The sequence below is a fragment of the Hippocampus guttulatus genome, chromosome 12 (genome assembly GCF_054856545.1).
Source record: "Hippocampus guttulatus isolate MCC_2025c chromosome 12, RoL_Hgut_1.0, whole genome shotgun sequence".
Lineage (NCBI taxonomy): Eukaryota > Metazoa > Chordata > Actinopteri > Syngnathiformes > Syngnathidae > Hippocampus > Hippocampus guttulatus.
Genome location: NC_141272.1, coordinates 16802914 through 16947092, shown reverse-complemented (window position 1 = coordinate 16947092; position 144179 = coordinate 16802914). Strand labels below are relative to the sequence as shown.

General features: G+C 41.7%; 7 protein-coding genes across 9 annotated transcripts in view; 3 read left to right on the top strand and 4 right to left on the bottom strand.

Moving 5' to 3' along the window:
- scg2a (secretogranin II a) overlaps positions 1–1721 on the bottom strand; it is a 4670-nt gene extending 2949 nt beyond the window's left edge. Inside the window, exons 1-2 of the mRNA XM_086125809.1 lie at positions 1630–1721; positions 1–3 (exon numbers count right to left, since the gene is read on the bottom strand). The exon at positions 1–3 is cut by the window's left edge and continues 2949 nt beyond it. The gene's annotated coding sequence lies outside the window, so the exon portion shown is untranslated. The remainder of the gene's footprint in view (positions 4–1629) is intronic.
- A 24233-nt stretch (positions 1722–25954) lies between these two features.
- Positions 25955–30138, bottom strand: kcne4 (potassium voltage-gated channel, Isk-related family, member 4). Its single transcript, XM_086124971.1, has 2 exons — positions 29016–30138; positions 25955–28357 (listed from the first exon to the last, which is right to left on the bottom strand). Exon 2 carries the CDS (start codon positions 28328–28330, stop codon positions 27809–27811), a length of 522 nt encoding a protein of 173 aa, XP_085981097.1. The 5' UTR covers positions 28331–28357; positions 29016–30138; the 3' UTR covers positions 25955–27808.
- Positions 30139–30288: 150 nt separating this feature from the next.
- Positions 30289–54275, bottom strand: acsl3a (acyl-CoA synthetase long chain family member 3a). The gene is made up of 15 exons (XM_086124970.1): positions 54109–54275; positions 47931–48290; positions 46222–46399; positions 43448–43557; positions 43043–43181; positions 41015–41165; positions 40631–40754; positions 39116–39187; positions 36268–36407; positions 35476–35648; positions 34955–35029; positions 33956–34144; positions 33372–33486; positions 31729–31886; positions 30289–31649 (listed from the first exon to the last, which is right to left on the bottom strand). Exons 2-15 carry the CDS (start codon positions 48243–48245, stop codon positions 31492–31494), a joined length of 2097 nt encoding a protein of 698 aa, XP_085981096.1. The 5' UTR covers positions 48246–48290; positions 54109–54275; the 3' UTR covers positions 30289–31491.
- Positions 54276–54733: 458 nt separating this feature from the next.
- On the top strand, positions 54734–75867 carry farsb (phenylalanyl-tRNA synthetase subunit beta). 2 transcript variants are annotated; one of them, XM_086124941.1, is made up of 18 exons: positions 54734–54853; positions 55390–55445; positions 55863–56017; positions 56134–56206; positions 56278–56393; positions 57047–57197; positions 57281–57389; positions 58210–58280; positions 58357–58418; positions 63290–63341; positions 63433–63494; positions 63669–63876; positions 66419–66499; positions 66584–66676; positions 66862–66979; positions 67790–67942; positions 73852–73999; positions 74655–75867. In XM_086124941.1, exons 1-18 carry the CDS (start codon positions 54796–54798, stop codon positions 75409–75411), a joined length of 2523 nt encoding a protein of 840 aa, XP_085981067.1. In that variant the 5' UTR covers positions 54734–54795; the 3' UTR covers positions 75412–75867. The 2 variants fall into 2 exon arrangements, with proteins under 2 accessions (XP_085981067.1, XP_085981068.1); XM_086124942.1 differs by having other exon boundaries at positions 73852–74043; positions 74655–74802.
- Positions 75868–76668: 801 nt separating this feature from the next.
- Positions 76669–92197, bottom strand: sgpp2 (sphingosine-1-phosphate phosphatase 2). 2 transcript variants are annotated; one of them, XM_086124943.1, is made up of 5 exons: positions 91858–92197; positions 90195–90356; positions 80281–80460; positions 78564–78653; positions 76669–77320 (listed from the first exon to the last, which is right to left on the bottom strand). In XM_086124943.1, exons 1-5 carry the CDS (start codon positions 91960–91962, stop codon positions 76778–76780), a joined length of 1080 nt encoding a protein of 359 aa, XP_085981069.1. In that variant the 5' UTR covers positions 91963–92197; the 3' UTR covers positions 76669–76777. The 2 variants fall into 2 exon arrangements, with proteins under 2 accessions (XP_085981069.1, XP_085981070.1); XM_086124944.1 differs by lacking the exon at positions 90195–90356.
- A 4721-nt stretch (positions 92198–96918) lies between these two features.
- On the top strand, positions 96919–99512 carry rnf228 (ring finger protein 228). The gene has a single exon (XM_086125359.1). The coding sequence runs from the start codon at positions 97209–97211 to the stop codon at positions 97983–97985; it is 777 nt and encodes a 258-aa protein (XP_085981485.1). The 5' UTR covers positions 96919–97208; the 3' UTR covers positions 97986–99512.
- Positions 99513–102978: 3466 nt separating this feature from the next.
- Positions 102979–129699, top strand: pax3b (paired box 3b). The gene is made up of 9 exons (XM_086125358.1): positions 102979–103092; positions 103373–103608; positions 103712–103841; positions 103971–104114; positions 118443–118642; positions 119745–119910; positions 120003–120211; positions 123121–123400; positions 127967–129699. Exons 1-9 carry the CDS (start codon positions 103008–103010, stop codon positions 127999–128001), a joined length of 1485 nt encoding a protein of 494 aa, XP_085981484.1. The 5' UTR covers positions 102979–103007; the 3' UTR covers positions 128002–129699.
- Positions 129700–144179: the final 14480 nt, after the last annotated feature.

Genomic DNA, 144179 nt, shown 5'->3' with positions numbered 1-144179 from the left:
AACCTACAGAAGAGAGTTCAAGATGCACAAATCAGTACTGAGCTTTAAGAGAACACGATCAGGTGGTTTGGTCGTGTATGGCCCCAAAATTGCTTTTAGAGCTAAAATTTTGCGATTTTTGGCCAAAATCTGCGTGTTGACGGCATAGGCTGGTGAATCTGAGTGGGAGGTCTGCACCGCTGTGGGAGTGGTCACAGCCTATTTCAACCATGACCAATTAAAGTGGCTCCTTTCCTTCCCTTTAAATGCAGCGTGCTAGTCGTGCACTAGAGTCTTGAAATGGAGGAAGCACATTTGTGCCGTGAGCTTGGAGACTGCCCCCTCGCCACAGAGGATGCGCTGATTTTCGCGCCATGGCACAGATGTGCTGTCCAAAAAAATCGAGCCCTTAATGTTTGTCAAAACGTGGTTGGCTAACTTGTGTAGAAATAAAACAGCCTTCACACGATGACAGATGGATGGGTGGAAAATGTATCTTGTCCCTGTGCTGATCCTCTCTTGTAGCTAAATAAGTTAACCAAAATATTGAACTCCCTCAGTAAATATCTCAGCATGATGCAGTGTAATTTACCAATACTAAACTACAAGCACAGGAAGCTATTCATAATGATTCATTCATGCTGTTCATTAAAATGAATAACTATCTTATTAATAAGTGCAGTAGCATTAATCAGACCCGAAAATGGTTCTATTGACTATGAATGTATTTGGAAAATGAATACATTTCATGCAGCTTTTGTCCAAGTAAGAGAATATGCAGATGTTATACTGATATGACAAGTGATGCAATGTACAAACAACCTCTTCATTATGTTAGGCAGTCAATGTTCGTCACGAAAATATGAGCAGAAAAATTGCTGTTGAAAATCTAAGAATATTTGTTGTATGTATTCATCTTTTTTCCGTGTGCTGCTTGAGAATAATGATATATAAGTATGATTAAGATTGGTTAGCGCCGCTGTGATGCTATCACTGCCGCCTGTTGCTTCTTATCTGAGGATCACATCCTGCAGCAGCATAGCAGCATTCAGCTCCCTCTACAAATCTCATTAGTCGGTAAATTGATGCTCACCGTGAGTCACGGCCCCGTTGTCAAGGCAATCCAGTAAGAGTAATGTTCCCGCAAAAGCCACATTTATGCGCAAACCCTTTTAAACGGAAATCATCACTCACTATTACCAGCACACAGCAATTTGAATAAGTAATGCTGGGTCTGTAGGAAATGTCCCTCTTTGAGAAGTGTCAGCTTCAGAAAGACCTTAAATGGTGCTATTCATAACAACCTGTTTCGAACCGGCAACCGGTCATGGCATTTTATGTTAAAATCTTTACCGGTTCCTAAATCTGATGAAGTCTTGAATAGCTCTTCTGGTGTAAATTGCGAACTCGCAAGCACAGAAAAGCAGTGAACAACGACCAAAAGGAGCGATGATAAAAAGGAAATAATTGAACGAGACATGCTCGCGTGCCAACAAAGACAACAACATCAGAGCATCAGGTTGGCGAACAGCTGCCCAAGAAAAAATGCTGAAAATAGAAAATAATTAAAAACACACAAATTCTCACATTCTTCGTGAGATGGGGAATATGTGGGCTCAGCGGTGTCACGACTGAAGAAGAAATTCTTACCTTTTTGGACTTAGTTTGCGTGGACTGTGTTGTTGAGCGGTGTGAGCATCTCTGTCCTCAGCGTGAGTGTGCGCTCAGCACCGCGGACAGCTCCACATACAATGAGACACACGGAGCACGTGACTCGTACGTCAGAGAGCGCTGGAGGCACAGGCGCATAGTCACACACGCAGGGTTTTTTTTCCAAGTCTGCAAAATCAAGTTGCTTCTAATTTTGAATTTAGGGCCACGACTAAAAACATTTATATTGTGTTAACCTACCGTGGGAGAAATATTATCCAACAAGATTTGTGTACCATGTCAGAAGCTATCATGTCGGGTCAAATTTGTCATTCTGACACATTTTGAAGCATGTGGAAAAAGATAGACGCCTCAAAAGAAATCCCTCATTGGATTACAGAACCAAGATTACTTTGTAGTTTGTGGCTTTTTAAAATGTTGCACTGTAGTCATCTAATGCTACATCCATTTTGAACACTCACTTATGTTAAAAATGGTTCCTTGCTTTTATAAATAGTGAACATGATCGGACGCCTTACATCCTTGTCAAGTTTATCAGATAAGACTAGAAGTCATTGGCTTTATGTTGGATGTTATAATATTTTCATACCCCTAGAATGCAACTGGGATTTTGGATGAAACTTGACTGTTTTACGCCTTGGCAGAGATTGGTGACCTCTCAGTGCTTCTCTTCATGTTTATTTTTTTATACTAATTGCTGTTGCCATTGACATACGCTGAAGCAATGCTGCAACAGTGTGGGACAGACACAGTTAAAAGTCCAGCGATGACTCATGTCCCGACTCCACCAAAGAACCAGATGGGTTGGGGGAAATGATGGAGCGCTGCAGACTGCAGTCTGTGTGTGCATGTGTGTGTGTGTGTGTGTGTGTGTGTGTGTGTGTGTGTGTGTGTGTGTGTGTGTCCGTGCGTGCGTGCGTGTTTGTGTGTGAGCGTGAAAGAAGAAAGAGAGAGAGACCTTAACTTGTAAGCACTCACACACCGTGGCCTCTATTTCTGGCATCTTGTCAAGTCTTTTCTGTTACGGATCACTGTGAGTCGCTTCCACTTTCATTCATAAATTCGCCTCCTCGCTGCTTTTGATGTGAGCGTCGGCTATCCCCCAATGACCTGCTTGTCTCATTTTTTAAGCAAGCTTATTCTATCTTAAGACTGTTCACAGCTGGATTGCAAAAATAGATGAAATATGCCCTTTTAGTTTTTCCGTTTATATTTCTCCTTGCAAGTGCTCACAAACAGCAACCACAAGCAAGCTTATAGAATCAATGTGTCCTTATGAAGTTAGCTGATGACTGCCATCATATGTTGGATATAATTGTAAACTATGCGGGTTCTAAAAAAAAAAACCCATTAAAATTGAGTAGCGTTGTACTAGAACATATCCATTTGGAATCACATACAGTGGTCAAAAACAAAATGTCAGACCCACGTACCCTGTATATGCAAAATACAGGACTGTACATGCAAATGCCTTCTTTTTAATTTGCTACTTTTCGATTCATATATCCATCCATTGATCCATTTCGGTACCCCTCACTAGGATTGAAGGTGTTCTGAAGCCTGTCTCAGCTTACTTTGGGTAACAAGCGGTGTACACCCCAGACCGGTCACCAGGCAATTGTAGGTCACATAAAGACTAACAACCATTCACACTCACAATCGGGACAATTTAGAGTGTTCAGTACCTGGAGAAAACCCACATTGACACGGGGAGAACATGCAATCTCCACACAGGAACGTCGGAGCTGGAATCAAACCCTGTGAGGCCGATGTGTTGATGTGCTAGCCAGTCGACCACCATGCCATCTTTACCAGTTATGTCAGGTAATATTATTACAGGATATACTGTACTGCAAGCTGCGGCCCGGTGGTCCAGTGCTTAGTGCGTCGACCATTAGTGCAGAGGTACCGGGTTCAATTCCAGCTCCGGCCTTCCTGTGTGGAGTTTGCATGTTCTCCCCGGGCCTGCGTGGGTTTTCTCCGGGTACTCCGGTTTCCTCCCACATTCCAAAAACATGCATGGCAGGCTGATTGAACACTCTACATTGTCCCTAGAGTGTGAGCCCGGATGGTTGTTCGTCTCTGTGTGCCCTGGGATTCGCTGGCAACCGGTTCAGGGTGTCCCATGCCTACTGCCCGAAGACAGCTGGGATGGGCCCCAGCACCCCCCGCCACCTTGTGAGGATAAGCGGATTGGAAAATGGATGGATGGATACTGCAAGGTAACTACTGGTACTTGCAGCGTGTATACTGTATATGTGTCAGTTAGTGTACCAGTAAGTATAATAACTTCACTGTGTAACTTTTACATGTATATGAACTAATGGCCATCGCATACATACTTGTTACTACATCGTCAACATTCACTCGCACTGCCTCTTTGCTCTGCTGTCGGCGAATTTGTTAATTTGTGTTTATATTAGCGAAGATTTTAGGTTAAAATGAATTTGAATTCCAGAAAACACCTCAATCACAACCAGACCGTCTTTTGAACAACAGCTCACAAAGATGGTTTGAGGAAAAAAACAGAAAGACTGATGACAGTTCAGGGGGAATTTGTCCAGTCACCATCTGTACACTGCTCTAATGGATTACTAGTAGTCTTGTATAAAGTATGTGAAAAAATTACTTAAGGAAAAATATCTTCACTGAAAAGCATCAAGTCATTTTTTGGCATTAAACATACTTGAGTGATAGAAAACATGATCAGTTAGAATTTCACTTATGTTTGCATTTATTTCAATTAAATGTTTATCTATTGAATGTATTTCAGTGGTGTTGTCGTTAAAGTTCTTCATGTTGGCTAATGAGCAAAGTTAGCCCGTCTATCACGCTACGTGGGCGTCCGGCAGCCTCAAGCAGCAAGATGCGACAGAGAGATACAGACTCAGACAACCCGTGCGCACACATGAAAACTTCCTGATTATCTGTGTCTCATTTTCATGACCTCTCCTTTTGCTGGCATCCTATCACTTCAGTAGAGGTGGGACTATTCTTCTGTTTTGTGCTCCGCGGTTCAGGCATTATATCATTGAATCAATCAATAAGTCGCAGTGAGTCACCATCAACAACTTGACTGAGCATGCGTTGAACAACTGAGTATCGGGATGCTAATTATGTAAATCTGCCACATAGTGACATCACAAATTGGAACAGCTCGCTCACAAACAGATTTTCAATAACAGACGACAACAAAACATTTACCTACGTTGCTTAATTTCACACTTAATGGTTGGGCAGGGGGCCCAGAGCCCCAACTACGTGTGTACAAGCAATTAAAAAGTCAAATTTCCACAGAATATCCACTTTAAAATGTACGACCCAGGCAGCCTCATTCCACTCCCCACATGACTAACACATCCTCCTCCACCCACTCAATATTATTTTGCGCATGTCAAGGTGGAGCTGTCTGGCTAATTGCTTGTGGGTTGTGCCTGTGGCAGGATTACTGGTTGAAAAAAAAAATCTATTAACAACTCACTTCCACTCCTACTGCCTGCGCAATAAAAGTCATTGACCTCTTCTGTGCTCGTGGAATAAGTTTCTTAAAGCACAACAGAGTTTCTTTCCCACATTGACGAGTGTGGTGCGACAGTTTGAAGGGTCACGGCTCCCATAGGATGCTTTATTTGAGAGTCCAATTCAGTACCGGAAGTGGTGCATTCACTGCTACTTTATTTCTCGTTTTCATGACAATGCACTTGTGTGACGGTCTGTTGGACTTGCACTCTCTTCTGTCAATACTAACTTGGTCTTCCTTCATAAAAATATAATATAAACAAGAACAGTGATGCAAAAGAAGAGGATATAAACCACACTGATTGCTGAGTCACTGTGAGATCAATCACTGGGTGAAAATGCTGACACACAAATTAAAGATGGAACCCTCACTCCTATTGTATCCCATTTATATTTACTACAGACAACTTGGCACACTCACGGATAATCAACATTTTTCAAAAAGTTGGTCCCGACTGGACAATTTGCACTGTGGATTTTACGATGCCTGAGGTTAACTAAGCAGTTTTTCACATCAGTACAATGAAACTCCTCTACACATGTTGTTTACACATGCGCTGTAGTCCAGGAAGTATTTGTTCTTGTTAGTCTCAGACGCAGCAAGAACGTTGCATTGCTAGAATGGCTAAGAAGACTCTGAGACAAGAACTAAGACAAGAAGAGCTCTGATGCTGGAAGAGAGGATAGGTGAGTACAGCGTGAATATTGAAGTCCATTTTGCATGTTCTGGATTATAATTTAGGCTTCACTTTCTGCCAGATGACCCTAATCAAAAAGCCCAATTAAAAAAAAAATCATAATGTTGATTTTTTTTCAATAGGAAAATAGCAGGCTATTTGTTGTGTTTCATAAAAACAAGTACAATTGTTAGCACAATTAGATACAGTGTAAAGAAATAAAATTGTTTGTGCACAATGATAAATTAATTGCTGCTACCTCAGCTGTGAGCAACTTGGCCACTGAGGGGCAATAAAATGAAGACCGAAAGACAGTTTCACAACTCCACTAAGTAAGCCCGTAAGTAGCAGTAATGATGATCGTTTTTCACCGAGTATAAAAAATATGTTCCCATGACTGTGAGTGTTACTATAATGTCTGTCTATGCGTGTCGCTGCAGCGTTTGCGTTCAAATATACATTGCTTAAAGCATAGGTGTCAAAGTCAAGGCCCAGGGGCCAGATCTGGCCGGCCACATCATTTTATGAGGCCCGCGAAAGCAAATCAAGCGTGTCAAGTTCCATGATGCTTGCTAAAGTCTGAACCAAAATTTCAAATTGTCATATGTAATCCACAATAACAGTCATTATTCTTTACTTCTGATTTTAAAACTAGTCATCCATCAATTTGTTGTGCGCTGTGTATGTAATATGTGGAGGTGATGAAACATTTTGATGGTTTCCCAAAATTCATAATGGCCCTCCAAGGGAAACCGGAACAACAATGTGGCCCGTGACAAAAATTAGTTTGACACCCCTGGCTTAAAGCAATACAACACCACCACAAGGATGCTACATGTTAACCCATCTATAGAAATTCCCATTTTGTGTTTGCATTAGTGTGGCTTGCACAGGAGTGGCATAAAACAGCTTGGAGTTCACGGCCCAAAGAAATACTAGTCTAAAGTCTTGCCTACTTTTTGTCACCAAATTTTAAGGTGCTCCAGGGGCAGAAAATGCCCTCGGGCTGGTGGGATATTTAGCAAGGCGAAACTAGACTTGTGCCCGCATGAACATCAAGATGCACCAGTTTTAAAACAGAGAACATGTGTGCCCCTCTATGAAAATAGACTCTCTGGTTTTGTCTTTCTCCCTGTGAGTTTTGGTCTTGAGCAATTGTTGGAGTCGTATAGTGTGGTCTTAGGTAGCTCTGGCTGTCACTCTACGTTGCTGGCATAGAACACAGATACATTATTTGCAGTAAATAATTTCTGGATTTATTCAGTAAAACAGCATTTCTTGCTGCACATGATGATCTCTCACCACACACTAATGCGGCACTGTTTGGAAATCACTGGGGTACTTAGTTTGGTTGCAATGGATTGTCCTTCAAGTGTGGAGCCTGACACTGCAGTCCGAAAAATGGTTTCTTCTGTGCAGGAATGGGGATGTAGTGGGAAGAAAAAAATAATCCATACCTATTTCCAACCACTTGTCATCATTAGGATGACTGAAGTATATATATATATATAAATTTCCTCGTCTCACCCCTCCTCGGGTGGTGTCCGTCCCTCATTCAGCTCGGGTCCTCTACCAGAGGTCAGGAAGCTTGAGGGTTCTGCGCAGTAGCCTTGCTGTTCCCAGCACTGCACATTTCTGGACTGAGATGTCCGATGTTGTTCCCGGGATCTGTTGCAACCACTCATCTAGTTTGGGGGTCACCGCCCCGAGTGCTCCGACCACCACAGGCACGACTGTCACCTTTACCTTCCAGGCTCTCTCCAGCTCCTCTCTGAGCCCTTGGTATTTCTCGAGTTTCTCGTGTTCCTTCTTTCTGATGTTTCCATCACTTGGGACCGCTACATCCACTACAACGGCTTTCCTCTGCCCTTTATCTATGATCACGTATATATATATATATATATATATATATATACTGTATATAGTATATATGTGTATATATATATATATATATATATATATATATATATATATATATATATATTTTTTTTTTTACAGGTAGTAGAAACATTGCCCTCTGTTGCAAGGTAGCTAAATCATCTGTTACAGTTTGTTTTTGTGAGGGCAGAAATTTGGATACAGATTTTGAAGTGGATCGAATAACATTTTGGTGGAGTACCAATTGTGGCGGGGGTTATGTTGGAGCACTATCTACATAGAATTTTGTCATCTCTGCTGCTGGAGGGTACTGGGCTCTCCTATCCCTGCTGCTCCATGATGTGCGTTTGTCCCCTGGCAACTGGCCAGCTGCTCCCCATTCATTACCACCAGGCTTGACAGCCAATAATTCTGTTCCTTAATGCAGGTTTTCAGAGACCTGGCAACCATAACGATCAAGGAGGGGACGGAGGGGGGGATAGAGGCTGTGAATGGGTCTGAAGCAGTTGACGTCACACTCTTTTCTTTTGTGTGTGTGTGTGTGTGTGTGTGTGTGTGTGTGTGTGTGTGTGTGTGTGTGTGTGTGTGCGCGCGCACGTGCGTGTGCGTGTGTGTACGTGTTAAAAGGTGCGCACATCCATTTTTGGTCTTCTGTGAGATGTGAAAAAAGATTCGGTAAGAGTCAGATCATTTATCATCCGTCGAGGAGGACAAACATAGGGTAGCAACATCATGTGTCACTCTTGCATAAAACTAAAAAATATTAAGTTATGCCGTTTCCTGCCAATATCCTCCTGACTACCAGTAGTTCAAATTTGTCCTCTGTAGAGGACATTTGTGAACCTAAATATCTCCCACCCAGTGCATCCAATCGCATTAACTCCTTTTGTTACTCTAAAGAGGACATTTAGTGCTTTCCAATGATACCAAATCTGTAGGGGTTAGAACAAGTAAGAAAATGCAAGCACTTTTTATGGGAAGAGGAAAAGTAATACTTTTTATCAAACACATTTTGTCTTGAAATGCTGTTGGCATTTTATTTATAAGACTCTTATGAACACGTTGAGTTGTTTTAAGTGTATTTGGGCCTAGTATTCAAGTGTTTAAAAAATGTAGTGGAATTTCAAAGGTTTCTTTTGTAGTAGTCCAATTACTTCACATAGATTGGGGAATTTCAAAATAAATGTGATTGGACAACATTTTTTTTTCTTGGTAGTCAGGAGGATATGTCTTAAAAGGATGAATGATTTCAAAATGGGCTAGAATGTGGAACCCAACCATTTCTTCTCTTTCTTCTCAACGCGTTGCTATTTTGAAATGAACATTTCAAGAAGTTTGGCTTGTGTAACTGCACTCTCGACATTCATTTACATGTTGTTTTGTTGTTCTAATGAAAAGACATCCTGCCTGCAGGAATAACTGATTTGTGAGTGTGACTCATTTGGTGAGACTGTGAGGAGAATACAGCACCCACAATCAGAGCACTTTGGTTGTTTTGGAAAATGAACTTGGCAAGGCCACTCATCCTCTCATATATGACGAAGACCGAGTGCTGACATGACCTCGGTGAATGGAGTGACCATTCAAATGTTGCTTGACTACGGTAATGTTCGGAACCAACGACGAAAACAACATACTCGCCACATGCTGCCTGGTTATAACAGACGACAAATTTTAGTTTTGCGTGATCAAGTCCAAGATACTGCCACTCATTAATTGGATATTCTCTTATTTTGATTGGGGTTTTTTTCTCCCAAAAGGAGCAATAGTGGAGTCAGCACGTCTTGGGTTTTGATCATTGTTCACACAATTACTTTGATTTGGAAAATGGTTGGAGGGCGAAAATAGGTTTCAATAATGCAAATGTCAACACAAAGTTTGTAGACCAGTAGCAATATTTGTAGGGCAAGAAGTGTGCAATTGTGCAGATTTCCTTGAGCGCTTTGAAGTGTCTGGTGCAGTGGAGTATACGTCAGTGACTGTTTCGGGAGTTAATAGCTAGAGGGAAGAAGCTGTTCAAGTGTCTGCTGGATTTGGTGCGCATGGATCCGTAGGGCCTGCCTGAGGGGAGTAGCTGGAAAAGGTGGTGGGCAGGGTGCGGGGGATCCAGTAGGATTTTCCGTGCCCTTGTTTTGATTCTTGCAGTGCGCAAGTCCTCAAGAGTGGGGAGGGCGGTGCCAATTATTTTTTTCGCCATGCTAACTGTCCGTTGAAGTCGGATTTTGTCCTTTTTTTGTGGCGGCCCCAAACCAAACCGGGATGGAAGAACACAGGATTGATTCGATGACTGCCTGTAGAACTGTCGTAGCACCTCCTGTGGCAGGCCATGCTTCCTCAGCAGCCTCAGGAAGTATATCCTCTGCTGGGCCTTTATCAGGATGGAGTCGGTGTTGACCTCCCACTTCATGGCCTGGGAGACTGTGATTCCCAGGAACTTTAAAGTCTTGACGGTTGACACAGGGCAGTTGGATAGTGTGAGGGGCAGCTGTGGTGAAGGATGTTTCCTGAAGTCCATGATCATCTCTACAGTCTTGAGTGTGTTCAGCCCTAGGTCGTGTCGGCTGCACCAAAGAATTTGAACGCAGAGCTGAAATCCACAAACAGGATCTTTGCATTTTAGTGCTCACAATCATATCTCGAGACAATTTAGAGTGCTCTGTTAACCTGCCATGCATGTTTTTGGAATGTCGGAGGAAACCGGAGTATCGAAATCGACGTCAAATATTCGGTTCAACACCATACAGATAGTCAGTCATTTCAGTTCTATGTGAAATATGTGCCAAGATAAATTTTTAAAATTGTGTTTAAAAAAAAACACTTTTGGACATTGTTTTAATCTAAAATTGTTTTTTGTTCCCAAAAAGATGTCAATATTTTTGTGACTTTCCTGAACAGTTCATTTGGCTCTCCAGTGTAGAATTTAAGATAAAGATGAAGCAGATATTGGTTATTGACACTGATAAAATGTTTAAAAAAATCAAACAAACATTAAAATATCTTTCACACAGTGAAAAATAAATGAGTCCCAATTAGTACCTCCAAAGCAGCTGCCATTTTCTCATGAATTGGAATCTAGAATATTACTTACTATGAGGAAATGAGCAAGGCAGGATTGAATTGATCAATTTGCTAATATTGTAATAACTGCAGATGATCACATCAGCAAAGAAACTAATCCAAAACCCACAAGTCAGACTTATTTTGTTCAGAGAAGTGGTGTTAACCCTTGTAAACATGCAATGAGTACTGGTCGTTGATATGATCAGTTGTTTATTAACTATTGTCTTATTTGCTTTTTCTGTTTCCGTTTTAATTTATCCAGCGACCTGCATTTACGGTGGGTGATTACAAATGGTTTCTTTAATTGTCCCTTAACTCCTGAGCCTGAGCCCAGTGGTTGCTAAGTGCCCGGAGAGAGACAGGAAACAGCACCGAGACTGCGGCTGTCTGCTGCATCCATCCTGTCATCCAGTGGCCAGCCAGCATCAGGAAGCACAGCCAGCATGACTCATAGGTCATATTGCTGCTCGCTGTATACGAACAATAAAGTTCAGGGCATTGCAGAGGCAGTGGCACTCTGTCAAATATGTACCTGCATGTAGAAACAGAGGTCATTGACATGTGTGCCATAAAAAAAAAAAAAATAATAAATATATATATATATATATATATATATATATATACTGTATATATACTGTATATATACACACACACTCACACACACACACACACACTCACACACACACACACACACACACACACACACACACACACACACACACACACACACACACAAAACCCTTCCCTCTGGATTTGTTCTTCACCTGGTAAAAGGCTGTTTTGCTGATTGATTTGATACAACTGCTGGGCGACAGATCAGCTCCAGTGACGCTGACATTCACCCATAAGGACTATTTGGAGTCTTCAAATTACCTACCAAGAATGTTTTTGGAATGTGGGAGGAAACTGTCGTACCCGGAGAAATTGCAAATAGGCATGGGGAGTGCACACAAATGCCAACACAGGAGGCCCAAGCCTGCTGCCCATGTTCATATGTGATGCTGCAAATTAAATTTAAGGCAATACTGTAGCTTTAACATTTTTCGTTGTAATTTAACCCTTTCAGGGACAACTGTTAGTACAGTGGGCAGCTTATCATGTTATCACGTTACAGTGTGCATGGAAGGGTTAAAATGGAACCCAAAAACTGTGCAGAATGAAATGCTGCCCTCTGCACTACTAATTACTACTGTCTGTAAATGCCAAAAGAAACCCTTGTAAAGTTATTTCACTCTTTTGTGGCATCAACATTTCTTTTAAATGTGAAAAATTGTGAAAACAGCTGAATAAAATAAGGAATGGAAGGCGCTGTGCTAGAGAGAACTTAAAATAAACATTTCCGTTTTTATTTTGTTTTTTTAATTTAACCTTTTAAAGGTAAGGGTATTGAGAATAGATTTTCAATTCAATAAAGGATGAAGTCGATTATAAAATACTTTTTCAGCGATTTTGCCAATGGACTAATCTTGGCAGCCTTAAATAGAGAAAGGCAACCTTTCACGCTCACTTTCACATTGTCACTGAGTGACAGCCGGATCCACTTTGCCGGCACTGAACACAGGTGAGTGACCCACGACACCAGTAGCGCTGCAGTATATCGTCACCTGATTATCTTCATTACATCTCAGGGTTTCGGATTTTTACTGGCAAATAGTTTGGTGGAGCATTCAAATTGGCTCAGGCTCTCTGTGTTCGGAACTCTTTGCTATAACGCACACTTTGTTCTCAGTACTAATCAGTATCCGTCTGGCACGGGAATGTTTCAAACCTGGCTCCTCTGACTTTGAAGCTGAATTTTTAATCTTCCTAACACTGGTGAATGTATAAATTAGACCAAATCACTCATATCATTTATAAATCTAAGGGATATCCACTTTCTTTTTTCAGACAATTGTTCAGTCTATCAATCTGACATATGCCGTTACAGCCTGTGCCCCACTTGCTCCTTAGTCGATGACAGTGGTTCTTAACCTGGGTTCGATCAAACCCCAGGGGTTCGGTGAAACGGTCTCAGGGGTTCGACGGAGCCTCTGTCATGGAGGTTAAGGCTAACCCGACTCAACATGTCAATTAGTTTTGACACGCCCGCTTGGCCATCACTGGCCCGTTTAAAGCTGCATTTCAGATATTCAGTTTTACGCTCCATCTTGGCTCACATTCTTATACCAATAACGCTGACGGTTGTGGTAGAGCACATTCATTGGGGAAAAGTGTTTTATTAGCACTGTCGGCACCAGAATGAGACCCTTTTTGTTTTTGTGAAGTCATATTGATTGGCCAAAAAAAAAAAAAAAAAAACCCCCAGCTCCGACAACTCAAGAGAAAAATGACTGCAATTATAGTGAGTCACTGAAGGGACCGAGAAGAGCAAGGAGGGGTGGGTCTATGTTGATGGTGAGGTGTGAGTGCAGTAGAGGCGAAACGTGTGCATGCTAAAGCAGCGTCTGATTCCGTTACTACAATACTGCTCATTTGACTTGCATTCAGTAAAGCTTTTATTGACATTGCTTTACTGTATTTTGATTGCATTTTCTTCAGTTGTAAATATGGAATGCAACACTTTTTAAATCATGGCCATTTAGAGTGTCTGATTTGGCCAGTAATCACTTCTAACAATCAGGCTTCGTTGGGCGATGAAATGACTCAACTGTTTTGTTTTGTTTTTTGTGCCTGAAATTCTTGGTGGCTCCTCAGTGTTTCCCTTTGTGTGACGGTGCTGATGTGAGCGCCTTGCCAGCTGTCCACGCTGGATTGACTGTACCACCCAATGTCGCCACGACAACGGTGGTTCCTACCTTAAGAATGTGTCCAAGCGACATATAAATGGGAAAAACTGAAATGAAATGGCCAACCATGTGGATGTACTTCACTTTGAAACATGTTCTGACCTTGAAACTTGGCTAACTGTCCATGTTTGAGTGTCCTCAAAAACTAGCATCTGCAAAAACGGTTCAGACCAGTCAATCAAACACATGTGGAATGACCTGGTGTGTGTGGCGATTCACTGCAGGCGGGTGGAACTCTCACTGCACAGGCATGTCCAGAGGAATTGCAAGATTAATTTAAAGTCATTTCCCTCATGGGGGCCTGATTTTGAGTTATTACGGAAACCGATCTGCGGACTTTGTATCGGTCTGTTGTGGTAAAGAAGGAGCTGAGCCAAAGGGCAAAGCTCTCAATTTACCGGTTGATCTAAATTCCAACCCTCGTCTATGGTCACGAGCTATGGGTCGTGACCAAAAGAACGAGATCCCGAATACAAGCGGCTGAAATGAGTTTTCTCCGCAGGGTGTCCGGGCTCTCCCTTAGAGATAAGGTGAGAAGCTCGGTCATCTGGGAGGGGCTCAGAGTCGAGCCGCTTTTCCTCCACATCGAGAGGAGCCAGATAAGGCGGCTCAGGCATCTGATTAGGATGCCTCCTGAACACCTGCCTGGTGAGGTGTTCCGGACATGTCCCAACGGCAGGAGACCCTGGGGATGATCCAGGACATGCTGGAGAGACTATGTCGCTCAGCTGGCCTGGGAATGCTTCGGGATCCCCCGGGAAGAGCTGGAAGAAATGGCTGGGGAAAAGGAAGTCTGGGCTTCCCTGCTAAAGCTGCTGCCCCCGCAACCCGACCCCGGATAAGCGGTAGAAGATGGATGGATGGATGGATGGATGGATGGAGGGATGGATGGATGGATGGATGGAAACGGATCTATGTCCCAAAGGTGTGGAGAATGCAACCACTCACTCATACATACCCACACCCACGCAGGCATACCTGCTGAGCTTGAGTTTGCATATCACCAGGTTCCACTTGGAAAGGACTTCACCCTGGTGCACAGTTGGTATCCATGGAGATCAGAGGCAGTTGTCAAGATGGATCCGTCCTTGTGGCGCAGTTTGCTTGTCTTGTGTGATTGGCTGTGAGACACACGGGATGCGTGAGGTGCCACACATACTCACACAATTAAGGCCATCAAAGATGGAATGAGTCATTTGCTGTTTGCTATGATTGATGATGATGCACAGATGATTGACAGATGAGGTCAAACACGGGTCACGGTGTACTATGACGTTTGTCGATAATGATGTGAGTAGGGAACTGGTGGGTGAGAACTTAGTGATGCGAAGGCATGCATTGGCGAGCCGAGGAATAAAGGTCAGATGCAGCTGAACAGAATTTGTGTGGGAATGAGAGAGAGGACAGGGGAATGCGAAGGATACAAGGAGTGGGGGGTGGGGGGCGTACATGAGAACATGGGATCATTCAGTCATACCAAAAGGGGGAGTGGAAGTCGCCATGTTGCTTACTTTGGGGATGTCGGACTGACCAGAAGACAGGAGATGGAGCTGAAGGTGACCGAGTTAAATATCCTAATATGCTCTTGGAGGTGGACAATGATGGATGATTTTCAGGAGTGATCTTCAGAAGCGACAGCACAGACTGCTAGGTTTGGACAGAAAATGAGATGACAGGCAGCAAGTGGCCGAGTTAATGCGTCGCATGACGCGTGCTTGCGATGTTACTTGTTGGGAACTGAGGGCAGTTGCCATTTACAGCAGATATAGTGCAGACAGAGCAGCAGGAAAAGGAAGTCATATAAATACAATCCAGACGATGAGGAACTCTTTCTCAGAAAATATGAGTGACGCTGAGAACGAGTAGCTATTTTATAAACAAGGGCAATTGGAAAAGGGCAAAGTTTTTCTTTCTGCAAAAAGTTCAGTGCCTCACTTGCAATCATGGAAAATGTCACGGTCAACTTGTCTTAGCGCCTGTCTGCCTTCACTAATATCAAGCTCGTACGTCAATGTGTTTTGATTTGCAGATATTTCTGCAGGATGAGCAAAACTTCATCAAATCACATACAATAAAAGTGTGTTTCGAGCCTGAATACAATGGTGCGTAATCAGTTGTCATTTGCAGCGTTGAGCAGAGAAGATGACGTAGAGTGCAACACGGTAAGGGCAATCTAGACGATTCTCAAATCAAACTTGATGGTGGCTGCGGCAGGTAAGAGGCATACACTTCAGTTTTGAAGGTGAAAATGTCTGGTTGTGCCTGTTTATTTAGCTTTTCATTTTTCTTTTTTTCATGTTGGCTTGAAATGCTGTACTGTAAATCCTGAATATACCTTTCCATTGTGTACACAACTGTAATTTGCATCCGTTCCCCAATTTCTTAACATATCCAACACGTTTATTCCTCAGGTTTTAGCATATACCCAAATTAAACAAAAGACAGTTCTTGTACAAATAGCATAATGAAGAATTTACTGATGGCACCATTGCCTCCAAGGAGAACGCATGGTATTATGATATGGACTATATGTATAATATGCTTTCACTCTCCATTCAGCATTGCATATGCGCGAGTGCATACAGTTGCAATTACAATTTTTTGTGTTTGAGTGGACAAAATTATTGTTAAAAAAAAAAAAAAGGTATGTAATTGCAAGCATGCCATCTTTCTTTATTTTCTATTTAAACTCACCTCTGGCAAGTAACCGGTGCTGAGTATTTAGAAATATCACTTAAATGCTATTATTTACTGCATCCCATATTTGGCTTTTTACCCTGTGCTTCTTTGTTTATTTATGGTGCATTTTCAATGCAAACAAAAGAAATATACATGTGAATACCAAAGAATATTTAACTGCTACAATTTTTTGAGAAAAGTGGTGCATGATCTGACAGATGTCAGGTTTCCGCAAGAGTTTTGGACAGAATTGGGATTCCACAAGCGTAGACAGAGATAAGAGTTTTGACAAAAAAGATGTTCATTTATAAAAACAAAAACAAACAAACAAAAAAAGAAAGCAAGGCTGACAAAATGTTCGCAAAAGGCAAGGACCAAGAAAAACGTAAATTACTTGTCAACTCAAAGGACAAGGGAATCCAATACGCAAAAAGTACAAACCGAGATATAACAACTAGAACTACTTACCGTATTGGCCCGAATATAAGACGGCCCTGATTATAAGACGACCCCCTCTTCTTCAAGACTCAACTTTGAAAAAAGACTTTTTGAACACCACATTAATTTTTATACAGAAAATAATTACAGTACATCTGAAACAAATGATTAGAACAATATATTTGAGAGAAAAAGCATGTTATTTTGCGTCATTCAAATCTTAATATCTGAGCATTTAAATATGTAAACTAAAGTGCAATCACATTCGTAAATGAATGGCTTCTGTTTTTTGTAAAATGTAAATTATATCATATTTTCTCCTCAGCTGCCGGTTAACCTGGCCGATCTTTGACCCGCTTTTCTCCAGATTGTCGCTACGTTTCTCCATTTTCTGTTATCTCTTCTCTTTTCTTTCTTACCGCTATTTTTTATATTTCTTCTTCATGCTACCGCTATTTTTATTTTATTCTTCGTGACAGGGGTTCACTTTGGCCTGGGGAGTCAAGTTCAGCATTCGCTTCATTGATATCTGGGGCCATCTAGCGTCGGGAATGGGTATAATGTCTAGACCCCGAATATACGACGACCCCCACTTTTTCAGTCTTATTTCAATGCAAAAAAACCACCGTCTTATATTCGGGCCAATACGGTACTTGAAAAATAATTGAAGAAACAAATGTGGCGAGGATCTTTGAGGCAAAAAGTCAAGGACGGATAGAAAAAAAAAACACTTGAAAACAGAGTTGTGAGCAAGACTGAATAATCCGACAGCCAGTTGCCAGTGTGGCAGAGTATATACAGTATTGGCATGATGAGTGTCAGGTGAGGCTCATGAGGGAATGCCTACCACTCCCGCCGGAGACTAAATAAAACAAAACAAACAGGACAGGATCAGATCAGGGATGGCAATGTTTTTGGCCATTACTGGATGATGCGCTGAGCTTGCACAAATATATAAACTTGTCTATCAGCTTTCAATGATATATTGAAAAAATGCTATCATTGCTACCCACAACAGTCTGGACCGACCACTTTGAAACGATGCTTTAAAATTTCAGCTGATTTACTGTACCCTTTTAAGAATGTGGAAACAGAGACAGTAGGCAAAGATGCATCTACTCTGTGGAGCCGTTGCTCATGGGTATAAATAACATGGACACTCACTCCCTAGTGAGTTAAACTTTGATAGTCTACATCCTGCTTGGCGCTAATGAGCCGGATGATGATCAGCAATAGTTGGAAGGGAAGTGGCTAATATTTATGAAAAACAATGTGCATTTCTAAACTCAATAAAAGAGAGTATTTCAGAGAATTTAGCGTGTAAGTCAGTTTTAGAGCAAGGTCTGTGATCAGGTAGCACAGCAAGGTCATGAGAATAAGGGCCCTATTTTTGTGCAAGTCGACTGTCGCAGAAAGTGTAGTCTAACTGTGTGAATGGGTGGAGTTTTCACTCTTTTGGTAATTTCGGAGAGGGGCACGGTTAGAAATGGCGTTTGTGCCGTTGTGGTACTGAACACAGAGTACCTCACTCAAATCCACCATTATCGTGTTACATCACCTGGTCTAAAGTGTACTATTTTCTGTCACCAAATAGTAGTGGTGGTGCATCAAAACTAAAATGCCCTCGGTTCAGTGGAATGCCGAGCAAGGCTTAGCATCCATCCATCTATCCATCCATTTTCTGATCCGCACAAGGGTTGTGGGCGTGCTGGAGCCTATCCCAGCTGTCTCCGGGCAGTAGGCGGGGGACACCCTGGACCGGCTGCCAGCCAATCACAGGGCACACAGAGATGAACAACCATCCGCTCTCACACTCACACCTCGGGACAATTTAGAGTGTTCAATCAGCCTGCCAGGCATGTTTTTGGAATGTGGGAAGAAACCGGAGTACCCGGAGAAAACCTACGCAGGTTCGGGGAGAACATGCAAACTCCACACAGGAAGGCCGGCCTCTGCACTGTGAGGTCGACGCGGCAAGGCTTAGCATGGTCTTCAAAGTTCCCAAATCTGCTAAACTGGACTTGCCCTGGTATGAAAATGACGATGCACCAGTTTTTATGCCAAGCCAAATGCCACCTGTCTACGGAAATTGCCCCCTAAAAGCATAAAAGTAATTATATGCACAAGGTCCTTTTTGTTTTTTAGTATTTAGTGCATTTTGCAATGAGAAAGTAATCATTTGAACAATTTCTCCAGAACAGTTGGAGACATGAATAGGGTGGGAATTCAAATTTCAAACGTCCTCAAGGTCATGCAACTTGGAAAAAAAAAGTTTTAAAAAGGGAAATGGGTCAAATTATTACTGTGTGTGACTTTAAAGATGGCATTTGATTGAAAATATACCTTTAAAATATCTGAATATAAATAGTTGAGTTTCTGGAGCACTTGCCCGTCCAGAAAATATGATATTTATAAACCAGGTAAATTGTAGGTTATTTCATGAGCAAGAAAATTTAAAATTGTCAGGAAGGAGTAACACCTCCCACAGACCTAATTAAACTCTGGCCAAACACATCTACACTCAAGTAGTTTCAGGCCTGGATCTATGACGACTAGTCCCTCAGTCACACCTTTGGACTTTTGTCAAATTCCGTTATAAAATGGCCAGATCATGAAGTGGGTGGCTTTTCAAAAAAGGACTTTATTCCATATGGACAAATCGCAGCTGGCAATTCATCCGAAATACACAATTTACGATTGTTTTGATGCATTACTATTCATGGTCATTCAATCAAAGTCTTGAGATTCTTTTTTTAATCCATGTAGAACTGCTTTGAGTGGGCCAGTACGCATCAGCACAGAGTACCAGCACCTAACAATTTTAGCCTCTAGCACAAAAGGACTTTTCACGGCTTACTGAGTTTACATGAGCCCACAGTACATTCTCTTGATCTTTTCTGTCTTGCGCTTTGTGATAATCATACTCATATAGCTGTACAGTAATCCCTCGCTATTTCGCGGTTCATTTATCGCGGCTTCAGTGCATCGCGGATTTTTTCTAACATATTCATAAAAAATATATATACAGTATCTATATTATATATAGATATATATTTTTTCATATACATGGAGTACAGTACTGTATATGTTGCTCTATGTGACTCGCTGTTCTTTTGCTGACTTTCTCAGCTTCTCACGGACCGTTTGCGGATTTTTTGCAGACTTAAAAAAAATTAATATTTTTACTGTTAGTATACAGCATTAAGTCATGTTAATTACTTCAAAATTTACTTCTACAGGCATGTATACCATTAAATTTGTCCTTATAAATATTATGTACATTTACCTATATGGAGGGGGGGGGTCGCTACTTCACTGATTTTCGTTTATCGCGGGTGGTTTTGGTTCCCATTAACCGCGATAAACGAGGGATTACTGTACTACATTACCCAGTGTAATCTGCTATACATGTTTTTGGAATGTGGGAGGAAAAAAAACTGAGAAAACCCACACAGGCATGGGGTGAACATGCAAACTCCACAAAGGCAGGTTGGAGACAAACCCATGACCTCTGCATTGTGAGGCGGATGTGCTAACCGGTCGACTACCATGCAGCCCGACATGATTCTTTATTCTTTAAATTCTTTGGAAATGTAGACTTCAACCACTTATATTAAAAAATATATGTATTATTATATAGATGTAAGATCCACATCACCCCCAAGGGACAAAAGAATCAAATTCTTATGAAGTGAAACAGGAACAAATTGTGCTGCGTACATGTGCATGTCTGTGTGTGCATTTGTGCGTGTCTGTGTGTGCATTTGTGTGTGTATGTGTGCGTGCGTGCGTGTGTGTGTGTGTGTGTGTGTGTGTGTGTGTGTGTGATGGCGGGCAGGGGGGCGGGTTCAGTTAGGCGTGTAAGACGCAGATCCACAACGTAGGAGGTGCTCTGCAAGTCCAGTTTGCTTCATTACTCTCAACCTTCTTGCTCTCGGGCACTTTGTCCTGAGAAAAACAATTGTACTCGCACACACACACTCGTAGCTGTTATTGGGCAAAAAGCAGACATGGCCGTGGACATATATTCTTTCTGCTGCATACCCAACAGTGCATCACTCTTAGTTCCTTTGTCAAGAATGATTTAATATACCTGTGTATGCATGTGTGGTGTGTGCGTGTGTGTGTGTGTGTGTGTGTGTGTGAATATGTGACGATGTGGGCATGTGTGTTCTGCATTAATTATTCAGTGGTGTTTATGTTACAGGAAATAAGACTTTTGAATGCTTCAGCAAGTCTAGATCTGCGCCACGCTGCCTGGGTGCCTAAAAGAGGCATAGAAGATGGGATTCTCTTTTCGTTGCTCCTCTTTGTGTGCGCTACAATGGCCTCGTTCATATCATGAGAGAGGACGTGTGAACAGGAAGTTCACAGTATGGCAGCGCTTTGTGTCACGCTTCTGATGTGAGGGATATGTGAAGGATGATAATTAGTCTGGGGGTGTGTTCATCACTGATCAGAGAGAATCACTTTGACAGACTATGTCATCAGCTTGTCAGATTGTAATGACAGAAAATAGGTGACAGGAGGAAGAAATTCATGCAGCTCTCTGGAGAATCAACTGTGATAAAGGCCATGAAATGTTCTTCCTTTCTGAAGGTTCATAGTAGCACACCAAATACACCAAAGTGGCGTGACGTGAGTCAGATGTGAAGGATAAATGTATTTTTACACACATGTAGAATCACTCTTTTTCATTGATTACATCTTCATCAACTAAACTGCAACCAAAATGATAAATATCTACATGTCCCCTACAGCAGTTGTCCTCTTTAGGGTGACAGGTGAACTGGGGTCTATCCCAGCTGACTTTGAGCTAGTGCTGTGGTACACATCAGGAAATTGCACGGGACATAAGAAACAAACAACCATTCACACTCACATTCAAAATAACTTTGCAGTGTTGGGAAAGTCATCTTCTATGCGAACTACATCCTCAATTCCACTGAAGTTGGGATGTTGTGTTAATTGTTAAAAAAATAGAATACCGTATTTTCACGACTATAAGGCGCCATTAAAAGTCTAAAATTTTCTCCAAAATGGACAGGACGCCTTATGATGCGGAGCGTCTTGTCTATGCGCTGAGTTCCAAAACCTGACTGACAGCCGACACGCTGTTTATATAGAGAAAAGGCGGAAGTGACTGTGGACAGGCATGCGGCAAAGAAGTCGGCCAATCAGTGAAGGGTGGGCGTGTATATATACATATATGGAGAGAAAGAGAGAGAAAAGGCAGATGTGAGTGACAGGCATGCGGGGAAGCAGGCCGCCAATGAGTGAAGGGTGGGCGTGTAAGTGGACGCTAAAGGGACGCTACAAGCAGGTACCAACACCTGTATAGAGTGTGGCTATGTGCATTGTTGCAAAACAACTTTGGTTTTGGTTTCTAAGAACCCCCGAAAATAAATTCTACAAAGAGACACGCCTACGAAGCTCAGTTCAAACTTCAAGCCATCGGTTATGCTTTTGGCATGCGTGCCCATCTCACAGCAGCGGTGAAAAACCAAGTCAAGCAAATGAACTCTGAGCTTGCCGTTATTCCCGGAGGCTTGACTAAAGAACTCCAACCGCTGGACATCGGCATCAACCGGGCGTTCAAAGTAAAGTTGCGAACGGCATGGGAACAATGAATGATCGATGGCAAACACAACTTTACAAAGAGTGAGAGGCAGCGCTGGGCGAGTTACGCCACAATTTGCGAATGGATTGTGGCTGCTTGGACGAACGTGTCTGCTTGTTCAAGTTTTTGGCAAAGCCGGCATCATGGCAATGAGAGTGACTGACAACGAGAGGGAACACGGCGTTTTTGATGGATTACCGGTACTTGCACAATTGTTCAATTCTGATACAGAGGATGAGGACTTGGATGGATTTCTGGGTGATGATTGATCGAAAAACGTGAGTACATTGTACGATGGCTAAATAAAATACAACGGAACTCCGTTTTGCTTCGTTGCCTTTTTAAAAACGTGTTTTTAGCTTGTATCTGTATGTCTTGGCATGCTACCGTATGCTACAAGCTAACGTGTTTTTAGCGTGCGTGCAGGCATGCCGTATGTTTAAGCTGGCGTATGTTTTACCACTTTAAAATCGCGCCCAATAATACAGTGCGTTTTATCTATGTGTAAAATACAGAAATAGCACCCATTAATGAGACTGCGCCCAACCATACGGTGCGTCGAATGGTCGTGAAAATACGGTACACTGATTTGCAAATCATATTCAAACTATATTTAATTGAATATACCCTATTTTCTGAACGAAAAGGCGCTTCAGAGTAGAAGGCTCATCTTCAATGAATGGCCAATTTTAAAACTTTTTCATGTATATAGGGCGCACTGCATTATAAGGCGCATAAAATAGAAGCTACAATAGTGGCTGCAGTTGCGCAATACATCCACTAAATGGAGCTACGCTAAAGGTAATTACAATACAATACAATACATGCTGATTTATATAGCGCTTTCACAACAGCGGCAGCTGTAACAAAGCGCTTAACAAAACAGTTAACATAGAGTAAAATAATAAACACAACACATAACATAAAACACGGACAGTCGTGCAGTCCTAACCACTTTTCCGTCACACGCTTTGTTGTTTGAAGCAGTTTGAGATGAAAGAGGAGAGAATCAAAGTGTCCTTTAACCAGTGGATCAGAGACGTCATGCTCAAAATGTGCACACGTCGGCTACAAGCTACAGTAAGTTTCAAAGTCAACAAGAAGCTGTAGTATCCATTGACAAAAAAAGAGATTGGTTCACTTCTCCTGTCCCATGGAAATCCATTTCAATTCCAAGCGGCGACTCTCGGTTCCAAATACGCATCGGCGCTCTGCGCCAACGCTCCTCTCTCCACATCCTCAACTTCAGCAGCCATCCATCCAGCCGCACCAACGCCGACTGTCCAACAGCGCCGACATGGCCACTGAACAAAACGGGGTTGTGAAAAATGCTGCCCATTACAGGCGCAAATAACACAAGCACCCCAGGTCTGCCCAGCACCGACAGTCAATGGCGCCGACATTCCTCCCAATCAAAATCTGTGCTGGTACAGGCGTGCTGCCGAGAAGGCACCAAGCACAGATACTTCTCCTTTGACGAATGTCGTGGCCAAAAAGCGCTGAAAACAGTCCATATCAGGTCCACACGATGAAACAACAAACAACGTGACAAAACAAAAGACATAAACACCAAAAAAGAACAAAAAAGCAAGGCTCTTGAAGACCACTTGCTAAAGTCAAGTCAAGTCAAGTCAACAGTATTTATAGAGCACTTTCAAACAGCCATCGCTGCATACAAAGTGCTGTACATGGAGCAATTTAACATGCACAATAAACAGTAAGACAAATCGGTAATAAAGGCAGTAGAAAGCACCAAACAGTAAAACCAAGAACAAATCTAAGTCATGCTGAGTAAAGGCTGCCTACTCGGGCGCCATCTTGGAAAAAAAAATACAATACAATAAAGCTTTATTTATATAGAGCCTTCACAACTGCTGCAGCTGCAACAAAGCACTTAACATACTACATCATACATTTAACATTATAAAACAGAATATTGATCCATGTGTAGCTCCCTCAGGATGTATCATAAAGCACAACACACAAAAAATACAGCGTTCATTCATTGGCAAGCCGTGAGAATTTGTCACAAACATGGACATGGCATTACAAAACAATAAATGAAAGACAAATGTTTTGAAGACAATTGATTCAACAAAAAAAACATACGCGAAAACCTCGTTGTCATCCACAAGGGGCGAGATATCCTTTGAAGTCTTGTTTGTCTCCTTCTTCCTTCGTTTAGTCAGTAGTTAACTATGCTTTTGGTCTTATCATCATTTTGTAATGGCTGCGCAGAGCTCAGAATCCCAAAAAGCTGGGACACGGTCATGTTTATTACAATGTTACATCATCTTTTCTTTTAAATATGTTCAATAAATGTCTGGGAATCTGAGGACACTAATTGGTGAAGCTTAGAAGCAGGTTCTTTGAAGCAGATTTTCAATGGGAGGCAGACCAGCCTAGTGCCCCGACCCTTTTACTTTGAATCCATCTTGTAGCACGTGCACAATGTGGTTTGGCATTGTCTTGCTGAAATAAGAAGAGGAGTCCATGAAAAAAACGTTGCTTGGATGGCAGCATATGTTTCTCCAAAAACTGTACAGTATGTACCATTCAACATTAATGGTGCCTCCACAAATACACTAACACAGCCCCACACCATCACAGATGCGGGCTTTTGAAATTCGTATCCATAATAGTCTGGACGTTTCTTTTACTCTATGGCCCGGAGGACATGAGGTCCACAATTTCCAAAAGCAATTTGAAATATGGACTCGTCAGACCCCAGAACACCTTTCCACTTTGCATCAGTCCATCTTAGCTCCGCCCAGAGAAGCCTGATGCATTTCTTTGATCATATTATGGACTGCAACGGATGAAATCCCTAAATTCCTTGCATGTGTACATTGAGAAACATTGTCCTTAAAATATTTTCTCATGCAGTTCACGGAGAGATGAATCTTATCCCATCTTTGCTTGTGAATAACTAAGCATTTCAGTGAAGCTCCTTTTATACCCAATCATGGCACCCACATGTTCCCGGTTGGCCTGGTCACCCGTGGCATGTTCCAAAAAGGTGTTTGATGATCATTCCTCAACTTGGTGAGTCTTTTTTGCCGCCTGTGCCAGCTGTTTGAGAACTTGCAAACTCCACACAAGAAGGCCAGAGCCAGAATCGAACCCTGCACCTCGGCACTCTGAGGCCGACGTGCGAACCAGTGGACCACCATGCCGCCGCAAAGCTTTGTATTCTCTTTTTATTTGTCCAACCTAAAGTCCCAACTTCATTGGGATTGTCGTGGTATAGTCCATCTCTACATCACTACAAACTAAAACTAGAATACTGCAAAATAAAACTCAGCCTTTCATAAAATCAATACATCTTTTAAAGTTATTTTAATCTTAGCCTTGTTATCTTTGTTAAGGCGATGTAAACTGTTTATTAGACCAGGCGGTGTTCAGTTGATTTAGCTCTCTCTAACTGCTTTGCAACATGTACTGTGTATTTCCTCTCTGCTTTGCATGTAACAATGACGTGTGGAAGGGTTCCAAAAATAACATGGACGCAATCATCTCTTTTGACCCTCATTCTCGTTCCTCGGATCATTGAATAACAATTACAAGACTGCCCCCAGTTGGTACCAATGCGTATGACCACAAAACGAGAGCACTATAGCGTTTTGTAAGTAGGCTGTACTCTACAATGTAAACCATTTATTTTTCTCCCTACCTCTTAAATTAAACGTTTACATGGTGAGAGTTATGAACATTCACAATGTGCCTTCAAAGTGATCATGCAAATTTACACCACAGATTAACAGAGTGCATATCAGGAAGTGAAAATAGACATTTCCTGACAGAAAGGCAGACAGACAGGTCTTTGAACAATCTTTCAAGTGAGTTCCAGGTGCATTTCATCACTAGAGCATAATAGAGAAAAGGAAGAAAAATCTGTTTGAGTTCAATGAGCCAAAAGAAGATGGCCGGTTCTTTACATATCCTGCAGGATGAGTCATCAACCCAAACTAGAGGGTTTTTCAGAGAGGCAAGGCAGACTTACTTCTGAAAATAATACAAACAGGTGCATCCAGCTAGGGTGTTGTTATTACAAAAATGAGACACAAACTACTTCCAGGGAACTCCCTATTACTGTTTCATTAAACAGTTAAACAGCACAGACAATTAATACAATGTACTGTACTACATATCACAAGTGAAATGGCTTTTCTGCAAGCACAGCAGAATTGCTTGGAGTGTTTTCCCTGTTCATGATCCCACAACAACATTATCAGGCAGGATAATACAAGTCTGTTTTACACATTATTCATACAACTCAATCACAAGTCTGGATTACACAGAACATATGTATTAGAAAAAGAAAATAACCACAGCACAGTCCATCATGCCATTTGCTGATATAGTGAAGCACTGGCCCACTTATACCTGATAATCGTAAACATAAAAATGGCTTCATGTATTTTATTGTCATGATAATACACAAGAATACTTGCTGAGCTGATGAGTGTGTGGATCACGCTAAACAATGAATAGGAATGGACTGTGATGTGTCCCAGAAGGGGGTCATGTCTTTTCCATCCATTCATTTTCTGCGCCGCTTGTCGCATGTGAACTTGAACTTATTCCAGCTATACGTTGGGCAAAACGTGTCCAGCGTAGACTGGTCACTCATCAGTCGCAGGGCATACTACATTCACACTATCACAGAGTGTACCAATTTGTACAATTGGACTATGTGTGTGCGTAGATCTCTCTCTCTCTCTCTTTATATATATATATATATATATATATATATATATATATATACACACACACACACACACAGTATATCCATGCATCCATTTTCCGATCCGCTTTATCCTCACGAGGATGGGAGGGGGGGGGGGGGCGGGGGAGCCTATCCCAGCCACCTTCGGGCAGTAGGTGGGGGAAACCCTGAACCGGTGGCCAGCATATCGCAGGGCATCAGAGACAAACAACCATCCGCACTCACACCTCGGGACAATTTTGAGTGTTCAATCAGCTTGCCAGGCATGTTTATGGAATGAGATCGACGCGCTGACGACCACTGGGCCGCCCTATATATACTGTGTGTGTGTATATATATATATATATATATATATATATTCGCTGGGCTCCGACATCACAATTCAGCCAATTTCATATTTTTTCACAACTCTAATCCAAATATGGTGATGTTATTTGTACAAATTAACCAGTCTAAAGTGTTGAAAATGGCTCGGCACATCATGTTAATGGAAAACTATTTGTGTGCACGATGTGTTGTTGCGCCAAGTCACATTACAGTGGTATTCGTAATGCTTACTCAGAACTGAAGTACATAACAGAGTCGGCACTTTTTTACTCTTACTTGAGTACTTGAATTGAATCAGAAGGCCCACTTTTACCAGAGTTTATCTATGAACAGAGTCATCGGTCCTTCTTAAGTGTGAGTTTTGATCATCATTTGGCTACGGTTCTCATCTTTGCGCCACAGAGTCCTGACGGGGCTTGTGCGACCCTTCTTTTTTCCGTCCCTTTCAGCCGGAGTCCCCCCCACTGTTTTCCACTGCCCCCTTGGGGGTCTCATCCGGACCATCCCCGGTGCCGCTGTCCGACTCCTCCTCCTCGATGGCCAAGCGCGTGTCCGCGGAGGAGCACAGGGAGCTGACGCTGCTTTGCTCCGTGCAGAGCGCGCACGCGAGCGGGGAGGGCAGCGCGCTCTCGTGGCGAAGCTGTCCGAAGGGGTTGCCGTGGTTACCGGAGAACGGTAACGAGCGCGCTCCCGTGGCGGCCTCCCCGGCGAAGGAGAGGCTGTGCTTCTTGGGGAGCGCGCCCCACCCCCGCTTCTCCTCATCGTGCACGAGGCGCGTGAAAATGTTGGTCCTCCTCTTCTCCTTCCTCTTGGAGTGGAAGTAACCCAGCATGATGCCGCAGAGGAAGACTCCGTAGAAAGAGATGACGATTAAAATGTACAAATAGGCGTTCCCGCTTCTTTGCGCCGCCTGCGCGCGAAGAAGAGAGTGTGTGGAAGACTGGGTAGAGTTCTGCAGATCCTCCATCTTTTCACAGAAGCCTCAGTTGGTCAACTAAAGAGAAAAATAAATCCATTTGGATATAGGCATTTTTGTCCCCGAAATATGCACGAGGAAAGAAAAACAAAACAGCACAATAGGCATTCCAGTAAGACCAGCTATGCACGTTATGCTGAATCTCAACGAATCTAATATTGCAGAAAAGTACCAAGAATTAAAAACAGCAGAAAAGTGAAATATATTTTACAGGCTCATTAAAACACACAAATTAGGCTACTTTGGGGAAAGACAATTCCTATTTCTAATTTAATGTTCGCAGATGGTTTCTTGTATGATACATTTTGAGTTTTCGCTTGCCGTTGTGTATACGCACAGCCACGCACACAACCTGTATATTTATATCTGTAGTAAATAGGAAGTACATAAAGCTAAAGAGCACCATCTGCTGGATCACGCGTAGGTCTTAGCCATCTTTTGAGGACATCTCTCTCGCTCCCACGAACGCACGCACGTCATGTGTTATGTTTTATTCTTATTAACACTACCTCATTTATTTTGAACACAGCTTCCAGTTTAATTTGCTCATTAGGAAGACTATTTAGGGGGAGGGAACCCGCCCTGGTCGAGTCAATAACAGATTAAAGATTTGTTTTTCATGTGATCCAATATTATGGATCTTTAAACACATTGAAAAGATGAATTGTTAACTCACCAAAACGTGGGGTCAAATTTCCTGGGCCTCGAACGACCAGCGTGTAACTTCTTGGAGCTCTTCTGGAGTTTGGCAGATGTTCTCCAAGGATTAAATTATTTATACAATCGTCCCCCACCCCCAGCCCCACCACCACTCCGACTGTGAGTCACGTGGAGGGGGCTGACTGTGTGACAAGATTTGTGTGTGTGCCTGTGGAAAGCTTAACAAAACACAGAATGTCGTCTAACTTCGACAGCTGTTGCGATAGAAAACATCCACCATCCACAACTTTCCGAGACAGATATTTTCAGAATTTATATATGATAAGAAAAAAAAAGCTGTGTTTGTACTTTGAAGGCTCTCATGCAGGGATGGGCAACTTAAGAGATGGTAGCGGTCCAGGGCCACAATTTTTCATCAGCGCTACGGTGTTGCCACAAATGGTACAGTGCATGTATAAAAGATTCAGCCTACAACAACAATGGGTTTGAACAATCCAACCCCCCCCCCCCGAAAAAAACCATACTATTTTTTTCCCAGTGGAAAAGTGGCTTTCCTGCATAAAACTTACCATACGCCAACATTAAGTGAAATAACTAATTTTGGGCATTTTTTCGCAAAAATCAACTCCCAATATTTTAATATTACTCAGGCACAAGGTTTGTCCTGGGTGTCATACCAAATTCCCAAATTAGGCCAACTCATTATAGCAGGACAGGACAGCATAAGACCCAGAGCAAGCTCAACCAGGCGATGTCTGCCATCTGGTGGTGAATGGTGATATGACAACTTAAAAACGACAGTGGAACCCAGCTAATCATGGGGGGATAGGGATTAGGGCCGGCCCATAAACAGCCAAAGTCCACATATAAAATTGATGTCTGATGGAATGAATTAAAAAACAAAACAAAAACCATCGACATTCCTTCAGTGTGTGCTTTCCACAAAAAAAACAACAACAAAAAGTGCTGCTCCTCCAAAAGACACACAAGCACACACATAAGACACAAATTAATATATATGAATCCATGGTTGCTGCACCACAGTTGCTGCACCCCCACACCCCCCCACAATTTTGGCAGAAGATTAATGGAGAGGCCACTCGGTGTGGGCACTGGCCACATGCAGTAAGTAGCACTTTCTTGCTTAAGTGGCTCCTGAGTAGAAGTCAGTATTCTGTATACCGTAAATTTAATTTCAATTTGCTCATCTTCCAAATACTTTCCACCAAACTGAAAAAGTCCAGTGACAAAAACAACCACATTCTCATAATCTTATTAGTCTGGAGCACTTTACCGAGAACAGAAATTTATTTCCTTTTGATTTTTACAAAGAAAAAAGGAACTCATAAATTAAATACAAATCATTGTTGCGAGTGACGTCTCCATTTATAATGGCACATCGTGATATTGATTGTAATTTTAACTGACGTTTCATTTCACCCTCAAGCACACCTTCAAAGAAAGAAAACCCCAACCAAAGGTTCTAAAAACGTTATCATGGTCCCTACATGTAGTGATTAAAGCCAAGTCTCAGAATTCTCAGACTGTCTATAGCTTAGATACACTGGAGTCATTTTTGTCTTCAAAAAAAAAGAAAAGGCCATGCCTTGAAAGTCACGTGAGCAAAAGTGTTTCTTCCTTGTGACATTTTCTGTAATCAAATGTCTTTCTTGGCTCGGAATTAGACATTTTCGTGTTAGCACTGTTCATCAAAATGACACTGATTACAGACCACTGGAAGAAACATAAATAAATGACTTTCTGAGTGTGTGATCAGAACACTGAAAAGTACGCTCCGTTTTGGTACAATAGCTGAGCAGACTAAACAGCCCATTCGGTTTCCTACCTTGAAATAATCTCAAAGCAGTGTACTTCATACACAATCCTAACAATGTGCTATGAAAACAGTTTAGGAAATGCTCACAGTTTTAACGTGCAATTATTCAGTACCTTTGGAATCAATGTGCTAAACATGCTCGACGATAACACCGTCATCGAATTTTAACATTTTAGATCAATATTCAGGCCAAAAGACCAAAGCGTCTCCTGACCTGCAGGACAGACAAAATTAAAAATAATGGAGAGATTTCAAAAAGGATGAATCAACAATTCGGTGACAAAAATAAAAGCGTGCAATCAAATGCAATGGAAATCTGCTTGCTGTGGAACTCAAAACGAGTTCACCAGACAGCAACGTTTAAGCACAGCGCAGTCTTGTTTCATAAGTCCCAACTGAAACAATAAAACACTTGACACCAAGGTCGTAAACACGGACAAGAAAGGAAAAGGCAGCAGCAGACAAATCGTTCACACTTTCTGGAAACTTTCACACTTTCTGGAAACTTCATGTCTGCAGGTAATCATTCAGCTTCAAATTCAAGTAGGAGCAACCGAAGTGGGGCCTGGTAAGAGTCCAAAGGTAAAACAAAACCCACGTATTTTGGAACTTTGCATATTTCTGCTTTGCACATGGACTGTCGTGGTCCATGACATCACTCCCCATCGTACATCCTTGCAATCTCATTCTGGTAATGCATTTCCAGCTCCCTTCGCTTGAGCTTGAATGCATCGGTCACAAGTCCCATATCAGAGGTCCACGGGTCTGGACTCAGGTGGATCTTGCGAGGAATCTCAAAGTTCACGAGTTGAGCTGAATGAAGATGTAGACACATATTAGCAGAACACACCTTAGGAGAAAAAGAGCGTTTCTGGTTCATGAGTCTTCCTACCTGCCACAGCAGCCTCTGTGATGACCTTGAGCACCAGTTCCTCCATCACCTGGTCCTTGCAAAGTTCCTCCAGGGTGCCGCTGACGCCATATTGGTCAGCTAGCGCTTGCAGGTGCTTCTGGTTGGGCACCACAAAGGCAATCACGTATGTCTTATCACTGCAGCAGGAGAAGAAGTCAAAGAAAGACAAATAACAGTCCATTTAAATACAATAAAATACATCTTTATTCAATCATACAGTGCTTCCATAACAGTTGCAGCTCTAACAAAGCACTTTCCAAAATATAATAAATTCACACAATGACTTTACAGACACAGAGACATATTTTAACCCTGGAGAACCCACGGGGTCAAATTTGGCCCCAAAAATTCTGCTACTCAAATGCTCCCCTTAAATCCCAAAGGGTCAAATTTGACCCGAATCCTAAATTAGGATTAAAGCATTAAATATTCGAAAAACATATAGCAGTCATTTAATGTAAAATTCATCATTTTCCAAAGAAGAAAAGGGTTCTTGGGTTCTCCAGGGTTAAATGCAAAATGATCCCATAGGGCCCAACCAAGCAAAACTGTCACCAAAAAGTGCTTGTTTTTGAATTACCATCCTGTGAAAAGAGTACTGTATTTGCAATTGCATTTTGCCTGTCACTAGACGTCACTGGCATAGAGAGAAGAAAAAAATATATATTATTGGTAGTTAATAAAATCGTCATAGACCAAATTAGGAGAATTGGAGATAGGTGGCATAGGCGCCGGTATGCGAGGATAAGCAGATCGGATGCTGGATGGATGGAAGACTTCCCACGTCACACTTGATGATCTAGCACGACACACTTGGGACTGTTCGATACTGCTGATAGTCTTTACAACACAGGTATCAAACTCAAGGCCCGGTGGCCAGATCTGGCCCGCCACCTCATTTTATGTGGCCCGCGAAATCATATCAAACATGTCAACTTCTACGATGATTGCTAAAATCTGTACCAAAATGGCAATTTCTCATTTGTAATAAATCAGAGGGATACTGTCGGCATTTTCTTGTCACCAAACCCCTCATTACAGTTACTTAAACAATAATTGAATAAAACGTTATTCTTGACTTCTTTATACAGTTTCGGCCATCGCGGCCCTCCATGGGAAATGTTCATTATAATGTGGCTCGCGACAAAAGTAACTTTGACACCCCTGCTTTACATGGTCGCAGGTAACTGGAGCCTTGCCCAGCTAACTTTGGGAAAGAGGCTAGATACACCCTGGACTGGTCACCAGTCAAGCCTGTGGCACTTACAGTCCACTCCAAAAGTAACAACAAAAACTAGGTCTTTGTTGTTGTTGTTGTATACTAACGACATTTGGGTTTTAGATCAAAAGATGAATATGGGACAAAAGTTCGGAATTCCCACTTTCATTTCATGGCATTCAGATCTAGGTGTGTTTAAACAATTTAAGACAGAGCACTTTTTGGTGGAAGAAACGCCTTTTTCAAGTGAGCAAACTATGTTGTCCCTCATTGTCGAAACCCCGGTGACACATAAACTACTGAATACCAGAAAAGCATGACTCAGTATCTTTGAATGCGTGCTTCTTGCGCAGCAGCCAACATATGTTGTGTGTCTTCGTACAACCGATGCACCACAACTCACCTTTTAGCATAGGCACAGATGTTGTCAACTAGAGGACAATTCTTCAACGTAGCTTCCACTTTTCCTAAAGGGACATACTCCCCTATCTGCAACTTCACGAGGTCTTTCTTACGATCTGGAAGAAAGACATAGTGTCATTCCATGTGCAATGATGCTGGCGTGCATAACTCCACTTTGTGACATGCGGAAAACGCCCATTATTACTCCATTAGTCCTTATCAAATCCTTTTTCGATTTGCGGCCAATTCTGGAACCAACAGACTTTGACAAGTACTGTCCAAAGGGGAGCTTTGAGTCTTCTGTGCACTATTTTGTGTCCAGATCCGTTAAATCAAGCTTCCACTGTACATACAGTAGATGACAAATGAAATCAGTCCCCTCGAGTCTGTTAAAGGTGAGACATATCATGTAAATCTTATTCCAACCAGCAGTTGTATGTACTATTGCATTATTATTACGAGGCACGTTTGTCTGATTTGACACTGTGGTTTTCAATAAAAAATGAAGGAAAATGACTCATTGACCACTGAGGTCAACTTGAAAAAAAAAAAAGTAGTTCGCCTTTTACGTTCAGTTCATCTCACCAATGATCTTGAGGCATCCGTCTTCATGAAACTCTCCAATGTCTCCAGTGCAGAACCATCGCTGGCCGCTCTCATCCACAAAGAAATCACTTTGGTCACCCCTGTTCTTATAATAACCCATCGTTACGTTGGGTCCTCCGATGAGAATCTCTCCTCGTGGGTATGGCTTGTCAATGTTAAGGTAGCCCCCTGAGATCACAATATCGATATTAATAAAAATTGTGAATGAAATAAACAACAACAACATACCGGTATGTAAAATTCTACCCATGAAGCGCGTGAGCCGCAGACTGATCTTTATTTTAATTTCTGGTATCAATACTAAGCAAGACTATTATGATACCTTCCATAAAATGTGTTGCATTTTCCACAGAAATGAGAAGAATAAGGTTCAAGGACTTTCTTACAAGGTATAAATTCCATTTCTCTCAGAGGCCCGCATTTTACGGTCGACTTTTGGAATACGGCGTGGATCGGCAAAGTGAATGCGAGAAAATGTTTTTGTAGCAAACATGCAGGTTATACAGTCATCCTCGAAAGAAACATATGAATAATCAATGATGTCCTAATATTGCCCTTCCTTTTCAAGCGGAACCCCCAAAGTCAAACGCAAGTTGTTCTGTGCCCCTTGGCTATGTCACACTAATTCTTTTTCTGTTGCAAATATAAAACCTTTACCACGGATGGTGTGCAACATTTTATATTTTAACAACTGTCACGCAATGATACATTGAAACTCTGTACAGTTCAATCTGGAACCTTTTGTAGAGACTTTTTTTTTTTTTTAATTGGTCAAATCCAAGTTGTTTGACCCCCACGGCATTTGAGTTTGGGGGATTCCGCTTTATTACCATTTGGAGAGCTTGGTAACTTCTGACCACAATTTTCGTGTATTCCATGTGAGATGGAAGAAAGGACAACGACACTGTGGATGTGCGTGTTGGCTAGTCCTGGGCTGGGGACGATGGGGGATTTTCTGACCCATAGAGTCTCACTCACCCTCCACCCAGTCTTTGAGCTTGATCTCACAGCACACTAGTGGGCTTCCCACTCGCCCAGTGCTGTAATCCCACACTGAAACAGATAAGATACACACACGTAGGCACGATCAGAAAGCGCACTCGCATCACGTTACAAGTTTGAATACCATGGCGACATGACCCGCTGGCCCTTTGGTAGCCCCATCCCAGAGGAATGTCCAAGCCAGTGGCCTGCACGCTGGTTTGTGGTTACTGACTGTCTGGGAAGTTAGTCAGATTTCAAACTGTGATTTCAAAATAAGTTAGTAAGGAAGACATTCGAAAAGATATGAGTCACAACTGTATGACACATTTTTTGGGAATTTGCTTTGTGTCACTGAGCACAATATCAATATTTTGCCGATATGCACAGTGTCAACTGGGGAAAAAGGTCATTTTTTTTCATTAGTCGTGCATTCAAAATATTTATTTTTTTAGCGTGTATGGTTGACCTGTTGTTATATGATCAGCTTCACAGCTTTCAATTTTTATTTTGCTTACCCTGGCTAATGCTTCCAGCTCCGCAGGTTTCTGTCAGGCCGTATCCTTGACCCACAGAGCAGCAGAAACACACATTCATGAAGCGTTGGGTATCGGGGGAGAGTGGGGCTCCACCTGAAAATAACACTCGTACACGACCTCCCAGAAGAGCACGGATTTTGCTGAAGACTAACCTAGATGGTTATATAGAGAACATTTTTTAAACACATACAACACACTAAATGCATATCGTGTGTTGACGATAAATGTACTGTGATGCTTTTTTTATTTGGTAACATCTTAATATGACACAATGCAGTTCTAAAACGTTGCAAACAAGCACGTGTCGGGTACAAGTGAGCATTACTACCCTTGTCGAGGCAGAATTTTCAACATGGCTCTCACAATATTTCATGCTGCGCTTGTATCAAATGCTGTAAAGCAACCAGTGAGAGTATACAGTACATTGGTCAACAATTAAACCGTCATTAGCAAATTTGTGTCCCATAACTTATTTTTGACTTTGATTTAAACAATATTAGGGTTTTTTTCTCTAGCACATCAGGTTTTTGAGGTTTTCAGTTTTTTGTTTTTAAGTTTGACCTAGACTCAAAAAACTTGCGCAAGACGGATTTTACCATTCATTGAAATTCATAGCTATGACGTTTACCAAAAAAAATCCCATCTGTTGCTGAATTTACTGCGCAAAAAAAAAATCTCGAAAAGTTTATTTGCATCTCTGATTCAAAAAATTGAAACATTTGTTGGCCTGTGTGATTAGACCGCTGTGCTTCTCAAGAAACTCATACATACTTGTCACACAGAGGCGTGCTGTAACCTTTGTTGAGCTGATCCAATTTGTATTTGTAGGCAAGAGTGAAGAGCGTTTGCTGGACGCAGTTCATCTCCTCAACCTTGGCCATCACATTCTTGTAAAGGCGATCCATGATCTCCTGTTGTCAAGCAGTGTATGGATGGGGTTGAGAAAGGAAAAACAGAGATGTGATGAGGGCTTATAACCATGAGCTAGTGTGACAATACAGAAAAAGTATACCCTTAGACCACAGGTGTCAAAGTCAAGGCCGGGGGGCCAGATCCGCCCCCCGCCCCCCACGTCATTTTATGTGGCCCGCGGGAGCAATTCCTGCGTGTCTACTATCATGATTCTTGATGAAATCCGTACCTGAATGTCAAATTGTCATGGGTAATAAATAACGTTGAGATTTTGCACCGGCCCTCCGATGGAAGCCGTAACTACGAAATGGCCCGCGACAAAAAATGAGTTTGACACCCCTACATTAGACAAAGCCCAAAACAACTGGTCCTTATGGGTTATTTCATGGACTGGCAATTAGCAGCCAGCGGGTCTAAAGAAACGTGTCAAGCACGTGTCGGGTAAAAGTGAGTACCATTAGAAACCATATACCATAATAACAAACAAAACAAAAAAAAATATTTTGGGTGGAGGCCAGGGGAATTATAACCATGTTTCCTCTAATACAGTGGACCGCTGCATACTCACGATTTGACAGCAGCAAATCTTTTTCTTTTGTTTGTTTTTCATTTTTGAGGGGAGAAAAAATGCCCCTTTTCAAGGTACATGTACAGTATATTGGAGATTTATCAGTGTATTTTGAAGAATTTGGGGGTTTTCAAACAAGTAAAATCAAAATTCCAGTGCATGTCAACGGGTGTCAATAAAACGCGGATTTTCGCTCTTCGCGGGCCGACCTGGTACCCATCCCCAACGACTAGCCGGGGTCCACTGCGTAGTCTTAAATTGTAAAATCATCATCGCCCCCCTAGATGGCAGACATGGCTTAATTGCGCTTGTATTGGATCTTATACTGCCCTATATGACAAACCCAATTCCAAGTTGGGACTTTTGTCCATCTATTTTCGAATCTGCTTATCCTCATGAGGGTCACGACCATGCTAGATCCTATCCCAGCTGTCTTCGGGCAGTAGGCGGGGGACACCCTGAACCGGTTGCCTGCCAATCGCATGGCACACATAGACGAACAACTATCCACACTCACACCGAGGGACAATTTAGAGCAGGGGTGCCCAATACGTCGATCGCGATCAGCCGGTAGCCCGCAGACTGGTCCCAAATCGACTGCACTTTTCCACTTTGCATCAGTTCATCTCAGATGAGCTCAGACCTATAGTCAATGGATTCTGTTTTTATTCATGTTTAACAAAACATCCCAACTACATTGGATTTGGGTTTATACAACGTGAGTAGGGCTGATATATATATACAGTATATACAGTATTTTTTCCAGATTTGGAATGACATGCAGTGCAAACATACGTGGTACCTAAGTAACATGAATATTTTGAGTTGAGTTCATTTTTGTGAAAAAAAACAAAACAAAAAAAAACAATACATGAAATAAGTTCTTGTACTAAATGTAGGTTTGTTGATCAGCAGTTTTGAGACATGCTTGAATTATAACTATTATGCATGGCAGCCCTTTTCAAAAATACATAAATCATGGAATATGGTTATTTTTGAACGTTCAAACACTTGTTGAAGGCTGGATGAAAAATATAATATAAATAACACTGATGAAAAACTATTATAAGCCCCCTCGATTCATTTAAGTTGCCCATCCCTGGGTAGTATGTCTAGCTTGCATGCAAAGTAATGGGAGAGGAAGTGTGTGTAAATTTCCTGCAGCAGCGCGTTGTCATTTCACAGCAAACAAATTTGGATGAGTCTTCGTGAGGACGCGTGTGAGCAAGAGTGCATTTCGTGGGGATGACCACATGGGGCTTTCTCACGTTCTGTTCACAGCTGTGAATGGTTCCAGAGACTGGGGGCCTCTGCCCTTTGCTCTGCGACCACTGGGAGATGGGGGCTGGGAGGGTTTGTTGTATATATGAGTGTGCTGAGGCAGAAAGAATACAGTGGGGAAAATCATGTTGCCTGCAACTTGCCTGTGTGTAGAAATGTTATTGAAATTACCCATCCTTTCTCAAAGACAACTATTTACACTCACATTCATGTGTGGTCACTGATGATAGAACTGATCACATACTGGCTACATAGAATAATTACGGTTGGAATCAGATACTAGGAATATACCATCTGCTTCACGGGCAATTTTAAGTAAGAGTATGTGGAAAACAGAATTACAGGAAGAGTCCTTAACCCCGTCTACCCCTGCCTCCTGCCACAATCAGTGTCCCTCCCCAAGCATCTGACATCCGATTATTGCACTTAAAACAAGTAACTACAAATATACAATAATCACAAGTGCCCTTGGTTGTCTGTTGTTGCTATTTGTTGATTTTTTTTATTGAAAATATTTATGTTTAATGTCTTATGGAATTTTAACGTAAATTTTAGCTGTGTGTGTGTTCAATGCACGGCATGTTTGCACTGTGGTTGAGAGGAAAGCAATTTCATCTGTGCTGTATGTTACACATATATTTGACAATAAAAGCTGACTCGACTTGACTTAATCACTGAGTCCAAATATAACAACTTGCTTAATTGTGCTTGTAAAATCTATCAACAATTTCTGTTCATTCTGCATCTCTAATACACGCGGACGCCCAGACAAACATTGAAGATTGACTGAGTGGTAACATGGCAATATTTCAGGCTTGCCTGTAATACACAGTATAACACAAGGTGTTGTGCACTTACAGGGACAGCTGCCATTAAAGTGGGCTGCAGGATGGTGACGTCTCCCTTGGTGCCTTTCATGATCTTAGCTGACTATGAGTGGAAGATAAAAAATTTTTTAAAAAAGAACATACGTTAAGCATTCCAAACGCACATGAATGAACATGCCAGCATGATGAAGGAGGCTGCCAGGTTTGAGCATGATATTGTTTTCATGCAAATTCCTGCCAAGATCTGTTGTGCTGCTGAACTTGCAGCCAGCTACGGCAGTCCTTTAAACTGTACATATTTTACTATGGACATTATTTTTGAGACACATTTCTTCATAACTACATCTATCCCTCCATCCATTTTCTGATCCGCTTTATCCTCACGAGGGTCGCGGGGGGTGCTGCATTCTATCCCAGCTATGTCCGGGCAATAGGCAGGATACACCCTGAACTGGTTGCTAAACAATCACACATAGACAAACAAACATCCGTGCTCACAATCACACCTAGGGACAATTTAGAGTGTTCAATCAGCCTGCTAAGCATGTTTTTGGAATGTAGGAGGAAACCAGAGTACCCGGAGAAAACCCACACAGGCACGGGAAGGACATGCAAACTCCACACAGGAAGGCCGGAGCCGGAATCGAACCTAGCACCTCTGCACTGTGAGGCCGACACTTTGACCAGTTGATCACCGTGCTGGCCTTCTTCGTACATCTTGTGATTAAATGAAGGGGTTTAGCAACACCCTTGAAGCTCACCCCCAATTTTTTTTCTTTATCTCAGAAAGGCGTTTTATTTGTTACCAAGTTCGTGGGAACACATCAAAGCAACCTCATAGTTGGATGAGGCCACACAGTATGGCACAGGTTTTAAACTCAAGGCCCTGCAGCCAGATCCAGCCCGCTACATCATTTTAGGTGGCCCACTGAAACAAATCATCTGTGTGTGTGCTTTCTGTTTTCTGCTCAAATTTGAACCAAAATGACAAATTGTCTTGACTTTTAATAACGTTGCAATCATTTGTTGTTGTTGTTAGCAAACTCCTTTTCAACATAAGGCAAATAGTTGAACAAACTCTTTTCCGTGACTTTTGATTTCAAAACTAGTTCATGGCCATTTGTTATACTTTGACTGTTCCACAGGTTCCACAGTCATAACGGCCAAGTGAGGGAAACCACAACTACCACGTGGCCTGTGGAAAAAAAAACAAACGATTTTGACACCTCTGACCTATGGGATGGACTAGATCAGCGATGGTGAGCCGGGCCCCTCTCGTACATCACTGACTCTGACCTCACAGCAGTGCAATTTGTTTGTTTTAAAGTGGACACCAGGCCCACTTGCAGTTCCTGAAAGTGAGTGGCCACTTGTCTTCAACCTTCACGTCCATTGATTGTATAGTGAGCATATAAACTAAGCTTATCTTTCATGACACGTTGCAGCAAATAAGCATCAGATATCTTTTATAAATGTTTTTTTTCTCTTTTCTTAACATTCGCACTAAAAAAAATAAAATTACGTGATTTGTGACAAATGAGCATACCTGGTCAGCCAGAGTCAGAGGTGAAGAATAGCCAATCCTACAACCGTGAGCAAGGCACACAAGCTCGGCACTGAGCTCCAGTACATGGGCCAGAGGAAGGTATCCAATGTAAGTGTCTTCCTCACTGTAAACATAGGCCAATTTGGTCAGTTTGTTAAACACACACGCCATAACTTAATGGATCAGTGAGACATTTTCGGAAGACTAAAATAATTTGGGTTTGACACAGGAGATCAAAATTTGATTTCATTTCATTTCCAGGTGCAGTATTTACCAGGGTATGAGAATAATCCACAGTCAAACATTACAAGGTATCAGAATGGGTTATGGGACTAAGACTGTATTGAACCCAAACATGATATAACAGGATATAAAACTGTGCACCTCAAGTTCGGTATCCGTTCAGCCAATCCAATGATGGCAGCAATGATGTTGCTGTGGGAGATCATGGCGCCTTTGGGATGACCTGTGGATCCACTTGTGTACATGATGACCGCGATGTCGGAAGCTATTGGTTGATTTTGCTCACAAATTGCTGAAATAAAAGCAAAATCATGATATTCTAAAGGACTGTTGATAAGCATTTTATGAAAACAATCGATGTTGAAGCCCGTCGTAGGAAGTCGTAAATCCTGATTTTGAGATCTTATTTTAACTAAGGATGCTGAAAACAACAGGCCTTTGTATTTCCTATTTACTTGTCAAATATGCCAGGATGGACGTAATCATCAATAAGAAACATATGATGGAGTACATTTTCCTCAAATGCAAGGATGACAAGTGGTCGAAGCATGTCGATATTCTGGGATGTAGAAAAGCGAATTAATTATTCCTCTGATTCTTGTAGATCGTCTCCACTTAGATTGCAGTTTGATATACAAAGCAAAAGTATACAAAAGCACAGCTGGCCATAAAAAGCCAGATGAAAGACAGTGAGGTCGTCTCCTTTTCCTCAGACTGACATGTAGGCGTTAGTGCTCTAAAATTGATGTCATGTGAAGTTAACAGTCCACAGTGTAAACATAAGTGCACTCCCATCCTGTGTGCTCCATCCACATTTACTGAATCTAACTCCAGCAATCTCTATACAGCTAGATCTAAATGCTCCTATTCTCCATGTTACATAAGCATAAGAGTGCAAAGCCAATGGAATTCCTACCCAAAAAAACAAATAAATAAATAAAGGAAGGCAAGAAGGCGCATGTTTTTCCTTAACCATCCATATAGCTCGTAATCTGACACATATGTGTAGACGCGTCTTAATTCACATGACCAATTGGGACAGATAGCAGTGCACAGCAAACTCATCCCCCATTTTACACACTCCCCAGTGTGGGACAAATAAAGGATATCTTCTTAAAAATACCGCATTGGCCTGAATATAAGACGGCCCTGATTATAAGACGACCCCCTCTTCTTCAAGACTCAAGTTTGAAAAAAATCTTTTTGAACACCACATTAATTTTTATACAGAAAATAATTACAGTACATCTGAAACAAATGATTATAACAATATATTTGAGAGAAAAAGCATGTTATTTTGCCTCATTCAAATCTTAATATCTGAACATTTAAATATGTAAACTAAAGTGCAATCACATTCGTAAATGAATGGCTTCTGGTTTTTGAAATGTAAATTACATCATCACTTCTCCTCAGCTGCCAGTTAACCTGGCCGATCTTCGACCCACTTTTCTCCAGATTGTCGCTACGTTTCTCCATTTTCTGTTATCTCTTCTATTATTTTCTTCTATTTTCTTTCAAACCACTATTTTTTATTTTTCTTCTTCGTGCTACCGCTATTTTTATTTTTATTCTTCGTGACAGTTCAGCATTCGCTTCAATGATTTATGGCGCCATCTAGCGTCGTGAATGGGTATAATGTCTAGACCCCGAACATAAGACGACCCCCACTTTTTCTTATTCTTATTATTTGTCTTATTTCAATGCAAAAAACACTGTATTATATTCGGGCCAATACGGTATACGTACATAAGTAATAAAGAAATACCCAGAAGCTATATGAGCACTTTGAAGGCCCACAATTGAGAAAAATGTACTAAGCAAAGGCAACATAAGTTCCAAAAGTTATACACATGCAAGACTGTAATAGTGTGCGAGGGATATCTGACACTATGATTACATTACTGCTGTAGGGCATGCTTGTGGTATGATTAGGCATTACTCCTAAGCGATGTGTGGATGGGGTTTAATTAAGGCAGTTGTTCCTTGGTGGAATTGCAAAGTGCATCTGTGAAGGGAACTTAGTTCGGATTAGTGTCAACCGTCTAAAAATAAAAGAAAATGGGAGTGCAGGAGAGATGCCGGTGTTGTAACTGGATATATGAATAGGGAATTGACACGACAAATAAATATTGTATCACAAGCAAAGAGTTCAACCTGACTTCTTACCATATTCCGGTCTGGCGCCCAGTCTCTGCACATCGGCCATGTTGTGGATGCTTATGCCACTGGGGTAGTCGGGCCATGAGGTTGGAGTGTTGTCCACTATTATGATGCAGTGCAGCTTTGGAACTTTAACTAGAATAGGCTTTCACAGATGGTTGCGGTTTCACAGATGGTTGCGGTTATATTGTATTCTGAACAGGGTTTCGAGAATAATGCATGAGAAGATGACATCTCCAGATAAATGGGGGAATTCATTTTTGCTGAAAAGGGGCCCGTATACCGTACACAAAAAAGTAAAACTTGCCTAACGATTACATTTCATGGGGGCATTTTGTTTGTGTCCTGCACCAGACTACCAATACGTTGCCTGAATGTGTGGTGATGGTGCTGCTGTTTGCTGTTTCTTACCTTGAGTCTGGTTTCCAGGAGCTTTGTGCTGGTGATGATGTGCGTAACTTCTGTCTCATTCAGTCCCTGAGCGATGGCCGGGCCCCCCAGAGTTGAATAGAAGGTGGCCACTGCCAACAGATTACAACAAAAATAATTCAAGAACAAAACATGTTCAATAGAACATTTGCTATCAACCAACAATCTGCATTCTATTCCATTCCTCCTTTTTTTTTTTGATCTTTCTATATGGAAACAAAGTGAGTGATTTAGAATCAATCAACTAGAGTCGTGTGGAACACCGTAATCGTCTCCATAATGTCCAACTATTGTGCTGCATACACACATCTATCTACACACACACACACATGAAAACAGTCAAATGGCCCAGTTACTTTGATATTGAAAATGATACACAATATTCATAGGGATAGCAACGAGGGAGAGGGAGGGAGAGGGAGAGAGAGAGAGAGAGAGAGAGAGAGAGAGAGAGAGAGAGAGAGAGAGAGAGAGAGAGAGAGAGAGTGCCCTGAGGCTGACACTGAGATTTAAGCGACAGCGCTTGATGACATCGCAGTCTTGCGTCATGGAGCAACAATAACATTTCCTGCTGTGTGACATTGTGTATGAGGCCATGACACCTCCAGCCGTGAGATCTCGACACAAGGCTGGATGTGTGGGACTTTTATTTTTGAAGGCAATGGGAGCTCTTCTCATTGTGAGGTTGTCTTCAAATTCGTGCGACTTCAATGTCGCATTTCATCAACCTAATTAGCCTTGAATGAAAAACAGTGCGCGCTTTTCTGAACGCAGTGAGTAAATAATGACGCTACTTGCGACAATTTGATCACATTTTCATTCATGCAATTCACAAGATAATGCAGTCTAACGACATTTCCATCACTTGGAACAAACATCCACTGTATCGTGACGAGTGCACGCACGCACAGAGAGACAAACTCGCACACTTGAGTTCACTGGGGGCCTTTGGCTGACTCCTTGATGGCTCTGTCAACATCAGATGCTCACGTAGACTCACTCACACTGACTATGACGCCATTAGCCTTCACTTGTTTGCCTCTCTCTTTCCTCTCTGCCGTTTCTTCCTCCCTCGCGCGCTCTCCAACCTTTAACTCCACTCGACATGTTCACTTTCGACTGGCGTAGAAGTGTTTGTGTGTGTAAGTGAGAAAGATGCTCTCTAAAGATGCTTTCTGGCTTGTCCTTGCAGCATATTTTCAGTGTGACAGTTTAATGGAGCATAAACTAAAGAGCGCAGAAGAAAAGAGAATGACAACGAATTAGAGAATCTATTAAAGTGCAGCCGGGAATTCTTAAATAAATAAAAACTATTTTCAACAGCCATTAAAGAGTAAAGATGTGCTGAGTCGTTAAAGTGCAACAAATGTGAACATTTTAAAACTATCTGATGGAGATTAGGTTAAAACCTTCACAAATTCACAAATTTCAGGAACTATTACAGTATTCTGCGTGCCGAATACAGAACAGATGTTATACCGGTAATCACAGAATGGTGTGTTAAATTGTTACCATCGCGTCAGTGCAAGTGACATCCACGTATGTAACAAAAGAGCATGTTTCCATCACAAAATAAACTGGATTTATGGCAGCCAAATGGGGACCACTGCATGGTTAATTATGTAACGTTCCAACAGAAGGGACAAATTGACCTTATTCTGTCTTTGTCATTTGCTCGCACGCATAAAATCACAAGATGAACGCACACGCACGGACGCACGCACGCATGCTAACATAATCTCTTGAGAGTTTGGTAGGAAATAGTTTCAACAACAACAAAAACAACAAAAATTAAATTTGCAAGCGCTACGAAACACATGGGAATTGAAGTTAGGGTGCAAATCATGGAAACATGAAATATGCGGGCAAAAAAACAAACAAAAAAAAAACGGACTCCCTTGACATATGATATTGTTAGATAAAGCAGTCAGTGCATGTTTTCATGAAATGCATTCATAAAACAACAATGAAACACAGCTCATTACTTCCATCCATCATCTAATAATCCGCTTTATCCTCAGGAGGGTCGCGGGCGTATTGGAACCTATCCCAGCTGTTTCCGGGCAGTAGGCGGGGGACACCCAGAACTGGTTGCCAGTGAATCACAAGGCACACATAGACGAACAACCATTTGCGCTCACAATCACACCTAGGGGCAATTTCGAGTGTTCAATCAGCCTGCCATGCATGTTTTTGGAATGTGGGAGGAAAACCGGACTACCCGGAGAAAACCCACGCAGGGCCAGGGAGAACATGCAAAATCCACACAAGAAGGCCGGAGCCAGGATCAAACCCACAACCTCTGCACTGTGAGGTTGACACGCTAACCACTGGACCACCGGGCCACCCTAAATAGATATTAATTTCAGAAATTTGTGGACCATACTAAGTGGGAAAATCCTTCACAAAATACAAGGTGGGATATTACTCTTTCAAGAATCTAATTTGAAAGCATAGAGCGACAGTTTTGTAATGTTATGTCTAACTCATTTACTCATTTTTATTATTAGGGGTGGTATCCAATTCTAAACATTTTGAACATTTTGAGAAAAGACTACAAGTTTGAAAATGTAAGCACCTTTAAATACAGTGCTCTATAAATACTGCCCGATTCCAAACTTAAGGGGCTAAGAGTATTCTGTTCACTTCTGTCCTCGTGTTCACGAAACAATCAGTCACCTTCAAAAGCAGCTCCAGTCATCCAAACACCAAAGCAACTTGTGGCCTTTTGCAAAGTAAAATACACAACAACTTACGTGTGAAATTCTGCATGAAGCATCCCAAGGCAGCTAGCATCCATTCAGCCCGCGTCTCACAGAAGATGGCAATGTTGTGTTTTGGCTTCTGCCCCAGCGCTGCCAGACCATAACCAAACTGGGACGCTGCAGAGAGGGCCTCCTTATAGGAGAGCCAGTGGTACTTGCCAAGAACAACCTGCAGGAGCAAGACAGGTGGTGTGAAAAAAAGAGAAAGATGTACACAACACAATACAATACAATACATGCTGATTTATATAGCGCTTTCACAACAGCGGCAGCTGTAACAAAGCGCTTAACAAAACAGTTAACATAAAGTAAAATAATAAACACAACACATAACATAAAACACGGACAGTCGTGCAGTCCTAACCACTTTTCCACGTTCAATTTTGATGAAGCAAAATGCTTAGAAATACAAAGGAGAGGAGGGGGACGGGTAAAGGTGGAAGGCTTCAATAATTCCACTCAATAATCAAGGGATAGGTAAAGATGGCAGATTGGTTCATTACAAGCGATTCCAAACAAATAGAACATTCTAACACTTTACATGTCACGAGATTTGCAACTCAAGAGACAACATTTAATTTCATCTGTCACGATAACACACCCACAAAGACAACACAGTTTCGTCCCGTAACAACCGAGAGCTGGTCAAATATGAACAAATATTTATCTTGGTTATGCCATCAATTTAATTGAAACAACAGTAAAATAAATTGAAGACTGGCTTTGGAGCCATGAAATAAAACAAAACTGATTGTGAATGTGTTAATACACCGAACAAATAAAAGCACAGTTTCAATACTAGTGCATATTGGCACATTTCTGAATTTTGTTTTGACAGAGCAAGATTCTTTGACCTGATTTATTTTATCCCATAACGAAATGAAATTTTATGGGGACTCGTCTGATTTTTGAGACTTCACGGTTGAGACTCATGACATACGTGACTTAATCACATCTCTGGGATGATATGACGTCCATCCATCCATTTCCTGTACCACGCTTATCCTCGTGAAATCGAAACACGAACCTTCAGCACATGTTTTTGAGTCAACAGCGGCTTCTAACGGTTGATTAGGAGTAGTGCATATTAAGCACACATGACTCCTGCAACGTCTTCCGCGGAGTGTAAACACTAAAATCTGTGAGTGTTGTCTGAACACGGCAACACGTTTTTCAAAGACTCGATCAGATGACAGCAGTCGTGCTCTTTAAGAGTTGAACAGTTTGCTTACTCAGTTGCAATGTCACCTTGCCGAATCTTATGCACTTGCAACAACTTGGGAACTTTTAAAATGACCATAAACGGATGTCTGGACTGCTTTCTTTGCTAAACGGTTGTCTCTTTACTTTAAAAAAAAAACGATTGTTATTGTATATATAAAAAAGTATATATATATACGATTTTTTTGGGGGGGGGGGGGGATTATTGGGTACCATGATCTTTCCACTGTTGAACCATATATCGACCAAGCTTAAAAATGCCCACTAATTCTGTCGAATTGCATTCATAATGCACTTCATTTTTAAGGGAAGTGTGCATTTACAGTATCAAAACTCAAAACAAATATCTATATGTTGTTAAGTAGACATAACAGTATTCCACAATATTTATTCCTATTTTAAAATAAGATACTGTAAGGCTTAGTATCACGCATCGCTTTGAAAGTGTACAACAATTAGATTCATTCCACCAGACTTACCTTACTGAACTTCTTGCCGTTGCTCTGGAGCTCATCTTCCTCACTGATCAATTCTCTTGTGCCGAGGCATTCTCTGTGGGGGAATCTCATAGCTACATATTCAAAGACCTTAGGCAGGGTGTCCAGTCCAGGGTACAGCAATCTCACCAGTTTTCCTGGAACTGGATTATGCTTTTTTCTTACAGCATGGTCCCACTCAGATCCATAAAGCACCCAAGTGAAAATGTAGTAGGGGATGAAGGTGAAGAAGGAGTAAATTGACACCATCAGGTGGAAGGCGAGCAGTAGTACGGGGTTCAGATCTTTTTGTTTCATCTTGGTTTGGATGTATCGCAGCTCAAGAGTCGGTGCAGACCAATCCTAGAAAATATGTGACAATTAATACATACCATATCAACAGCCATTCCTTATATTCTCTAAATAACTCAAAATGTAAAATTATATTTCCTTCCTGTTCATGACCCTGAGCTCATGCTGCTATATATTCTGTGAGGCTGAGCTTATTGCAAAAAGTGAACTTCACAATGACTCGTACCTTTTTTTTGCAGGATTCAGCAAAAACATGAGAAAGGGTCTACTTGGTATTTCCCAGTACTTCCACCTTGCATCCTCATGAGGAATAAAGTGCATTATGACTTCAACTAAAACAATCAATACAGGCTAACAAAGACATGAAAGGAGTGACAAGACAAAGCTCTACAATGACAATAAAAAAAGACTTTAAAGAGCTTTTGAATTGAGCGTTTCGGATACTGTAATAATAATAATAATAATACATTTTATTTGTGGCCGCATTTCTAAGAACTCAAGGACACCTAAATCCAAAGAGGAAAACCTCGGTCAGCAATGTGGACTGCCAGGTCAAGCAAGTGAGCATGTACAGGGTCAGGCAAAATGATCTGACACATTTGTAGGTTAAATAAAAGGCAAATAAAGTAAAGAAACAAAAATGTGTTTTTATTTTCGAAAAGTACATATAATGCCATTTTTTTCATATAATTCCATTTTGCTTTGTTTCTTTATAATGCCGTTGCTTTTCCTTCCTTTTTCAGGAAGAAATGACAGGAATGTGTGTCCTGTCATTTGTTTTCAACAATAACAAACACCCTCACCACAAATACGATGGGTTGGGTCTTTCAGCCGGTGGGAGCTGTCCACTGCTAAGAAAAGAGATATTGTAGCTACAAGTACTGTAATTAACAATAAATGTTATGCTGCGGCTTTCATGCATGTTGCTCAGACAAGTGGTCATAAAAGTGCTGCTATGGTAACATCACCCCCCGCCCTGTCACAAAAGCACTGTATCGCAAAGACATCTGCCGCATGAAAGTGGACCTTCAAAATAAGCCGACTACTTGCAGATTAATCTGATCACTGAGGAATGAAGAAGCACATGTTTTGAGAATGAAACTTACAGCAAGCATTGTCTAAAAAATTAGTGTCCAAACTGCAGCACTGGGGCCATTTGCGGCCCGCCATTCATTTTTCAGTGGCCCACGGCATATACTAAAAATGACATTAAGACATGGCCCACAAGCCTCGTTGAAAAAAATGGTGGAGGTGGGCAGAGTGAGAAGGACGGTATCAAAAAAAAAGTGCTACTCCTAGTAATAAAAATTGGTTCACATACTGTAAATCTAGTCGATAGAAAGCTCTTCTAGGGGGATACAGGGCCGTTGGCCACTCAAAATCTTAAAAACAATCTGAAACAATTTATTACCTTGAACAGAAAGCTGTTATATAATAATTTTCAAAATAACTCGAAAATATAAACAATATATGATTACTTGCTGAACTAATTTTCGCATGTTTAATAAATATAAGTTGAAGAGTTTTTAAGAGGCCCTTCAATGTTTGCATTTTCACGAATGCGTCCCTAAAATGAAAACACGCCTGATCTAACATGTATTTGCATTAATTAGCCGTATTTCTCGATGAGAAAAAAAATGGACAAAATAGTTTTTGGGCACTCGATAAATTGTCTTTACCGTGCGTGTTTTTTAATATCCGTCATCAACATTCACTCACGCTGCTTAAGTGCCTCTTCTGTCAGTCAGTCTGCTCGCCGCGAGTGTTGGCACAAACTCACATGAACACACAAACAAAACAGGGTGGAACGGCTCTTAAAACAGATTTAAACAGTTTGGTTCGCATGTGAGTGTCACCCATGTGCTTTTAAGTACTGTACCTACAAAAAAAAAAGCACAAAACAAAAATAAACAAAGCCAAACAAGTATATTGACTAGCGGGGAATGAGGTGGGCCGTTGAGCCACGTGTCTGAAAAATGGCCAGTGTGGAAGGGTTAAAAACATCACTACAAGGGCTCAACAGATTAATCAGCAGGCCGATTAAATCAGCCTATTATGGCCCTTCAAAAATCGACCAAAATAATTGGCTAAATGGCCGATGTTTGCCGATTGTGTTTACCTTTGAGTGCTCAAGCCATTTACAATAGCTGTAAACAAGTATGACTGGTCTCATTATTTATTACAACCTTGTATCCTTAAATTATTTTATATATATTTGTGTGTATATGTACACAACACACACACATTTACATATAGATATAGATATATACATACATATTTACACATGTTTATATACATATACAACAGGTGCTAAGCATACAGAAGGTCACATTAAGTTCACCTGCAAAGGTTTGAATGCATTTTAGGCTCGTCCTGATTCAATTTCACCCGAAAGCCAAATTTGCTCAATTTTTAGTGAGTAGCACACATATACTGGTATATGATTCCTTTTTATCATACTCAACCAACAGAACAACTGCTGATGCTCAAAAAGGCATCATGTCAGAACAGTTTGCACACGTAATTTTAACTGTCAATTTTAGCTGCAGTTTTCCATTTCTATTTGCAAATGTGCACAGCCTCTCATACATAGAATGAAGCTCTGTTTAGAATTAACCAATTAAATTCACTCGTGTTAAATGGGAGACAGCGCACACTGATTGACCCCAAATAAACCTGGCATGACATGTTTGAAGCATTATGCTGTCCTCACCGTGTGTCATTCTCAAAACAAATGTGGGGAAAATGTGTTATGGTACAATGAAACCAAGGTTGAATCTTTTGGGCCATAATTCCGAAGTTTGGCGCAAACATAACATTGCTCATCACCAAATGAACACCATACCCGCACTTATGCATGGTGGGGGCAGCATCGTGCTTTGGGGCTGTTTTTCATTAGCCGTTCCTGGAAGCCGAGACAAGGTGGAAGAAATTATGGACAATTCAAAAATGGCAGTCACGTTAACACAAAACCTTATGGCTTCATCTATAAACAAAAAAAAAATAAAATAAAAATATCAGGAAAAGCCCATTAGGACATAGATTTATTTGTCGTTTGTGAGAGGCACTTTGAATGGTTAGCATGCGCGCATTGTAGAAAATCGAGGTCACATTAATGGTGGAAACAGTATGAAATGATTTATGCTAATCTTTTTTTTATATCGCAAAAAAACTGCCATTTGAACAGGATAAGTTTAGCCACTTCACCAACCAGAGTAGAAATGCTAAATATGTGGCTGATTTAAGACAAACAAGCTGCTTGACTAAAGGTCAAAACACAAAATTGCACCACAAGATTACAATGAAAGTTTGACCCTAATCTCTTGTCTTTTGTGAAAAACCCTCAGTGTGCAAAATGCGCTCATTCAATGGCTGGCTTTATACACCCTCTTAATGGATTAATGAGAAATATTGTGACATAGTCTCGATAACGTGGTGTGCAAGCAAGTGTGTTTGCGAGTGAGGGAATACTGTTTCCTATTGTGTGACTGTGGTGTTTTTTTGCATCACTGGGCCATTACCCATTCAGCAAGTCTCCAGAAATAAGAAAATGGGGGCTATAGTGGCAAAAGATGACAAATTGCAATTCGTCCCCAGAATCCTAATGGTTGTCAAAATAAAGTGTGCATTAGGGTGAATGAGCGAAATCGAGAGCACTGAATTATCTATAATAATAAATAATGTGTCTCTCTCTCTCTCTCTCTCTCACATTCTCGCTTGCTCTCTCTCTCTCTCTCTCTCTCTCTCTCTCTCTCGTCTCACTCTACCGTATATCACAGCCTTTGGGAAAACAAAATTTTAAAAATGTTTATATGGTCAGGGGTGCCATAAAGATGGGACAAGTGATGATGATTTTAAGGGTCCATGACTGGAGCGGTTGTGGTATTCAAGTGGTGGGGCTCAAGAAATATACAGCGGAAAGGGGATAACAATCTGGTCGCCAAAAAAATAAAAAATTAAATTTAAAAAAAGCGTTGGAAGTTTAAATTTTGATTGACAATGATTGTTGTTATTTTATTGCTGGTAATCACATTGTGATCGGTGACATGTGGAGTACAAAAGGATGTTTCGGTGTGAATTATAGCACAACACAGAGCCATTACAATGGTGTCATTAAATGTTAATGGTATGAACAACCTGGAAAAAAAAGGGGGGGGGGATTGTAGACAAAATTAAGAAAGGAGGAGATTCAAGTCATTTTTCTACAAGAAACTCACCTTAAATCACAAGAACACCAAAAAAATGCAATTCATTCTGTAGCTCATTTCAACTCTGTCACATAAACGATACACAAAGGAGGTATGTTGAAAATGTGACATTAATCAATGCATATGCTCCACCAGACAGTGAAGAGAACGTTTTTTTTTGGGGGGGGGGGGGTATATAGCCGTGGAAATGGATGGGATCCTGAGCTGTGGAGGGGGTAACCATGACTCAGACATGACAGATACAAAGACATCTCTGACCCATATATCCAGGTACATGAACACATAACTAAAGCAATTTGGGATTATAAATGGATGTGGGATAAGCAAATGCTATTGAGACACTACACACACCCACATTCAAATTAGGCTAGAATAGACTATGTTTTTATGGAGATAGTGGATAAACACAGAGTGGAAGAATGTAAGATATGTGTCCTAGACTTGTCAGACTACAGTGCCGTATGACAGTGAAGGTGACCAGTTGAGGAAAAATCACTATTTGGAGGTTGAATGTAAGGTTACTGAATAATAAAGAATGAGTGCAATAAATAGAGGATGTAACCAGATATAGGGAAGAAAATGATAAGGGAGAAGTGAATCCAACTATTTTGTGGGATGTTCTGAAAGCTGTCATAAGAGGGAAATTCAGCGCAAGAACTGCAGGGCTTAAAAGGACCCAACATGAATTGAATCTAAATTTAATAAAGCAACTCAAAGAATTCAAAGATCAGCATAAAAATAAGAATAACGCTGAGGTACCGATGACGGTCACAGTGACTAGAAGTGAGATAGATAACAAATTAACAGAGATGGAGAAGAGAGCATAGTTTGTGAAGCAAACCCCAGATGAGGAGAAGATGGATGGATGGATGGAGAGATGGCTGGAGAGATGGAAACTAGTAAATGGACTTTTTTTTGGGCATTCATTTTAATGAGCAACTGCCTATTTTACTCCAATCTTCATTTGTTTTTTAAGTTGAACCCCATTTTATTACATTCCTTGATGCCCAAAATGTACAATTGAACACCAACGTTGTCATTAAAGATATGGGCCTCTCAGATATGGTCTGTGGTCATTTTCTGTGAACTTACTTGTGTATGTCTTTGGGTACAGTAAATTTATCTCTTTGATCTGTTGGTACTTCAATACCAAAGCGGACCATAGCATCATGATGAAGGCAAAAGTCGCGAAACCTCTCTAATACATTGCACAATTGTAGAAATGTGTCAATTTAGAACTCCAAGGAGTGTGTGTACAGTACTGAAGAAAATACTATAAAACAGGGGTTGTCATCCTGGTGTCCAACCTGATGCCTTTCACATTACTCAGCACCCAGGAAGTAGTACTTCTGAAAAATCAAAACAGTTTATAGCAAGCAAAAGCTTGTCACCGGTTTCTCTTTTTAAGATTAAAACGTCTCAATTTAAGCAATGTTAGATGTGCTTGTGAGAGAGGCTATTTATGAATGTAGACGTATAGTTTTTTTTTTTGTTCTGTCTTAAATTATTTTTACTTTAAATCATAGCCCAAAAACCGAGCCAATAACAAGATACTGGGCAGATAAACGGGAGGCTGCAGGAGAGCATGAACATTTCTCAGCTACTTGATGCACCTGCAGCTGAACGCACATCTGGGGATAAATAAGCAACACAAAACTCACCTTTCACTGTGGCAGTTGATGCGGTCTCTGTTCCTGGCTTTTCCCGTCAAGCAGCAGCACGCATGAAATTATTTCGCGTCGTTGCTGAACGGGTAGGGGCGGGGAACGACTTTCGTCGTGCTATGATTGGACTTGGAGAAGTGGTGCGTTTGACTGAGGGCCGGGCTGGATGAGAGAAAGGAAGACCGGAGAATTGACAGCAAGGAGGACCGGAGGAATGCACGGGTTACCTACGGTCACCCGAGCCAAAAGGCATGATCTGAGCCCGCTTCAATATTAAACAAGTATTTTAATGCACATGTCAACCCAGTTTTGAGTTTTGCAATGAATTGCAATCTTAAATGTACCACATTCGTCTTTACATACCTGTTTTTCATTTACATTTGCCACCCAGTTTTTCCTTTTTGTCCTTTCTACATTCCATCCTTTTCCCGAACCATATTTACTTTATCACATTTATTGATAGAGTTTGTAGAATTTAACTTGATTATAAATGGCTTAACTTGACATGCTTAACAAACATCAAAATTAATAAACGGCTGTTTTGCGTCGTTTGTACGTTTAACTCTTGTCGAACTGGAAATACTGGTTAATTTTTTTTTTGTGTGTGATTATTCAGGCACCACGATAGGCAGCAAAAGCCGTCTGGTGGGGTCCTTTTAGTCGTGGCTAAGCTAACCAGAAAACATGCCGACTGTCGGTGTAAGAAGGGATCTTCTTTTTAAAGCGTTGGGAAGAACCTATAGTAAGTAACACTGATGTGCTAATTTAACGTAAAACAACTATACGTGTTTTACATGTTACCGTTCCCCAAAACATCACCACAAGTATTCTGATTTTGCGCCAGATGGCACCTCGCTAAGGTATAATTAACACATTTACAATCTAAGAACATTTTACATTAAAAACAAAACACCTTCAAAATCAACACTGTATGTCCTCATTTGGGGTGACAGTAAAGTTGTTTGAATACTTAGTTGTCTAGTCTCCGGTGAATGTCAACGTCATTGCGTCATCCTCGGTGCATCATCATAAGGCAAATTTAAGATCAAAGACAAGGTGAAGACGCTGTTATGCATTGATTTCTTTCCTAAATATTTTAAAAATAAAATCCCTAGAAATGTCTTTATTTGTGTTTCACTGAGCATTTCAGCATTGGAATGCGTTACATGTCATACCACGATGAACTTTTTTTCCTCATGTGGACATTCACCCGGAAAATAAAAATAGAGCATGTTACCACTGTCTTAAAATGAATGCCTGATTTTCCCTTTCGTCCAGCTGATGACGAGTTTGACGAACTGTGTTTTGAATTTGGACTGGAGCTGGATGAAATTGTAAGTATACTTTATTTGATTGCACCCACTTAGTTTACTACTGTATTTGGAGTCAGTGAGTTAACTGAATACACCTTTTCGTATAGACATTTTTTTTAGAGCCGGAAAAATTGTAATAATTTTAATGGCTCAGATACCCAAATTAAAGAAGCTGCTTGAATTTTTGCATTAAACCATGATACATTATTTTGATTTTAAAACACTTGTAGGACATCCTTGACAAATGTTGAGATGGAAAGAAATGAATGCATGAGCGTGGAATCATCACAAATTATTTTTTGTAAAAATGTATTTTACAAGTGTAACTTGAACAAGAGCTTATAAATCGTTCACGTTTAATGCAAACAGAGGTTTGTGGAGCTCTTAGAATTGAACTCTGATATTTATCTAAAGTTTGTGCTCCTGATCCTTCTTCAGACCTCAGAAAAGGAGATAATTAGCCGTGAGCAGGGTGATGTCAAGGCAGCCGGAGCATCTGATGTTGTCCTTTACAAGATTGATGTACCAGCAAACCGCTATGACCTTCTGTGTTTGGAAGGTTTGGTCCGTGGGCTGCAGGTCTTCAAGAATAAGTAAGGCTTTGTCGGGCGAAATGATCACATTGGTCAAAATATTGTTGTTTGTTTTCTGATACTCAGTTCAAAGTTACTTTTCAGTGTACACGAACCATAGATTTTTTTTTATCCAGGATGGAGGCACCTCGGTATAGACGTGTTAGCCCGATGAATGGTGAGCCTCAGAAGCTCATTATTACCAAAGAGGTGGGTTTGAAAATTTTATGCAAACAGTGATCCAAAATATGTTTCAAGTTGGATGTTGTTGTCCTGTGCAGACAGCAGCAGTGCGTCCCTATGCTGTGGCAGCAGTTTTAAGGAACATCACATTCACACAGGAGCGCTACGATAGCTTCATTGAGCTGCAGGAAAAACTCCATCAGAACATCTGCAGGTGAGGTCAGCTGTCACAATTCGCTTGTGGAGAAAAAAAAAAGAGGCAACAAGTGATTTACGGGAATATTGGACTTTGAACGGGCACTACTGCATCACTACAGTGAATCAAATTAGATTCAACACAAATAACTCAATACACCTCTGTATGTACATTTTCTTTCCTTTTCAACTTGGGCAATGAACTGTCCAAACCAAAAGTTTGAGGGGAAAAAAAAAGAGAAAAATGTGTGTTGCTTTTCACACATCTATGTTTTGTGACAACAGTCTTGTCTTCTGTCAAGCAATTTTTATATTTTAAACAAAGCTACAAATCTTAGTTGCTGTGAGAGAATATTTTTTTTAATGTTAAATCGCACTGCTGTAGCGTCAAATTGTATAAATGTTTAATCACAAGGGAAAAGGCCTGCCACCATTACATACTATTGTTTTGAATGAATAAAGAATAAAAATTGAGACTTGCCATAGCATCGTTGCCATATCAGTACACAGTAGAATATATTTTCCTGTTGTTTCAAAGTCACAATTTTGATATCATGATAATGCATACCTATTAAAAATGCATTACAAAACTAGCCTGATGCTTTGAATGTCTTCCTGTTATCCTTTAGTATATTATGCCACAATTGAACTTTTATAACAATCCTTATGCAGAAAGAGGAGCCTTGTGGCAATTGGGACTCATGACCTTAACACCATCTCAGGTCCTTTCACGTATACCGCTAAACCACCCGGAGACATCCACTTCAAGCCCCTCAACCAGAGCAAAGAATACACTGCTACCCAACTCATGAGCCTCTACAAGGTTAATTAGCTGCTTATTTAAGATTGTTTTCCTTTGTTTTTTTCCCCTTGCTTTGTTGACCTTTTTGTCCTCTCTTGACTTAGACTGACAGCCACCTGAGACATTACCTTCATATTATTGAAGACAAGCCTGCCTACCCCATCATTTATGACAGCAATGGTATTGTCTTGTCGATGCCTCCCATCATCAACGGTGAGTATTTACCGTATATTGCTACTTAAACTTAGCTAAAATTGCAAGCATGACAAATGTCCGCTTGTAAAGTGTTGTATGAAGTTGTGGTGCTTGATTTAAAAAAAAAAATGCCAATCTCCGATGAAGATTATGCATCTCTGTACGTTGTAGCTATGATTTGAACTTTTTTGCGTAACTCGATTCTCTGGGTTGGCCTGCATGTCCTGTTCAGCATCTACATTATAAGACTTAAGACCACACCTTCCCCAATCACTTTGTATCCGAGATGAACAAAGACACCGTGTGCAAAAAGAGCTCAGTGTATGTTTAAATTTGGTGTTTAACGACGAATCGTGCTGATTTCAAAGTAATTAAATGCATTGTGTTCAAGATCATTGTTAGTAGCGTTGCTGTACTAAAGTCGATGCTTTTTTTTTTTTTTTTTTGGTCCTGATCGATATGGGTCGGTACTACAGAGCACTATTTCGATTCCAAAACATGTCTTTTTGCATTGTGACTGCGAGAGAGTGAAAAACACGCAAAAAATACATTTCTGGTTTGACGTGAGCTAAGACCCGACTGCACAGCCATTCTTCCGCCAACCCACACATACAGTCTTTGTAGTGTACCGTTACTAGGGATATTCGGGACCATGTTTTGTTTTTTTCTTCTGCAGATAGTAGTAGTACCGGTACTCTCATCTTCAATAGTCACAGGTACCAATACCAAGACTGTGTGTGGTGTGGGGGGGGGGGGGCAGACTGTTTTTAATTGGACAACCTTGAAATGCATTTCCAGTATTTGTTCAGTTTTAATGTGTAGCTATTTGTTTTTGCAGGGGATCACTCAAAAATTACACTGAAGACAAATAATGTTTTCGTTGAGTGCACAGCCACAGACCTGACGAAGGTAGAACTGAGTCCACAGGGAAATTTTGTTGACCATGCTGCCTTCTCTCAACCATTAAAATTTGCCCCTTCTCCAGGCGAAGATTGTGTTGGACATGATTGTGACCATGTTCAGCGAGTATTGCTCACAGCCTTTCACGTAAGTTACATCTTCTCACCAAATGAAAAAGTTCTTATCATTGTGTGGTGGAATGTGACAAATGGAATTGAAAAGGCATATTCTTGATGAAGTCATTCGATATCTTCTACCCCATATTCAGCGACATCACAGCTCCCAATCAGCCGTCGGCTGCACCTTATTATAATCAGTCTAACATCTTCCAAGGTCAAACTATCAAGAGTACTTGTAATCTCCCTTTTTGCATTGCTTTCCCGAACCTGACATCACTGCTTTGGTCACTGTCACCTCTCAAAAATGTTTCATATGTCTCCCATACCCTAATAATTGAATGTTTTGGAAAAACTTTTGACTGCTATGAAATGAGAAACGGTATCCAAACTTTTAAATGTTGGTGTACAGCATATCCACTGCACATTTAGTCCTCCAGATCTGCATCTGACAGCTAACTAGTGTCACGGCTTGAAAAAAGTGTTATTTCTTTGAGGAGCAATTTTGCTCAAATATCACTTTATTTAAGGATTAACGTAATCATTTTGAGCAGCATTTTTTGCAGGTTTAACCCGGGAGAAGCGAAGCAAGGATTTTATGAAACTGTAAAAATGTCACAATATAACGGGGAGGTTGAATGTAAGGGCAGCTCGGTTCTCCAGTGGTGAGCGCGTTGACCTCACAGTGCAGAGGTCGTGGGTTCGATCCTGGCTCCGGCCTTCCTGTGTGGAGTTTGCATTCTCTCCGGGCCTGTGTGGGTTTTCTCCGGGTACTGCGGTTTCCTCCCACATTCCAAAAACATGCATGGCAGGCTGATTGAACACTCCAAATTGTCCCTAAATGTGAGTTTGAGCACAAATGGTTGTTCGTCTTTGTGTGCCCTGTGATTGGCTGGCAACCGGTTCAGGGTGTCCCCCGCCTACTGCCCGAAGACAGCTGGGATAGGCTCCAGCACCCCCCGCGACCCTAATGAGGATCAAGCGGTTCGGAAAATGGATGGATGAAGGTTGAATGTAGGGCTGCAGCTATTGAGTAATTCAGTAATAGAGTGTCCTCCTGGAAATTCTTTGGAATAAAAGCGTTTTTGTCTAAGCTGTTTTCACCTGATACGTTTCACTTAAAAACGAACAGATCTGTCTCTCTCTCTCTCTCTCCTATACATATCCATTTTCTGATCCGCCGTCGCGGGGGGTGCTAGAGCCTATCCCAGCTGTCTTCGGAGGGTAGTCACTAAATTCACATTGGGTAGAGCTGCAAACTGTATTTTATTTATTATAAAGTTCTTTATTTGGAGCACAATTCACAAAACAGTAACTTACTCCAAAATATTTGCACTTTGTTCTTGAAATGCTCCCTGTCAGAGTGTTGACTGTGATTTTTGAACATATCAGGGCTGAACATTCAAGAAGTTATCAATCGTTCTTTCAATCTTATCATCCGCAGCTATTTCCACTCTATCTGATGGCCTGAGGTCGCTCACCTCGGCCTGTCACGATTAAAACATTTTTAGAATGACATATTTTCACGGAAACTATCATGATGAATGATGGTATCGGTGCTGTTGTTTTTTGTATGCTGCTGATACTATGATAGAGCACCTTCAATCGAGTATATCAATTTTTCACACAAATAACTTTTTTATTCTCACGAATCTTTATTACGGGCATTGTAATGTAGCACAATGTCAAGTCACATTTATTTAGATAGCCCTGAATCACAAACAGTCTCAAAGATCTTCACATGCCCACAATTGACAAGTATTCACGACACCCCCTGACTCTAACCCCTTGGAGGGCAAGGAAAAACTAAAAAGAAAACCCGTCTGAGGAAAAATGAGAAACCTTGTGAAGGGGACGCAGATGGGAGAAGCCCCTTCCAGGATGACCAGGCTGCAATGTATGCCGAGTGGGCAAACATTTGACACAATGTTGTTGAACTAAACCAGGAAAGAGCTGAGCCTGAAATACCAACATAAGTTCTGAGGCCTTTTAATAGTATGTTGTGATCGACGGTGCCAAAGGCAACGCTAAGATTGAGTAATAATAATATTGATGAGGTGTTCGAGTCCACAGCTAGAAGATCATTGGTCATTTTAGCAAGGGCAGTTTCAATAAAATGGTCCGCCTTAAACCCAATGAGATTTGTATCATATCATTACACTTAAGGTTGAAAGCCCCCGGGTAAGTCCCAAATCTATCGGGTTGCTATTTTTATGGGTCGCTTCGTGATCTACGTAAAACCAAAAGTATCAATTGTCTGAAACTCCGCGGTAAGGGGTTCCGTCGGGAGTATATTAAAGTCACCCATTATTAGTATATTATCTCCGTGAGCACCAAGTCAGCCCCAAATTAAGAAAAATCATCTGGAAAGCCAGTGCAAGGGGCAGAAGGCCGATAAATCACTGAAAGATAAAATGGCCACGAAGCTGTGGATCGCACAACAAGAGCTTCAAAAGTTTTAAAACTGTTGTTTGAGCGAGGACTAAGTTTTATTCGGAAATAATGGCAACACCCCCACCCTTCTTACGAGGGGTGCTACATGTGAACTCACAAAATTTGGAGGTGAAGCCTCATTTAGTGGTTCTCATTGGGTTTTAACCGGGTCACGCAAAGACCGATCATGTTAAGATTATGATCTCTCATGAGGTCATGAACTAACAGGGCTTTCAAAGAGAGTGATCTACGATGCATAAGACTGAGTTCAATAGAGTAAGCTGATTTGAGCTCTTTGATATTACAGGGATCCTAGTCACAATATTAATATTGTGTTGTTGTGGTCTCGTATTGTTCAACTAAAGGCCATACGGGAGGTTACAAACGTAGGAGTCAGATACAGGGAAACTCCTCTACAATGAAACCTACATGGGCGAAAATACCCCCTAGTGTGAAAAATCTTCATGCATTAAAGCCATTCCCACTTTTCCGGTCCCCCTACAACGAAAAACCCCCCCTGTTGCATTATACGAAATGTTTTTCTCTACCCTTGCCTCGCAACGAGATTCACTACAATGAAAACAAGCCTTCTGCAAAAGTCTCATCCAACCTCAGCCTACAGCGACTGCTACTGCTTAGCTCTGAAACAGCAACAGCAAACACCCATGGTTTACACATGCGCAGTAGTACAGAAAGTATTTGTTATTGTTAGTTTCAGACGTAGCATGAATGGCTAAAACGGCTATAAAAACTGACCTTTGCAGACCAAGGAGTGAAGAAAAGAAAAGCTTTAACGCTTGAAGACAGGATAAAAGTAATAAAAATGAAAGATGGAGGAAGCAAAGTAAAAGACATTATGCAAGAAATTGATGTATGTGAAAGTGAATGCTGATCGTAAATTTGGCAATTTCTTTCCCTTTTAGTTTCTTTCTACGCTGGCTATATGAAGTGACAAATAAGTCAATGCTCATATATATGCACTATTGGAGTAAAAGTAGAGTACACATACGTTTGTGTGTGTGTGTGTGTGTGTGTGTGTGTTTACATCTGAGATCAATTTGTTGTAGTGAAAAGTCCCTCGTTGTGAAAAGTTTCTTGCTGCAAATATGATTTCGTTGTAGAGGACTTTCACTGTAGTTAACTTGTCTCGTCGCACCACCACAGTAGAAGACATGCCAGTACATAATGCAGCAATAGGTAGTGTATCAGTATAGGTAAAATAACTTGTATAACTAAAAAAATATAGAAATAAAGCAGACTCAGACTCTCTTCACTAAAATGACACTTACTTCAGCAAATATTGGACATTTAGAGAAATTTCCTTTTTTCATTGGATGTTTGACTTTAATGAACTTTTACAACACTTGTTTTAAGAGTGGACCAGTTTAGTTATTCATGCTTATCTTAAGCTCTGTGCCAAATGTTCAATATTTGCTTAAATAACTGACATCTGTGGTGATTGTAATAAGTTAGCCACACAGACGGTTCATGAGTGACACGTCAGTAACGCCACGTCAGCTTGGTAAGATGTCTGAGAAGCAATCTTTGATGGAAGTTTTGTTCTTAGCGCTATCTGACTGCATTGTACAAAGGGCTTGACAAAATAAAACATTTGAAAAACTATGCCGTACTAAAATAGCATTCGGGAGACATGTACACAAGCTAGCTTCATGAATCAAACAACAGACATGAATATAATTGGTAGATATGTCACGCTTGTGTCTACGGCGATGCTAAGTTAATGTGCATGCTATCCACAATTTTTTACCCCTGCCAAAATGGTCACCACAAAGGTGTATGTCCAATTATTACCTGTTTGTTAGTTTGCTCCAGTCTTCTTATACTGTATATCTGGCAACAGTGGCACAACCCGGAAATAAGTGTACTCTGCTGACTGCAGCACAATGCCAATAATAAAACATCAGCTAATTCTAGACCTGGTTTATACTTTGCCAACTACAAAATGCCGTTTTGAATTGACTGCATACAATTTTCTCTCTACTAAATCCGGTGTCTGTTAAATCAAGATTCTGCTATATTCTGAAGTGATATATCTCGACTGAGAGACGACACTGATATCTTGGTGAGGGGCTAAGTTTAGTCCGGGTTGTTGTGGAGAGTTTTCACATAATATACACATGTACGGACTGGGCATGTATTTTTTATTTATTTATTTTTTGTCTAACTCAAATAATCGATGAATTTGAAATTATTTAACTGTGGCACACAGTGAGTTGTATATTTCTGATTTAATTAAGAGACAATTAACCATTTTTAGTGGGTGGATGGTTGCGTGTATGCCAATTACTCGCAATTGACAGAAGGACCCTTTGTGGGACACCACTCAATACCAATCTGCCCAAACTTTAATTGTTAGTGGAGGTCACATTTAATAGCAGATCTGGTTAGTGTTGTTGTATTAAGATTTAAAAAAATAAAATAAAATATTTCTCCCATTTGCTTTTTCAGTGTCGAAGAGGTTGAAGTGGTGAATGCTGATGGCACAACCTGCAAATATCCAGTACTGTATTCATTGCAGTTATCCTCCAATCACCCATTACACACAAATCACCTCTAAATCCCCTGCTCCCGTTGTCTGCTGTAATTTCTAGGAGCTGGCTTACAGGAAGGAGAAGCTGTCCTGCAAGTTTGTTAATAACAAAGTTGGGATCAAGTAAGATTTTCAAACATACCCACAACAAGCAGTCATCTTTCTTGGGGGGCGGGGGTTTCTTTTTGCAGTCCATTTCCTAAGTCAACATTTCAACATGTTTACTTGGAAAAGCAGAACCTGTTCCTCAGATCCTCTGGGAGTTGACTTGTACACATTTTGTTTTTTTCTTCAAAGTGAGTCAACAGAGAATATCGCCCAGCTCCTAACACGGATGTGCCTGCGTTCTCGGGCTACTGGTGTTGGCGATGAAATAGAGGTTGAAATCCCACCCACCCGCTCAGATGTCATCCATGCCTGTGATATCATGGAGGATGCAGCCATGGCTTTTGGCTTCAACAACATCACCCGCACCACACCACAGACCTACACCATAGCCAACCAGGTACGCAAGTTCAACATACATGTACGACAGGGGTCACCAACATTTTGCCCGCGGGCACCAGGTAAGTACCAACGAAAATCCCTCAGGCCTGTTCCAAATACAGCTCACCAGTGCTGAAGCATTGTGATTTTGGAGGGAAAAAAACATCATTAAAAATGAAATGTCAACAGTGGAAGAGATGTTTAGAAATAAAATGTTGCATACAGTACAGAAGGACTTAAAACCATTCGTAGATACGAACAAACGCTTACTGGATGTCCATAAATGTGTGTAAAATGATGTAGTGCACACCACATGATACTGTACAGCAGCGGTCCCCAAACCCGCGGGTCATTTGGTGCCGGGCCGCACAGAAAGACTAAATAACTTACATTACTTCCGTTTTATTCTTTCATTTCGGAATCTGAAAGATGTTTTATTTTGAAAAATTACAGGATTCTTTGTTATATCCGTCTACAGTATATCACTCTTGACGCAGGTGAAGGCGGCGCTTCTCGGTCACGTGATCGGTTACCGCTAAAATGAAACCCAAGAGATAGCAAAATTAGTAAAAAAACAAACGTCTTTGAAAAGGGGAAGGGGAAAAGGCCCAGCCAGGAGACAGAAGAGGAGCCTATGACTTCCTAGAAAAAGGTTACATTTAATAAGACAGTATCAGGAGTCCTATTTAAGATACGGATTTATCTCAAAGGGAGATTCCCACGCACCAACCTACTCTGCATAATATGCGGCGATTGTGAGTCATATTTTTCATGCACTTATTTGCACTGTATCTTATTTTGAAGGCACGTTTAAACATTACCATAGTGACCAGTGAGTGTTACGGCCAGATACACATTCCTCGTGTCATGATTTGTGTTTATTATTATGTTATGAAAATACCACCGTTTTCATGCAGGTCATATCATATTATTTTGTTGTATTTATCCACCACACCTTAAATATTGTCTGACATTAAACCGGTCATGGGCGGCCCGGTGGTCCAGTGGTTAGCGCGTCGACCTCAGAGTGCGGCGGTCGTGGGTTCGATCCCGGCTCCGGCCTCCCTGTGTGGAGTTTGCATGTTCTCCCCGGGCCTGCATGGGTTTCTCCTCCCACATTCCAAAGACATGCATGGCAGGCTGATTGAACACTCAAAATTGTCCCTAGGTGTGAGTGTGAGCGCGGATGGTTGTTCGTCTCTGTGTGCCCTGCGATTGTCTGGCAACCGATTCAGGGTGTCCCCCGCCGACTGCCAGAAGACAGCTGGGATAGGCTCCAGCACCCCCCGTGACCCGAGTGGGGATAAAAGCGGTTCGGAAAATGAATGAATGAATTAAACCGGTCCGCGGGGCAAAAAAGGTTGGAGACCGCTGCTGTACAGAACTAGTTGCCCTTTCTGCCGCAGTCAGTGCCAAGCAGCACGCACCGCTTCATTGTTGACATGCATTTCCAACACTCATTTACGATGAGAACACGAAGACCAGTTTGCCGTCTGTTGTTAAACACCACAAAGAAGTAGGAAGACCACAAGGCCGTCGATTCCTCTGCAATTCCTTCATCAGCACCTACCCGGTTTCCACCTGAGCAGTCTAACCTGAACTTGCACTCATGGAGGAATCCACCGAACATAAGACATCTCCGGTGACTCTGCCTATCACCAGAAATCACTTCTCATTTCTCCTTGTCCGTCTACATCTGTCTGAACATGGTGAAAAGTGGTCATGTTTTGCGACACCGCTCTTGTCTCTCCTTTGGCACCACACTACATTTTTTTACTTTTTTTTTTTTTTCATCAAACTCAAAATGGCAATTACCGAAATAGATTAAAATTGAATATGTAACGATTTAGGAACAATTTAGCTTGCAAACCTGGGGTCCCATTTTGTTCCGATCTTGGGGACCTCCTGCATTGGTATTTATCTGGTTCCTAATTATTGTGAGAAATCTTCAGTGTTTTCATGCCATTTGCCTTTTGATTATTTTCAACTTATATTATGGCACACTCTAAAAACAACTTTCGCTGCATACGAAGTGCTGTATGTGGAGTTAGAAGACATATTTTTTTTAAAAAAGTTAAAAAATAAAGTCTTTAGGTACATAAAAACAGGAAACACCACAAAATACTAAAATGTTATATCCGAGTCAAAAGCTATAGAATGAAAAGGTGATGAGTTTTAAAAATTGAATTAAAATGTAAAAAGATATTTATATAATGAGACATTGTTTATGTTTGCATTTTTTAATTATTATATGTGTTATATATTAAGATAATTTATCAATTACTTGGTTAATTGCACTGTGCCCCGTTTTAACTCTGGTAAATGTTTTTTTTTTTAATCACTAATCATAAACTTACAACAATGGCTTATAATTCAATGTAATTTGAGCAAATGTGTTATTTCAGAAGTGTATCAAACTTGTGTCCCTTCGCACTAATCAGTAACCAAGAAGTCTCTCTCACTCTCCAACATGTTGGTGACCCTTGGGATATGATATCAAATGTAGACGCCACTGAATGCACTGCCATCAAATATTTGTGTTCTTCTTTCTATGGTAATAGTTTCCGCTGAATAAACTGACAGAGCTGTTAAGACACGACCTCGCAGCTGCGGGTTTCACCGAAGCCCTCAACTTTGCTTTGGTAAAGCGCACGAAACAATTTGCAAACGTGTTTGCCCTCATTGGAAAGACGAGTAACAAGAATTTCCCAACGCCTCTCCTGTAGTGCTCCCAAGAAGATATCGCCGACAAGCTTGGTAAGAAGATCTCAGAGACCAGGGCTATTCACATCTCCAATCCCAAGACTGCAGAGTTCCAGGTGATCAACAGTGAAAGTAACTCTTTTGCCGTTCAGACTGTTTTGCCTGTCCATACCCGGAAATAATGACGCCAACTAGGTGTGTTTTGAAGTTGGGTTGTATTCCCGCCATAAGAGGGGCCTCTCTGACTTGATGAAAATATTCTATCCCTTTTCTTAAAAACACTATTCTTTTGCTCCACCAGGTGGCACGCACCACCCTGCTGCCTGGCCTGTTAAAAACAATTGCAGCCAACAGGAAGATGCCCCTGCCCCTCAAGCTTTTTGAGATATCTGACGTCGTGCTGAAGGATGACACCAAGGGTAGGGTCAGAATGGGTCAAGTCACTAACGTAGCCATGCCGAACAATTGCCCATATTACAGAGAAACAGTTGTATCATTTTGTGACTGAGGCGATGTGAATTTTAATCAAAGCTAAACACTACGGGGAGCAACTTGTCTCAAAATGATTCACACAAGTAGATCAGTGATTTTCACGTGTTTTTTCTTTTTCTTTTAAATACGCTGCGTTTGCATTAATCTTGACTGATCATTTGTAAATATTCAATTCTCCTTGTCAATTGTGTGTTTGTGGATCACGGGGCACGGCATTTATTTTTGACACAAGCATCACGTAGTGTCAAGATACTCACACACACAGATTCGAAACATTCACATGTGGCAAGGCCTCCTCCGTCATTGAACGGGGATTTGCATGGACAGATATCCATGTGGTAAACATAGAAGTGGCCAAACATGACAAATATCATTTTAAAATGAATAATTGCGGTTTTGAGGCATTCATTTTTGTCGACAAATGTTTGATGGCAACTTAGACGAGTTGGCGTCCCCCGCCCCAGCTTTATAGAATCATGCACTAGTTTAAACTTTTTTTTATAAGCTAAAGAGGCATATTGCAATTGAAATTTAAGATTCTAGTTTACTTTGGCATTGTACCGATTTACTGAAATTACAGGTGGCAGTTACATGCATTTTTGACCTCACTATAAAGACTTCTTCCATGAAACCAGCCAAGAAAAATGGTCAATAGAAAATGTACAATTATATCTAAATATATTCATTTATACAACAAAATGTAATTATATCCTGGTGGCTATCCTCCCTCCAACCAGATGTTGGGGCAAGGAACAGTCGACATATTTGTGCCTTGTACTACAACAAGAGTCCAGGCTTCGAAGTGATCCATGGCCTACTGGACCGCACCATGCAGCTGCTGGCGGTGAAACCCACCCGAGGAGAGGGCTACCATATCCAGGCTGCAGACGGTAAGGGGTTCTTGGTCTTCCTCCCACATTTCAAAAACATGCATGCCAGGTTAATGGAATGCTCGAAATTATCTATAGGTGTGAGAGTCTAAATGGTTATTTATGCACTGCTATTGGCTGGCGACCAGCCGAAGGTTTAACCCAAAGTCAGCTGCGATAGGTTCCAGCACACCTGCGACCTGGACAAAGATAATCGGCTTATGAAATGGATGCGTAGCTTGTGTATTGTACACGTTGCACAATGCCGCTGTCTGGCAGAAACCATATATGTTCAAATATGATTTAAAAAAAAAAAAGTGCATCCATACAAATGGTCCATCATCACTTCGGCTCATATTTTTACGCAATATTAACCAATTCAAAGTAGTATCTTGACAACAACTACAATGCCGCTCTTGAACACAACTTATATTTGAGAGGTCTTGCAAAACTACATCTGTGTCCTTGTTCAGCGAAAGCTGTGTGGTGTCGCCTCGAACATCTGTATGGTTTTTAGACAATGAGTGAAAATAGTAATCTTAGCTACTTTTTATTTTGCTGGGGGGGGGGGGTTGTTTCAAATTGATTCCTATGGTAGTTTGTTACAGAAGGTCCCATGTGAATCACGGTGCAAGTCTCAAATCTCATATTCATTTGCGCTTAATAGACAAGGTTAGTCGGCGCATCGTTTTATTGATTGCATCGCTCATGGCTTAAGACTTTTAAGAAGGCACTTGTGAACATGATGGAATACATACGTTTGCTTTTGTGACACACGTTTGGTTTATTCGGCTTCTTCTTGGTGGGGGCTCGGCATGACAGCAGACGTTTGAAGTGCTTGGCTGCCATTGGCTCGGTCTTTGTACTATCAATAATAGGGGCGCAAATTTGCTTTTTTGAAAATGTTATTTTATTTATATATTTATTTTGACCGATTAAGGCTTCGTCTTGACGGTCGTCTGTTTTTGTTATACTTTGGACATATACTGTCGCAGGTTTGAAGCGCATACAGATTCCACCTGAACATATTTAGGTTCTTGTATCCAAATACACATACATTCAGTTTGGGCTTCCCTCTCCCGCTTCTTGTATTCGCCCATGGCCCACCCAGTCATTTATCCCTGCTCCCTTTGACAAGCATGCTCCAAGGGCACACTTTAGGTGATCAAATCAATTGGGGCTCAGGTATCGATGTGAGCAGAGGCAAGATAGATAGAATTCAAGGAAGAGCAGCATGTATGAGAAAAAAAAAAACAGAAGTGGTGCTAACAGCGGAACTGAAGGTGCTGTCAAGAATGGTCATGTAAGCGTGTGCTGTAAACCTTGCAGAGTGGTGAAAATATGGCAGCGAGGGGGGGTGGGGGGGCAGATTATTGTGTCCAATAATACACGGACAACAACTGCTTGATAAACATCAGCCGACTATTATTCATCGTAGATATTTTAAAACTACGCACACTAACATCGATATTTTATGGCACTGTTTCATTACCTTCACAATCAGTTGACTCAGAATACAACATACGACGACACCATGACGTTGTGAGTGATATTTCAAACTGTTCTTACACGGTCAGTGGTACTGTTTGGGGACCACTGCTATTAACTCATTCAGTACCAGCCAATTCTAGACCAAGTCTGAAAAGACATGAAAACGTCTTTGGGACTGAATGAGTGAAGTAAAATAAATAATAACAATAATTCTAAATTGTGCTTGTCCATTGTTGGAATGTCAGTGGAAAGGATATTTCAAATGCGTATGGCATTCGCATAAAAAGTTCATGTTTGTCGATAATGAATTTGAAAACATTATTTTTCAAATACAATTAATAACTTAAAAAAATAAAAACCGACATAATTTAGCTCGTCATCATGTTCTTTGAACGTGTCACTAGATAACCGGAACGTGTGTGTCAATTTGGGGCTAACCTGCACAATGATATACACACAAAGCGACACTGAACGGAATGCATCTCTAGCGTTAATCCTTAAAGAGTGAAGCCATACCGTTTCCAGACAATACTGTGAAATAAGTCTACGTTGGCGAACAAGTGGGATCAGGAAGCGCAGCAGACAACATCATGTCTGCCATGTCACGAGCGAGTTACACACGCATGTACAATGCTGGAATTAAGTCTTCTTACTTTACGCGCATGATGATCAGAGTGCTGCTTTGCGGTTTAATTTACGAGCGCAGACTCGGATTATGGACGTAATGCTGCCGCAACCTCTGGGGATGGCGGAGGTTTGATCGAAAGCAGATCTTCCCTCGGGCAGTTCAATTCATTTCGCACTTCCTGCTCATTAAAAATGCTCAGCACGGCATAGGTTTTTTTAAAATCACCTGTGTGGCATGTCTCATCTCCAACTATAAATCGCTCCTTGTCCCGGAAATGTTCACTGCACACACATTGGTCCTTGTGCACACTGTTGGTCTTTAAATATTAACTTTACATTTGTAGTATTTCAACTGTATAGCTTATACTTGGAATTTATGGTATCCCAGAACGTGCACAATAAAATGCGCATTGAAAATTTTGTAGTTTTTGCAAGTATTTATCAGTAAGACAGTGAAACTGGAGCAAAGGGGCAATATTTACCGTGCCAGTCAAATTGACATGCACCCCTAAATTTTCTTCCAGCACTCCAAAATATTTAAGTGAAGCGCGACTGTGCTCCTGGTAAAATATGTGCATCTGTCCAAACACTTGATGTAACTCTAAACTTACCACGAGAGCACTGACCATTACAGATGGCGTGAATACAGTATGATGCTTTAGAGAGATGTCATTAAATGAGCAAAATAATTCCACATGGCAGCCATTGGGGAGGTTACCGTCAATTAAACCACTGGGGCAACCCTGGCCAAGTAAACTTGTGTAACGTTTAATATTTGTATTGTTTGTGTATTGCTGTTAATGTTTGTGGGGTAACTTGTATGCCGTTTGAGTCTGCGCATCCCGCGGTTGGTCAATGCGGGCCCTAAGTGTGAGCAGTCATATTGGGCATCGCTCATTTTTGCAAAGTTTGGTACGCTGATTAATATTTTTGTCAAGATTTCATTTTCAAGTGATTGTCGAGAGTCTTATTTCAATCTTTCTCAGATGGGTCTTCGAAACCGTAGCCAATGTCCTCTTGTCACTGTGAGCGCAGACCGTTGAAGAAAGGGCGGAAAGTGGTCTGGTTCAATTTTCAATGACTGACTGATCATTGAAGATGCTGCAGATGTATTTCTACCGCTGTCTTTGCTTTCTGTTCAAAGTACGAGTACATGTGAGCTAAGACAAAATGAAACCATTTTGATAAAGGAACAGCTTTTTTTTCTCTCTTCCTACGTATGTACTGTACTGTGAGCCGTGGTGTCTGAAAACCCAGCAGTGGACTTCAGTGGAATGCCATGTCTCTTGTGTGTGGGGGATGTTGTCATAGCAACTCCCATATCCTGTGAATCACAAATCAGTATGATTATCAGTCACTATTTTCAAGCAAGCTGAGCCAATTGTCAGTCTCCCTTTTAACGGCAGATGGCTTTGGATATTGTTTCCTCACATTAGATTCACTAGAAATCTTTTGTGAAATTAATAAGATATGAAGTCCAATTATGGTTCCATGGCCACAGAGGTATTTGTTATGGAGTAATGTCTAACCTTTTTTTTTCCTAATATATACTGTATATATATATCGCTCTCTGCTCACTGATGTTGAATAAAAGACATCAACTGGTACTACCCAGCCCGACAAAACTCTGCCGCTTTAATCACCAAATGTCTGGAAGCGATTCCCCTGCGCTTAGGTCACAAACTTTGGGTTTAAAATAGGTGAGCGGAGAGTTGAGCAGTGAAAGATAATGTGGGAAAATAATTGACTGATGAGGGCAAATAAAGCTCTCATGACAGACACTAGACCACCATTGACGCTGTGACTGACCTCTCTGCTCTCTCTTTCTGTTTCTCCAACAACATGAAATGGGATGGCGAAGTGAGACTTTCCGCAACACGGCTCCCCCCAAAATGTGTTTTTGATTAATAATAATTTTTCATGATTCATGTTGCAGTTCCGAGTAAAATAAGTCATAAACAGGCTGTACTACATATGCAAAAGTACTGGAGCAAAAAAATGATGGTGCCGCAATGTCTGCTGTGAGAATGGCCATTACAATAATAACGCTAGCGTTGGCCTCAGACACTTATGATTTGACAACAGAGTCCACTTCATATGGCGAGGACCTTGCCAGAAGTGGAAGTAAGCCGGAACGTGCCGCAGTCTGTCAGTACAGTACAGTCATGCTATCGTAAAGTCATAGTTACAGTGATTATTTGTATTCTAAACAATAGTAAGTTCAGTGCTGACTGAGCATACAATACAATACAATACATGCTGAGCATGCCTTCTGACATATTCTGACATCAGACACAATTCCTAATCTCGAAATGTCATTTGCCAGGTCCCTCGTAAACTGATAACATCAACATGTATGTGTAAAGAGAGCATTCTTGCTCACTTCCGTTTGGCATTGCAGATACCATTTTTACACCATGTCTTCATGAACATGTCCGGCTTGAATACTTTTACTCGGGAGCAATTAGTACTGTATTTTCCGCACTATAAGGTGTTTCAGAGTATAAGGGGCATCTTCAATGAATGGTTGATGTAAAAACTGCTTTCATATGCAGTCATAGCTTGGTTTTCAACCATAATCCGTTCCAGAAGGCTGTTCGAAAACCGATTTGTTCGAAAACCGAAACCACGATCTTTTTTAAAAAAAAATCTTTATTGAACACGTCTGCTCACAATGGAACGCTACACGAGGAAGCGTCACTTCCTCGTCTACCCGAGGAAGTGTCACTTCCTCGTGTAAGGAAGGGGAGAGGAGTCAAGTGGCGCATTCAAGTGAGTTTAGTCGAGAACCGATTTTCGGTCGTAATCCGAGGCATAAAAAACTCGAAAACCGATTTGGGTGAGAACAGCGACGTTCGAAAACCGAGGTTTGACTGTATAGGGTGCGCCGCATTATAAGGCGCATAGAATAGAAGCTACAGTAGTGGCTACGGTTGCGTTACACATCCATTTGATGGAGCTGTGCTGAAGTGAATACAATACAATGCAGCTTTATTTACATAGCACTTTCACAACCGCTGCAGCTGTAACAATGCGCTTTACAGAGCATTTAAAATACTACGTCCAAGAAATCAGAATATTGATGAATATATAAGGTGCATCGGATTATTAGGCGCGCGGTCAGCTTTTATTAAATTGAATGCTTTTAGATGCACCTCATAGTGTGGAAAATACGGGATGTGTTTCATTTGGCTGATGTCAGTGACGTACTGAGTGGTCCGTCGGTAGTAATAATCGCACCGATGGACAAAGCCCCACTTGTCAGTCTGTTAATCTCGATTTTTAATCATTTTTATATTAAATTTGTCGTCATTTGACAGCAAAACGGGCTTCCGTCAGTAATGACAGAATACCCAACTCCTGATCAGAGAAAAGTCATCCTACCTTAACTGGACAAATAAGTCAAGGTTATTGTTGACAACTATCAACATCAAGTCGTAAAGTGCAACTCCTTGGGGGTTCTCCAATTTAGCATTGAAGTAGCAACAAGAGTGTATCCTGTAACAGCATCACTTGCCTCTTGGAAAGATGACTCGGCAAACATGTACAGACATGGCTCGGGTGACAGAACTTTCTTTTGGGACAATATAGGCCGCCATCATCGTTTGAGTGGGTGAATTAAACAATAGTGTGAGGGAAAAAAGAAAAAAGCTTTGCAAAAGTACATTGTGCCACCACAATGCCCACATCATGGTCTCTATTGCAGAGTTTCATCTATGGTGGTTGGGTGATTCTGGCACGTTCGCTGGAGTCACAACCTCGGAATCGGGGCAAAACTGCATCAGTAGTGATGATTGTTTCTCTTATTCCAGATTCCACTTTTTTCCCCGGGCGCTGTGCGGAGATCTTTGTCCATGGAAAAAGCGTTGGACATCTCGGGGTCCTCCACCCACAAGTCATTAACAACTTTGAGCTGACGATGCCCTGTGCCGCCCTTGAGATGGACCTCGAGCCTTTCCTGTGAATTCCTCTTTTTCTGCGCTCAACTTGCAAACTAGAATAAGGCAATGCCATTCTTAAATTGTAGTAGCGGAAATACATTTGGAAGTATGCCAGTGAATGAGGACAATAAAAGAACCAGCGCCAGAGTGTTGAGCCGCTTCGTTTTGTACGTTAACGTCATTGAGCCCTGTTTACTTCCACTCTGACTCACTCCACGGCACAGGTGTCAAACTCAAGACCAAGGCCAGCCATGTCCCGCCGCATCAGTTAATCTGGCCCACGTTCCCAAGTTTCTTGCGAAAATACCCCAAATTGCAAATTGTCGTCACTTTTAACAATGTGGCGATATTTCAAGCTTTTTTTTGTTCACAATCCCCCTTTTAAAATAAATGTAATATTTGAACAGTTTTTCTGTTGACTCCTGAGTTCAAAACGTTTGTTGTGTGTATTTGTAATATGAGGCGTGCATGAATTTTGTTTGGTTTCACAGTCATAATAGCCCACCGAGGCAAACCATAACTACGATGTGGCCCCCGATAAAAAATGAGTTGGACACCCCTGCTCTCGGGTGTTTGTCAATGACGTCAACTGACCTACATGTGTGCTCTTTTTCACGGCTTGTATGTGCATCTATTCTAAGCTCATCCTGTTTTGTCGCTTGTGGTTTTTCTAGTGGCCACACGGCTGAAACGCACCTCACCCATGAGGTCCCCCTCCAGGAAGTTATCAGACACAAGTTCCCCGCTGAAGTAAAAGCCCCACGAGCTTCCACGTCCTCCAAAAGTGTGTTTGGGGATTTGAGCACACCCAAGGCTCTCAAAGCCCTCAATGATTTCCTTTCAGACAAAAGCTACATCGAAGGCTTTGTAGCATCTCAAGCTGACGTGGCCGTCTTTGAGGCCATCGCCTCTGCTCCCTCACCGACTTTCTGTCATCTCCTGCGCTGGTACAACCACATCAAATCCTTCCACGGGGAAGCTGACCTCCCTGCGGTCAACAAACAGTTTGTGCTGCCAGATACTCCTCCCACATCCACCAACAGCGACGAAGACCTAGACCTCTTTGGCTCCGACGACGAAGGCGACGGCGCAGAAGCAGCGAAAATGAAAGAGCAGAGGCTCGCAGAGTATGCGGCCAGGAAGTCCAACAAACCAGCAGTCATCGCCAAATCCTCCATCCTTCTTGATGTCAAACCCTGGGATGATGAGACGGACATGGGCAAGATGGAGGAGTGTGTCCGCAGTGTCGGCATGGACGGGCTGTTGTGGGGACAGTCCAAGCTGGTCCCGGTGGGTTATGGAATCAAGAAGCTCCAAATAGGATGCGTGGTAGAAGATGATAAAGTGGGCACGGATCAGCTGGAGGAAGCAATCACCGCGTTCGAGGAATATGTTCAGTCTGTGGACGTGGCTGCCTTTAACAAGATCTGAATGAAAGGGGAGCACACGGCCGCTTGGCTACCCTTTGTTTTCACACTGATACAATGAGGATCAACCATGCAGAAGAACCAGCTTCTCAGGGTGTGGTCACACTCCACTGGTTTGTTTCACTTCAAATGGACACTCGCGTGGTTTGTTTTGTCAAGTGCAAACCCTCCTCTTGAGTAATCTCAGTCCGCTGGTGTGGTTCAGGTCTCTTCACCCTATCATGTTTTTCTTTATAGATATTTTTTAAAAAAGGTTTTACCTCATCGGTGACATCTCAGCCGGTAAAAATAATAGCAGCACAAAGTGAACCAGAACCAAATGTGTGATGCAAAATGCATCTGATCATTTTCTGTGTTGTCCAGCACACCCAAATTACAAGTGTCAGCTTATCCTTAGCTATCCTCTCCTGATTGTTGGATTCCCATCTGAAAAGAAGTCAATAAAGCTTTAAACTTTCAATGCTTTTTTTTTTCTTTCAGTTCTTTTTGTGAGCTGAAAATTTTCTCTCCGTAAGTGAAGTTAATAAGGAAAGCATGCTGACAAAGCCATCTTTCAAAGTAAGGCTGACAGGCACGCCATCGTTCCTTCAAACATCACTGTTCGCCCAAAATATTGGCAACAAGGATGATGACTTGTAGAAACTTGCAGGATAATTATGATTAACATCCCTCTCAAACAATTCTGTTCAACCGGTTCTGTTTTATGCAATCTTGGCTCTGGTCCTTTATTGGAGCCACAGCATAAGTGCTTGCTTGCAATGAGAACGTGATCACTCGTGTGTCTTTACAGTAATTATATGAGAAGATGACTGTATATTGCCCAACGCTTTTCTAGTAACACACTTTCACATGCCAACATAGAAACACTGAAGTCATTGTTGATCCCACCCTTATATGTGTTTGGGGGTAGCGACCGGGTCACTGTGCAAATGGCAAAAATCTGTGTGCAATTGATGACCAGTTAAATATAATGGAAATGTGTTTGTTTGCCTTTTCAAACCCAACACATAAAAAACCCAGAAAAAACAGGAAAAAAACCCCCATCTGGAAATACGCAAGTTTGCAGGTGTCAACAGTGAGTATGTGTGCTTCAATTGAATTTCAGAGATGGTACAAATTGTCCTGCTTTAAGAAGAATGCAATTTTTTCAATCGACCAACTTTCAGCGGGCAAAAATTTCGATTCATAGAACACCATCATTTTATTAATAGAATGGTCTAAATTTGCTTTAAAAAAAATAAAGTAAAACAAAACCACCCTCAACAACCCATTAAGTATTTATTAGGATTCAGTATACATAATATTTGTCACTGCAAGTGCAGATTATAAACATTTTTGAGTACTGGTTGTTTTCTTCAATGTTCTATTAATCATAGCCCTAGTAGAAGGAAGACTCTATTGACCATTATAGAATGAACAAGTCCAACAGCTGTGTACGTGGCATACTTGCTTGGTACTTCAATCTCTTTGCGCATCCTGGCACTCCGGTCATATTTTGGTACTTTGTGCCACCAGAACAACAAATGCAGGCTGACCGCTTTTATAATCTGCCGAGTACCCACTAGGGCCCCCACTCCAACGAGGAAGCGGGCGGTGCCAGACGCCAGTGCGGATCTTGTCAGTGTGGGTAAGGGAACAGGCAGAACTCCTTCGGGCTCAAACGTCTCCCCCAACTGTTTGTTCACCCAATATCCCACAGAGCAGCCAGCCCCGACTCCAAGGATGGTGGTGGTGTCCCCCCGGGTGGTGCTGTAATGCTCCAGCTCTGGGTATGTGTAGCTGAGAAAGAGGGGCAGCGTCAACGCCAGGATTGGCGAGACGCGACTGGTGAGCTGGAACCGGTCGAAGGCTTCCCAATAGGGGTGTGTGAGAAACAATAGGAGGGCTGCGAGCAAAACGCCACAGATGACATCCTAAAGGAGAAATAACAATAAATGATCAAGACTTCATAATTTAGCACTTTGCATGAACCATTCCATGCGCCCTGTAACCTGATAACATGATAAGCTGTACACTGCAATCATTGCTGTCCCTGAAAGTGTTAATTACTTGCACTTTGAAACAACTGCAATGTTTTATTTTCTTTGTTTTGATTTCATATGGGTTGATAAAGATAAATATTGACCCGGAGAAAAAAGGCTGAATTCAACTCATTTTTTTTTTAAAATAATACTTAATCTTTAACTCATTCACTCCCAAAGACGTACTTAGATGTCTTTTCAGAAGGGTCTGTTTCAGACCCTTTTCAAGTACAGTCAATATAAAATGAGGAGCTGGGATTAAATGTGTGGAGTGAATGAGTTCATAAGAAGTCAACGCAACTATCAACAAGCCAACTAAACTGGTCAATACAAAGATTACATTAACGCCTATTTCAACATAATGTACTTAGTAGGGCTGAGCGATATGGCTGAAAAAAATGTTTCACAAATATACAGTATGTACTTTACATCTACGGACGCGTGAAACTGCCAGTGTGGAGTAAAAATATTTGGACTGGCAAATATGGAAAAAAAGAGTGCCGGAAGTTCCCGGCATTTTGGCTGTTACGCAACATGAAAATAACCCAGTTTTAAATGGATCCCTTATCGACCGTCAGGAGTTTTAAAAATGCCGATGCCGATATGCTTTAAAATACCAAAGATCAGCCTGACAGACAATCGGTCCATCTCTAGTCTCTACATGTGCTCTTCTACAGACTGAAATGTTTTGGCTCTGATGTGGTGATTTTTCGGTACAAAAATCAAAAGAGGTGACAGGCAATCTGGAGCCTTTCCGAACTGACTAGATGAGAGGCACACAAAATCAACCACAACAATTCACATTGTAGTGTAGATTAGTCGTGGACCAGCTCAAATCATGAGTTTGTGTTTGTTGTAAAATTTTGCCCTTAAACCAAATTTTGCATCAAGATTTTTCAAAATCTGAAAATTTGTCCATTCATCCTTTCGGCAACACACCTCTGACATCGTTGCTGATTGTTGTTTACAGCCAACGTTTTAGGAGGTATTTTGAGAACGGCAGATGATGATGTCTTTAAAACCCTGCCAGAAAGTTTAACTAGATACGAATGAATAATGTATTTTGAATTGAGCTTGAATGTTTAATGCCGCGCCCGTGAGAGTGTTTGAGCGAGTATGAGGCCGACAAGCTCACCAGAACTGAGTGCATGCCGGTGTAGAGACGACTCAAGCACACCATGGTCGACAGTGTCACAGCCATCAGCAGACCCATCTCAAACTGGAACTGGCATGAGGAAAAAAATGCAAAACGCATGAAACGGTGACTAATAAGTGAACATTATGAGATACTGTAAAGAATGTGGTGTCATGTGAAGTCCTGACCACAGCATTTTAAACCTTTTGCCCCACCTGCTCTCTTCATTGTAAATATGTCATCAAATCTCCCATGTGGCCATCCTGTTCAAATGTGACGTGCAAATCCTTTCTGCACGACGCACTGGCCGTCATTAAGTGTGTGTGCTTCACTCCTCCGACTCTCCATTGCCTATCTCTTCCCAGCATCTTTTACCTCCAGCCGCAGGTTTTGTTTCTCCACCATTTCAATAACAGTGACAAGAGAAGCATTCATCTCCCACCCCCTCCACTTCGGTGTCTTTTCATGTCGGCAAGCAGCTGGAAGCCTATTCACTGGTAGTTTATCAAGAGAGAGTTTTTTTTTCTTCTTCTTCAATAGCCACAAAGGATGCCAGGAACAGGAGGGAGGGGGGGGTCAATGTGTGATTGACTGTGATGACCTCTGACCTGCTCCGGGAAGTTGCCCTGAGGCCTTATAGACATGCAGGGCGTTCTACATCAGTCCACAACTCATCTGCAGCGATGGAATCTCTTTGTTTCAGGGGATTTCTGATATTTCAGACCAAATTGAAGCGCCATACTGTACATGAATGTGTTGAGCTTTTGAGAGGATTTCTTTTACCTTGAGAAAAAAAAAACTGTACCAATTTGCTCAAGAGCCCATAAATGATTTAGTCTCCATTTTCATCGAAATAGCTCTTCAATTAAAACACTAACTAATGAAAGAAGCCCATGATTGAGCTATTGAGTGTTTTATTGACACGCTGGTGGACTTAAAGCGATAAAGAGGCGAAGGAGTCATGAAGAGGAGGAGGCGGGAGGTTGCGACGTGGACTGACAGTCATTGACTCCCCCGGAGTCCATCAAGAGACCAAACAGTAGCTTGACAGATGTTAGTTGCTAGAGACTGATGGAAAGTGCAGGCCCCGCCCCTCCCAGCCCTTTGTCCAGCCCCCTCGTTGCGACTGTTTGATCGACAGTGGGGGTCGCTCCCCATCTTCCCACTCGGCTAAAAGTGATAAAGCTTGCACAGACTGGCCTCAATAGTGTCCCTCCGCTACTGCTCAATTCAAGATGGCACACTAAAAATCCACTAAAACTGTTAAAATACCAGCACACCCTCCCCGCCCCCTCCCCTTTTTACAACGAGCCATGCCAATCGGCATTTGTTTGTCACCCTGTTTTGCAGTAGAGATGTGTTTTCCACATTTAACTTTCCATCAGTACATTTTTCAGCAGGTTAGCAAGGGGAGATAATGATCACTTGTTGCTAAGCAACTCGTGCCCACTGATGCAAAAAGAAAAATTCATCTATTTTGATATAATGTGTTCTAAAACTGACAAATGGCTGTTTTTCTGGTCATCTTCAAAGGAAAAGCCTAAACATAGTGATGTTTCATGCATTGTACCCAATGGGGGTTTTTTTCTATTTAACCCTTTCATGCACCCTGTAACCTGATAACATGATACGGTGTCCACTGTAGTAGCCGCTGTTCCTGAGAGGGTGAAGCATGTCTGGCTCACAATTTTCATTCGTGCTATCAAGTGTTTCTCACCTGGATTCTGGAAGGGGCACTCAGTAACAATGTAAAGGAGATTGCTGTGGCGGCCATGGCATGAGTCGAAGGCAGCCCATACTCTGCATCAACACGCGTCTCCAGCTTGACCACGGGAGGGGAGCAAGGACGGGGCAACTTTAGGACATCCTTCATCACCTGGCCGATGTACATCACCAGCTACAAGTGAGGAAATACACAGTTCTTCGTAAAAGTGATGTTAAATGAATGGAGATTTTCTTGTTGTGGATAGCAAGAGCATGGAAAAAGTAAAGATACTATTTTGCACATTGTAGCCTAAGTGGACAATTCATAAGAATGAAAACAAGGGCACGGAAAATCGAACAGGACCCCTCACACCCTGCCCACCACCTTTTCCAGCTACTCCCCTCAGGCAAACGCTACCAATCCATGCGCACCAAATCCAGCAGAAGTTCAATCCCCTTCTTCCTTCTAGCCATTAACTCCCTAAACAGTAACCCAAATCTACCTGTATAGTAGCTCTATGCAATTTTGCACACCCCCTGTGGAACAGCATTACCGCAATAATCATTGTAGCTCCAGCTCTGTACTTACTTGAACCATTGTCACTGATCAATGGTCCACAGCACCAGACACTTCTATACAAAGACCTCTGTAAAATTGCACACTTAAACTTTTTCTTTAAATACTGCTCAAGGTCACTTTAAAATGGTGAAATGATTTTCTCCACCAACTGCACAACTGTTACAGGATTGTATTCTGCCAGTGATCACTTTAGCTCTGCTTGCTACTTTGGACATTGTGTCACAGCTGTTATTGGGTGGTACTACCACACAACGGTACCCTTACATTACGGAATGTCTTTCCATACTTATTTGTCATGTTCTTGTTTATGATGATACTAGTGTAGCCTGTACGACCGGCGACAAATTCCTTGTGTGTTCTACATACTTGGCCAATAAAGATGATTCTGACTCTGATTCTGATAAGGTAATCCAGAACACACCCCTACCAGTCACATTATGATTACTTGCAAAATATAATGAAAGATCTACATCAAATATTCTGCTTTTCCAAAGACAGTCACGCTCAATTTTGATTGACAGTCAGATTGTTATTGCGGCTTTTTGCAAGTGTGTAAAACCGCCCTGCAAACAACTCTCTTGAAGCCGTACACTTCGACACCCCTGCAAACTACAACCTAAGTAAAACAAAAAAAAAGTTTATACTTTTTTTAGTCAATTGAAATTCCAAATTTGGATACAGCGCCAGACCCCAAGGTACTTGCAGACTTTGTATTGGTCTGCCGTGGTAAAGAAGGAGCTGAGCCAAAGGGCGAAGCTCTCAATTTACCGGTCAATCTACGTCCCAACCCTCATCTATGGTCACGAGCTATGGGTCGTGACCGAAAGAACGAGATCCCGGATACAAGCGGCCGAAATTAGTTTTCTCCACAAGGTGTCCGGGCTCTCCCTTAGCGATAAAGTGAGAAGCTCGGTCATCCGGGAGAGGCTCAAGAGTCGAGCTGCTAGTCCTCCGTGTCGAGAGAAGCCAGATGAGGTGGCTCGGGCATGTGATTAGGATGCCTCCTGGACGCCTCCCTGGTGAGGTGTTCCGGGCATGTCGCAATGGCAGGAGGCCCCAGGGATGACCCAGGACGCACTGGAGAGACTATATCACCCAGCAGGCCCGAGAACGCCTCAGGATCCCCCGGGAAGAGCTGGAAGAAGTGGCTGGGGAGAAGGAAGTCTGGGCTTCCCTGCTAAAGCTGCTGCCCCTGCGACCCGACCCCGGATAAGCGGTGGAAAATGGATGAATGGATGGATGGATACAGCGCCAGTATTGGATAGCATATCTTATGCAAATGGTCATAACGTATGATTAGTTAGTGTATCATGCATCAACAATAACTTTGATCCTCTCCTCTTTCATCTATAACTGCTTCAGACAACAAAGTGTATACAGAAAAGTGGTGAAGATTGCACGACTGTCTGTGTCCTATGTGTTGTGTTGTGTTATTTTTGTTATTTTGACTTCAAAATGGCGCCGCGAGAGTGGCTGCCTTTCCAGCAGCTCCTATATTTTGTTGTTCTACTTCTTCCTTTCATAACTTTGCTGCTGTGAATTGGGAATTTCTCCATTGCGAGACTAATAAAGGTTTTCTTATCTTATCTTATAACACTCATGCATTTCTACATCACTACAAACCACATCTGACAAAGTACTATTTTTTTGGTCACTTCAAATGAAATTGAATTGTTTTAAAAAGGCAGAATTTCTAATTGCTGCTGCAAGTCACTATGATTGTGTAAAGTCTACCCAATAGAGTGTCTGCGTGGTGATCCTGTATAGGATATTCCATTTCCTGCAGTATTCTCTGTAAAGTAATGCCGTCTCAGTTCCCCACTGGTAAATAACAGTAATGGAAGCTGTAAAATTCTAGAGGACATAACCGTGAACAGTAAAACTTAAAATCTCCAATTAGGCCGTGTGCTAAAAGTAACCACACACCCATGAATAAGTGATTACAATCTCAACATGAAAAGAGATGGGATAAACCACAAGGGCTGCAGTCGTATCGTACCAAAAGTCGTTAAATTAAGGGGGAGAGGTTTGAGATCACAGCTTCTTAAAACGGTGGGTTCAATATTCCGCCATAGCCGATGACGTATTTCTTGACAGGAAGACACAAATAGTGCATGGGTTCTGTGTGCATTCTTTGTGGGTGGAGTGTGCAGGTGTGCGTATAAAGTACCATTTGAATGTGTTCGCTCAGCCAAATGTGCCTTCTCCTCTCTTCCCCAGGTGCCCTGAGAGTAGCAGCCAGCTCAACTCAGTCTTATTTAAAGAGTTGCTTTTTATATTTCATGATTGGCTGACAGTGAGAGATAGGGACGCCATGTGTGGAGTGGGGGCACATAGCAATAATGAGAGTATTAGTAGAAAGGTCATATTTTCAGATATGCTCAAAATGTAATCAGAAAATACGTGTTGCTGTCGAAAAAAAGGTCTACCGAGCTTCTGATACCGTGCAGGATTACAAGAGAGAAAAAAGGCTGAATATGAGCGTCATAAGCATCGACTTTCATTCCACATTTTTGTTCAAGTAGGAAATTAAATGTGAGGTTTTAGTTTTTATGGGGATTATGTCTGCGGTAAGCATAATTTTTTTTAAATACCTGGTTGTTTAGCTGTTTTAAAATTTTATCTTCGGCTCATTTTTTAATCAGGAAAATTACATTTGCTTGCACTTTTGACGACCGACTACCCTCAAAACACCCCTTAGTCAGCAATATATTGTAGCACCCCTTAGACGACCAATGTCTTGTTGCGAGAAACTGGACAATATTTATCCATTCAAAATCATTGTACACATTGTTAATAATTTCCAAAAACGGTGATAAATTGGCACACAAAATTGATGTGGACAACTGTAGCGATGCACACTTCAACCTCTTCATGACTGACCTCCAAGAGAATGAGGAAATGAGCAGCTTACATACAGTAATTCTCTCATGCCAAATTTGCTTGGTTTTATAAATCCCCAGGATATGAACACACAATGCGTTCCGAAATGCTTTTTGTAAGCTGAATCGTTTATAAATCATTAAATATGGCTGCGTGAAGAATAATCCACTCGCAGGATGATGAGAATTCCCCCAATTCACTAAAAAGCAACTTCACAAATGCACCATTGCAATTTAGAATACCATTAAATTCAATCAACCGTACCGTCAACAAGAATTGACTGTCTGGGGAAAGGCCTCCAACGTAATTTGATTGAGCTAAAGCAGTGGTTCTTAACCTGGGTTCGAGTGAACCATAGGGGTTCTGTGAAATGGTCTCAGGGGTTCGACGGTGCCTCTGCCATGGAGGTTAAGACACAGCCGACTCAACATGTCAATTAGCTATGACACGCCCGCCTGGCCATCATTGGCTCCACATGATCACATTACATTGCTTGTCCAATCAGTGCTGCGGGAAATTTAGTTCGCTCTGTCGTCACCGTGTGACTGCCATGATCGTACGTCATGCACAGTTCATTTTGTGCACAACTAAAAAAAAACGTTTACTTATGTCTTGAAATATTATTTACTTTTTTCAATTTTTAATCAATGCGCTTTTTATGTGTTGAATTTATTTTAAAAAATATATATATTTTTTTCACTAATGATGGTTTCGGTGAATGTGCACACGAACTGGTTGGGTTCAGTACTTCTAACAAGGTTAAGAACCACTGCGCTAAAGTTTGGCAAGTTTATGAAGAAAATGTTCAAAATGTACTGTATATTTCAAGGTTATGGGAAATTGTTCAAGCACAAATAACATCACTTTGTATCTGAATAAATAGCATGATCGCGCAGTATATTTTATATTACGACCAAACAATGCTGTATTTAGATACATAGCAAACATAATGCCAAACAAAACATGAGCTTGTGTGCAAAATCCCCTTTTGTTGTCATGCCTAAAAATAATGTTATTCCCTTGCATTTCAACAGCACTAATTTCAACACCTACTCACTAACACACAACCGGGTCCACGAAATGGACAATAAACAGAGGCCAGGCAATGCTGAGCCCATTAAGCACGCCTGGCCTCATCTATTAACCGTGGCTGCATTCACACAACACGACATACTGAGTAGACCCTCATCCTCTACGTCGCCCTCCTCTGCATTCAAACAATGTAGCCCGAATGCGTGGCTGACATGATACCCTCACTCTGCACCCACACATCACGTTCAGCCCTATGATGCCAGCCTCTCACTGGTGCCTTTGTACGAGTCACGTTAAAAAAGGCTGACCTGGGAACTGTATGGTCATATTTCGGAGTGACAAGAGGTCAAGTCACAGGGAAGTGTGTCCATGTGTGTGGCTTCTGATTGGGGTCAGCGTCGAGTTGGACTTTGATCTGTCAACATCAGGAAGCAAGCGAGGGAAGAAGGGTGTGTGTTCCGTTAGTCAAGAAAAAACCCTGACACACATTTAGCGTTTCTTAAATTGTGTGTCTTAAATCATGATGGGTGAAACGAATTGCAAAATAGTAAATGTTTGCAACATCTTTTGCTTCAGTTCAATGCACATTGTTCTGGTCCTTCTTGTGTGTGTGTTTGTGTTTTGGACACTCTGGACCAATTTAATCGAGACCCACCTTTTTTGACATAGATGGAGCGAGTCACAACTTCTCAGTAAGTTTGCAGCCTTGATGGGTGACAACCAGAACACACAGTGAGGCTGCTTTTAACCATTTTGGTCCCTCACCTAAGGAACAGCCTGCCAGACGACATCAGGTCCGCAAAGACTGTTGATATTTTTAAGGGGAGGCTCAAGGCACACCTTTTGATTTTAGCTTTTGAATAATTTATTGATTCATTTTGAATCTCCCAATCAATTTAAGTAATTGACCTGCCATGCATGTTTTTGGAATGCGGTAGGAAATTGGAGTACCCGGAGGAAAAGCCATGCAGGCACGGGGAGAAGACGCAAAATCCACACAGGAAGGTCGGACCCGGAATCGAACCCTGCACCTCTGCTCTGCGAGGCCAACGTACTAACCAGTAGACCACGTGCCGCCCACCACAGTTCATATAATATCAAATTTACATTCTAATTTTAAAAATCATGCCATGCTTAGTGCATGTGTTAAAAAAATACAACCTTGGACCCTTTATAAACTGCCGTCATTAATATACAGTGGTGCCTTGAGATGAATGCTTACAACACAGTCATCGTATGATTTGACAAGCCAAAGTTAACCAACAAATGATCATTCATCATTCAATAGTTGTTTGTCCACGCAGAACATGCTCTTAAAATGCGTGAATGTACTTCAGTTGTGGGCCTGAGTTGTTTTTAATGTGGGGGCAGGTGGGGGCACAGGAACAGCATAATACAAAGAACCCAATGAACATTACACTAGTCCATAAGCACAATGGTGGGTCGTTGTTAGAAGTTCATAGTGATGCAGCCCCGGGGGATGACAGTCCAAATGGTCCACTCAAAGTGACAGAAAGCACAGACCGGTCATGAGGCCTATAAAACACTCGGTTGGCACACCAGGGTGAGGAGAACACAGAGGAAAGCTGGTAATGGCTAACTAGAGGGCGGAGAATTAGTGTGTTTAGCCTGAGAGATGAAGAGAGGGTACGTGTGTGTGTGTGTGTGTGTGTGTGTGTGTGTGTGTGTGTGTGTGTGTGTGTGTGTGTGTGTGTGTGTGTGTGTGTGTGTGTGTGTGTAGGAGAAGAGTTCACACAGGGGCCTAGTGTAGCCAGGATGGCAAAAAGAATGCTATCTCCTACCCTAAGGGGGGCAAACTAGGGGTTCAGTCACAGGGCACCCACTAAGGGCTCGAGGCAGGGACACAAAGGGCAGAAAAACACATTGCTTGACACACACTCTGAATTTACTCTGTAAAATGTCAAAATCTTTTTTTCTGGCCACGATAGGATTCAAGGCTCTCTCGTGTTGTGGGATTTTCTAGTAGGCAAAACATCTGAAAAGGTAAAAGCCTTTTCCTTCTGCTGTCCTCATGTATGGCCTCTCAGTAAGGGGTCTGATCAGTCTGGGCCGCAATGGACCCTGGCCTGGGGATATATGGACAGGCATGGTGTCATAGACAGGTCACTGGAGAGGGTAGAATGATGAAAGAAGGTTGAAGGGTGAAAAGAGGGAGACGGGACTGCAGAAAGAAGAGAGGATGCTTTGTGAAGAGCATTCTGGGGTGCTCAGACCAATAACATGCGTACGAGGCGTGTCAGAAAGCTTCCAGGACTTCTGTCACGACAGTATACAAACGAAGATACAAACTACCAGTTTTCCCCCTCCGCTCTCTGCGGTCGGGAAACATTTTTCCATACAAAACCTTTGTCAGGTTGTCAAACAACAAGCAAAGTGATGAAGAGATGAATTACACCAGACTTAGGAGGGTCATCATCTGTAATGAGTCATGGATCTTCTAGTACAAGCTGAGCCTTCACTGGACTTCAGCAAAGCAGATGAAAACGAGATAATCAAATGCCAAAGTCAAAGTCATGCCGTCTCAGGAGGCATCAGTCACTGTGAGTTCTTGCTCCAGGACCAGACCATCAATCAGACGTCCTACAAAGAGATGCTGTGGGGTTTGCTTCGTTTGGTGTGCAAGAAGTGGTAAGAGTTGTGGCGGTCCAACTGGCTAAGTACTTTACCATGACAAAGGCTCCTGCTTGTAATGCCCTGAGCAACTGACAGTTTCTGCTCAAGTAGATCACTGCCATACTGGAGCAACCTCCACAAAGTTGGAGCTCCAGAGCATGCCAGAAGAAATCCTTCCAAGAGTGCATGAGTGCAGTTCTAGGAGTGCAAATATTTTGAAACACCAGTCCCACAACATTATGACCATTTGCACAATCTCATATCAAATACTCTGCTTCTACGAAGAGACAAATGTTCTGTTTTGATGAAACTTATGAGAGTGGTAATAATTAAAAATATATACAAAGCTCGGAATAAGCGGTGAATGCGGTGTTTATATGACAAAATGCAGAGCTCCCAAATGTTACAGAATCACAGAATGAACGCTGACTTGTTAGGCCTGTCACACATCGAGATTGTTCCAAATATTAAAAAACAAACAAACAAAAAATTGAGTAGTCATTGCCTAGTGGTGGCCCGGTGGTCCAGTAGTTAGCGTGTCGACCTCACAGTGCAGCTCCGGCCTCCCTGTATGGAGTTTGCATGTTCTCCCTGGGCCCGCGTGGGTTTTCTCCGGGTATTCCGGTTTCCTCCCACATTGCAAAAACATGCATGGCAGGCTGAACACATTAAATTGTCCCTAGGTGTGAATGTGAGCGTGGATGGTTGTTCGTCTGTGTGTGCCCTGCGATTGGCTTCACCTGTTCAGGGTGTCCCCCGCCTACTCCCCGAAGACAGCTGGGATAGGCTTCAGCACGCCCCGCGACCCTTGTGAGGATAAAGTGGATTGGAAAATGGATGGATGGATGGATAGTCATTGCTTATTATGGCATGAGCGGCTAAACACATTGAGGCTCTGTTTTGGCCTTGTCAAAGTACACGGGGGTTTTTTTGTCGTTCACGATGGTTATGCTGTCAGGCTACCAGATAAATATCGTTCTTTGTCTTGGACCTGGCCAGATGTCACACTACAATCTGGCACCGACCAGGCCCTGGCCAATTGTTGCATGCTTCCGTCAAGATTCAGTCCATCGGCTCAGGTGTGTCAGGGAGGCGGGACAAGCAGCTGTTAAAGTCATTTTGACGGAGGATTTATGTGCAGCTGTGTTAATAAATGTGTTTAGCGGCACCACATTTGCAAATCAGCTACAAGCTTTGCACTTAGCAAACGTAGCATGAGATGAAATGCTGCGTATACTTTCCAAGCCACTCATTCCTACCGACTGCTGCCGGGCTGCTGAATAAACATACGTGAATCCCATTGTAAATAGCACAGCCACCTTATGCTGTGTTTTCTATGCTATTGCTAATTTATTATATTTATTCTACAAATATATTGCTAATGCTATATTTATATTGCACTTATATTGAACGGTGTACAGTTCTTTTCTGAAACATTTATTTTGTGCAATGAAACACTTTGTTTCCCCCAATTTTGCTGCTGTAGACTGCAAATTTCCCCAGTGTGGGACAAATAAAGGGTTATCTTATCTTATCTAACATCTCTCCTTTTGTTCAAGCCACTTTTTAAACACTGAATTGTGATTGCGTGCGCCACATCCAGGCTCGTATCATAAATCGGAGGACACTGTCTTGCTATTGTCAAAGAACCAATCAAAGAATGATGTCGGACATGTTACATTATGCGGGCGAGACCAACAACAATTCTAACATGCCAGACTTTGGTTTTCGTGGTTGTGACAGGTCCCAGACTCCAGACGACCATTCGTTGAATATGTGACACTACACAGGTTATGATGGACCAAGAAAACTCAAAATCGGCTACGAGACACTAGGTTTTTTTCTGTGACACATCTGTCGGCTCAAAATCAGGCTACATTAGTGTCGTTGAATGTCTGCATTACCCAGCTTGAATAGCTGGGTCAGTGGCGTGCATGTTCTGTCTTGATATAAATGCAGTTATATCGTCCTTTACGTGCTTGAAAATGGCGACAATCAACCAACGCTCGGCTGAGAAGAGAGAACTTTTTCAACCTATTTTTAACTTGTTTGAAAGCAATCGCGACTACTGTGCTGAATAGATAATTAGAATCATATGATATTTACATCAATCTGTGCGTGTCAGGCCGCTTTAATACGGCTCTTCTGATGAACGGAGGGGAGCATGCAAAGAGAAATTCAAATCTGTCTCCATGTCTCAAGTCTCCATGTAAAGCCAGTGAGAGAACCATTTTGTCGTGGTTTAGCTGGTTTAGTTAGCTGGCCAATATAGTGTTTACCACAAATTATTTTTAATATTGTTTCTCACCTACTGAAAGGTGTATATTTCAGAAAACTCTCTCATTTCTTGAACTACATTAAGTCATTAAACTCCATCTTGAGGATTATTATCTCACCAGTGAATATTCTAATCACTTTAACCGGAATATTTAATTCTTTATACTTTACCTCTCAAGGTGCCATTTTAGGGCCTTTCACACTTCCAAACTTGGATTCGTAAATGTTTGTTTTATTCCTAGACCACTGGTGTAAGCTTATAAATGCACAGCCGTGAACCCACTGTTATGTTTCATGCTAAAACGCTGGCTGCTTAAGTGAAGTTGCCCAAAGGCTTTTTCCGTTTAATGCCTTATATTTTTGTTCATTAACCATGACCCGAAAAGACTTTTTTTTCTTCATTATTGTTGTAGTGTGCTATGGAGTAGAGTGCATTATACTTTTTTTCTGGCAATGAGACACAGCTCTCAGTATTGAGTATCATGAATACAGTATACAGCCGAGTATATATTTTGACTCACAGTCCACATGTTAACGAGGCGTCGACAAAGGAAGGGGTCCAGGTACCAATGAATACATGGTAGACAGGTGATATAAAAGACTTCGTGACCAAGGCCAGCCGAGAACAGAAAAAGGAAGTGCAGCAGCCAGTTCCTCACTTCATACTCCGGTGCGCCGCAGCCCTGTTATATAACAAACAAGCAGCAATGAATAAAACAATGCCTCAACCAAACGCTTTAAGTTTGAATCTCATCTGCGGCTCATTAAAATAACCATTTTGATGATCATATCTGTTCATTGGCAGAGACAGTAAAAGTACTTGCTCTTTATATATATATATATATATATATATATATACGAAACATTTACGAAAGTGTTAAATGTTCAACACCCAATCGTGTGTTACAGCAACAAAATGACTTGCTTGATTGTGCAGTACTGATGACACTTCTGAGATTATATTAACACTAATTAGTGTTCACAATGCGGATAAAAAATACGGCATGCCTTAACTAAAACACTTAAATAAAACACACTAAAAGATTTCTGTTTAAAAACAAATTTTCTTTTATGAAATCAATTTCAGGCAGATTGTACAAAACAATAGGGTACCATTATGTTCTTTCATCATTTTCAAATGATAACTTCCTGTATGCCAATAATACTGTGCTATATTGTTCTTAGTCTTTGCATCTCCTTTCCGCACTCATCTTTAAACATATTTAATTTACATAAAAATAAATCAGGAAAATGAATTCAGCATCAATTCAACTCCTAAACTAATGTAAAAGTAAAAAATACAGACTGAATGAACAAACGCAAAAAGTTTTTTTTCATTTCATTATAGATACGTCTACACAAAAATACTTTCTATCTTTTATTAATTTACAATGTACTTGCCCATATTCATCAAGGAAATAATAAACAGCGACAGCGATTACTTGAAGAGCATTTGATTACAAGGCATTTTCCCTTCTGATGTTGGTTGACGTTGCCTTGTGTAAAACATGGTAGTAATGTTAAACTGAGATGTTCAGATCCACATCATTTTTTGGGCAGTAAATGTAAAATGCTGGGATCAAGTTAATAGATGTGGATTTACATCTAACCACCTAACTATTTATGAACTGTGTTTTTATCTGCACTTTTTTGCGCTTTTGTCAGAGTGTACTGCACTGTACAGTAAAGAGAACGGTGGACTCCAGGAAGAAGAGCAGGCCTCTTCCAAAGCTAATGGAGGTAATACATCCTCCACCCTTCCACCACTGCTGATGGTTGTTTGGGTATGCCATTTAAAACCTTCAATGTCAATACTTAACACGTTTTCGGAGTCATATTAATCAAAAATGTGTTTTTATGAAGCAGTGGTTGATCTCAAGTTCTTCATCCTTGAATTAGTTTGACACTATTGTTACGACAAATCTGCAACGTGTCGAGAAATAGGCAGACAGAGTGGCAAATCTAAGCAATTGCCTCTTTGCAGATGAAGATCTGGCTGCAAAGAGAAAAAGCAAGACTAACAAGAAAAGCCAGTCAGAGTTCGAAAAATATGAATTGCACTCTTTTCCTTGTCCGTTTTCTAATCTGACATACTGATACCAGAGGTGTATTTGAATGGTTTCTCTAGGTTTGCAATAGGGGAGTTGCGGGAGCACTAACAGTACACAGTAGTACAGTACTTACGTCTTCGTTGTATTTATAGTTAAAATTGCTGTCCTGGCGCTCCCACGTCGTCTTACGTAAATCACGTGATTGGTGAATTTGGTCGGGGTCTCCAGCGAGCGCCATCCCCCGACTGTGACGCGTCGCCTGGACAAGGTAAAGTCCACATCGTCTCTGAAAGGCCGCCACAAGCTCCGAATCTTGCAGGTACACCAGGGCCTCCAGTTTGGCCGGTGAAGAGAATATGTGCTCAAATGTGTTGAAAGCGACTTTGAAAAGAAGCAAGCGCCGCACCACGCACGCGTCCGGCTGGTGTGTGTGACAGGTACGCGCGGCTGGGCGGTGCTAGGTGGACTCGGGAAGAACTGGTTATCGTGAGGAGTTGTAAAAGTTGGATCGACCTTTCTTCAAAGGTCTGGGAGTGTTTAATGTGTGTGACAAGCTACGGAAATAGACTCCGCCTGTTCAGGTAGTTTGTTTTGAGGCAAAGGCAAAAGGTGGCATAGGTACTGTATTCACATTTCTACTTGTGGAACTGTAGAAGTTGTTGGTTTTGTAAAAGAAAAAGAAAAAAAAACAACAATAAAAGATATGTAAAAGTACTGATTCTACTCCTGGACGTTAGTAATGTAAGAAAAAAGTGGAGCATCTGAAATGTACTTAAGTACAAAGTAAAAATGAAACTTTCCTTTAAAATAAATACAATTACTGTTTTGATAACTTAGAGAGACATACTGCAGAGGGAAGAAAAAAGAAAAAAACAAGCAAACCACATGTTCCGATCCATACCTTTGCTCATGGGAAGTGACTAACAAAAGAAAAGATTTATTAGATATTAAGAACTGAAATATTTTGTGCAAACCATGGGTGCTGTTTCAAATTAGAAGAAGAATTTTCAAAACACCAAATGCCGGTGTTTTTTTTTCTTTTTTTAAGGCTGGCACATGATACAACCCATTCGCCATGAATCAATGACTTTGTTTACATGCAGTCAATACCCCGTCCAATACTGGATTATGATAGCACTATTCCGGTTGCCCTAGGTGTGAATGTTGTGAATGTGAGCGTGGATGGTTGTTTGTCTCTGTGTGCCCTGCGATTGGCTGGCAACCGATTCAGGGTGTCCCCGGCCTACTGCCCGAAGACAGCTGGGATAGGCTCCAGCAACCCCCGCGATCCTAGTGAGGATTAAGCGGTTCGGAAAATGGATGGATGGATATTCCGGTTGCGCAATACCATGCATGCATTCACAAAAACTTGAATATGCTCATATTTCAATTTTTAAAAACCCACATGCTACTGGGTTACTCCTTTTCTCACCCAAATATTTGGTCAGAATATCCCCCGTGAAAGGAACATTCATTTGTATTCTGCACATGCTCTATCCAAGGCTGGACTGGCCATTTGGCATACAGAGCAGATGGCTGGGTGTCTTTTGGGGCTAATGCAGTGCTCTTTAATTATTATTTCCCTCAGTTTTACCAGAAGAGACGACCCGCAATTTGAGGGAGCAGCCCGTTAATCCACTTACAATATAGACAGCAAACTATATCAATCAATATCAGTGACAGAGCTATGTGATAGCCAGGGTTGGTCAGGAGTTACATTTGACTAAAAGTTTCTAAAAATCCATTTTTAGCATAAAACATTTGATTCCAGTCAAAGTCAATTATATGCACAGTATTCACACCGCTGCAAGCAAACAACATGGCTGAGAAGTCTGTTTTTCATACCATCCAATGTCCAAAAAAAAAAAACCTTGGCAAAACTAAGGAGCAGCACAGAACCATACTTTGGAGCGACGCAGCAATCGACTACTTTATTAATGTGGTAAAAGATATGAATATCATGTATTTTATTCACAGTTCGAAGTAAGGCACGGAAATTATGTCTAGCTGTGTCATGACGTTGTCCGTGCATCGTGGTTTAAATGAGGATATCCCATTTACCATGTGTACAGGACTGCTCGTGCATGAAAACGGGTTATCCCAAAATTTTCAGAAAACAGAATTTTGGCCCTAACTCAAATACTATAAACATAGTTGTTCTTGTAGATGACAACGTCAAAGAATTCACTTAAATAAGCCCATGGCTGGGCATGGGGGTTTTCTTACTTTTTTGATTCTGTTCTTATCATCATTAATGCTCATTACTTCATACTTGCCACTACCACTACTACTATTTATTTTCTGGAGGATTTTTAATTTTTACTCCCACTCACACACACAAGTAGGGCATTCAACTCTCATGACTTAACTCAAGTCAGACTTAAGTCTCCTATTTTTGGATTTTGGATAGTCATGGTTTTGATTCTTGTCTGTCTCTGTGCTTCAGTTCCTGCTGGAGTGGAGGGCGTTCCCTCCACCGTCACACCCATCACTCGTTGTAATCACTGGAATTTTAAAGGACACCCAAGCCGACAGTACCCTGTCAGAGTATTCAACCTTGCTCGTTGTTGATATACCAGGTGTTTGTTTATCTAGATGTCATGTTCATGTTCCTGTTGTAGTTCCTGTTCGTATTTCACTTGTTTTCTGTGTAGTTTTCATATGTAAGTCTAATCTCATAGTCTTGTCTTCTAGCTTGTTTTGTTGTAGTGCAATAGTCCTCCCTTGCCTTTTCGTTGCAAGTGATTTTTCTTTAATTGTTCACCTGGCCATTTTCAAGTGATTTATGTTTATTTTGTGTTATCCTGGATCTTTGTTGCCAGAACCCTTTATTTGTACTTTGTCAGTTTTGCATTGCTGGGTAAATAAACTTTTTGTTTATTCTTTATTCTGGTCTACGTTTTTGGGATCCCATCCTTATCGGTTCGCACCCGAATCTGACAGGGATTTGATTAGCTGAAATTTATGAAGGTAAATTTGGCTTTGACTCAACTACAGGGCTTGAAAAATCTTCCCTTTCTGTATTTGAAAATGTGCATGTGAGATAGTGTGACCTTTTTTGCTTGAGAAAGAAAAGGTATTTTTTTTGTGCTCTGCATGCAAATCTGATAGCCCACAAATTCAATCCGCTTTATCCTCACAAGGGTCGCGGGACTGCTGGAGCCTATCCCGGCTCTCTTTGGGCAGTCGGCGGGGTACACCTGAACTTGTTGCCAGCCAATTGCAGGGCACACATAGACGAACAACCATTCACACTCAAAATAACACTTTGGGACAATTTAGAGAATTCCATTAACTTGCCTTGCATGTTTTTGCAATGTGGGAGGAAACCGGAGTACCCGCAGAAAACCCATGCACGCATGGGGTGAACACGCAAACTCCACACAGAAAGGCCAGAGCTGGAATCAAACCCTGCACCTCTGCACTGTGAGGCGGACGTGCTAATCAGTCGACCACTGTGCTGCCTAAATATCAATAAATAAATATCAACACTATTTTTATAAATCACTTCCGGTGTTTACTGTACATTTTCAAATAATCAATTCTAAATCTTTCTTAGAAAACCATTGGTCATTCACTGGTGAGTTATTTTTAGAACAAGTCCACGGGCTAATCATGGAGTCCTTGGGGGTTGCCTGGTGTCTGTGGACACCAAGTCAAGTCAAGTCAAGTCAACAGTATTTATAGAGCACTTTCAAACAGCCATCGCTGCATACAAAGTGCTGTACATGGAGCAATTTAACATGCACAATAAACAGTAAGACAAATCGGTAATAAAGGCGGTAGAAAGCACCAAACAGTAAAACCAAGAACAAATCTAAGTCATGCTGAGTCGAATGCCAAAGAATACAAGTGAGTTTTGAGGAGGGTTTTGAAGATGGGCAGCGAGGAGGCTTGCCGAATGTTCAGTGGGAGGTCATTCCAGAGAGAATGGCCACATTGGTGGCCCCTGCTTTCTACCTATCTGTCACAGGCCCTAAGTATGGCTGCCTGCTGTTCTGCTAAATTATAATCTTGTGATCACAGTGTGTAAAACGTCGCGGGTGTTGACTGCAGTACCTGAAGATTGAATGGAAACAAACAAATGCAGTTTTCGAACAGCCTTTTGGTTTTCCATGTTGTTGGCGAGCAGGTCTTCTTTCTCTCCATTTCTCCTCCAAGATGCAGTAATCGCTGAAGAAATGCCCTCCCAGGCTCTCTTTACGGGGCAAGATGTAATTTGTTGCGATTGTACAGTCGGTTTACCCTCACAGACGCGGAAAAGTCCCAAATCTTCACAAAAAAAACAAAAAACATCAAATGGGGCTGGAGGTGTTGGGTGAGGGAATGGTAAGGGGATATAACAACAAAGTAGAAAAAACATAAAAGAGAAAATAAGTGGGAGGCTCTGAGCTATATGAGCTGCAGATTGACTTTCAGCGCCCGGAAGTGACCATAATTTTAATAATGCATAGATATTGACTTTCCAATTTTTCCTGTCTGATAAATTTCCTAACCTGGGAACATTCAATGTGTTTACACCAGCTCTGTATGTAATCTGACATTATGACCAAAGAAAAGAAAAATAGCCGACAAAGGATTTACACAAATTAATTTGTCATAAATGTCTTTTGGATGAAACAAAAAGCGGATTGATAGGGGAATTGAGGAAGCTCCATGTTTGATTAATGAATTCAATGTGTGCCTCCACTCCTGCCCCATATATATATATATATATATATATATAATTTGTAATTTCCCCATTGCGGGACAAATAAAGGATATCTTATATATATACAGTATATATATATATATATATATATATATATATATATATATAATTGACATTCATAATTTGATCATGCCAAAACCGTTTGCATATGGACTACGGTGAAGTGAATAGATTGTGAAAAGCTAAACATGATACCTTCAAGGATTAGATTTTACTATTGCAGTACAGTGGGTTGCATCCATGAAAAGTATGTACTTCCAGATTCCGATTTAGTCTAGTGGACAGATGGCAACAGAGAAAAGGATAAACACATTTTAACTCAGGATTTCTTTTCAGAGGCAAATTATTTGCCAGTGTTACAATATGATTGGACTTTACGGGGGTCTGCAAACTCCCGAAAAAAAGAAGTGACTCAGCCACTGTCAGCGTGTTCGTTCACAACGTCGGTCAAAACATGAAACTATACGGGCCACCCCCATCATGGTGGGTGGATAAGCCTTTAGCCAGTCACTCAGTGCAGCATTACATCATCCGTTCCCACACCGAGTGAGGGCGAAAATAGGGCATTGTAATATTTAAGCGGCACCGCGACAGCCGACGCCCTCCGAGCTCTGCACGAAGGATGGTAAAGCGGACACGGTGCTCTCTGCGGGGGATGATGGCGTTTCCGTGAGCACAGCGGAGAGGAGGAGAAGGAGGGGAGGGGACGGGGAAAGGAGGATAGACGTCAGCATCTGTCCGCCAGCTCCCTTTGTGTTCATCGGAGAATGTGAATGGCGAAAGATGACATGGCAGAGGTCGATCTAGCATCAAACGGAGCAGAACCCCCGCTGCCGCCCCCCTCGGCGTTCCCCTACGAGGAATACGAATGCAAAATCTGCTACAATTACTTCGACCTTGACCGCCGGGCGCCAAAGATCTTGGAGTGCCTGCACACGTTCTGCGAGGAGTGCCTCAACACTCTCCATCTCCGGGAGGAGCGGCCATGGCGCGTCAGCTGCCCCGTGTGTCGCCATCGGACGCCGGTGCCGGATTATCGGATCCAGAACCTTCCCAACAACACCAAGGTGACGGAGGATTTCCCGCTCTACATCGACTCCGACCCCCTGCCCCAGGACGCTTTGCCGCCGTACCCTCCCCCGCTGCACCCGGCTCTCGTCGCTCTCCGCCGGGAGGAGGCGTCGGGAGCGTCCGGCGGCAGCCACAACCAAACGACCCCGTCCACAACCGTGTCCACTGCCACGACCATTTCCCAAGACTCGGTGCGCTATGACAGCTGTCAAAGCTGCAAGAGGGTGGCTTTAACCACCGGCTGCGTGTGCGTAATCTTCTCCTTCCTGTCCATGCTGGTGCTGCTGTTCTTGGGCCTGATCTTTGTCAACAGTCACGGCATCCCTCCCCTCCCGGCGGGACCCATTTGCTTATCGGTGGCCAGCATTCTGGCCATGTTCTCCGTGGTGGTCACGTGGCTCATGTGCTGGCTCAAATACAGACCGGACCATGAGACAGGCCGCTCATCTACCACCGGTAACTCTCGGAGAAACGCCTGACTTGCTTTTGACTGTTCATGCGAGCTTGTGGGGCTTTGTTGTCACGTACAGACTGAGATTCCCTTTTGCCCCTTTACCTTTTCTAGGGTTTTAAATCATCCTAAATGGCCTTCTAGCAGTGTAGGAAATACCCATTTGGCTATCCTGATCCCGAATGATCTTTTCCCTCATCTTGGAACGACAGTGTGACTTTATTTGTATGTATTTGGACCACCACTCGCGGCTTCAGCAGATATGTTTGATTTGGCGACTGAATGTGTGGTTCTTCTGTCCACCCAAACATCACAAGCCTGTTACATAATATCAGATTTTCACCCCACTTACTGTGTGATAACTGCCCATTGCAAACAAGTCAGATATTGGTTGGCTGTTATGAGCTCTTTATAAACACTGTTCACCCCCTCCAGCTTTAGTAATTGTTGCTGCAGGATGCCACTGTCCCCCCCCCCCACCTGCAGGGTTTCCTATTTTCGATAAAGCTTACTCAATGATCGATTTTTTTTACACTCTACGTTAGTATGTGCACGATAGACTACTGAAATGTCAAGACCATGCTTTGTGATGTAGCTTTTTTAATAGGAGGGATGTGTGTGTCCCTGACTCTTGTGCCTCACCTTGTTGCTCAGTGAAGCAACTTTGACTCCAATCATCGTGATGTGCAGCCCCACTGCAACAAAGCATCCACTGGGATCGTTCGTAGATATTTCAGCATTTATACAGTGCGGTTTTAAAATGTTTGCGACGTGATGTTGCTTCACATCTTATTTATTTCTTGTTTTTTTTTAGCCACCTTCATTTTTAACCCTTTCAGGGACAGCGGTTACTACAGTGCACAGCCTATCATGTTATCAGGTTCCAGGTTATCATTATTGGTGCATGAAAGGGTTAACATGCCTCAAGGTCATTCTGCTTGGCCAATCATTAAAAACATGTCATGACAATTTGACACAAATTTACATATCCTGGGATTGTTTGTCATGAATTGGACAGAGATCTGTTTTAAAATGTTGCTATTACACAATCAGTTAGATGTAATGTGATACTCATTAAGCCAGGTACTGCATTTGAGGATGAGGCACTGAATAGCCAACTAGTTCCTTGCACTTACTCGGTGGAATACATGGAGTGTAATTCTATGCTGAACACATGACTATGGACACGAAAACATTTTAATGTAGAAGTGGTTCCCTCGCCCCAAATCCTAAACTTCTGAAATTCGCATGGGACACATAAGAATCAAACTGAGCCCCGCTACAACTCCACACCCAACATTGACTTTAATTGTTCAACCTACCTTCTCCCAACACTTACTATGAAGCACTTTCCCCCCGCTTTTTTCGACAAGCAATGGGGTACATTTTCAAAAGTTAGTATATTTCATTTATTTCCGAGGACCTAGAAGTTATTGTTGGCTTTTCTGAGAATATGTGGTTGTTAAAGTACCAACATTTGCACAGAGAAATGCTCTTTATGTTTTGTTTTGCAAACATGAATACATTTCAGGAATAAAGCAAAGATAAATACGGACGGCATTGTTTACTGTTTGTTGATTTGCATTTTACCAAATTTATGTATGGATTTATTTATTTCACAGCTATTATGTCAATAGGACTTCAGTTTATCATGCTTTCTTTTACTGGTGATAACTGAACGAGATCCATTTGACAGGGCGAAATTCCTGCTGTGCATCAAATCCGCCCCCTACCGGAGAATTGGATACTGCATGCAAAAAAAAAAAGCCTCAGATGGAAATGCGCTCAAAAATGCACGTGTCAATCAAGCCGCTTATAAGGTGGTCCCTCCTAAATTTAGTGAACGTCGTTAATTAGACCAGTCTAATATTCAGTGACTGATTGACGACTAATGCCAAAAAGTTGCAAAAACGGATGCTTCACCACACAACGCCGGTACTTTCCCGAATTCGTTCAACTCCACAGCATAAGAGAGTCAACAAGTCTCATGTCCAGGCGCACTTAGTTAAGCCGTATCTCTCAATTCGATACACTCCCACTGAGTTTTGTGAAATGGAGAAGGGTGTCTTTGAAAATCAGCCATGACCAAATAAATGCCAGGCATGTTAAAAAAAAAGGAAAGACAGAGAAAAAGAAAGAAAGAAAACACTCACCCAATTGTATATTGCTCATATGATTGTGTCAATCAACAACATGGAATCCATGGAATTTATATCAGACTAGAAATTTCACTTGTTTGGTTATTTTCGCACCCCAATCACCATTGCCCTTGCACAATTTAGTGACATCTAACACAATCGTAAAAAACAACATGCTCACGTCTGCGCTTATCGTTTCTGTCGAAATAATCATTAATAATCAATAATTTTGATGATCGAAAATAACATACTGTACATAAAAATGAAGACAAACCTATTAAACGTCTGAATGATAGTTTTGGAAGGAACATTTTCCCCGCATTTTGGTGGGTCCTGTTTTTTATTTTTATTTTCGTGATGCCCTCATATAGAGAAATATTCAAATATTATTTTGAAATGCAGAAAAGAATGTATACATGCTGCCATCGTTTGACCTTAACTGAAATGAATTGGACATTAATGTGCTTATCACTGGCCTCCACGCAGAGCATGTGATGTAACTCATTTATTTCTCATCAAGCCAGAATTCAGACTTTGAATTTCTCTCCCCCCCCCCCCCCCCTTGCTAATGGATTGGACACGCAGATTCGATGTCGCTTTAAAAGAGCGGTCCGAAGTATGCATCATGCCGCATGGTTCCCATTTGCCCCCTCTGCTTTCTTCACTCTTAATATCCAATTTCAATGAGACCACCGACTCCCCCAAATCGTCACGTTTGTAAGCGTCACGAATCGGGGGCTCTCTCGCCTTCCTTTGGTTAGTAAGAGAAACAAGCAGACAAACACAATAGCCTACAAATATGTTCGCCGAAGAGTGCGTTTTATGGTTGAAATCACGTGTAACCCCTTAAGTGTAGCCCACATTGCCAATCCAAATACGCATTTCTCGAACATTATCTCGTTGATCACGAATGAAAACCCAGTTAAAAGGAAACTGACATTTCCTCTCTCTCTTTGAAGCCACATATTATACTTGCTGGAGTCCTTATCTTATGCCTGAAGGTATCAGGACGCCCCACAGCAGGTGAAAGACCCCCGTAAGCACTACTTTTTTTTCTTTTTTTTTTACTTTGCGCGCACGCTTTGGCTATGCGCCTTTTGACAGCAAAGACACCATTTGAAGTGCAATTTAAAGGGAAAAGAACTGCACGAAGCACATGACAATTGAACCCCAGTCCCCAAAGTCAATGGGAACCTCATCGTTGCGTAAATTAAAGTGAACGAAGACATATGAAAGGCTAATGAAGTGTTTGGGGTGGGTGGGGGTTAATACCAAAAGTTCAGTGGCGTTTATTTTCCATAAAAGCCTGACCAAAAAAAAAGGGCGCTCTTTATTCTCCGTAATTTGTTGATGGAAGCAAGCAGACACAGCTGGGCCATGTGCCCCGAATCCCAGAGATTAATTCAATTAATACAAATCTGATTTATTCCTAAGAGCAGCCTGGATAAATTAAAAGGAAAACACAAATCAAAGGATGAGCGTGACGCACTTTGCTTGAATTGATACAAGATTTTTTTTTCTCTCTTTAGTAACTCGATCAGTCACTCAATTTAAGACGAGGCAATGGGGATGAAATATATTGTGGCGTTTGAAGATGCGACTGTCGCGATTGTTTGACATTATGGGATGCATGGACACTTCCGCAGACTGTCTTGAGAGCCGCCCTGGCGTCGTATCCTGCTGTGGCGCACGTCCCCCCTTTCAGCTTCTTCTCGGCTGGTTGGAGCGCACAGTGAAAACCACAATAAATTCCTCGAGTTGCGCACAGTTTAGCACCATTTGTGTCAAATACAAAAGCACGGAGTGGAAACAAATTAGAGCCCGCAGTGTTGGGTAGCAGGCGTTAAATGGCTCACATGACCCAGGGTGGTAACAATAATCAGGAGAATATTTTTCCGTGTGTGAAAAGCAGCTGCGGATCCCCCTTGTTATACGACGTTTAAGGTTAGAGTATAGACATGTCAACACATTGTCCCGGAAGACCAAAACTGGTGCAATGATCTGAATGTCATAACAATAGACGAAACAAAGACTGTTGAAAAAGTAACCACAAACGTTTTGAATTGAATTTATTGTTTAGTTTTCACGACGATTTTCGCTAACAATGTGCGCATTGTATGCTTAATATGTATCATTTATTTCACAAATATGTTTTTTAATTCACTCGATTTGAATGAACTGTATTCAATATTTTTTACTTTTGAGTTGACTCATTAAAATGTCCACATTGCTCTTTCTTTTAACAAGAAAGAATACACCCACGTGGGAGGAGAACATTTTTTTATTGACCATAACGGCTTACATTCAACAAGTGTCCCGTCGTATTTTGCTCTTTCGGAGGCCCAAACACACTTTACGTTTTGGAAGTTCTTTATAGAGTTTTGCAACGGGCTGTTGTTGCTTCACTGCAGAAGACGACGGTGTCTTTTTTGGTGCAAAACTGGAGCGACGTCTGTGATAGGAGGAAAGTTTTTGCACTCAGCCAACCATCGTCGACCTTTGGTTTGCGGGTCTGCCCCCTCGACCAATCAGAGCGTGGAGCGCAACACTGGGCTGCGTGATGAGCTCCACAACATGGAACGTGTCTCCTCACTTTGACCGATATCAACAAATAACAACAACATTTAGCCTTCCGGACGCACACGCCTTTGCATACATGCCCAAGCGGAGAGGATAACGTGGAAACGCTCGATAACTCAAGTTCCCATTCGGGTCTCTTTTGTGGTCTTCCATGGTCGGAGAGAAGCGGCTGTCCTTTGACACCCGGGTCCTCGCTCCAACAATATAACCGAGCCGTCAAGTCTGACGCTTCTCAGGCTAAAGAAGGTGACCCGGAGGTCCTTTTTTTTTTTTACATCTTGGCCAGCCTCCCCGCTTGGAGGGGTCTGTCTATCTTTGGGTCCGGTGGAGGTATGACCGCGCTGGCTGGGTCTTTTCCCAGCATGATGAGACCCACGCTGGCTCAGAACTACCCTCGCAGTGGCTTCCCGCTGGAAGGTAAAACTTCACACCAGCTGTCACTAAGTTGTCATGAAGAAGTCTTCAAGACTTCAAAATAACTTGTTTGCTACCACTGCGAACGGCAAAACATTTAGTCTACAATGTAGGTCTATATAACAATTTGTGACATGATTTATCACCTCAAAAAGGTTCATTATAACGTCGCAAATAAACACCTAAATATGCTCAATGAATTCCGATGTAATAAATAAGTTGTGTATTTTTTTCTTTTTAAAAACGGGTTTAAAATATATTTTATATTTTTCCGACGCTGTAGTATCAACTCCGCTGGGCCAAGGGCGAGTAAACCAGCTCGGTGGAGTTTTCATAAATGGCAGGCCTTTGCCAAACCACATTCGACACAAGATCGTGGAGATGGCCCACCACGGCATCAGACCGTGTGTCATCTCCCGGCAGCTGCGGGTCTCCCACGGCTGCGTGTCCAAAATCCTGTGCAGGTACCAGGAGACCGGCTCCATCAGACCCGGGGCCATCGGGGGCAGCAAACCAAAGGTACATGAAAAGAAGAGAGCAAGACGAACCGTTTTGAAGGATTAACCGACCGATCGGGACGCGCAACAGCGAATAAACTCTGAAAACTTTCTGACATTTCAAGCAGGCAACGACGCCGGACGTAGAGAAGAGAATAGAAGAATGCAAACGGGAAAATCCGGGTATGTTTAGCTGGGAGATTCGGGATAAATTACTGAAGGATGGGATATGTCATCGCGACAGTGTCCCCTCAGGTAAAAGGGGCAGGAATTTATGATTAATTATTATTATTATTATTATTAGTCGTAGTCGTAGTGGTAGTAGTAGAAAGCATATGTTTAAATGTAGCGTTAATAAGTTGCCCCATCCGCACGCTTTTGCAGTCAGCTCCATCAGTCGCGTAATGCGCAGCAAGTTTGGGGGAAAAGACGACGAAGAGGAGGATGAGGACGACCTGGAGAAAAGTGAGCTGGAGGAAATTGACCGCAGGGCCAAGCACAGCATTGAAGGCATCCTGGGAGACAGATGTGAGTAACCTTCTCAGTTTTGATTTCGAAAGTATTTATTTTACAGTGCCGAAATCGCTTGTGTTATTTCATAGACGTGATGTTGTTGAATGGGGGTGCAAGCGTTGAATTTTGAATTCTTTATCGACCATGACTCCATGTCTAATGCTTTTCCCATGAGGCCAGACAGTAAATCAAACAGCAGGTGATGTTTTAGTGCTCGCAACGGGTTTGTGTGTGTGTGCGTGTGCGTGTGCGTGTGCGCGCGCAAGTGTGAGTGTACGTGTGTGCATGCAGCGTTTTCTTTCGCTCACTTTGCATCAACATCTAATACCCACAACTTCGAATGCAATGCCTCAGTGAATAATGCAAATAGCAAAACCACGTGTTTCAAATATTGGGTCGTCAATCACTCAAGAGCACAGTTGTTTTTAAAAAAAACTACACAAAACTGTTTTTAGGTGTGATTTATATTAAATTCTGCAAGTTTATCTTGACTTTTCGGTTCCCTTTGATTGTTGGGACTTCAGGGTTCAATTCTTTTATTTTCTTCCTTAGAATATGTTTTATAGATTATTATCTCAATAGTTTTTCAGTGTCCCCTCTTGGCATATTTTTTGATACCTAAGCTCGGTTCTACGTGTGAGAAACTAAGAGTTGCACGACCTACAGTATTTTCCAAACAGGCGCTTTTTTGTTCAAGTACGTGTTCCTTAGTTGTCGATTCTTCTCTTTCCATTTTGTCAAATATCAACATCAAAATGTCAACATGTCCGGCAATGTTGAACGATTTAGAGGATGAGAGATAAAGCGCCCCAGTCTGAGGAGACACAATTGTTCCCCCAGATGAGTTGATCAAACATTTGTTCAACGGTTTCCATCAGCGCACAAAGACGGGCCGGCGCGCACAACGGGGATGAACTTGGGAGACAAAGGCGTCAGAGTCTATTCGGGCCTCACGCTTGGGCTGTGCGCGGACAAAAGCGCCAGCTTGGAAACACATTTGGGTGCTGCTAAAGACGAAAAGGAGAAACCTGTTTAAAATTCAGAAAGGGGAAGACGACAGCTTCTCCGTCCACGGCAAAGCCCGACAAAACATATTATGAGGCCGCAATGATGGATGAATTATTCAAGGAGTGGTGCGGCCCTGTTTTAGGAGCCGTTCACCAAGAGAAAATGGCCACTTTCCCCGACAAAATGTTTCCTTTTTAGGCTCTTCTATAGAGGCTGGCTGCCAGTCAGGCACTACAATAGAAGCCTCAGAAATCCACTCACGTATAGCCCGGCGAAGCGCATTGGTCCCCCACAACACAGTAAAGCTCCTTATTTAATTTTGAATTGTAGGTATAGGCTTAATTGTTCACCAAGTTGCAAACTGGCCACAAATTTCCCCAGTGTGGGACAAGTAAAGGTTATCTTATCTCAACTCATTCACTCCCAAAGACGTTTTTAAACGTCTTTTCAGACTTGGTCCAGAATTGGCTGGTACTGAATGAGTTAATAGGCAACATTACAGTTACACCATTCCAGTAAAGACTCACCTTAAATTCTGTTGCTTATATATCTATAGTTTTCTGATTTATGAAGTGGCTAGTGTTAAGAAAAACAGCAGTGTCCAGGGGATCGGTTGCTAGTTGTCACCTACCCAGATGCTAAATGGTCAACCAAACAAAGCCCGCTGCGCTTGGGAGGGTGTGCTACGAACCAAGACGTCTTCACTCTAAACCGTATGATCTATTATTGATTCTTTTGGTGGATGTCGGCCTTTCCTCCCCCGAACATTAATAATGTCTTTTAAACGATGTCGATATTGTGCTATGACACTTTTAATGGCGGAGGGAGTTTATTAAAGAGTGTGTTGGGTGAATAGCGACCAATGTTCTCTCCCCGGAGAGCCCAGCTCTGGCCCCGGAGCGTATAGTTTCACAATTGGGGCCGGCCACCTTTCCCCACTGACCCCCACCCTCACTTGCCGCCAGCTCCTCAAATCTCTTCAAGCAGATTAAATTGACTCTTTTATTTCATCCCACTTTCATCTGGAGAGCGACTCCTCCCCTCTCCCTCTGTTTCCTATTCTTTCTCCTTTGCTATCACCTGCAAAGTTAGATCACTTTTTAATCGTGTTATTTATTTACCAACGTGTGAAACCATCGGCTATAAACTAAACAAAATTTATACATGTAATACATATATGTAAATGTGCAATCCATCTGTTTGCAAGCCAGCACATATCTTTATCGGACTGTGAATCGTGAACTCAAACTGCTCTATAATAGAATGTGATTGTTGAGTGGCCATGTAGCAATAATAATAATAATAATAATAATAATAAAAATAATAATAATAAGCAGGCGGCCCGGTAGTCCAGTGGTTAGCACGTCGGCTTCACAGTGCAGAGGTACCGGGTTCGATTCCAGCTCCGGCCTCCCTGTGTGGAGTTTGCATGTTCTCCCCGGGCCTGCGTGGGTTTTCTCCGGGTACTCCGGTTTCCTCCCACATTCCAAAAACATGCATGGCAGGCTGATTGAACATTCTAAAATTGCCCCTAGGTGTAAGTATGGGCGTGCATGGTTGTTTGTCTCTGTGTGCCCTGCGATTGGCTGGCAACTGATTCAGGGTGTCCCCCGCCTACTGCCCGCAGACGGCTGGGATAGGCTCCAGCACCCCCCGCGACCCTAGTGAGGATCAAGCGGTTCGGAAAATGGATGGATGGATAATAATAAGCCTATCCCAGCCGTCTTTGGGCAGTAGGCACGGGACTCCCTGAACTGGTTGCCAGCCAATCGCAAGGCACACACAGACACACAACCATCACACTCATACCTGGCGACAATCTAGAGTGTTCCATTAACCTGCCATGCATGTTTTTGAAATGTGGGAGGAAACTGGAGTACCAGGAGAAAACCCACGCAGGCATGGGGGGAACATGCAAACTCCACACAGGAAGGCTGGAGCCGCAATTGAACCCTAGACGTCTGCACTCTGAGGCGGACGTGCTCACAAGTTGATCACCAGGCCGCCCTTAATAAAAAACAAAAAAAACAAAACAACCCCCCCACTAATAATAATAATAATAAATAATAATAAACACATAACTAATCATGTAAATATTACAAACCGTATTCATAAAAGTAGTGAAAATGGCAAATTCATGAGGAACAGATTTTAGCTGCAGTTGGCAGCAATCTGTTTTTCCACTTGTTGGCTGTCTTCAAAACACTCATACTGAATCAATGTGCGGGAGACTCAGCCAGAACTATAGATCATGTGATAGTCACCAGCAGCCCCTTATGAAACGGTCTTTATACTCTATGTTTCCAAAGAACTGCCATTTTAGAAATCAGCGAAGATTCTGTCAGATATGAATGCATTTGGCAGTAGAGTTGGCCCTTCAGCTCGAAGCATAAGCATCATTGTAATTGACCCTCAAGACAAAATAGTCACAGTGGGCCAATCTTCTTCTTACTGCTGCTTCATGTTTTCACAGTGTGTCTTTAAGAGTCCTTTCTTCGTTAGGTTCAATTAGCTAGATAAGACAGAGGAGTGTTGTCGAGGGGCTGATACATTTCCATTTAGCCATGTGCACACACAGATTCACATGCATGCGCACACATTCCTCTTTGCAACGCAAACATTCAAAAGGATAACTTTATTTGGTGAAAGAGGATCCTGGAAAGGGCTAATTGAATAAGCTCGGGATCTTTGAAAACACCCTTACCATGGTGAGCGCAGTCATCATGTCATAATTAGGTTTATTGAGGCGCATTCCTTCAATCTGCCTCCATTCTCCTTGGCTCATTGTAACCAGGGTCTGGGCCACTGGCTGCGGCACAAAAGGGAACCGTGAGCAGACAATACATGAAAGGGCCATTAAGATTTAGCTGTCTTTGTCACAGAAACTGAGCAGGACTTTGTTTGTGCAAATAATGTGGCTGTGTAAAAACGACTCGGGTCCAAGTTTGCTCAAGTGCTGCGAGTGTAACAGGTTGGCATATGCTGGATCGGGGCCAGGGGAGAGGTGTTTTGGCAAGAGAAGAAATGGAGCACAGAAGGCACGCTGTGTGTCACTGATGCGGTTTAAGTCACCAGTCATGTGCAGTCATGTGGCTGAATTCATCTTTACATATTGTAACAAGACTCAATATCTTCAAATGACACTTGACCAACGACTGTATTTTAGTCACAACAGAGACAAAAGATGACTTAATCCAAACACTGAACAGTGCATGTCCCCCTTGAATGCCGCCATACTGATTCTGTCTCGTCATGACGTGACAACGACAGGACCAATAAGGTTTCTTATAATAGCTATTGGCTATAAGTGTCTTGAGCCAAGTGTCTGGTGAAGAGGGCTCTGTCTGTCCATTGAAAGAATGAATGTGTCACTCATGAGTTTCTGGGCATGAGGGCAAAGGAGGGGATGGGGCGTGGGGGGCACCAGGGCCAAGTGGCGAGTACCAAATCACTCCCCTCTACCCCGGGGCTCTCGAGCCCGCTCTCCCCATCCCGTGGCCCTCCCTCTTTCGTGAGTTTTTTTTTTCGAATAAGCCCCATGCATGATGACTGTCCAAGCATGAAAACATAGTTATCCTCAAATGAATGGCTCCTCTATCCTTCATTAAAGCCTCTTTCTCCTTTCACACATTTATTGTGACTCACTGATATCAATTCAAAGAGCAATTAATGAATGCACACCAACTTTGAAGTCCGACTGCGCTTTTTGGATGAGTGGTGTGTGTGCAAGTGTGTGGAGCCGCGAGGGGGCAGAGGGTATTCGGGGTATTCCCCTCTTTAAGAGCGTCTCTCGTGCCCCGGCCTTCACCGGGCCACATTGAGCTGCGACTGAGTTTTCCCCCAAAGACTGAAAAGGCCCAATGAAGGTCAAGTAGAATGGCTCACCTTTGAATAAGGCCTCTCTTTATCTATTGCAAGTTCGCACTTAAGGCATAGCGACTGGGGCATGTAAGGCTGAGATAGGGTGTTTTAAAATATGCAAATTGATGTGGTCTTTTTTTAAGCATTTTTGTCTGTGGAAAACTTACCATATTTTCCGCACTAGTACGACTTCAGTTTTTTCAAAAGCCAACAGTGCGCCTTATAATCCAACGCGCCTCATATATGGATCACGATTCTGATTTCTTGGACATAGTATTTTATTCGTTCATTGATAGTATTTTAAATGTGGAACAAAGCGCTTTGTTCCAGCTGCAGTGGTTGTGAAGGCTCGAAATAAATAAAGCTGTATTGTATTGTACTGTATTGCATTCCCTTTACTGTAGCTCCATCTAGTGGATGCATAACGTAACGGCAGCCACTATTGTAGCTTCTATTCTATGCACCTTATCATGCGGTGCGCCCGAAATATGAAAATTCATTGAAGGTGCGATTTATAATCCGAAGATCTTTATAGTGCGGAAAATACTGTCAATCTATTGGCCTCTGTGTCTGATCAGTTACTTTTAATGTGTATATATATGTGTTTGGGTTGGTTAAGTATTAGGGCCAAGATGTCAAAGATGAAAGAAGGCAGTCAATGCGGCATTTTTACTGATGGTGTTGGACAGGCAGTTGTCAGTCACCTGATTGATAATTTGCATCAATAGTTTTGGGAGAATGCTTTAGCCATCGCCTGTAATAATCTCATTTGTTCCAAAAAGGGCAAAGATTTGTGTGTTTAGGCTCTCCACAGCTCCAGTGATCCGAAAAAAAAAAAAAAAAAGATGAACCCCATCATTCAAGAGCGTCAAATTCACATAATAGTTATGGTTTCCTTCGGGGAACCTTTATGAACCCAACGAACCCAATGAAAGATGTGTAATTAAACATATGATTTCCTCATATTACATCAACGACAAATTGATGAATAACTCTAATTTTGAAATCAGAGGTTTGTTCAAATCATATTACATTTATTTTATTCACATTTACATTCATTGGCCTTGGGTTTGAACCCTGTGTTTTAATAGATCCTCGGTTCGCTTATAAATCAATTTCCAAATACATTTTGTTCTTGGGTTCATAAGCTTGTGACACTCAATGTGGAATGCTCATTTGTGTATCCTATTACACACTGGAAACGTAATTCGCTCACGTATTTGAGGTATTTACATATATGTTTTTATTTATTTATTTATTTATTGACTAGGGCGGCCCGGTAGTCCAGTGGTTAGCACGTCGGCTTCACAGTGCAGAGGTACCGGGTTCGATTCCAGCTCCGGCCTCCCTGTGTGGAGTTTGCATGTTCTCCCCGGGCCTGCGTGGGTTTTCTCCGGGTGCTCCGGTTTCCTCCCACATTCCAAAAACATGCATGTCAGGCTGATTGGACACTCTAAATTGTCCCTAGGTGTGAGTATGAGAACGGATGGTTGTTTGTCTCTGTGTGCCCTGTGATTGGCTGGCAACCAGTCCAGGGTGTCCCCCGCCTACTGCCCGAAGACAGCTGGGATAGGCTCCAGCATCCCCCGCGACCCTAGTGAGGATCAAGCGGTTCGGAAAATGGATGGATGGATGGATATTTATTGACTAAATTAGCCCTCAAATTGTGCTAATAAAAAAACCCTGGAAAATGTGTTCGAGAAATTCTCCATTGAACTTGGGTAAAACAAATTCAGAACTTTGTTTTCATCATTTCATCTCAATTTGGCATCAACGAATCGTCCATTGCCGGAATGAAAATGACACACAAATTTGTTTGTCATCCAGTCCAAAGCAGTGGACAAACGGAAAGAAATTTGGTGCTCCACACATTTTTTTTCTTTTGTTAATAGCCTTGGCCAATTCTACCTTGGGTGTCGCTCTAACAGATTGCGCATGCTGTTGGCAAAAAATATATATATAAGAGCTGGTAACCATCGTATTTAAAAGGTTTTACGATATATCTAACGCTGATGGTTTTCATTATGAAACATTTGGGAAAGCGCCGCAAGTGCAAAATGAGCTCAACTCTTCTCAACTTTATTTTTACAGCACTTTGTAAAACAACCACAGCTTTAAAAAATGCTGTGCATGAATAAAATCACCCATAAAAATAAAACGACCAAGCACCCGTTTTCACCCGAGGTTTGCCCAGCGCTGAGAAACCCGAGGAGCGAAGGGGCCTCATCTGAGCCGGTGTCTGGTACCACACCAGGCAGGCATCAATGGGATCCAGTAAATGCCAGTGTACAACGAAGTAAGCGATAAATCCATGGGTAAGCAGAGGCGCACACGAGCCCCTGTTAGCCTGCTGGCTCTTTAAAATACAATCATTATTTTGTACGGTTTTGGCCCCATCATGATTGATGCAAAGGTATGGTTTTTGAATCTCTTCCTGTCTTCCTCGATCCTCTTCTCTCAGTTTGACGGGCCTCTCTCCACCCTGAATAGATCTTCCAAGTTGTAGGTGAACATTTAAAACCAATGGCAAACAAAGGTCCACCTGTGCTGATATTTTCTGCCAATAAATATCACAGGAAAATTCTGTATTGGGTGCAACTGAGCAATGAAACAATAAAAATACAAAAGGATAAAAAAGTAGGGCGGAAATTACAATTAGGGAACTGCTGTTACAGGCTGCTGTCTCAGTGTTTTTATTTTATTTTATTTTTATCAACTTATCAACTCAATTAAAAATAAAAGTTTGAAGTGATGCAATTGGAAATGTTGGTGGAAGACAAACAAATATGATATAAAAGACTGACGAACCTAAATGAAATCTATCGCTCAGATAATTTGAAGTAAACCAGCATCAGCCTACATTTCATGTTTTGTGATTTTCCTTGCCCTAAATGCTTGTTGAATGGACGTGTGCACATCCAGCCTAAGACTGAGTTTGAAACTGCTCTAGGAGAGGCCTGCACCGATTTTCACAGTGCATTGTAATGACACAGACGCAAAGAACTCCAAAGTTCAGGAGTTTCGTCATAGGTGATATGGCACGACTCTCTCTGGTGACTTGCTCCACATCAGCAGTTATATCCTTCAAAAGTTCGAAAATTGCATTGATGAATAGACAATAAGAAGCAAGAATTTTTGTTGGGATTTCCAGAAGGGTTCCACGAGCCGCAAGGTTTCTCCCACCACTTCAATTTTTTTTTCTACTTTGCATACTTTTTCAACCATCCTGCGTGAAGATGTAAAATCACCCAGCACAATTCAGCGCAGTTTTGATTGAATATCCTTTTGCACACTAACCATGTCTACGGTCTTTGCATCGACTGGTCCCACAACACAGAATGAGCTGTGCGGTAATTTAACGTTTTTGTCAGACAAAATCCTGATTGCCTTGCTTGCGCATCTATTTGCTGTCACGTTTGCACCTGTTTTTGCACATGTAAACCTTTCAGTAAATCAGGCCCTTTCTGTTTTAATTAGACCATTTCTAATACAACAAACGCACTGCAATGTATATGATCAGCGCTCTTCCAAAACGCTATGCCTTCATTTTGTTTATTCTGAGAAAAAAAATACAATGAATTTGCTTAGACCAGCAAATTTCTCAGTCATTCATTTTATTGTACTAAAAATAAATTGACTCAATGTGAACATGTTCCGCTCGAGTTAAATGATTCTATAGGCAATGAATGGCATGAAAGGATAAATTATTTTAAATTTGGCTTTTATCTTGTTTTGGAAAAGAGTTTTTTTTTTTTAAATATAATGATAACGTGCACAAATCCCTACCCTACATACCAAGGCTGCAGAAGGAAGTGAGATTAAATGTACCTATATAACGAAGAATGACAGTTTACATGTGAAGAGTTCACCTCGTTGGCTGTTGACATACTTCCCCCCTCCTCTCCGTGACCTGAGTGGTGAGACGAAATTAAAAGACAGGGAACGGCAAGGTCAAAGGACAGCGTGAGGTCGCACTCTCTCAGCACACAGGAAACAAGGTTAGAAACACGTTTAGTTAAAATTGACAGGTAACCATTTCCTGATACCCCCAACCACTGTTTTTGAACAACTTCCATAACACTCACCATCACACTCTTTGATACCCGTCAGTGTCCTTTTTATTTATTTTTTTTACAACGATGCGATTGATGACATTTGTGTAAGCACGGACATCATTTGATGGATCTTAAAACAGTCCACTTTAGAAGCTCACAAGTGCATCTTAAGAAGTGAAGAAAGCCCCCCCCCCCAAAAAAAAGCCCCCCCACACACACACCATCTTTTTTCCAAAACAGCCAGAGAGCGTCACAAATGGGCCCATAAACTGCCAGGAAAGCCATTATCTAACCCAGCATCTGCCTGCGTTGACTTCTATTTACTGTTTAATGCAGTCAGCCAGTCAGTTAGTCCCCCGGCGTCTGAATAGAAGCAGCATGGTTGTCCCGCCCAAATAAATGCTACGTTTGTCTCCTCTGCCTTTTGTTTGGTGTGATTTTGGGAGGGAAAGGTGGAGAGAAAGGGGGTGGACAAAGTGTCACCGCCTCACTGTTAACTCAAGCCGCAGAAGTGTTCTTGGGCCATGCAAAGACGGGGTGTGAATAATCCACATATGGCCAGTCAATTCCCCCAAGTGCTAAAATTCAAGCTGGACATGGCCCTTTTGCTCATTTTCTCTCCCTTTGCTTCTCACGCACGCGTGTATGTATGTTCAACCAGAACTGTCTCATGTCTCAGTGGACACATTTAAGCCTTTGTGTGCCCACCCCTCACCCAGTCTCAACCCCTCCAAACAACCAACGATACTAAAGTCTTCCCAACAGTCTGTTCCAACTAAATCCTCTTTGTTCCTCCTGGTTTTCCCTGGCGTGACGTGGCAGAAGACACTTTGGGTTCTCTTGGCTCCAGAATGGTTGTTTTGCTTGGGGTCCCACACGCTGTGCCTCTTGGGGCTTCAGTTTGGTTAAATTAAACAGTTTTCTTTTCTCCTCTAACTCGATCGGCACAACCCCTCCAACTGCTTCTCCTATTTTGAGAAGACGCTCCTCAGCTCCTTGGGTCATCTCCACTAAGATAGTGATACCCTTTTTAAGCATTATATTTTTTTCAGATTTTGGAAAAATAAAACAAAGCCAGCCCCCCCTTCCCCTTTGGTATAAAATGGTTTAAACGTACACAAAGCAGAAGTCAAGGGTTAACTGGGGCTGAGAGTGCAGCATTTTCAAGAGGCAAACAGTGATATGCTGGTTTGAGCGGATACATTGATGGGACAATACTGTTTGACTGTGTGATCAGATCTGGGGTTTGCGTTTGTGCTTGACCACTCTACAAGGGAGTAAGGAGGCTGTCGTAAACAGCAGCCAAAGAACGGACATCTTGAGATTGACCGGCACAATTAAATGGAAACACAATTGGGAGAAGGCTGTGCAAATGTTTAAAGATGGTCACGTGCTTGCATGATTGCAGGGTGTGTATGTGTATGTTTGTTGAGCTCCTGTGCCAAGCTTTACTTATGGCAACAAGTATGGACCAGGACTGGGAGGATATACCATCTCTTGACAAGATTTACCGTATTTTTTTTTATTATACGTCGCTCTGGATTAGAAGTCGCACCAGCCCAAAAAAAAAGGCATAATTAAGAAGGAAAAAACATATATAAGTCACACTGGAGTATAAATCACATTTTGGGGGGAAATTTATTTGATAAAATCCAACACCAAAAACATACATGTCATCTTGAAAGGCAAATTTAAAATAAAACTAAAACAAGAGAACAACAGGCTGAATAAGTGTACGATATGCTAACGTTAAATGACGCTTTAACAACGAACTGTGAATGTGCCTGGTATGTCACGTAACATATTAAGAGTTATTTAGACAACTATAGCACAAAGAACATGCTAACAAATTGACCAAACCATCAGCGTCACTCCAAATCACGAAATCCAATGAAATCTTCATGCTCGATGTCACTTTTAAACAACTCCGCCAACTCCGGAGGTAGAAGATGCAGCGCTTCCTCTTCTACATCGCTTACGTCAGAGTCATCGTCAGTTCTTTTTCTCAGTTACCGCCAACGTGGAAAGTATCAACACAGGCCGAGAGCACCCTCTTGCGGTTTAATGTGAAAATAACGTGATGTGTACAATGTGTTAACCATTTCACACATAAGTCGCTCCAGAGTATAAGTCGCACCCCCGGCCAAACTATGAAAAAAACTGTGATTTATACTCCAGAAAATACGGTAATCCAAAAAGTAATTTCACGATGCAACCACATCAGCTGTTGCTTTTATTTACCTTACCTCAGACCTTTAGCAGATTATTTAGCACACACGGTTGTGAACAGAAACGTTTAACATATCGTCTTTGAATCTTTGTGACATTCTGAGTGCCATTCTTTTGAGCCATACTTATGTGTATTATGATGGCTAACCAATCGCAAATTATACTATGCCCTCTGGAATGTCATTCTTGAATCGTATTTTCATATTTGTAGAAGTACATTGCCATGCTTTTGTTGACTCGATGCGCTTATTTCATGGTGCACGATGTTTTGGGAAGTCCGTTAACTTTCCCATTCAAAGGCGAGCGATAGAAGAAACCCCTTCATCGGATGGATATGCTACATTTTCCAACAACGGCTTCCGAAAACCAACGCAAATGCTCAGACACACTATCCCCGTACATCAGCAACAACAGACCCCACAATGCACCCCCAAAGGTGCTCGTACAGTTTGCTCTGGAGGAAAGAGTTTTCTATGAGGGGGGAGGGCTAAAATGCCCCTGGCTGCGCCCCCATCAACCCCCATTCCTCTTTATGCACCCCCTTTCCTACCCCACTCCCCCATGGGGCAGGTGACAACCCTCTACTATGAAGGGCTGAGGGAGCCATGACGGATTCCACAGATGGAGCGTGGAAATCGCCGGCAAAGAGCTCAGCTTTTTGCAGCAACAAAGGGCCAGAGAGCCCGAGAGAGAAATATGGGTGGAACAGAACGATTGGGGTAGACAAAGCAAGACAGTTCAGAGAAAGAGGACAGGGTGGAGTAGGTATTGCTTGTTTAAAGAGGGTGAACATTGTGTTGGCAAACTTTTAAGATGGGATTTACCATTTATGCCACAAATAATGAAGATGTTCATTTTATTAACATCACAACGTGACTGTGACTTTCTGCGCACAGGAATTTCACAACCAAAGCTACATTATTAAATCAATTGAAAGCGTCCTTTTCTCACTTTGTCCGGATTTTCACAAGTTAACATGCTCAGACTATTTGATTGGAGACCAAATTCCTTTTGCACAATGGATTGAACATCGGAACCGTCCTTCTGAGACCGCCGTCGATAACTGATTGCAACAAGAAGACAGTTGGGGGCCCCGCGTGGGTCAGCAAAGGAAGAAGATGATGCGCCATCTGTTTCAAGAAGTCAATATTTGAAAGCACAAGACAGGAAGAAATGTCAAAACAGCCATGACGTTTTTATGTTTTGTCTGTCATATGATGACTAAGTAAATCCACGTGGAGATATATTTTAACATCAAAACTGCTTTCTTTCTCTTCGTGTTTGAAAAGGATGAGATACAGTATACCCGCAGAGGCAGACAAAATTTGGAAAAAGATTGAATTCAACTCTATGCGTGTACCTGAGATTGCAACGTAAAGCGTGAAAAAGTGTAGAGCCCATGTAACGATTCACCACATCGGAGCTAAACAAACTTGAGCCATCCACGGAAGATCAAATTGTAAATTGCTGCAAATTGTGAGATTTGTTGCCACTATGTCGGTTCTTTTGAAATGTTCTAGAAACTATTGTAGCAGTTATAATTGATAGGTAATTCCAAAATGATTAAGGATTTTCCCAGCTACCTCCATTTAAGCAGGGCCCAAATCCCTGTGAAATGCTGAGGAACGTGCATGCTGCTAAAGTCGGGGGGAGCCCAAAAGAATTCCACGCGGCCCTGCTGTAGGAACCAAGAATGTGCGTGCGTGTGTGTGTGTGTGTGTGTGTGTGGTGGGGCTGGCTTGGGGTGTGCAGGGGGCAACAAAGGCTTCTACCTCTTGTTTTTGCCAACCTGTCCAAAACTCCAGAAGTCTGTTAACCACACCCCAAATTCCAACAGGCTGTTTCTATGTTTTATGTTTAGTCATGTTTTTTTGGTGACCCAGTTAGGTGAGCAGACTTTAGGCGCTTAGTTATTGTTTTAGATTAGACACCATGAAAAAGTTAGCGTGGATGGGGTGCACAATGATGGTTCTGCAAATTTGCAAGATCTTCTGACAATGGCACTATTTATCTTTCTCTGCCTTTTGAAAATATATTGCTTATTGTCTCTTAAATGCATGTCTTGCCGGTGGGGGTGCAAGGATCATTTTCAGGCAGGGGGCCCTCATCTGTTTGGATTCCCTTGTTTATTGTTGTTTCTCAGGGGGAACTAATACAGTGTTGCACACAAATCATTGCCTGTGCTGAGGGGGAATTAATTAGATCTAACACAAAAGGCCTTGGTGAATTTAAAAGGGATCCAATAGCGTGTTGGAAGTTCAAAACGAAAACACATTGCTGGATTGTAGCAGACAAATCAGAATTGAATTAACTTAGCTCTGAAGTAAATGGAACAAGGAGAATTTTTATGGCTATCGGGATCAACAATCTAGCGGCTGCTCAGTCAGACTGAGCATCACATCTTGCTGAAAAAAATAGTCACATTTTATTATTTTGTGTGTGTGTGTTTACTCTAAACAAAGTAGCATTGTGCATTAAAATGAGAAAATGTGCAGTTTTGATAATTATACTCCTCTTTGGTGAGTCATACTCTCTCTCCTCTCTTCTCTTTCTCTTTCTCTCTGTCACTCACACACACACACACACACACACACACGCACGCGCACACACACACACACACACACACACGCACGCGCACACACACGCACGCACACACACACACACACACACACACACACACACACACACACACGCACGCACGCGCACACACACACACACACACACACACACACACACACACCACAGAAGAATGGCCCCAAGATCCAAATTAGCCTTTTGTGTGGCTTTTAGTCCACCAGTACCCCTGTGGAGTCATGGGATTTTCTTCCATAGGGATTATTCACTCACAATAATTCTCCTCAATGGAAGTCTGTTTGGCCACAAGACCACAAGAAAAACTATCACTTGACAGCGCATGTGTGTGTGGGGTGGGGACTGTAGTGAAATCAAATTGCAAAATGCGAGTACATCATTCTGTTTTATTTTGTTTGTCAAGTCTCTTTTCAAGGTCAGTTGGCCATTGTGACTCCTTAATGACTGATGCTGATACTGTAAACTGCTTCACGGAATACATTTTGATAGTTGGTAGAAAGACGCTTCAATAGTTGTTTACTTATTTGCCTGTTTAAATATTTAATGTTGGGGGAAAATATTGAGTGGGTTTTTTTTTTCTGTCCCTCCTGTTGATTAGCGAGTCACTCAGATGAGGGTTCAGACGTGGAGTCAGAACCTGATCTGCCACTGAAAAGGAAACAGCGGCGCAGTAGGACCACCTTTACGGCAGAGCAGCTGGAGGAGCTGGAGAGAGCCTTTGAGAGGACCCACTACCCCGACATCTACACCAGGGAGGAGCTTGCCCAAAGGGCTAAACTGACTGAGGCCAGGGTGCAAGTAGGAGATGACACATTCACACATTGCCCACCACATTAGTTATACATGTACAATCTAATGAGATCCAGTGTTTTGATTGATTGATTGAACATATTAACACAACATGAACGAAATAACAAAATAAAATCAAAGAAAAAATATCAATACATATTTTGGTTCAGTACAGTTTATATGTTCAAAGGGAGGAGGAAGAAAAACGTATCTCGTCCTACCCCTTGTTCTCTATAAATTATTATTATTATTTTTTTCCCCCAAAAATACAATGGTCAAAATGGGTTATTTATTTGTTTGTTTGTTTGCTTACTTTGATCAGAGATCCAACTCAAATCTATATCTATATTTATATTGCACTTAATTGAACGGTGTACATTGAAACTGTAACATTTATTTTGTGAATGCAAACACTTTGTTTTTCTTCTTCTTTCTACCCACAATCTTGCTGCTGTAGACTGTAAATTTCCCCAGTGTGGGACAAATGACGGATATCTTAATCTTAAAATTTCCAGATGAACTTTTGCACTGATTCTGATTTTTTTTCTTGAGCAGTTTTTTACAACAACAACAATAATTCTTAATATTTAAAATTTTAATAAAAATAGTTTAACCAGGCGGCCCGGTAGTCCAGTGGTTAGCACGTCGGCTTCACAGTGCAGAGGTACCGGGTTCGATTCCAGCTCCGGCCTGCCTGTGTGGAGTTTGCATGTTCTCCCCGGGCCTGCGTGGGTTTTCTCCGGGTGCTCCGGTTTCCTCCCACATTCCAAAAACATGCATGTCAGGCTGATTGAGGAGTCGAAATTGTCCCTAGGTGTGAGTGTGGGCGTGGATGGTTGTTCGTCTCTGTGTGCCCTGCGATTGGCTGGCAACTGATTCAGGGTGTCCCCCGCCTACTGCCCGGAGATGGCTGGGATAGGCTCCAGCACCCCCCGCGACCCTAGTGAGGATCAAGCGGTTCGGAAAATGGATGGATGGATGGATAGTTTAACCATTTTTCCCCCTATGGAATAAACACAATTATCCTGCCTATGCTCCATATAGAAAGTTACATTGCAGTGCATTGTGTTTCACACACTCACATACACCAACAATGTCTCAACACTAAAAGGTATGGTTCAGCAACCGAAGGGCCAGGTGGCGGAAACAAGCAGGGGCCAATCAGCTGTTGTCCTTTAATCACCTGATCCCAGGGGGGTTTCCACCTTCAGCCATGTCCAGCCTTACTCCTTACCAACTCTCTGACAGCACCTATGCCTCTGCCTCCGTAGCGCAAGGTACGCACACGAGGTCTCACCACACAGATTGATATTTGTATCTGTCGAATAATTATCGATAGACCATAACGTGTGAATGTTGTTCACCTTAGAGCCGCCCAGCACTCTACATCGACCACAGCCTCTGCCGCCGTCGTCGGGCCACCAAGTGCCCAGTGCTGGAGGGCAAGGTGAAGGAAACTCTGCCTACTGCCTTGCCTCCGGACGCCACTCCTTCTCAGGATACTCGGAAAGCTTTGTGAGCCCCGGGGGCCCGGCCAGTACCATGAACCCCGGCATTGGAAATGGGCTCTCCCCGCAGGTGAGGAAACATCTGTCATGTCTGACTTTGACACTCCTATAATGATTGTGTTCCTGACGGCGTTGCCCTTTCACCACTGTGTGAGGCAGCGGTGCCCTGTGCCTCAGGCTGTCAAGGAAACAGATTGGCATGAAATGAGTGAACCAAAATGTTACTGCTTTGTCAGTGGCTTCCTTATGCATCATTCCTTTAAGTGAAAATCACCATGAACAGTGGATGTCGCACATTAATATGTACTTATCTGCATACACATAACATACAATCCAAAACATACAGTATGACAATATTGGGCAAAAAACGATAGCCTCAGATGTGTGCAAACACAACATAGCAAACACTGGACCCTGTGCCTTGAGGGAAGTCCTGTGATTGCATTCTTATATATAAAATACCTCTTTTGATTTTTCCTCTCGTGATAGCAGAGTTTAAAAAAAAATATATATTTATATGTTTCAAATGTCGAGGATGCAATATTTGATCTCAGATGTTTTTCCCCCTTGTCCCGACAATTTTTTCTCTGTGGACTCGCAGTTACGCTGATTCAGGCCTCTGGCAATGGCAGTGTTCCTATATGACACACCCAAGAATGGCAAGTCAGCAGCCCTCTCGTGAGGCAGGGAGAGGCTCTGGGAAAGAAAGATGCCTGATGGGTCAAGCAGGGATATAACTAAAGCATTAACGTCATTAGAGTGCAACTTTGCAGTGAGAGCAGCGGTGGGTTATTGGATCCTGCAACATTTTTTTGGCACCGGTTCCTGCTCTTTTTCTATTCTTCTCCACCAAACCTTCCAAATACAATTTCATTTTGTTCTGAGGAAAATGTTACAGGGCATGAGAGGAAACACCGCTCCTCTCTCCAAGTCAACATGGACTCGTCCCTCCTCTCTTACTTGGAAATGATTTAAGCAGTACCATGTGTGTGAGTGGATGTAGAAAAATATGTCACTTATAGGGCCAGGAGGACACATAGTGCTGCATACCTGCTTCTTATTAGGATGACTCTAGGAGCCTCCAGCCTTTGCTCTGATCAGATGTAGGGTGGATATGATACATTTAGAGATTGCAGCTTTAGTTACCCTGTCATTAAAAGGTGAGGAGCACGGCCTCAATTTCTCATTAAGAGGTTACCGATTTTTACTGCAATGTTAAGCGCGCTTCCGAGGGGGTCGGTGCTATCATTCCCACTTGGACACCAGTTGAACTTTTTTGCCCTGCAGCTCTTTTCCGTGCTTTGCTGGCCAAAGAATAGTCTTCCAAATTCGATTATTGTGTCGCTAATAAAGACCAGGTCAAGAGCGAATGCTTTTCTGAAGCTGCGAATGTATTCTGAGGTTTTAGTAAAGTGAAGCTTTCAGATGTTTTTCTTTTGAGATCAGAATATATGAGAGATAAGTTATATTTTACTGTGATATTTTTGGAGCAGTGGATTTATAGAATACTTGGAGCTGTCAAACAAATTCGTTAATTCTCAGTCTCTGGAGCTGAGTTAGTATGCTTTCTGAGAGTCGATTGGACCCCTGACTGATATCCTGGACTAGGTCAGGGAAGACACTCCCCACCAGACTGCTTGTCATCTCCACAGGAGCAAAGATAAGATAAGATAAGATAAGAAAAGCTTTATTAGTCTCACAATGGAGAAATTCCCAATTCACAGCAACAAAGTTATGAAAGGTAGAAGAAGAACAAATTATAGGAGCTGCTGGAAAGGTAGCCACTCTCGCGGCGCCATCTTGAAGTCAAAATAACAAAATAACGCAACACAACACAAGACACAGACAGTCGTGCAATCTTAATCACTTTACCTGCAAATAATTTTTGTTGTCTGAAGTAGGTATAGATGAAAGAGGAGAGGATCAAAGTGTCCTTTCACCAGTGGATCAGAGACGTCATGCTGAAAATGTGCACACGTGTGCTACCAGCTAAGTTTTGAAAGCAAACACAAAGCTGTAGCGTCCATTGACGATAAAAGATTGGCTCACATCTCCTGTCTCACGTAATCCGCTTCAACTCCAAGCCGCGACTCCCGGTTCCACATTCGCATCGGCGCTCTGCGCTGATGCTCCTTTCTTCTCATCGTCGCTTCCTCAAGCGTTGCATCCATCCAGGTGCGGACCGTCCAACAGCACCGATCTCTCAGCTGAACAAAACGGGGCTGTGTAAAATGCTGCCCATGACAGGCGCAAAAAAACACAAGCGCCCCAGAGCTGTCCAGCAATGGCAGTCAAATGGCACCAACATCCCTCCCAATCAAAAACAGTGCTGGTATACCCTTGCTGCCAAGAAGGCGCAACCACCAAGCACCAAGTCTCCTCCTTGATGAATGTCGTGGCCAAAAAATGCTGAAAAACAATCCACATCCGGTCCACACGACGCAACAACAAACACAAAGTGACAAAACAAAACACAAAAACAACAACAAAAAAAGCAAGGCTCATGAGAGCACTTGCCGACGGCTGCCTACTCGGGCGCCATTTTGGACTTGTTTTTGCACGCATATTATAGGGAGCGCACACAGGCAATTGAAGACACACAATTGAGCTCTTATGAAGTGTCTTAACACAAGTTGGAGGGCCCGGAAATCTCATTTGTCTACTTTGAGTATGATCCAGCCCTCAGGAAGATAATGATTTGGGTCTCCATTGATGATTGTTGTTTTTTGTTCTCAATGAATTTCATGACATAATCAATTGAGGATTTCACCTGGAATTATTTTTCTTTAATTGATTTCAAAACAATACACGTACACAATTGTGTGACAAGATATTTGATCACAGTATGTTTTGAGTGTATCTGAACTTGGCAACTTTTGCAAAACGGAAAAAATGAAACCACGCATGATGAACACAATATTCACAGATTAGACTGGTCTTATTCTCAAAACCGTGTCCTTCCATCTGTCTTTCCAATAGGTGATGGGTCTGCTGAATCACGGCGGGGTTCCCCATCAGCCGCAAAGCGACTACGCAATCTCACCTCTAACTGGAGGTCTTGAACCACCTGCCAGCATGGCCGCCAGTTGCAGCCAACGCATGGATCACTTCAAAGGTCTGGAGGGTCTCACCAGTGTTCCCTCCATGTCAGCTCTGCCTTCCCTGCCCAGCTCCCAGTCCTACTGCCCTGCCTCCTACAGCTCGCAGAGCTACACGATTGATCACATGGCGTCCTACCAGTATGGCCAATATGGACAAAGTAAGGTCAATAGACTTCACTTCATATGTTTTGTTTTTTTTCTTTCACCACACTTCATTTCTTTGACATGGTTCACACAACCAACTTGTGTTTGCTCGACTGATCTTTGTCTTGAAACGAAGATCAGCTGATACATGCTTTCAGTTATTTCTATTTGTATTTTTCAGCAAAGTCACAGTGTTAGCAGAACAGATATTTATGTAGACAGGCTAAAATAGCCCCCGGTGCTTCAAACTCTTGTGACCGCTTGGGAGCCACAAGATTGTTTTGGATGAAGTCACAACATGCGGACCACTCATTGTCCTACCAAGCAGACATTTTTTTTTCTTACTCAAGTCATACCAATAGTACAGCGATTGTATAACCTATTACTTTGCCCCACGGACTCTTGAGCGTCAGGAACACTTCTGTGTTGTAGAATGACATCGATCGAGAGTTGAGATAAACCTGTTGTCCCTCCTGAATCGTCATACTTCGTCAGTCATTTTGTTCAGTTCACATCCAAAGGCCTTTTTCTCTTCCAGCATGACCTCGGCCCAATACACAAAGCAAACATTTAAATAAAGAACTTTACTTGCCCACACAGAGCGCTGAATTGAACTGTATCAACCACCTATAGGAAGATTATGAGGTCTGAATGGATGGGCAAAGACAACCACGCATTTTCTTTCATTTTCACTTATCATTCATGTAAATATAATTGTGTCTATATAGTGTAGCTGCTGTTCTGCTTGTTAAGGTGCAATCCCACTCCATTCTTAGGTTTGGGGATAATTATGCATGTCTGATTGCCACTGAAAAGTAATTCACCCAAGACTGTGACATAGTTATTCAGGAGAGTCAGCTCACATCACGGAAAATTAAAGCTCCAACAAGGCTTGAGAGTCCTACTCAGAGTGTTTGCCCTTTAAAGAATATTCACTTGTTGAGTCATGAGAGGGTCTTTTCATTTCACATGACTGTTATGAAAGTCTTGCAGTCAACCTCCAACAAATCAGAATTTGCAGGGCCATGTCGTTTTCTGTTATGCTATGATTACAGCAGCCGGCGTTTCCAATTTTGGTCCACAGGGGGTTGACCAATCAGTCTCATCCAATAATCTTGCTGCAAACCCCGGACAGGGCTCTTCAAAGAGCGTGAAAATGAGCCAAAATGTCTGAACATGTGTAACTTTATGCGGCAGCAAATATCAAATGAACATCTAACTATCCAAGCATGGTAGAAACCACGTATACATACTATGATGTATCCCAGCAAAATAACATGGTGTAAATAAAGAATCGAGGTTACGCACGTGAACAACCGTTTGCCTGTTTGTGTTGTACACATGCCGAAAAGAGCAAAGGCGGTCACCAGGACAACACGTGTTCTCATACACCTACGCACCGTCACAAGCCCGACCCGTCCATCTTGATGTGATTAATCAGTGGGACTGGATAACCAGCGTGCAGTTGGGTTTGGAGCTGCAGAAGAAAGCTCTTTTCTGGAGGTGGATGGATCCTAATAGCCTCTGGCAGGGCGGCTATTAGAAACAGGTGTGAGAACTGAGGTCAGCTGGGTAGGCAGCATTTAGCAGTGCCGCTCCAGGTTCCAGTGATAGGAATGGTGGTTCAACTTCAAAATCGTTTGTATTAAATTAAAAAAAAAGACATATACTATAAGGATACCAATTGGAATACTTTTCATAAAATAAAAACGTTGATTTTGAACATTTTAAACCCTTAAGAACTATTAAACATTAAACTTTTTTTTTTACACATTAACTGATATTTTCATATACACACACATATATACACACATATATATATATATATATATTCTATTATTTACAAAAGTATTAAGGCACTATAAAATTTTGTTGCTTATTATTTAAGGCTCAAGGCAATATAAAATCTCATATTTAACATTTGTCATCTCACCATTAATACAGGCAACACTGGCAGAATGGAGAATGGAAGCCCAATGATTTGATTATGAATTGTAACACAAGCAGGCTTTAAGAGTAACACAATACAGTAATCCCTCATTTTTCGTGGTTAATTGTTATCGGACCCTGCCGGGTAGGATCTCGAGACTCTTCTGTTGAAGGCACTAATGGTGTAGCTGAAGTTTTTAAATTGGAGAAAACCATGGCGAGTGGTAGTGGTGGGTAGCACTAGGACATCTTCTTGTCTTCTTATTTGTTGAAATAGGTTTAAGGTTTCTTTTTTTTATGAGACAATGGTCTTTTTTTTGAAGTGAAGAAAAAAAACTCTTACCAAGCTGACAGTTTCAACTGTCACTTCAGCCTTCGTCTGAGCTGTCAGTGTCACTGCTCCCTTGTGACGTGTCTAAAAAACAGCTGACCCGATATGGTTGTATCATTATGATTTTTTTCAAATTAATTTTGAAAAAAAACCCCCACTGAAGCCGCAAAACTTGAAGCGCGAAGTGCTGAGGGATCACTGTACATGTAACAGCATTACGTATTCAAGATACACGAAAAAACACCGGTTTTGTGTTATACAACAGTACGCAACTGTATTTACAGTATAATTGAATGAATGGATATCCACCCAAGCACCAAGTGGGTAAGGCAAGTCGGGCGTCATGAATGGGGTCAATTGAGGATATTAAAATATGCATGCAGTGTCCTATATCAAAAGCTAATTGCGAGTTAAATTAGATGGCTATAAATGTGGCAACATACCCTTTCCGACTTGGATATTTGTTTATTGTTTTAAACCGTTCCTTACGAAAAGGATTTAATCTGACCCGCAAAGCACGATACTGAAAAGTGGCTTTTCAATTTAAGTGGATACATTTGTGCTGGCCCAGTCCGCGAAGCATCTGTAAGGATGTGGCCCAACATATGTTCCATATGCCGCATTTCCATTACAGATTAAAGCCCCAACACTTCCCCTCTTTATCTCTGTATTTGTGCATCTTGAATGGCTGCGTTGCACTGCGCGCCAGTCTCACATTACACAGAGGTGCTTTTATTTTTTTTTTAAATTATTATATTTGCCTCATCCTGGCCACCCAGAGTCTCTGAACGGCCCTCACAGTGATAAGATAAGATATCCTTTATTTGTCCCACACTGGGGAAATTTACAGCCTCCAGCAGCAAGAATGTAGGCAGAAAGAAGAAAGAAGAAAAAACAAACAAACACCGTTCAATTAAGTGCAATATAAATACAAAATGGATAAATCGCAGTGCTATTTACAGTTGTTTTTCACATCATTTAATTATTATTAATAATATTGTCGCTATTTTTATTCAGCAGCCTGACAGCAGTCGGTAGGAACGAGCGTGAGATTAAAGTAAAATGTAAGATATGTCCTGCTTTTATTTTGAAAGTTCTGTTTTTATTTTATGTGGGCACAAGTACAAGTGAGGTTGTGGGCAAGAGCTACGACTTTTTTGTTGTGGTCTTACCAACATAGCGATCTTTTTGCTATATTTAGCAACTTTTCCTACCCCCTTAAGCAACTACTTTTCCATAATTGAGACTAGCAAAAATAGTCCTAACAGTAGTCCTAATGTTAGTAACATTTTCATTTCATACACAGTGGAGGGAGGAGGTCCAAATTTTGGCCGACACGATTCTGCCACGCTGCCATCATGTTCTTAGTGATACACAGCCGTGCGAGACTTTGAGGCTGAGTTGTCCAATACGGTGTTTATCCACCACCATATGAAGACTTGTTTATTGTGTGTTTAGCTGTGTTTTCCCCTTGAAGTCCAACTTACTCTGCTAGTCTTGAGCAAACATGATGTATCATTCAAAAAGCATTCACAGAAGCCAGAGCACGTTCACAATAACGTTCATCAGGCAGAAATACCTACACGATTGCCTCAGGCATGACCGGTCAAACTGGCTGGTACGTTTTTATCAACACCTGCCAAAATGAATTTTAGCCCACAGTTGCAATGGAAAAAAGTAACAATCAAAAGCTGTTTATTTTTCTGACATTCTATTTTAATAAAACTTATAAATACTATAGGTTTTTATGCTTATGTCACACACTGCTGTACTGTCATTTTTCTTATCAAAAAGCTTGTTCCCAATAAAATGCTGTTGTTTTTTGGGCGGGGCTGGGATTGATTCGTGGCACTTCCGTTTAATCCAATGCTGAAATTTGATTTGAGGTTTAAGGGATTTGCGGAACAAACATAGTCACGGAACACACAAGTGTAGGTACCACTGTGACTCAAGGTTGCAATGGCGGAGATCACCAATAAATTGACAATAAGATGTGTGATTCCGTGTGAAGATTGGGCAGATGATAATTTTTTGGGGGACGATGATGGTTTTTTAATCAACAATTAAATATTTTTGAAGCACCCTTCTACTTTTACATTTTACTTTTGCATTTGGAACTTACTTGATCTTACAGCCTGGCTCAAGACATGCTACTCAAATCTCTTGTTTGCCCACACTATAACGAACTACAGTTATTTGTCAGCGGACATGCTAAGCATACACCCAACCATGAATGTCCTTCTACAACATTTGATTTCAAATCCGCATTCACTGATGTCAACACACCTCATCCTTTTTTTTTGTATTTGTATTTTTACAGGTCCCCTTCCTTATCTGAGGCCCGAGATCGCCTGACCCAAAGCTTTGAATCCACAAAGAATGAAGACGATCGTTCGTCAACAGGACCAAAATGAATTGGAATATGTTCTCGGATGCCGGATACGTTTATTTCATGCAAAGGACAAGCAGACAAGCTCTAAGAAGGGAACACAAGAAGGAATACCAGACCAAATAAACTGTTCATCAACCGCGGACATTTCTGTATTAGGAGTGCGAATGGACAGCACACTTTTCAGCGCTTAACTTGGTCAGTTCTGCACATGTGGCACTCTGACCATCTTGGCTTCTTCGTGAAGCTCTCTAATCATAAGTTCACTCCCTGTGGGTTTTAAAAAATTTTTTATTTAAAATGTTTTTATAAATGACTGTAAACCCCATTGTGCTGGTACTAGGTGACTTGAGGCAACATATTTACACAACTTAAAGCCACTTGAGGATGTCTGAAATTCTAGGTAATGCCAAATTAATCTCCTAAATCGTTTCTGCCCGGGGTGGTGGGTGGGGGCGGTGTTTGGAGGAAACAGGCCATGCTGATTTTATCTATATAGCATTTATTTGAGATCCCACACAACCCGCACATGAAGATAAATTCAAGAGGCAAAGAAAGCAAACACAGGGAAATGAATATGTGGGTTATATTATATCGGAAACGCTAACATCACAGCTGTACTGCTGAGGAAGTTCATTTAAAGCTCCAACTAAGCACTCGCACTCCTCCTCCGTCTTCCTCTCTGTGTCTCATTGACGTTTCGGACGGCGAGGCCCCAGATCTTGGCCTTTTGTAGTCGTCTCGAGGCATTGCAGGAGGTCAGGGGTGACGTTCGGGAAAGTGACAGATGAGAGAGCAGTAGAAGAGAAGTGGTTTTAACAAAAAGGGGAGGGGTGGGTGGTTGATAGGCAAGATCGATCACAGGCTTAAACCCTTTTAAAGATCTTTCTCTTGCGGGAAAAAAAAGTCACCAGGTCACAAGTCACGACCACAAAACACTTGAGAAAGCAAATGAGCGGCAACGTTTAGATAAAAGATGGACATTTCCCCCTCCGTGAGCAGGAGTGCAATCGATCACATATCGCAGCCAGTCACGTCATTTGAGGAAGCATTCCTCCTAATTGACATTTTTCACTGTGTTTTCAGAAGAAAATTTGCAAAACGTTAAAACACAATCTTACAGTCTGTTTTAACGGGACTATACTTCTTGAGGAGTTAATTATGACAATTTTTCCCCTCTTTTTGCTTTTTCTGTTCATTCCCACCAAAATTCTCATGAGTACAGGATCCACCATTTTTAGAGTTCATTAAGGAAGAGCACGTGCGCCTTAATTAGACGATGAGAACACGACAAATTACATTAGGTAGGACAAAGGCAAAATTGTTATGTTATTATTTTGTCGGACCATACTGTTTTCATTTTCCATACTTAGAAATTTCAATATTTGAGAATCATTCCAAAGATGTTTTGTCGCAAACCATTCCAAACTGAAAAAGGGGATTTTGTCTGTCGCATCCAATTAAAAAAAAAAAGCACACCAACAAAACAAAAAACACAAGTTGCCCACATGAAAGCACTCCGTTGTTTGAATAATTCGCAGAACGAACCAGTTCTTTTAGTCATTGTATGTTTTTGTATGAAAAAGTGGTATCACGTAAGGCCATGTATGTGTATAAGCACATTCTCATTATAATTTATAATGAAATAAACATTCTGAAAATGCTTACTGTTTTGTTCATTATTTTCTCCTCCACATTCCTAAATGGAGTCTTTGTGTTTATTTTGGTCATATTGTGGAAAAAAAGGGCAAGTGGACTGTAATTCCTCCACAGTGAGAGAGTTCGGGCCCATTCAGAGACAAATATGTACTTTTGAAGGCCCTCGTGAACCCCTCCAACCAAAATAGACCCACCAATTGGTGATCGCCAGACATCCAAATTGAACACAAACGCCTTTCTTAGAAGACGACTGTTGCCTTTCAGACGGTCGCATCAGTGGCTCGCTGCTACCGTCAGAAGCTGACTTTTGTTTAACAACGTCAAAAATGACGCGAACGAGCCTTAAAGCATTTTAAACAAATCCAGTTGCACATTCAACCTTGTGACATACACAGGGCCCCTCTGTGTGTTTACGCACCACAAGCATTCATATATTATTTTCATGGTCAGATATACAGTACTGTTATTTCTCTGTGTGAGTGCGTGTGTGTGTGTGCGTGCGTGTGTGTGTGTTCCTGCAGCCTGAGGGTGTTGAGACTAATTTTAACATTCTTCTGATTAATAGTTTCTGCTAGCAGGCCCCAGATTGGTGGGCACTATCCATTGCACACTCTGTAAACACGGTCTAAATCAACAGTACCTCCAAAATCACCCTTAGTTATGTTAAGTTTACCAACGAAAAGCCAGGATTGATGTTTGCGGGCTCTGTAGGCCTACCGTGCTCACAAAAATCTTTGTACATTCAGATGTGCGCATACGACATGTACACGAGGGCGCAGAGCCACATCTGCACCCACACTGTATGTTTGTTTTCCGATCCGGTCCATAAATGAAGACAAATCACAGCTGCAAAATTCCAAAGCTCCGATTTTTCATAATGAACCCTTTGACTCACTCACGTCCTGAAAAGGGAAATATTGTCCCACAATTTACCACATTTTGCGATGTGTGCCTGTGTAGGCTTTGGTACTTTGAGATATGCGTGACTTGATTTAAGAGTTTTTGGGGTTTTTTTTCCAGATGTAAGCCGTTGTTTGATGGATGTTTTGATTTGACTTGCGTATGCAGACTTGAGATACAAGGACCGTATGTTGGCAATTAACTCCACTTACTTCACAATGAAGTAAAGTACAATAGCATGCAGGGCTATTTTTGCTCATTAAAATATACCTTACAATTTTGTTGTTGTTGTTTTATGGGGGAAGCCTGGAAGAGATTGTGGCCTTCCCATTCATTTCAATGGAAAAAGAGGATTTGAGATGCGTGCGTTTTGAGTTATGAGCGTGGTCATGGAATAAAGCAATCAACTTGTATGTTTTATATATATTCCTTCACCCAAAGCTAAGAAATGTTTCAAAATCAGTCAATTTTCATAGAAAGGTGCATCACATCCACGCTTCCTGCCACCACTCTGCCTCCGTCACCCACAACGATTAACATATAGTCATTTGAATTCGACCTCTCTGACCGCGTCAGTGTTTGTGAAAAGCGACATTTGTCATACAGCTATTTGAGGCAATACAGGAGGAATTGTTTTGGGGTGTCCTTCGATTTCAAATGACCATCACCCACCTCCCCACACCCCAACCCCCGTACATGCACTTAACCCCCTGACACTCTCTTGCATTTACACACTCTGTCATCACGTCCTGGCTGCTGCTGACCTGAGCATGACACATGCTGGGCACAACTTAACCCCCAGACCTCCTGGATGGAAAGCATACTGGCACCGGAAAAAGTTGGCATCAGAAAAGTTGACATCCCACTTCTCTAAAAGTTGTATTTTCAACCAAGGCAAGAATGAAATGTGCACCAGGCTTTCCAGCTCGAAACCTTCAAGCCATGGTGTACCACTGTCTGGGCTGAAAATCGAACATTTGTTCGATTGGATGTTCTTTTTTCTCCTCTGTCAGACGGGAATGATTAAAGTCGTCTGATTCCAATAAATATACTGCTCCACTGCAGCGTGATTTATACGATTACAACGAAAAGAGGCCCAATGAGAAATAAAGAGTTTCTTTCATCATCCCCGAGTAGAAACCCGCCTTTGTTCGTTTCACAGACAAAACGGCAGTGGTGAACTTCACTTTTATGGGGGCCAACGGTGCTACAAAAGCAGCCAATGTGGCCACCATTGCTCCTCTTCACCGTGTTGTAAATGCAGCAACACACGTTATGTGGATATGGCAAATGTAAATGGCAATTGAATATAAAAAGTAGATGTTACGTTAGGATGTGGTTTCAATTTCAAATAAACACCAATCAGGGTAGAATCCAGCAGGCGACACCCCATTTGAACAAGGTATCCATGTTACATCTCAGACGACACGAACTGTTTTCTTACTGAGTTGGTGTTAATGCAACACTGACATTCTGTTGTTGTTGTTCACACCGGCCGATTTGCAGTGTACTTTTCCTCACCAAATTGGTAGGTGTGCCGGGGGCATGAAATAGAAAACCGCCCTTGGTCTAGAGCGGTGGTTCTTAACCTGGGTTCGATCGAACCCCGGGGGTTCGGTGAATCGGTCTCAGGGGTTCGACAGAGCCTCTACCATCCAATTGAAAAAAAACCCCGTAGACTTATGTCTTGAATTTGTATTGACGTTTTTCCTGTTGTTAATAAATGCATATTTTCATGTCTTGGATTTGTTAAAAAAAACAAAAAAACATTTTTATTTTTCACTAAAGGAGGGTTCGGTGAAGGTGCATATGAACTGGTTGGGTTCGGTACCTCTCACAAAGTTAAGAACCACTGGTTTAGAGTCTAGTCTTCATACTCTTTTACTGCAAAGCCACACTGTTGTAACACGAGCAGAAGAGGCTTGGCATTGTCTTGCTGAAATATCAGAATCAGATTTATTGGCCATGTATGCAAGAAACACACAAGGAATTTACTCCGCAGTTACAACCCGTTCAGAGGAACACAGACAAGACGAACGTGGGGGAGACAGAACGAGAAGTCTGGCGGCTCGCTATTAAATAAGGAGGGACATCTCTGAAAAAGACTTTGCTTGGATGGCAGCATGTCGCTCCAAAACCTGTTTGCGATATGCGTTGCAGGCAATCGATTCAAAATGAATGAATATTTGCCAAAAAACAAACCAACCAAACAACATCATATTACATATCTTATTTTTGAATTGTTTTGAAAAGAATAGAGGTGCAACAAGATTTGTAAATCATTGTTATCTGTTTTATTTACATTTTACGCAATGTCACCACTTAACAAGGTTCATAAAAAATTACTTTTTACACTTGAATCGTGGTTAGTCTTAATGTGAGGCATCTGTCAGGAGTCCCCATCTGTCCATTGCGAACATCATGTTTTTATGTTCTGTCATTCCTCGTCAGCAAATTTGTTTTGGACTTTTACAATCGCTTTTGCTTGTGCGGTTAATGATATAATGGTGGGCAAAGGTTCCATCCTCTTCGGAAATTCACATTAAAAGATGTTTGTGCTCTTTTGATCTGAACGGAGTAAATGGTGCTCAGGAAGTATGTTGAAGTGATACATCTTCACTGCCAGACTTATATCTTTGTATACTGGGAAGGAGCCAAATTTAGCCTGGTTTAGAAATCGATGTTATGGACAATCTTCTCCGCACATGCTTGGACATTATGTGCCACTGCTGCATTTTTATAAAATGTAATTATATGAAAGCTAAAACTGCAAGATGAAAAATCAAAAATGTTTTGGAACCATAGTTTTTTTTAATAGAAATATGGCTTGAACGATTAATACATTTGGTGGGGTCAATTATTCATCGATTTTCACCATGTGCTGTCGTGCTCAGTGCCGGTCCCCAGCAGGGGTTTATTTTATGATCTCTTACATCTTACGAGAAATATTATCTCAAAATCCGAGTAAAAGTAAAGGCTAAATCACTTTAGATTCTTCTTTTTTTTTTAATCACTATGCATGTTTGTGTTTTCAGTTTACATTTCATGAGAGGCATTCGACAGGAAGTGGTGCAGATCAGCGAGACTGTCCTGGTGCAATGAAAAGAATTTGGAACAAAATGATGTTTTGCAGAAGAAGAGCAATGTGACTGACTGCATTCATGGAGGGCTGCACTAGCTTCCACCTTCCCTGAGCTGACATTTGCCCATGGTGCAAACACGTGTTTGGACACGAGTTGGGTTTGATGCAACCTCAGGGGCTCTTTTGAGCACCACGTCTCATGTTAACTGTTGGAGATCAACATTAAAATGATCATCGGGCAATGTGATGTGAATATTTTTCATAAGACCAGCTCATGCGAGACAGTATTGATTGCAGGAACATACAGGGGATCTTGGGGAACATGGCAACTTTAAACAAAAAAAAAAAACAACCCAAAACCCCACCACACTTCCTGTCAGGATTCAATTCTTCTCCGTAATCTCTTCTGACAGTCATCTGGACTAACATGGAGACATCTGTCGGCAAGCCGTGCTTTTTGGATTTACTTCTGTCTTGGATGATTTAACCCAGAGAGTGTTTATGTATTTCAACCCCCCCCTTACCCCCACCCCGCCCCCTTCCTCATCATCCTGCAACTCTTCCTAGTAAAAGAAAGACACGGACACAATGAAATATCCATAATCCAAACCAAATAATAAAACACAGAACAAAACACAACTGCCGTCGTGTAACCCAGTTGATTCAATTTCAGAAATACTCTTGAATGATCTCTTTTAGCGTGATTTATAACAGACGCTTCATAAATATGAAAATGGAGCTGAAGGAGGTTTTTACAATGTGACCTCATTAACACATTCAAACAATGTCGATGATGGACAGGAGTTGTAGGAGAAAGATCATTGGAGCAGTGATAACACAGCATTAGAAGTGGGGTCCATGTCGCTGCTCACTGCTACTGAAAAGAACCCTCAGGGAGAGGGGGGGGGGGGGCAAACCTGAAACCTCATATGCAGCCTCTCTATACACCAATGTTAGCTTGTTTTCAAATGCAATGTTGTTGTGATATCGACTGTAGCTTATGCAGTATATTCATTCATTCATTTTCCAAACCGCTTTATCCTCACTAGGGTCACGGGAGTTGCTGGAGCCTATCCTAGCTGTCTTCAGGCAGTAGGCAGGGGATACCCTGAACCGGTTGCCAGCCAATCGCAGGGCACACAGAAACAAACAACCATTCGCGCTCACATTCACAGCAAACGACAATTTGAAGTGTTCAATCAGCCTGCCATGCACGTTTTTGGAATGTGGGAGGAAACCGGAGTACCCGGAGAAAACCCACGCAAGCACGGGGAGAACATGCAAACTCCACACAGGAAGGCCAGAGCCGGGATCGAACCCACAACCTCTGCACTGTGACGTCAACATGCTAACCACTGGACTACCGCCCATATATATCTATATCTATATATATTGATAGATAGAGAGCGAGAGAGAGAGAGAGAGAGAGAGAGAGAGAGAGAGAGAGAGTGAGAGAGAGAGAGACCCATCCATTTTCTGATCCGCTTTATCCTCACAAGGGTTGCAGTGTATGCTGGGGCCTATCCCAGCTGTCTTCAGGCAGTAGGCAGTAAGAGAAAACCCACGCAAGCACGAGGAGACATGCAAACTCCACACAAGAAGGCCAGAGCCGGAATTGAACCCTGCACCTCTGCACTGTGAGCCCCCCTAGACACACACACACACACAATTATGGTGCGGTCAGGGCGTGAGTTTAAAATACATTAAAGATGACAGAAATAATGAGGAATTCAATGAATTGATTTCGACAATGATTTAGAGGGTTTGATGCATGCTGTTGACAAATTTATGAATGAAATATGATGACATCCACAACACTTATCAGCAGAGTGCAGAATCTGTCTGCCTGCGTTTCAATCGAAAACACCAAAATCGCATTACCTGCGCCGCAACGTAAACCTGGTTTCACCTGGTTTAAGGCCTTGTCCACTTTCTGTCGCCAAATTGTCAGGCGCACCCACCCACGGTCTCCTGGAGAGGTGCAACGTAGTTTGCCCAATTCTCAGACTTGTCCCGACACAAAAATGACAATGTGCCAGTTTTTGTGTGCCTGTCTTCGAAAACAGGAGCTGATGTCAAACAAAAATCTCAAATGTTCTGCTTTGTTGGGACTATGCATGTTTTAAAATTTTACAGTTTCAAAGTACATTGATCCCTCGCTTATCGCGGTTAATGGGGACCAGAACCCCCCCCCCCCCCTCCAAAAGAGGAAAATCCGCAAAGTAGGTACCCCCCCCCCCCCCCTGTACAGGTATATGTACATGTGTATGAGTATATATAATATTTATAAGGCAAATTTAATGGTATACATGCATGTAGAAGTAAATGTTTGTAGTAATTTACATTACTTAATGCTATATACGAATATATATATATATATACAGTACATATATATACAGTATATACAGTACATATACAGTTTATATATACATGTATAAGTTAGGCTAGTGTATAAATAACAAAATACAGTAAACATATACATGTAGTACTGTATATGTTGCTCTATGTGACTCACTGTTGTTTTGCTGACTTTCGCTGCCTCTCGTGGACCTTTTGCGGCATTTTCGCTATTTTTTATTTTTTTAATGAATATTTTTGAAAAATCCGCAATGCACTGAAACTGCGATAAGTGAACCGCGAAGTAGCGAGGGATCACTCTACTGCAACAAGGCTAAATTGAATGGGAAGCATGGAGCCCAAGTGTTTCGTGCTTGCATACTGCAGGCTTTCTCTGGGTATCCAACTTACGCATTCCCATTTTGAAAACATATTTGTTTGTTTTTTTAATTGTAGACTGAATTGTGAATGTCAGTGTGAATTATGGACAAAAAAGGTATGTGTCCTGCAATTGTCTGTTGACCAGTTCAGGGTGTACACTGACTCTCACTCAAAGACATCTCCAATTGGCTTCAGCACATGCAACCCGAGTAAGTGTTTCTGAAAATTGCTGGATGGATAAATTGAATGAAAGAGAAAGGAACAAGTTGAGTTGCTCAGCCTTACTTTCCTTGAGCAAGGTAACGTACTCTAAAGGTATCGGAAAGTCGCACACGGTCTGGTGTGTGCTTGCTGTGTCATGAGGGGCGTGGGAATGGGGAAAAATGAGGGAGGATTTGGTGTAAATTTGCACAGACGGCCTGCCAAGAGGGCGAAAGAAGGTTTGCAGAGAAAGCCAGATAATGAACAAGCAGAAGTTAGATTGCACATATAAAAACTGACAAATGTCAATGATGTGTTCCTTCTAACCTGCAAAGAAAAATAATATTCTCCCCCTCAGCTTGTATGCATGGCAAGTATGCAAAGACTTTTGGGGAGGAAATGTAATGTCGGAGGCAAGAAGTGGAAGAGCAGCTGAGGCTGTCCTGATGATCATGAATCAGGCTGAAGCACCATGAAGTCGTGGCCCCTCATCGGAGACAGATGGGCCCTCGGCCACACACACACACACACACACACACACACACACACACACACACACACACACACACACACACACACATTCACTTTTGAATGCTCATCCACGTATGCACTTTGCACACACACACACACACACACACACACACACACACACACACACAAACACACGGTTTTTGGTTAGTTGAAAAAACCCCCATATTTATATAACCCATATATTCGAAATTAGAAGTCATCACTGTCCAATGAGGAACATGTACTACACTATAGCTCCATGATTTATAATGATTTTTTTTTCCTTTGCTTTTTTTGTTATTTTAATCCAAAGAGATATAAATATGAATCATTTTTATTTTAAAAAAAAGGACATAACACACACGTTAATGTATTTTGCCAACAAAAGGCTTGATGACTAGACTGACATGAATATACGGAATTTCATGAAGAAAATAGAGGATTTTTTTCCCCTTTTGCCATCTTTTAAGTGGTAATTTGTCAAGTGTGCAAATATTAAGCATTTCCTCACCTAATTTGAAGTGGAACTCAAAAGGAAAAAAAAAATGCTCCGCTTGCACACGAAACAACAACTTTACAAATAAACACTGTGGAACTAAAAAAGTTCCTGCTGGAAATAAGTGTTGGCGAAATGGAAAAACTCTCACAGTTAATTTAAAGGAGACAACTGAGAGTTGGAGTTGTTTGAAACTCACGTTTTAGTTTGAAAAGTACATATTTCGTGCAATGAATGGCTGCGTTGTAGCCCACTACCCTTGACGGCTTGACTTAAGATGAGCTGTGACCAATACCATAGCCATATGTGAACCCATATGATCTGATTTTATAGGCCACAGAGGTTCAGGAAAAAGAAACACTGAAAGATGAAGAGCTACTTTTTTCTTTAACAATGGAACTTTTTGGGCTATATACACTATATACTATGTAAAACCTTCATTTACAGTATGTCTACATTCTAGTGTGTGTGTGTGTGTTTTAGTTTAAATTATTGCATACATTGTCAGTAAATATTGCTTAAAAATGTGTTAAACCACCAGTCATAAAAGCAGCGGGGAAAAAAAATCACCCAGCACCTTGAAATGCTCTACTACTCAGTCTTTTCTTTTCAGTAAGATGTTGCCATTTGATTTAGCAAAAAAAGAATTCCCTTTTATGAAGTAGAAGCAGAAGACAACATTTAAAAAGCACATCTTGAACACAACTAAAACAACTCACGATAATTTGATCTCACTCAAAAAACGAAAAAATGTGCTCTTCTTTTTTCCTAAGCTTTTTGCAAATAATGCATTTGAAAATTTGTCAAATAAAAACATTATGTACATAAACACACATAAACACACACACACATAAACACACACCCTCGGGTTTCTAAAAATTAGACTTTAGCATTAAAAATATTTTGGTTTTAGAGCTTCTCCATAAATTAACCATTACAGAACAATAAACACAAGATTTGATAATTACATTGAGGTCTAATTAATTTGCGAAGCGCACTGGACTTTTTTTTAAACTGCCACATTGAAGTAGAAATGACTACAAATGCATCAAGTTTCAATTCAGTCATAGAATTTTTAAATGCGTGTGAAATGGGGACTAATTTGGCCTTGCGTGGCCCTCAAAATATATTACAACCCCAAAATTAAAATGACATTTTATTTCAAGATGTTATTACACAGTTTATGGCATCCAAATGGAACTTTCAGCCTCCATGTGCACATACTTACAAAAACATTTCCTGTTGAAAACGAGTTGGGAATTATAAATTCAATGCACATTGTGCAGTTTACAATTCGAGTGCAATGTTCATTCTGAAAGTCCATAAAAATCCACCTTGTTAAACCTCTCCGACAATTCACACACCCCAAGTCTTTGATATGTGGTCAAGAAAATAGAAAAAAACCCCGCCGATAGCAAAAATAGATGATCATGAGAATGACACATTTCCATATATCACAATAAAAATCAAAGTAATGTGGTAGGTACTGCATTTGTTTTGTTTGTTTCTCTGATGTTTAATACACGACTAGAAGGCCTTGAACCAAAATGATGTTTTTAATGCTAAAAACATGGTTATTAGTGTATTTGTATTTTTCCTCGGGGGGAAAAAGCGACAAACTAATCACATTCTACCTTGATTTGTTACATTATTGTTTTACTTGCAGTCCAGAAAAGAAAAAAAATTGCTGGTTTGAAACCCGTTTCTGCTTCAACTTTTGTGCTCGATTAATTAACTACTGTATTTAAACTCGTCAGAGAAGCCCACGGAGTTGGCTAAAATGTAAGTATACAAAGTTTAATTCACTTTGAGGTCGCTCATTCCTGTTAACTAAACAGTAGAGAGCAACTGTCTGCCTCTTGGTATTTTTTTTGTTTGTTTTTTTTGGATGCGATAATTTTGTTAAGCTTTGTGCAGAAATATAGATGCGTCCATACATGCATGCATTTGTAAAACATTAACGTTATCGTTACTTATGAGAGTAGAAATCCATTTTAAATTTTTACACAACCCAAAGAGGACACATATTGCTGCACACTGACCTCTGTTGGCCAATTTTTTAAACGCACTCAAGATTCCAGAAAACAGATGACCCATTATGGACAAACACAATTCGTGATTGTTGAGATATTTGTGAGTTGCTTATTAGCAAAAGTGTCGAAAGTACTGTTATTATTCAAGTAGGAATATAGATAGTCGGGATGAAAGATTTCTGTGGAAATTGAAGCATCAACTCAAGATTTCTACTCAAGTCAAAGTGCAAGTGGTGAATTGCACACATCAAAATCTTTGACCCAGCCTACATTTTAATAAACCAAGTTTTGAAATGTCAAATTATTTGATGTGAAACATAAATACAATCTTCGCCGACCTCACGGAAAAGGGAATGGATGGAAGGATGGATAAATACAATTTTAACATCTGTTCTTCTGTATCTTGTGTTGTGCCATTTCTTTCAAATTGAGTGACTTGTGGTACTATATGGAATATTGGTGCTCTGGCTCTGAATTATTTCCTTTATGTATCTAGCTAATGAGTGCATTATTTATTTGGAACATTTTTCCAGATATGATGTTTCAAGTTAGAAGACTCAATGGCAACTGTTACAGAAAAAAGATGACAGAAATTGACGAATGTCATCTTACAAGATGGTACAAATGGAGATCTTTTTTCAAGTTTTAACAGTGAAATTCAGCCTTACTTTCTTTCATAATTTTGTAAATTACATCCATCCCAGGAAATCTGAATGTTCATCTAAAACAATGGCAATACCACTTACAAAAATACTGAAAAAATGTGATTGCTGTAATATAAAAGAAATAGTAAAATATAAGCCGTAATTTATGTTGCTTCTGTCTCATCTTGTCACCTCCATTTTTTATTACTTCTCCAATGGCATAATCTACAGTTACACAATGCCATCAATATATATATTGCTATGTATACAGCTTCGAATATGAAAATAGACCACTGTTGATGTGGAGTTTATTATTCTTTTCAGCTGGTTGACACGCTGTGGAGGTCATCTTCTGTAAACTGCTATATCCATTTTAACCAGGAGAGTTTGCTAAACAAACATATACTGTAACTGCATATATACGCGCCAAAGAGGTCTAATCGTAGCAAGACGTGAGCCGCCTGGTTGCTGTGACGTGCCCATTATCTGGAGTGACACCTGGGGAAGGGATGGGGTGCTTTCAAGCAGATTCCAGGAAGGGGGCTGTATCATTTATCAACTTGCGAGTTTTCTTGACTGGGCATGGAACACAAGCTGAGGTTAATGACCTTGTAGCTGGTCACATTTGACGAATATGTCTACTGTTAAAACACCCTACACTACGAATGACCCGAAATTCGCATCCTCTCCATGTTGGAGACAGAGCTTCAATCTCACTCTCAACATGAAGCCCAACGGAGAGTTAACGTCATATACTGTCTTTCATGATTCTGACTAATGTGAAATGCTACCCATTTAACACACATTTGTAAAAAAATAAATACATAAATAAAAATAATTAAAACGTCTCAAATCCCCTTTGCTTGTATGTTGTAATGAATAATTAATAATGTTGATCCATGTGAAGACAGTGATCATGTGAAAGATAACAGAATAATATCAACAATTTTTTTTTTAATTCTACAGCAGTCCTAGGAGATCACAATGTCCCATCACTGGTGTATTCTTTCAAACAGGCCCCTGGGCTACTGATGTGATCCTTGGGGGCATCCTTGGCTGCAGAGTCCAGATTTGTGACGCCTGTAGTTGAGAAGTGGTCCTTCTTTAAAGCTCTTTTAAGGTAGACGAAATCCTTGCAACTCTGCTGCCTGAAATAGTACCAACACTTTAGGGTCAAAGATGAGCTGGAACCTGGGAGACATGAACAAATGGAATGGCATGATGCGTAGGTTTGGAGGGCCCTTCCCCTGAGTACCTGTCGGGCCCTAAGTAGGTGCTTGAGTTGCTTGTAGGCTCAGCCTCCCCAGATTATACCCCAATTGAAGGGATCCAAAGTGCATTGCACCACTTTGTGGAAACATGGGTCATTAACTCTTTCACTCCCAAAGACGTTTTTAAACGTCTTTTCAGACTTGGTCCAGAATTGGCTGGTACTAAATTGAGTTTACAAAACTAAAATAAGATTATTTGTGTCCTGGAAATAAATAAACGGTTGCAACCAAATCACCTTTTCATGACGACTGTGACCTTCATGGTGAGCACCATTTACATTGTTTAAACTCCACCCTTTCACCACAAGATGGCAGTGGTTATCCATTGTAGTGCATGAACTCATTAACCTCCATGCCCGTTGGGTTGTGAATGCTAACGAAAGGGTGGAGTGATCTTTTGCATTTGACGTCCTTCCCCCTGGTTGCTTTTTAAACATGCATGAACAACAACTCTCGCTTGTGTGTGGGCACTCCTGATGGTAGTTCTGCGGTGCGCGGTCACCCTGTCTTGACTGTTAAAGGGCAACCTGATTCTGAGTAGCTACTTTTGGGGACTGGGGAACGTTTCCAAATGTGAGAAGTGGCAGAAAGAATCATACTCTACACTTAAGTTGACAGAGACAGAAACTTGTGTTTTAAAACATAAAAATGTAAAAGTAAAACGATTGCTTCAACATATGTACTTTAGTTTAAAAAAAAAACCAAACAACTCTGAAATGTACTTCATGGTGTTCTTTGCAAATATGAAAATACTGTAATTACTTTTGATCATTTCTGCTTAAACTGTCACGATGACCTGACTGATCTGAGAAAAGAAAATCCGCCCTTTCTTCCCCCATCTTAAGCCGTGGAAGTCTGAAAATTGACATGCTCAGGCATCATTTAGCCACCGAGCTTGACAAAAAGTCAATATGCAGTGCAATGCAACGTGATTGACTAGTTCCAAAGGATTTTCCCCACAGAATACTGTACACAGTCAACAGTATTTTTGCGACGACAAATCACTGGAGTATAGGACTCACAACCCCAAAAAAATGCATCATGGGAAAAAACCTCCACCTGTATAAATTACTCCTGAATAAGTCCAACAACAGCAGAAGTTGGACTTGCACCCCAAAATCCCCATTGGCTAATCGTACATGTGTTGTGAAATATGCTGCATGTGTGCACTCTTTCACGTTCCAATTTACTGTTTGGTTATTCATTACAGTGGCCCCAAAAAGAAGTGAGGGATCCCGTTGGGTCAGGCCCTACAGATGGAAACAGTTCAAGCACAAGGTGCTGATTCGTTTTTAAAAGAGGCGACATTCGGAAATGAATGGAAGGCGAGCGCGCTCTGCGCAGTCTCAGAGGAGTGTCACTACAAATTTCCGAATGCACCACATGTTGACGGCAGTAAATGACAGAAATATTTTTCTTTTTAGTTTAAAATGGCTTGTCTAAACTAGAACCCCACATCACATTGTGGCCGGCATGCGCATATTTTATATATACTGTATATATATATATATATATATATATATATGTGTGCATGCCGGTCGTTCGGGAAATTCCCAATGGCCAGCACATCCTTGGTGGGCACAACGTGGCAGCCTTAAGCTGTAACCTTGGGCTTCAGGAGCATTGCTGAAACGACCGTGGCACATCCACTTCTGTGGAAAACAAATGGCCATCCCTCATTTTCTGGACAAAGGATGAGCAAACAGAAGACGAGCAGCGGAGAGGATTCAGAAGTGACACGGGATGGACTATATGCACGTGGAAAATACGGCGGCTTTTGTAAGCGACCCGGATGCCATCTGGAGGGAGAATAACCTCATGCTTTGAAGGTGTGTTTATGTGGGTTTTTGGTTATTGTTATATCCTATAGCTCGGAGCTTCTTCTTTTCAAGTTTTTTTTTTTTTTTTTTGTCATTCGTCTTTTCAAAACTCAGCCAGATTGGATGGAGAGCATCTGTGGACAGCAATTTTCACGTTTTGCCACAGATGGTGAATGGGACTTAGGTCTGGATTTTGGAGGCATTTCCACCTTGAAAAGCACCAGCTCCGAGCTGTAGAACAAACGTATTACAAAAACCCACATCAAGAGAATTATACAGAATGAGGTTATTTTTCTTCCAGATGGTGTCCAGGTCGTTTGGAACAAACGGAAGCCGGAAGCTTGTACGCCTCCCTCCATTAATTGTTCTGGATTGTATCAGAGTACAGCTGGGCATTTGTCCACCACATTTTTCTGATTCACATCCTCTTGAATTTAAAAAAAAAAACAAAAAAAAACGTTTGTGGGCGCATTTGAAAATGACTTTAATGTCATGGTTTAGCTCATAAAATCGCACGAAGATATATACAAGTGTGCGATTGTAAGGTCACAAAATGTGAAATTATTCAAAAAGATCTGGTTACTTTTTCAAGGCACTGTAAATCTGGTCTCTGTCTGTAACTTTGTCTATAAAGCATCTAACCATGTCTGATGAACCTTATGCGGCCCAAATCATTCACTAAAACGAACCTCACCATATTCATTTCTGATGAAAAGTTCAGTGGGAACCATCACCGGTTCTTTCATCTTAAATGCTCATTATATTAACAAAAACTACCAGGAGACTGTATTTTCTCAGTGAGATTATTTA

Coding starts and splice junctions, on each gene's coding strand:
- kcne4 (XM_086124971.1), bottom strand. CDS start 28,330: ATGGAGGATCTGCAGAACTCTACCCAGTCTTCCACACACTCTCTTCTT.
- acsl3a (XM_086124970.1), bottom strand. CDS start 48,245: ATGAAACAAAAAGATCTGAACCCCGTACTACTGCTCGCCTTCCACCTG. Junction 35,649..36,267: donor AGCACGCCTCTGTGTGACAA/GTATGTATGAGT, acceptor ATAACCATCTAG/GTTAGTCTTCAGCAAAATCC. Junction 33,487..33,955: donor CGGATGCCTCAAGATCATTG/GTGAGATGAACT, acceptor TCTTTCTTCCAG/ATCGTAAGAAAGACCTCGTG.
- farsb (XM_086124941.1), top strand. CDS start 54,796: ATGCCGACTGTCGGTGTAAGAAGGGATCTTCTTTTTAAAGCGTTGGGA. Junction 54,854..55,389: donor AGCGTTGGGAAGAACCTATA/GTAAGTAACACT, acceptor CCTTTCGTCCAG/CTGATGACGAGTTTGACGAA. Junction 63,495..63,668: donor AATAACAAAGTTGGGATCAA/GTAAGATTTTCA, acceptor TTTTCTTCAAAG/TGAGTCAACAGAGAATATCG.
- sgpp2 (XM_086124943.1), bottom strand. CDS start 91,962: ATGGCGCTCGCTGGAGACCCCGACCAAATTCACCAATCACGTGATTTA. Junction 78,654..80,280: donor GTGCCCCTTCCAGAATCCAG/GTGAGAAACACT, acceptor TCCTCATGCCAG/TTCCAGTTTGAGATGGGTCT. Junction 77,321..78,563: donor CCGGCATGCACTCAGTTCTG/GTGAGCTTGTCG, acceptor TTTCTCCTTTAG/GATGTCATCTGTGGCGTTTT.
- rnf228 (XM_086125359.1), top strand. CDS start 97,209: ATGGCGAAAGATGACATGGCAGAGGTCGATCTAGCATCAAACGGAGCA.
- pax3b (XM_086125358.1), top strand. CDS start 103,008: ATGACCGCGCTGGCTGGGTCTTTTCCCAGCATGATGAGACCCACGCTG. Junction 103,093..103,372: donor CAGTGGCTTCCCGCTGGAAG/GTAAAACTTCAC, acceptor CCGACGCTGTAG/TATCAACTCCGCTGGGCCAA. Junction 103,842..103,970: donor TCGCGACAGTGTCCCCTCAG/GTAAAAGGGGCA, acceptor ACGCTTTTGCAG/TCAGCTCCATCAGTCGCGTA.